This window comes from Amblyomma mixtum, chromosome 3 (genome assembly GCF_055824585.1).
Source record: "Amblyomma mixtum isolate Tamu chromosome 3, ASM5582458v1, whole genome shotgun sequence".
Lineage (NCBI taxonomy): Eukaryota > Metazoa > Arthropoda > Arachnida > Ixodida > Ixodidae > Amblyomma > Amblyomma mixtum.
Genome location: NC_143014.1, coordinates 65,120,948 through 65,245,947, shown reverse-complemented (window position 1 = coordinate 65,245,947; position 125,000 = coordinate 65,120,948). Strand labels below are relative to the sequence as shown.

The following is a 125,000-nucleotide window of genomic DNA, read 5'->3' as shown; positions in this document are numbered from 1 at the left end:
CATGTCACGCACACCTCCTGGTAGTGCGGTACAACTAGACATAGTATTGTAAGTCAATCATGCAGCACTCGTGATTTGCACATGCAGATTTATTTCTCCTTACGCGGGTAAGTTCAGTGGAAAGAATTCTAATACGTTGTCATGTTGTGCTTTGTTCGCATGTTTTATAAAATCGATATAATTGCAAAACAAACATGATAGGCTAACTGACAGACATTTCGAATGCTGCGGCATATACACATTACACGTGTAAACATCTCTTGAATATTCGCCGTTACCTACCATCACGTAAACTGAAACAACAGCTCCGCCGGCGTTTCGCCAGAAGCGAAATCTCGATGCTTTAGGGAACGATTTGATACTTCGGTCTTCCGCTACCGAACATAAAAAAAATTGTCGGTCACTTTGCGCTTTGCCGGATTTGACAGTGGCGCCTGCGACCAGGTTTCTTTGCTTCGCCTGGGCCGCATAATGTATGCAGCACGACAAGTGAGAGTCGGTAATGCGAGGTTTGAGCGCCGGCAGGTGGCGTGTTACGCTGCTAGCCAACTCTAGCCAACCTCCGGGATCTTCCCGTGCCAGCCACCTTCCAGGTGGCGTTTCGCTCTTCTACTTGGACAACAGGTTACGCCGAAGTCGCCGACGACGACGCGGAACGCAGGAACGGGCACGAACGAGACTAAGAGCTGGCCTAAAGTTCTGTAGAGCTTCCAGGCACCAATGACGCCACAAGAACTCATCGCGTATTATGGCAACAAGTCTGTTCGCCCGCAGTGGCCTAGCGACTCTTTAGAAAAAAAAAATGCATCTTCAACCCTTCTTTAAGGCTCTTTTCCTGGGTGGAATCAAGCACCCCCGTTTATTTTGTTGGATAAAATAGAAAACATAATCAGAATCCACTAATTCAAATTAGTGTAGACTCCATTAAAATTTATGCTAACAGCGTGGGCACCTATGTGAACGCCTAATGTGCGGTGGTGCTGGTGGTGGTGATAATATTTATCCAATAAAGAGCTTCGCACCCCCCCAACAGTGGAGGGGCCATTAGCCTAGGGCTTCTAAGACCTTAGCTTGTTTGTTGCGTGCGCTGAACCAGCTCGATGTTCTTCATCGCACCTAAAGCACTTCGACCTTTGTCCTCCACCGCAAAGCAGAACCTGTCCTGATTTTCCCGTGTACGGGAGTGCACTGAATTCCTTTAGAGGGTATCTAAATGAGCTCGTCCCTTAGCTAAGCAATAGTGGCAAGATTGACAAAAATTATTGTACGTGAAAGCGTGATGTGAATGGCCAGGATTCGGCTGTTGGTCAGTCACGTTTGCCAGCGGGGCAAGACCAGTGACGATAACTACTGAGAAAGGCGCTTGATAATCACGATGCTCGTATGTGTAAGAGACGCTTCGTGAATTTCGCCGCAGGCCTTTACCGACCTTTTAAATGACTCCTGCAAATATAGCCAGTTGCCTGGTTCATTTCGGTATTAGCTTTCCCTGATGTGATCATCTTGAAGCCCCATCATGATTCAGGAAGAGAATGGAAAAGAATGATTGGATAAATTCAGCGCACGTTAAAAACCCCAGGTGATCGAAGTTAATCCGGAATCCTCCAATACGGCGCCTCTTTCTCTCTTCCTTCTTTCACTCCTTCATACAGCTCTTCCCTCACGGCGAGTGTGAGGTGTTCACCGACAAGTGAGAGAGTTACTGCGCCTTTTCCTTTTCTTAAAAACATCTTTTTTTTTTCAAGGGGAGGAGGGGGGGGGGGGGGGGAGTGTAGAAAACACCCCGCCGGCTTCTGCGCCTGTCCGCACTTCTCTTGACGTGAGCAAAGTAACCCTTGATTTGATCGTACTGATATCGATTGTGATATTTAACGGCAAAATTTTCACGGATTTAACGGCAAACGCTATGTGGTACGAGTTAAAGTGTGATTGCAGCTGGAACGCTTGGAATGTTTCCTCGAATGTTTTGGCTGTGGCATTCCAGCGCGCATATAGCCTTATCGCTTATACACGTGGCCGGGTTCGCTCGTGCTTTGATATGACCGCTTTTGTCCTCTTTTTTTTCATGCTAGATTAAATTCTTTCGTTGGTTTGCGTTGCTCCACGTGGCGTGGATTGACTGTATCTGCTTGTCCCAAAGCTGGCGTCATGTGCCCATTCCATCTGGCTGACTGGCCCCAGTTTAAAAGCGTGACAAGCGTTTGCTTTTCTGGTGTTAATGCAAGCTGTTGTATGCGAAACAGAGTATTGCACTAATGTGAATGTTTATTTGAACGTAATTTTTCATTATTTTCAGAAACGAACTTCGATGCGTAGCTTTACTTATTCTCAGATAATTTACCCGCTGTGCTCGCTCAGTGTCTACGGCGTTCAGCTTTGCCGGTCACATTTCGGTTGAAGCAAAATGCAAGAGTCCATACTCGGATAGTGAGGTGCCGGTGAATTTTCAAAAATCGCAGACGGTCGAATTAATCTTAAACCATGCACTACGGCATGTCCGTAGTGCATGGTTTAAGATCCCTCTACACTGGTACAAAAAATTAATTAATTAATATTATAAAAATATAATTGGAATAATTGTGACATAAATTTTTGAAATAATTTTTTTTCAAGCATACTTGTTTAGATAATAAGGGGAAGGTTGTGGAAGTGCGGCAGAGTATGGAACAACGTACAAAATAGTTTTGGACGCCGGCATGTACCTGCGCAGCATATTGTCCGCCCTTCGTCTAAACGTCGAGTGGCGTTTATGCTAGGTTTCAAAAACAATGTCTAGTCAGCGTTTGGCGAGCTACTTCAGGACCCTGACGCAAACATAGCGAGTCTCGAAAAATCGAGCACAGCTCACATGGCCCAACGCCATAGGTGTGGGTGAGAACACGTAGTGGATACCGCTGGGCCAGACGCGCACGAACATCAAAAGTCGCATTTAATTTTTTTTTTAAGTTTCGCGAATGTGAGTCAACACACACGTTTCTCATCTACGAGGAGGCTCTTTCTCCATAGTTTCACTGACTTGGCAGCTCACAGGATTGTTTGCACACAGTAACTTATCTGAGAGCTTGCTCGTTTTACGCGAAGCTTTGCCCGTTTAAAATTTCCAGTGTTTATCTCAAAAGCGCATTTATCTGTTCTCCAAAGGGAGGCGTCTAGACAGTTTGGGAAACAGTCGCTGCTTCTTCGATGTAAACATCTGCAGAGTTGATAGCGAGCATCTCGAGTTTCATCTCCTTGAGGGAAGAGGACACTGGTGGCCCTATCATGCACCATAGATAACGGCCAGCCTTGCTGTACGACGGATATACATCAAGCAGGACCCTTGTACCAAGGACAGCCTTTATACGCAGTCTGTCGGCTTTATAGGCGGCTATTTTTTGATACGTTGCGAAGTGGGCACACGTGAAGACGCAATGTCCTTGCGAGGTTCAGTGACCATCTTGACAAGAGCATGCGAGTGTCCGTTCCCGCCAACGTGCTTCTTTTCCTCGTGATGAGATTTTTTCAGTCTTTGCTAGTCTTGTGCCTGCCTTTATTTTTAAGTGCCTGAATTTTTGCGCTTTTTTTTTTTGAAGTCTTGCCAGACGACATAGCTCCTCACAAGTTTTAGAATTCTCCATTAACATTATTTATTAACTTTTTATCATAGAAAATACGAAATTATTGTAAGTTTTAAGTGAAACATGCGTTTCAAATGAAGCAGGAAATTTCTCAACATTTGAAAAGCGTTTTCATTTGCAGGAAGAAAGCAAGCAGATAGACAAGAGATTTATGTCTCCGTTGGCTCACTTCTACAAACAAGCCGCCGGGGTGGCTCAGTGGTTATGGTACTCGCCTACTGACCGGAAGGACGCGGGTTCGATCCCGGCGGCGGCGGTCGCATTTCGAAGGAGGCGAAATGCTAGAGACCCGTGTACTGTGCGATATCAGTGCACGGTAAAGAACCCCAGCTGGCAGAAATTTCCGGAGCCCTCCTCTACGGCGTCCTCATAGCCTAATTCGCTTCGAGACATTGAACTCCATAAACCAAACCAAACCAAACTTCTACAAACAGAGGTGAAAGAAGACAGCGCTGCTGTACGTTCCTGTTTCGTCACTTCAGCGGTTGCTCCCAAGTTGAAATAAAAAATAAAGTCAGAAAAAATGAGTTCATGACGCTTTCCAGTCTGCAGAAACTCACCAGCTTCGACGCCACCTCGTTAGTTGCCCCCTCACAAAAGGCATGACTATTTAATACAATGTTCTTTACGATATTCTGAACAGCGTATGCTATTTTTTCTGGGACTCTGTACATTTTATATGCATGATTTTTTTTTCACATTTCTTTAAGCATCGCTGCTTTCTCTTCCCGGCATCCCTACGTTTGTGGTGCAGCGTCATCCGTTTAATGAAATACGGTCGACGCTGCCTTAGAGGACATTTGCATTGTAAATTAACAAGAAAACTGAGGCAACAGATCTGTTTACAGGTGGCCAGCTTTCGCTCCTTAAGTAGTCCAAGAGAAGTGAAGCGTGCTGATTCTTATCACCTACAATGCGTATAGCCAGATGCGCCAGTTGTCCACTCAGTAATTTGTTCCGAGTTGTCACCATTGCTGCTTATAACTTTCAGATAAAAAACAATGGGTTGATGTTTAGGTTTCTTCCTTTCAACTTTATCCAACGCCGTCAACAGTAGGCGCAGCATGTTAAATTGCACAGAGCTAAATTTCAGCCCTAGAAATACTCTTTTTACGCGGATTTGGCTGCCAGCAAAACAAAGGTGGTGGTGACGGAAAAACTGAAACCCCGACCCCCACGAAGCTTCCCTTTAGTGACATTTCCAGGTATTTTACCTTTCTCGTACCTTTATGACGACACTGTTGTATTGGAGGTAGGTCTCAGATTAGATGCTGCGTTCTCACTGCGGCGCGCAGGTTAATCTTGGTTACCTTGTCAAAAAACAAAAACCTTTATTCTGAAACACCAATGGGTGCCGTGTGGCCCCAAAACACCATTCTGAACTGTATCCCGTGCTCGGAACGGCTCGTTCGATTCATGCCGGTTCAGTATCAGGCCTAAGGTGGCGGGGGAAAAAAATTACGCTTCTATGGCCGAGCAAAAATGCACGTTTGGTTCTGATTTTAAGCTTAGTTGTGGTTCAGTTCGACACCCTGCTTCCACGTGAGTCACCGAGACGACGTCCTTGACCCTTCTGTGGCACCAAGGCCTCGGCGTAGGCAATTACCATGCAGATGAGCGCTCTTGTCTTCTCACGGCTCACTCGGTCATGAAAATGACCCAGTGATTCGCTCAAGGGCAAAGATAACCAATCCGCAAATAACATCGGCTTGAAAAAGCAGAAACCGCGCACGCGCCGCGCAATAATAAAGCTTGCCGCCGGCGGTTCTTTGTAATGGATGATGACCTTCGCAGCGCATCCGTGGGTGCAGGAAGCGCGAGTGTTGTCCGAGAGTGTGTTGGATTTCCGCGCACGCACGGCTGGCCACGAGCGCCGCTGCGAGAGAAAACAAGGCTCACGCAAAGTGGGAATTCGTTAGCGGTCCTCGATTCGCTCAGGAGCTGCGCAGCAGCCAGGGCGTTAATGACACCATTAGCCGCACGGTCTCATCCATCAGTGCCGGAGTCAAGCGGAAGTCGCTTCGATACAGAACGAACGATACCCGCTGTTTTATATTCGCCGAGATAGCGGATCATCGCGGTTGTTCGTTGGCTTTGAAGTAAATGAAGAAAAATGTTACCCTAGAAAGCGTCACGCAGGTCCAGAGTTCGTCTTAGTGCGGCATCTCTTGCTATTCGTAGGTCTGGATACAATGCAGTGCCGGATGTTCTGTTCCATAGTAAGCGAGTAATTACTCATTAGAAACCACCAAAGCAGGTGGAAGCTGTATAGCGTTCCTTTGTAGCCGTATGGCTGCGCTTGCGTGGATGCTAATAAGTAATTATTCCCTTATTACAAATCTACTCCACCTTGGGGAATGCCCCTAAACATTGGACCGACTCCGTTACCACTTCGATTTGTTGATCAATTCGCTCTCGACCTGCCATGAGCTTGCGGTCCCGATTGGCTGGGTCTGTAGAGCGACTGGCCCGGTGAGGCGGTGGTCCCGGGATCGAATCCCGGACCAAGAAGAATTTTTCTTCAACTACGAAGTTTCTGAGAAAGCTGTATAGCTTTCCTCTGTAGCCGTATGGCTGCGCTTGAGTGGACGCTAATGAGCAATTATTCCCTTATTACAAGTCTACCCCACCTGGGGCGATGCCCCTAAACATTGGACGGACTTCATTCCCACTTCGATTTGTTGGTCGATTTGTTGTTCGCTCTCGCCTTACCATATGCTAGCCGTACCGTCCCGGAAGAAACGCGCAAGTGCTCATGAATTATGTCTCCACCGTAAAGTTACACGTTTATCACTTTTTCATAAACTGTATCATCACTCAGGACTTCATAACGACTTCTTTTGTTCGCCTTCTTACATTTTTGACCGATGCGATCATCGTTTTAAAGTTAAGCGCGTGTCACGTCATATATTTACCTACGCCCATTGATTCATACCACGCACTATAACTTATTGGAACGCTCTGCCTTCACGTGTCGCGACTGTCACTGATCCAGATACATTTTACAGACTAATGTATGTCATTAATACCGCTTAACTTTCTTGCGTTCGTTGTTTCATATCAATGCATTGGGTCTTTTTGCCTTGTATTTTTATTAATGATGATTCACATTGCTTCATTTTAATGTTGTGGTTTCAATGAAGTTGCATAGCTTTTATAGCAGGGAATAATTTTTCACTGTCTCCTGCTCTGTTCATTCTCCTCATTTTTGCTTTGTTTTTCATCCCCCTCCCCTATGTAGTACCCTCAGCCGTGAGGTCCTTTAGTGGTATTTTGTATAAAGTTCTTTCCTAAGTTGGACATTATGTTGGTTTCGTGAGGTTTTTCCGCACGAGCGTAAACTAAGGAGACAGTTTTCTTCCTTCCTTGTTCTGCAGACAAACACATCCTCGTTCTCCATTGTGTGAATGAGCGTGATTGTATGTGGGAGGGGGGTTGGGGGTAGGTTCCGACGCACGGCGCAGTCCCTTAGCGAAAACTAATACGTTTGGAATATACGGTGGGCTATTTAAATTGTATTTTAAACATATTTTGGATTCATGAATGCACTAAAAAGATGTAGGAAATGCGTTCTTGAAATTTCATGCTTGGTATTCGAAATATGTTCTTAAAATATGCCAAAAATACCTCCATTAAACCATACTTCGAGCACTTTTCAAATACGTGAAAAAATATGCATGCAGTTTTAGCATCTCGTCAGTGTATTAAAAGTGTACTTTCGTAAATATGAAATTCATTCATTCGAAGTATACTTAAATTCTAACAAACGAACAGTCCTTTTAAACGTATTTGCAGCACACTTCTAGCACACTTCTTCCCGGGAACTCCGGCTCAGTACCCAAGCGCCCCAATCACTGAGCCACCACGGCGGGTGAAATTAATCCCTCTGCCACGTTTTTGGAAGCGTCTGTGATGGCTGATCAAGCGGCACATTTTTGTGCTTCAGAGAGGAGCCGTCGCTTCGAGCTCATAGCTTCAGACGCAGTTCGCGACGGCTCTTCTCTGGAGCACAAAAATGTGCCGCTTGAGCAGCCACCAAAGTCGCTTCCCGGCAATCTCCAGCTGCCCCATGTGAACACTCACAAAAGTGCCCCGGAAGCTTTCGCGACTACTAGCTGACTTATAGTCCACTGCTATATGGACACTATTTCCGGATATAGTATTGAACTACTATGGGCGCAACTTGAGGACATAGTAGTGCTATATTAGGGCCCGGCAGCTCTTTGAGCTGCCTGTGCGGCGGGTATTGCTTTTCGTGCAGCATCTGACCAGAATGTCGCACCAGAATAACCAGATTGAGTAAAACCCGCGCGCCAAAAGACAGCAAGCTTTAGCTTACAGTGCTCTCTCTCCATTGCGCAAAATAACATCACGTTGTACTTGCAAGGTTAAACTGTGGTCACTGAATTTAAAAAGACGATAGAAAGCCGTGGTTCTGCTTTTTTGTTCCCCTCATTTAGCAGAGAGCCTTCCACTTGTGGAACGTTCCCGTGCAGTGTGTTAATGTCGCAACGTTCGACAGTGCCGAAAAATGTTTCGCGATTCCTTCATGCCACGCAGATCAATCAGTGCCCTCTACGAGAAGCGACGCATATGTACTGACACGGCGTAAGAGCGCAAGCCCTAGGAGCATTCTGCCCGCACTCTCAGCTCGACAATACGCGCGCCAACAATAGCTCAGGCGGCGGCAGGCACTCGCTAATTGTCTACGTGAGCATGACGTAGTGGGCGGAGAGGACGTCCCCCCCCCCCCTCCCCTTCCGCTGAGACAAGCCGAGACAAGTGATACTTTTTCCATACATTCGAAAATTGGGGCAGCCACTGGACTTGCCAGCAGATACTCACCCGGACAAAGACGTTCTGCGACCGCTCAGACTCACTTTCACGGCCCAAAGCTTCTGTTCAAGCTGAGACAGAAGGCTGCGGTCCAGCTGTGTGCGAACAATAGCTTCGCGAAACCCCAAGAAAAGTGCACGGTGCGCATGCAGAAACTTCATTCGTAGCTTGTGAGCATTGCGAATGTGGAAGAGAAGGGAAGTGGTAGCGCCTGCTTATACAAGGGGCACGTTTGTGTGCTGTTATGTTCGCTGTAATTCATACATGCTGTGAAAGAAAACGAACCGCGAATGCGACTCCAAGAGACGTCTAAGCAGACGACTGAACAGCAAATGGAAGCAGCTACTTACGCCGTTATGAATTACAATACGATTCATTTTTTTTTCCTCTAATTAGGACATACTGACTCACGGATACAAACGCCATTTCGAAATAGCTAGTGGTTTTAAAGTTCGTTTATATCACTCGGTTTCTACTTTTTTTTTTTAACATCGTATATATTCGCTTAATGAACGCGCCCTTTACTTTGGCTGTCAAAAGTTGAAGTTTCCTTAATTTTTTTATCCCATGGTAATAAATGCACACCCGGCCCCAGATTTCCTGACATTTTTTTGGAAGTGCGTTCATTATGCCACTGACGTGTCCGGTCGCTGTGGTCAATGCAGCGAAAGTGGCACACGGTGCTTTAAGACTGTGTTTATTTAACACACATGAGGGTACGACCAGCGTCGGCTGAGGTGGAAGCCGAACTGGTCGCCCCAAGAAAGGCGGGAATGGTGAAACGTCCACAGGAGGGAGTGGCTTTCCAAAACAAGAGAAGGGTGCAGGGGCCCGCCGTGGGGGGAGGGGGGGGGGGGGGGTCATCTTGCGACGGCGCGCGAAGAGGGGAAGTGGTTGTTAGAAAGGAACACTACACTGGTAACACAAAAGAGAAACGAAAGAAGGGGACACAAAAGCCAGCATAGGCGCGCACAACGGTAGGGGGGGGGGGGGGGGGGTGCAAATGTTGATGGCAGCGCATGTTCACGCCTTTTGGGTAGTAGAGAACAATGGGGGCAAATTTTGCTCCCCCCTCACCTGTGTCGATTAAGGGGGCCACTGCCCCCCTTGTCCCTCTGCGCACGCCTATGTAGCGAGTTAATACCGTAAGTCTAGTACTATTTTTCTTCTACTGCGGCATGTGCATGCATGGATATCTTGCACTGAAGATATTTATAAACAGGAGACCCATCGATAAATCGGATACTTACGCCCTTCTAAAACGAGCATAGAACATCTCGGGCAGCTTTGGCGAACGCGGTCTGTACCTGTCCTCACTTTTTTTTGTATTAGCATTACTAAACCCACCTTCGCAATATCTGTGCGCCTGGTGTACAATTCCGCTAAGTGGACTGTGGTAAAGAGGTGAGAGAGTGGAGAGGAGGAGAGTGGCCGATCAGGCTCAGTGATGAGAGAAGTGGAGCGGGGAAGGGAAGGGAAAGGAAGAAACGTGGCGGTCATTCGCAGAAGTGAAGAGAAGTGGAGAGAAGGAAAACGTAGTCTACGCTCACTATAACATTGTCCGTCCGTCCGTCCGTCCGTCCGTCCGTCCGTCCGTCCGTCCGTCCGTCCGTCCGTCCGTCCGTCCGTCCGTCCGTCCGTCCGTCCGTCCGTCCGTCCGTCCGTCCGTCCGTCCGTCCGTCCGTCCGTCCGTCCGTCCGTCCGTCCGTCCGTCCGTCCGTCCGTCCGTCCGTCCGTCCGTCCGTCCGTCCGTCCGTCCGTCCGTCCGTCCGTCCGTCCGTCCGTCCGTCCGTCCGTCCGTCCGTCCGTCCGTCCGTCCGTCCGTCCGTCCGTCCGTCCGTCCGTCCGTCCGTCCGTCCGTCCGTCCGTCCGTCCGTCCGTCCGTCCGTCCGTCCGTCCGTCCGTCCGTCCGTCCGTCCGTCCGTCCGTCCGTCCGTCCGTCCGTCCGTCTGTCTGTCTGTCTGTCTGTCTGTCTGTCTGTCTGTCTGTCTGTCTGTCTGTCTGTCTGTCTGTCTGTCTGTCTGTCTGTCTGTCTGCCTGCCTGCCTGTCTGTCTGTCTGTCTGTCTGTCTGTCTGTCTGTCTGTCTGTCTGTCTGTCTGTCTGTCTGTCTGTCTGTCTGTCTGTCTGTCTGTCTGTCTGTCTGTCTGTCTGTCTGTCTGTCTGTCTGTCTGTCTGTCTGTCTGTCTGTCTGTCTGTCTGTCTGTCTGTCTGTCTGTCTGTCTGTCTGTCTGTCTGTCTGTCTGTCTGTCTGTCTGTCTGTCTGTCTGTCTGTCTGTCTGTCTGTCTGTCTGTCTGTCTGTCTGTCTGTCTGTCTGTCTGTCTGTCTGTCTGTCTGTCTGTCTGTCTGTCTGTCTGTCTGTCTGTCTGTCTGTCTGTCTGTCTGTCTGTCTGTCTGTCTGTCTGTCTGTCTGTCTGTCTGTCTGTCTGTCTGTCTGTCTGTCTGTCTGTCTGTCTGTCTGTCTGTCTGTCTGTCTGTCTGTCTGTCTGTCTGTCTGTCTGTCTGTCTGTCTGTCTGTCTGTCTGTCTGTCTGTCTGTCTGTCTGTCTGTCTGTCTGTCTGTCTGTCTGTCTGTCTGTCTGTCTGTCTGTCTGTCTGTCTGTCTGTCTGTCTGTCTGTCTGTCTGTCTGTCTGTCTGTCTGTCTGTCTGTCTGTCTGTCTGTCTGTCTGTCTGTCTGTCTGTCTGTCTGTCTGTCTGTCTGTCTGTCTGTCTGTCTGTCTGTCTGTCTGTCTGTCTGTCTGTCTGTCTGTCTGTCTGTCTGTCTGTCTGTCTGTCTGTCTGTCTGTCTGTCTGTCTGTCTGTCTGTCTGTCTGTCTGTCTGTCTGTCTGTCTGTCTGAAGCGGCCACCTTCTGGACACCCTCCGGGGGGTGCACATCCGGGCACCTATCGGCAAAAGTGCATTCCCAGCTACCAACCTCCACTCTAAAAGCCCACCTCCGTTCAACCACCAGAAGTCTCCACCCACTACCCAACCAGACACCTCCAGAAGCCTCCCCATACCACAAACCCATGGTAAAAGCAAATTCAAAGACGCGGCTGTAGCTAAGTACAGGAGACGCAAACGCCAGACGGGCTCTAATGCTAACGGAATACCGCCGCATGAATCGCATTGATCGTCGGTGACTGCTTTTTAAAAACGGTGGCAGATTGTAACTCACAGACCAAAGCGCCATTTCGACATGTTCATCATCTAAGCGCTTCATTTCCATTTTTATTGCTTTTTTAATGTTTCCAACGCTATTAATGCGAAAGCATTATACGTCCCGTTTGAACAAAAGCGGCCGCCGCCGTCCACGGCACGAAATTCGGAGGATATTACAACATCTCTTGACGCGGCTCCGAATTTTATTGCGATGTCGCGTCTTCGTGGTCAACGCACTCGCACATGACCACCATGCGTTGCTGGGACATGTGGATCCAAGATTTTCGGACGCTATCGCCACCGAGACTCCAGGTGGCGACACAGTGCAATGCATCTATAAATGAGCCTCGCGCTGGCTTCGCAGTCACAGGGCACGGCAACATCGGAAGCATGCTCAACACTTATCTGTTCATCTACCTTGTGCTGCTCTACATATAATGTTTTCGCATTCTTACATGTAAGCAGTCATAAGTGTGTCTGCCGAATTTTTTCCTCTTTATCAGATTGAATCGCTGATTACCTGCGTGGGCTCTTCATGAAAGTAACCAATCGATCATCTGAAATGTGTGTGTTTAAGCAAGAGTTTGTTTAGACTTACGAGGGTGAGAATTTACCAAAACAAAAGAAGAAAACAAGACAATAGTCATACAGCTAACACTGCCTCAGTCTTAAGAAAACTGGTCCTTTTGGCTGGAGAATGAAAAAAATAAAATCATCTATGGCAGTCCGCTGGAGCAAGCAGCAGTGTATTTCATTTCTCTTAATTAACCAGCCGATTATATACGAGTGCCTAACGAGGATTTAACCAGTGTTCGATAGGTAGTGACTTCCAAGTGAAATGTTTCAGAGCGTTGAAAATATCCGGACACCAGCTGCTCGACGTAACCTAGTGTAAACTTTTTTTGTGTGTAAAAGTGCCAAAGAAAACCCGCGACACACACCCCGAAATTACGGAATAACTTGGCCATCTGGGTGCACAATCGTGCAGAAAAGCTAGCGCTATGGAGCACAGATGATTGGATAAGTTTTCACAATACATTCATAGCTTCTGGAGTGGCAGCGCCTCTGGCAAGAAACTTATATGAGAGTAGGTCCCCTTTAACCCTGTTATCTTCCGGAACAAAGCATGAAAAAGGGCAGTAAATATCCAGCGCAGGCTTTAAGTTTAGAAAAAAGCCCGAAAAACAAGCAAAAAAGAGGAAAACGATGGGCGAAAGAGACGACACACCATGCAGCGTCGCGTCTCATCTGTAGCGTCACACAAATACGGAACGAAAAAGTGAAGAAAACAGAGGTGGCGGACACTTAAAAAGATAGAGAAGCTACCTTACAGGAGCAGTGTAATCCGAACCACTGGAGCAACCACGCAGGAAGCTAAATCAGCCAGACGGAGAATAAGTGAACAAGAAAGAGAAGAAAGCGCGCGATCCGAAATAACTAAGAAATATAAATGTAAAAAAAAGGTACTTGACGAGAGTTCTAAGTGGACACGGCCTGTTCGTGCAACGCGCCAAGGTTTCGGGCGCTTAGGGTTTGTAGGGTACTGTATACCTTTGACCCACCAAGTTTGGGGCTCAAAACGCTGGCGATTGCAGCGCCACAGTACACCTCTTCTTGAAGACCGCAACTTCGTGGCACGTGAGCCGTAAAAGTAATTCTCGTGGGCAGTCGCTGCCGCGGATCCGCGACTTTTTCACTCGCCAACAAAAAAGGCGTTCGCTTTCCTTTCTGCACTGTAGCGACAAAGTGAATGAGGCGGCACTCTGGTCGACTGCTTGCACTGATGGCGTATTGCGCACCGTCCCTCTTCTATGCCTTTTCATTTGTTTGTCGCATTTTCTGCCCAAATAAAGTAGCCTGCATTTTTTGTTTCGTCTGTATTGCGAGGTAGCAAAGGCAAGTGACACGTACCTCTCAGGCATCAATTTCGAGTGCGCTTGCGGGACGCAGGCGCAAAAAAATAGAAATGTATAAATGTCCCAAGGTCCCAAAAATACATAAATAACTTACTAAAACAAGAAATAATGTAAAATACAAACAATAAAAATTGATGTCTGGCTCAAATTTTCCCTTCCTTAAGGTGACTGCAAATTGTGGAAAGTTAATAACAATATGGTTTTTGATCTTGTAATGCAAGCTCGAACACATGACACACCACAAGAAATATGACAGACGCGCGGGCACTATACTGCCAACTGGTGTATTGGCTTGTCCTGCTATTACGGCGTAAATGAGCACTTTCGTTACCTTAACTATCTCCCATCAGACTCCTTTTTTTTCATCATGGAGTTTCTTAATATATTAAGAGGGAAAGCTGGCGGCGCTACACTTCGACCAAAATAGAGAGGCGCAGGAATAACGAGAAGACGAGGTTTTTTACTTCATTTAGCTATTATTGGGCATAAAACGTGGATTCAGCCGTAAAAATACGAATCTTCTGGATGCGGACCTCGAAGAAATGCTGTGAATGTTTCTATACCAACCTAACACCGAGCTTTTTCTTGCATTAAACCTATTGAAGAAGTGAAAACCGCTCCATCGAAATAACTTAATCTGCGCACAAAGGAGGACACCGTGGCGCAACTACCAATTTCTAGGTACAATCCACGCTTTCTGTCTAACACTGGCCAAGCAAACACGAAACCTCGCCTTCCCAGCATTCCTGTGTTGGATGAAGTGCTCTTTAAGAAACTCGCATAGATGGTGGCGCCACTTTTCCCTCTAGGTAATATTTAGAAACTGTTTTTCATGTTGGCGCGTCACGTTTTCTGAAAACAATCACATGCGACTGTTACAGTATTACGCTTCACCCATAACTTTAAACCACGTACAAATGAATTTTATACCACTGACTCTACTTGGCTCTTTTCTTTTTCAAAAATATTTGTCGAGACACACAAAACAGTTGCATATTAAAAAAAAATATCTGACTGTTACCTTGTGTCGTCAATTGCCTATTTTCTAATTATTAGCTCAAAGCTCGCGTTGATATCGGTCATACTGCTAAGACTCAGAGGTGGCGATGGCAGGTAGGCGAGGAAGTAAACAGGAAGGCAAGCAGACGAACGTTTCGGAAAGAAACTTTACCGGGCAAACTTGCGCCCCTCAGCAAGTAAGATAGAAACTGAGCGGCGCCTACAGCAAAAGCCTATCTTTGGCAGGACAGCTGTGAAGGCGCTTCTCAAGTTCTTGAAGGACACACGATTGAGTTCAAAGTTATCAACTTTAAGTGCATGCCCTGCGTACTCTGTTAGTAATGGCCTACGGACACGAGGAAAAGTAATCTCCCTCTCCTCTCTGCACTTTCCTTCTCTCCCTCCGTCCCCCTTCCCACGTGTAGGGTAGCATACTGGGCGTCGCCTAGCTATCCTCCCTGCCTTTCCGTTCATCTTTCTTTTTCTCTCTCTCTTTCGGCAGTCGTCGGAATTCAAATAGTAATGGCCATCGACCACGCTCTGTTTTACCGTGACTCGGGACATTAGAAAAGGTGCAAACCACAAACACAGCGCTGGTTATATGACTCGGAACTATTCTTATAACGGTCTTCCTTCGTAGCGAACAGCCGCGTGTGACCGCCATTCATCGCGAGCGACCAAGTCGCATCTAATGAATCTACTGGCCCGGACATAGGCGGCAGAAAGTTACTATAGGCCGTGGGCTGGCAGCGATAAACTGTTGTAAAGGTAAGAATAAGACTCGTGGTATTATCTCCATTCAATGCTGCGCACCCAAGCATACCGGTTCGCTACCTCGGTGACCCAAACAATCTGTTCGGAAATGGGTGGCCATTTATTAATGCATTCGCATCAGAAGCACCACCGTGAAGAAAAAGTGTCGTCCGGCGTTGTAGTGTTGTGCACGCCACCTGCCAGCTATCGCCTGCCACGGTTGACAGGTGGCACAGTGGAGAGAAGTAAATCCTCCTACCCACTTGTAGAGGACAGGAGGGAGAGGCCGGAAGGTGGCTGACACGGGAAGAGCCCACAGGGTGGCTACCGTGGACGGAGGAGGTTCTGACGCAGGCAGAGGAAAGCGCAACATGAGGGTGGTTGCCATGGGAACAACCCGGCAGGTGGCTACCGTGCAAGGCTGAGGGCCAATCAGCCAATGTCAATCAGCTTTCTGCTGATTAATGCGTTAAGCCATCGACCGTAGCTCTTCAAGCAAGCAGAAGACTGAATGATAACGCATTGTCATCACATAATAAGCCTGTTTACATGAACTCGATAGAGTTGAGTCGAGTCTGCTTGTCGGGTAAAAAACCTTGTTGTCGGGTTCATGTAAACGGTGTCGAGTCGAGTAAAATAAGCGCCTGCAGGGGGTAGGTTAACTCGCTTGACTCACCTTTCTAAAAGCATCGACGCTAGGCGCCGCTGCGATACTTACGCGCTTGAACCAAGTTCATGTAGACGCCTAGCGGGGCGAATCAGGGGCGAGCCACCTAAACCGACGCTGACTCTACCCGATCCTGTCGGGTTCATGTAAACAGGGCTAATGATAGTTAAGCGCCCTCGTAATGTTTATTAACAATGTAAATGCCAGTGGCCTGCATCACTACTGTGCAGCGATAGCTGTAGAAACTAAAGATGAATAATCATGAAAAGTAAAGCGAATGCTTCGAGCTACTGATAGTTAGCGAGTATGTATACATACAGTTGCCCATACAAGTTCTCTGAAACGGAAAGCCACGAAAAACTTAATTCCTGGAAATTCCAGGCACGCAGCCACGAAGTGAATAAGGGTGCATGTGTCCACAGCCTCCACTGTGGACACTTCTATGTCAGGCCACGCCTTCAGACAGCAAAAAACTCAGCTTTTTCTTGGTTTCCGTGTTCCCAGGGCTTCTGCATGGCCATCAGTGTGTAACATATTCGTTAACAACACTGCCAACACGCGAATTTCACATTGCAGCCGCGTTCGATTTGAGCTGGTATCAACATTACACGCAGGAATAAGTGTTAAGTCACTATGCCCATCTAATACGCATCATTTTGTCTCGTAAATACCTTCCTCTTGTGTTTCCTGCAAAGTTCTCTTCACGGTACACGTTCGTATCGAAAAAATAAATGCAGAGCGAAAATTCATCGTCTGACTGCTTTCGAGGTTACGTCTACTGCAGGGCAAAGGTTTCTCCCATTGAAGGAGTTCTTTTTTTCTAAATGAGCCAAATCCACCTTGACAGAAACCGAGAAAAAGGCGGCAGTTCTTTTATCCGTAGCAACGCATCGGAAGCTTTTACGTGATATGCTTTAAAATGCTAGTTCTGTCGACCATTTAATTTTGATAGTTTTTCAAAGGAAAGATCTATGAGCAAACTGTCATTTTCATTTTTTTTTTTCATTTTAATACCTTAAAGACCCACTGGGTGTATTACATAAGGGGTGGGTACAAACAGTCAAATGAACAAGTGTTATGTTGAAAAATGGTTGGTAACAGCTTCGGCGAATGTGGATGGGCATGAGATGGTAGCGATGTCATTGGAGAGGTCGTTCCAGTCTACAGAAACACGGTGAAAAAAAAGAAGCGGCACAGGTAACAGTACGGGCACGTGGGCGAAACACTTGGAAAGGATGACGAATGTGGTGGGGTATGCCGGCTTGTGGGGCAATGTAGAGAGCGCAGCGCAGCGAACTATGGAAAAATTTATGGTATAGGCAGATGCTAGAAATACGACGATGAAGTGAAAGGGGCGCAATTACATCTGAACCTCACTTAAATTAGTTGTCTAGATTTGGCTCATTTGAGAAAAAAAAAACATTTATCTTCAGTCAGCCCTGTCCTGTGTCAACTGCGGACATTCGGCCTATCCAACAAAATTTCAGTCTTTTCTCCCCACTTGATTCACTTTCTAGCCACGGCTACGGGTTTTTTTGTCGTTTTTTTTTTTTGCACTTGAATGAACCTCGCTATCCTAACACACCACCGGGTCATCTGCTGTCCGCTTTGCATGTCCCGCATGAGTACATTTTTTCTTTATGACTTCGGCTCAGATATGCGCGATGTCAGTGCACGTTAAAGAGCCCCAGGTGGTCAAAATTTCCGAGCCCTTCACAACGGCGTCCCTCATAGCCTGAGTCGCTTTGGGACGTTAAACCCCCATAAACCAAACCATAAATCTCATAAAAAAAACGGCAATAATTACTCAAGAAAAATTTATTTTGTGCAGTTCTTGCAGCAGTGATGAGCTTTGAACAACGCTGAGGCGCACCTGCTCGCCGAGAGCGCGTTTTAGTGCCCCGGCGCATTTGTGTGTTGCTCCCATCGACAGAGAATCGGCGCCGACAGAGCGTCGTGCACGCGATCTTGCAGTCGCCCTCGAGCGTACTATCCACGTCAGCAAAGTGAGCGTGAGACAAAGGTACGCCTTCATGCATGCAGCGACGGGAAACCGTCTAATTCGCGTAGTGCGATTACGCAAACGAGAAACGACTGCGAAAACAACGTGCTCTCAAACAACACATCGTTCCGCCAAGGAACGGCGCCAAACACAACGGAAAGAGAGGGAGAAACGGGGGGATGGAGGATATGCACGTATATATAGCGCTGAACACGTCCCCAAACAAACTCTCAAAGCAAATAGGAAACGGGTTTTATCAGGAAAAATTGGCGCTAAAGTTCAGGCTGCTCACCCCGAACTGGTGCCAAGAAAATGCATTTCTCACGCTACTGCGGCCGGGCTTGCGTTCGAGTGAGAACATCCCTCGAAACGGACGCTCAAGATACAAACGAGAGAAGCTTCAGCACCACGTTTTAGCGGCGACGGATGTCGAAAGGCATCTGCGATGAATCAGCTAGTTTTAACTCAGCGATGGGAACTATATTTTTGTTTTCATTCCTTCCAAGCAATCTGAAACCAGGAAACTTGACGAGCGCAAAAAGTCAAGGACACAGGAGAGAAATACACAACAGACACTAGACTTTCAATCGACATTTTGATACGGAAAGCAAAGCAAGGCGATGCGTATACATTTTTATTTTTGTTCTGCATCAAAATATTAGTTGCAAGTATAGCGTGTGTCCTGTCTTTCTACCCCGTGTCCTTGTCTTTTTGCGCTACTGCAAGTGCCTCCGATGAGGAAGAACCAATTGGTCCAAATACACGCTTTGACATTGAAGGAGCCACTCGGGAAATCAGATGACTAACGCCATTACATGAACTGACGGCTCATTGACGTCGCGTTCTTACAATGAGTGGGACAAAGCCTGCCTTCTAGTCTAGCTATTGATTTTGGGCAAAAAAAAAATTAAAATAAAAATGGAATCAAATTATCATGGCATCGTTTTTATTATATCGACTCAAGTGTCTGTTTGCCACTTTAGGGCAGTCATGCATGTGAGCAAATCAATAACAGTGTTTTGAGGTCGTACATTCTGATATTTTCCAAACTGTTTCTGTCGCCACTCTGACATTGGTCAGCACTGCCTTTTATACCAGAGCCGGCAAAAGACGTCATTTCAGTACTCAGACATGTCGTCAAGGGTGGAATAGCTACCAATTAAAAACAAGGCAAAACAACGAATCGGAAAAGGGTCGTCACAAAGATAGATACGGCCCTATAGGTGTTTACCTTCTCATGTTGAGTGCACGCGGCACGCAACAAACCTAGCAAAATACTCTTTGCATCGCCGCGTTTTCATATCCCCAAAAGCCACTCCGAAAGTGCACAAACTCTAACTGCCTGCAATGAGGAGTTAATAACGGTGCTTGAGTCACCGCCACTCCGGTTGTAAACACATTTTCAAGTGGCAGCTTCAACTCCACAAATGTGCGCCTCGCAGGCGCGCACGGTTACGGGAATGGCCGTGGAAGCATACGTGGTATATTTTCCGACGTCCTTGACATTCGCGAGACCGGCGTGTGCTCATTTGGCCCCGGCGTGAAGGCCGTTCGCGGCAGGCACGCCAGTGCAACAGGCTGTGGACACGCAAGAGATCTCTCCTCCTCGTATTTCCCCTTCACCTGCGCGAACAAGAAATATTTTACAGGAAGATAGCAAAGGTACAGCTGGGATCATCAAAAAGAGCCGTGACTTGTCTCTGCACCCAAACTAGCAGGAAGGCCACTCCGCAGAAAGGAGGGGAAGGGAGGTGGTTGCAAGCTGAGCCATGCTCCAGCCTGTAGCATATGGTTCAGCTTGCAGCCCAGCGGTCACAAGCTGATTCACTGAAGCTCAATTGTCAGAAATATATCGTGCCCCCCCCACACACACCCACCCACCCACCCACCCACACACACACACACACACACACACACACACACACACACACACACACGCGCGCGCGCGCGCGCGCGCGCGCGCGGAAACTGGTTTTAGCCTACAAAACCTTAGCGCATCGTATCTTCGTTTTGCGAATGAAAAGTTTGAGCCAACCGTTTCACTCGCCAACCGCAAGTAGGTGCTTCCGTTGTAATAAGTTGAGATTATTATCATATTCCTTCGCTCCGCCGGGACGATTCGCGGTGCTAGCAAAGGTTTTCAAAGTAGGCAAGGCAAGCAAAACAAACCAAGTTTATCAAAACTATACGGTCCCTAGTGAAATCACTCAATTCCCCTTCCTCGTTAATAATCCAGGCTCGAACTACAACTTCTCTCGAAAAAAAGAGTTGGCTGCACTTCAATAGGAAAGAAGCGGTCTCGGCGAAGTGGTATATCATCGCATGGTTAGTTATTTACCACCTGTTGCAAAAGTTCACTGGCACCCGTGGCCGCGGTGACCGCTGCCACTTCCAGATTTTCTAAAATATGCTTGGAGGCATTCCACGATTTCTCACAAGCTCACACGAACAAATTAACGGTGTCGTTTCGCCAACATATATGGGCGGCCATTCAAAGTCCTGTCTCTCTCTCCGCAGCGTGCGAACACCGCATTCCGACCACGAGCACGTTGTTTGGCCTATAGAAACTTTTCCAACCGCTGGTTCATCAGGTCGAAACAAAAGAAATGTAAACGAACCAACCCGTCAACCAAGGGGACCGCTAGCTAGGTTTTGTTCGTGGTACATACTGAAATTCATACAGCCCACTGATAAAAAGGCGTTTTTCAGCATACCCGTAATTTTATTCAAAGGGTGAGACAAACCCAACTAGCGACACACTACACGGCGATGCAGACAAATCAACTCCTTTCTTCTGTTTCCGTTATTAAGGCTTCGTAGCCCATGAAAAACACATGTGTTTACGTTGAGACTTGCAGAGTTGCTGACAGCAGTACGACACTGTCTGTGCGAGCGACTGTCTCCAACGGTTCGTACACGCATAAACTGTGCGGTTCACGCGAAGCGACGTGCTTATACAGGGTGGACTAGCCCTTCGCCACGTACTATACATAAACCTTCCGCCAGCGGCTGCTCCTTGGACTTGGAACACGCGCGTCGGAATCGGGCCGAGGTGAGGCGATGCCACCGCGCTGCAGACTCTGCCCTCGGGTCTTCTTGAGAACGTTGGCCAATGTAAACACGCTTTGAACGCTCGCTCAACGAACCCCGGTCGCGACAACTTCCATGGGACGAAAACACGAACGCATGTGAGTCAATGCATACGAGAAGTCCACCAACTTAAACGAGTTTCGAAACGGGCCTTTCATTCTCTCCAGGACCCGTTATTTTGAGTCATTTACCTGCTGAAAACCAACGTGAGCTCTGCATGGTGACACAGTTTACCCTCTTGAAAGCGTCTGTGAAGCAGCTTGCACCAAAGGCGAAACGTGAACGACGAAGCGCAGTGCGCGGTATCGCAGAACGGTACCCGCTTGAGGTTGAGGTTATTGTGAGCTACAGGTGGGGTTAGCCCCGAGTTATTCTGCCGGCAGTTGCTCCACCGTTGCGACAATGAAACAATAATTACAATAAGACAAGAGTTAGTGACGCAGTTCTGAAACACACAAGCACCCACGAGAGTCTCCACGGTGCTTAAAAGCTGGCTCCACTAAGGGGGGTGTCTCTGTAGTAATTCGAGAACAAGTGGAGAGGGAAATAAAGATGGTTTATGGGAGTTTAACGTCCCAAAGCGACTAAGGCTATGAGGGACTCCGTAGTGAAGGAGTAAAGTTGTTGCCCTACTTGGTTCGTTATCTTCCTTGCGCCAGAGGTACCCCGTCAGAGACAGTTTGTTCACTGGAAGACTGAAGGCTATCTTCGCACCAGGGGTACCCCGTCAGAGACGGTCTTGCGATGAATTAAGATGCAGGGAGTAAGGGAGTACTTGAAGTCTTATGTACAAAAATTTATATTACATACAAGTTTAGGCACTAGGGACATGTTAAGCAGCAAAAATATGAAACAACAAAAAGGTGGAACTGGCTGACACTACGGGAAGCTCCTACTCGGCATAGCCGAAGATGCATAACATCTGACCGTAGCCCAGAACCCTTTTTCCGGCTCCGGAGCCCGGTTTTAAAGACCTAAAGGCCCGGCCCACATTCGGTAGCATCCAATCATGTTACACTCCTAACATCATTGGTTCATCAAGAGCATGGTCAGCCCTCCAGCTTCCGTAAAGTAAATAACCCTCTCCACCGCAAAATAAAAGCAAAAACAAATACAAACACACCATCGTGCCGGCACGTGTAATCGGTGACTAGCCAGCGCCTCACCGAAATCCGGTTAGTCGTGTAACTCAAATGAGGCCTTCGCTGTCCTCGGCTAGCCGCGCTGTCGCCGGCTATTCGTCACTTTTATTGCCCCCCTCGTCAACAGCGCCTGACACCGTTCCGTCCGGCAGTGCTTAATCTTCAAAAGATCTGCCGACCTTCCAAGCAAGACGTTCGTCGCAAGGTTGCGTCGCATCTGGTGTCCGTTAAAAGACGAGGGGGGGGGGGGGGGGGGGGGGGTCGGAGTGCGGCGGCTCTGTCAGTGCAACAGCTCTCACCGCTCTTGCATAGCTGGCGCGAAGCGGCCCCAGAGGGCGAGGGACGCCCGCGCGGCCCGGCGCCTTCGCACGCGGTCGCATACTTCCGAGAGAGGGGACATTCCGTTTCGAGCGCTCTTCGCCGCCCCCTCCCGCCGGGGGTGTCTAGGGGAGACTGCAGTGCAGCGGCGGGGTGCTGAGAAAGGAGGAACGGTCCTAATGAACCCGTGCGCACCACCGATCCCTTACAAAAGGGCTCCAGAAATTTCGACCACCTGGAGTTCTTTAACGTGCACTGACATCGTACAGTACACGGGCCTCTCGCATTTCGCCTCCATCGAAATTCGACCGCCGCGGCCGGGATCGAACCCGCGTCTTTCGGGTCAGCAGCCGAGCGCCATAACCACTGAGCCGCCGCGGTGGCTCGGAAATAAAGAGGGAGGGAGAGAGAAATGCGACTGGCGGCCTGTTTTCCACATCGTTTGATACGAAGGTGAGAAATCATTTGTAAAGGTCGTTGTTCGCTCTATTTATGCCACAGACCTGAAACAAACGATCCCCACGCTCTGCTCGTTGTTGTTGTGTAGCCTTGGAGTTGAGTGACCAGCTCTGAATTGACTCGTGGTGTGAGGGCATGGGTTTCCCTTTTACTGCCACCCTTTGTGTAGTGCTGCCAACTTTGTATTTTAGTGCGAAAGCACTTCTAGCCGCACTCATCATGTTCCAGAGGTGTCCGTCTGTGTGAGTCCGTCGAGAGGTACTGGGACCGTAACCCAGCACCTCCACCAGATATGTCATGAGCCCCGCCGCGGTGGCTCAGTGGTTATGGCACTCAGCTGCTGACCCGAAAGACGCGGGTTCGATCCCGGCTGCGGCGGCTGAATTTTGATGAAGGCGAAATTCTAGAGGCCCGTGTACTGTGCGATGTCAGTGCGCGTTAAAGAACCCCAGGTGGTCGAAATTTCCGGAGGCTATTTCCGGAGGTCGAAATTTCTCAGGCTATGAGGGACGCCGAAACTACGGCGTCCCTCATAGCCTGAGTCGCTTTGGGACGTTAAACCCCAATAAACCAAACCAATAAACCAAACAAGATATGTCATGTAGTGGCGACGGCAGCCAAAGGACAGCGAAAAGGGCTTTTAAAAGAAACCGTTTATTGGGCAGACTTGCGCCCACAAAGAACTGAATGACCCGGCGGCGGCGTAGCAACAAGCGTGCTCGGCGGTCGTCGAGCGGAATGCCTGCAGTTCTTGGCCGCGCTCAATTTAAAGCTGGCAAGGAACCTTCGACATAAGGAACCAAAAGCAACTGAAAAAATCTGGCAAAATGTGGAAGCAGTTGAGCGTGGCTGCGATCAATCGAGATAAGCCTGGTGGCATCTCATCGCGTCACAAACAGAATGATAAAGCTGGGTGACGGTGTCTTTGAGCGTGAACGAACAAACAGAACAAAGGTGCACGGCAGTATAATGGCCAAAGGTTCGAGTTCGGTGGCATCTAGACCAGTTCGCGACATTACCAGGGGCATGCATCTCCATATCCCTGGTGCTGGCTCGCTTCCCCTCTCGAGTCAAGGGAAAGAATTTCAAGCCGTGAAGAAAAGGGGTTGGGGGACCCTGAAAGGACGAATTAAACCGCGAAGAAAAGTTCGGGGAACACGAAGCTATGAAGAAAAGGGTCCCCGAGAGCCCCGCAGCCCTCCGATTGTTGTCAACCGGACTCCGCTTCCGATGCGTGCGCCAGCGCCCATGCGCTGGCGCCGATATCTAGCATGGACAGATATCGGCGCCTACAATAACGGGAACGAACTGCCACCTTGCAATGCTTCCTTGCAATATTTAGTCTTTTTTTATAAAATATATTCTACTTCAGTGAAGTGAGAACATTGAAAAGATACTGCGTGGAAAACACAGGATACTGTGAGAGACACGTACGGCCAAGAAAGCCAAGAAAGTGCTAGGACAAACGTCGGACTAAGTGCTTGGCTTGAAGTGCAAAAGAGTGGCAGCTCAATGCAGGGAACTCTGTCATTGTGGTACCTTCAAGGTGCGAAAACTTCCAATCCTCCGCTGTGTCAAGCCAACTAGCCCAAAATACCACCTTAGAGAATGTTGAATACTACTTATGGCGTGTGATAGTTGCAGTTTTATAAAGAAGCGTAAACACGTAATTTTGGGTGCATGTCTTCTTATTTGCACTGATAAGGCAATACTAAATAGAGCACTGCACGGGCCTCAGTCTGAGGCCCAAGCCCGGCCCGGGCCCGAGACCTGAAGCCCGAGCCCGGCCCAGGCCCGTGGCTTCAAGCCCGGGCCCGGCCCTGGCCCGCTAAATTATCGCTCTAGCGGGCCCGGCCCGGCCCGTGAATCTCGAAGTGAAGCCCAGCCCGGGCCCGGCCCGGCCCATTTCACAGTAACGCTCGAGGTATACCGCTCACTCTGAGCAAGTAGACTGCTACTAGACCGATAAGAAACTGGACGACAAAGGTTCTGAAACCACAGTTTGGCTTGCAGAAAATTTGTTCTTTTTAACCCAGAAGGAAGTGATTAAGAGCAGTGCTCGCCAGGCCCGTCTTTTGGACAGTGATCTCGTGTAGCTGTGCACAGATAAACTAGGAAATTCTGAGAGCCAAATAAAAAGGGCTGCATACACGTGTAATGGACTCAATTGCATCCCACCATGACTTGAATCAGTTATATTTTGCCGCCCGCGAGGTACAAACTTTAAAGGTGCCTAGCAAGTAGTGAGATGACATTTTTTTTAGTGAACGCGATCTCACAGGTTGAACTCATAGCCGAAGTGGTCGCCTTTCAGCAGAAATGAAAAGCTAAAAGGCTTGAGTATTTCACGGTGTGTGTTTGAAGACTATAAGCGTCCTAAACTAATATGTTTTTCCCGAATGCATTTCTAACAGTGTATAGGTATGTTTTGGGATGACGAACGATCAATGGCCAATTCAGACCGGCTGAATTTTACTCTTACTGATGGAGCAGAAGATAACGCGCGAACCACGTGATAACTTACAGGGAAAAACACTTGTCATGGCAACCAGGCCGAAGAAGGGAGACGGGATAGCATAGATGTGGTTATGGCATGAGATTTACAAACTCTCGCGAGCTTTTTGTGGCTATTTTTACTTACGAGGCGTTCCGGTGAGCTGATCAAAAAGAAAACCAAACGCGCTTTAGTTTGTGAATTTTCTCACATGAGAAAAATATAGCTATCAAATAAAAGCTATGTTTTGGGGGCTTAAGGGCCCAAGGGGAGTCAGGCTGTGAGAGACACGGAAGCAGAGGGCTCCGGATCATTTCGACCACCTAGGTTTCTTCAACGAGCAATGATACTACAATGTACATGGCTGTCATGCTTGCCGCCTAAAGAGAAGTGCGGCCGCCGAGGCTAGGAGCAAACCCCGGTTCCCCGGCTCAGTAATCAAGCGCCTTGACCACTAAGCCACCCCGGTGTGGAAATAAGGAAATAAATAAGTCAATGAATAAAGCTTAGATTTTTCTCAGCGCGTACTGTAACCCATATCTCATCCGTGTAGCAGCTCCAGTGCCGCAGTTGTGTACTTCCCTCTGCAATTGTGAATGAACAGTCGGACCCCAGCCGTTTCTGTACGGACCCAAACCCGGCTCAGGTCCGCAGCTTCAAGCCCGATCCCGGCCCGGGCCCGCAACATCAGACCCGGGCCCGGGCTTTTGGGCCGGCCCGAGCCCGTGCAGTGCACTAAAAACATGGATGAAATCTTGGAATTCGCCTGCGACAGCTTAATAATTTATAATCGAACTTTTGTCTCATGCTGTTTTGGTTTGAAACGGATTATGAGGTTAAATTTCCGCATAGGTCACGTTAGGTATGAAAAAAGTGCAATATAATCGCTGATTCTTCATTCCTTGTCATTCCGCCTCTTGAGGAGCACCGTTTTTTCATGCCTCGTGTGAGCTATCGAACCGTCGCAGGCATCGTTCGGCAGTTGAAAGGGAAACAGGGTGCGAGAGAAATTTGGTTTATGGTTTATGGTGTTGTTATGATCGGGATTGAAACGCGGACTCTCGTCCGGCGTAGTCACGGCATCGGCGACAGTAAGCCTACCCTGAAAGCAGCCAACGCAGCTCTGCCAGAGCACCTTCATCTACATGACGAAGATAGTTGCCAAAGCCAGCCGTAATGGCCGTAATGGGCCTTCAAGAGAGGACCTGGGAGTCTGCTGAGTCCAGTCATCATGTTTGAGAGCGGCATCCGTCTTAAAAGGAGAAGTGGACGGCGAGCGGTTTCCCTGCCCCGCGTGGCTTTTCACACTGCCTTGGTCTAGCACTGATGAAGATCAAGTGCGACCACCTGCAGACCGTGGGAACGCCACTCGCCGACCTTCCGGTGCCTGCGCGACGTAGATGGCATCCTCCTCTCAAGCTCAACACGTGACGGGGGCGTGTTCCCTAATGAGAGAGTGTGTGATGAGTGCCAAAGTGTACTTTTCAGGAAACGCATTCATCGCCAGGCCCGGCCTCCATCTAGGGATTTCTGGGAAGGAAAACCCTATACAACTCGGTGTCGGGTACGGCCGAAAAACTCCCTCTCACCGAGACTCCCGTCTGCTAAGACGTTCTATTTAACTGAAAGACACTCTCAGTAGCTCTCAACGTGTACATAATATGAATAGTTGTATGAAGTTTTTCTTCCTCGTAACCACGTCTCCGATTTCCTCGTCCCTTCTCCGGCTCGACCACGCTACCTGAGCCCCAACAACTGGATGGCAGCTATGGTATGTCCACGTCAAGTCACCGGCTCCGACGTACTACGGCAGCTACGGGACTGACGGGGTCAGCTATATCTCGGCAGGGTGAGTGCCTGATGTTTGCTACTCATTTCGCCAGACCGCGCTAGCACAGGCAGATGCTAGATGTGGATTTTGGGTTATCTGGGAAATTAAATTTCGGCAGTTTTGTGTTTAGTACGCTTCCAAGTTGAAGCTTGTGTTTAGCGGAGATCAGCGGCACGAGGTGCGATCCGCGATGGATAAGTTCAAGGTAGAGGACCTCCTTGAAATTTTGGAAGAACTAGGCATTTCAGCAGACCCCAGTAAAACAAGTGAAGCGATTTTGAACGTTATTGACATCACTTTTCTTGACTTTGAAAAAGCCTTTGATCGCGTCTCCCACAAAAAACTTCTCCGTAAATTAAAGGCAATTCTTAAGCATGACAAGTTACTCGCCTGGATTGAAGCATACCTTTCTTATAGATACCAAGCCGTCAGCATCGACGATGTGCTATCCAATTTTTCACCAGTTGAGTCGGGCGTACCGCAGGGCTCAGTTTTGGGACCGCTCCTGTTCTTGGTTTTCATTAATGAGATCACTGCTGATATACCAGTAAAAATAAAGCTTTTTGCAGATGACTGCATAATCTACCACGCAATATCTACTTCACATGACCAGGTAACCTTAAACTCATCCCTCGCTAAATTAAAAACCTGGTGTTCCACGTGACAAATGGCTATCAACACCAAAAAAACAGTTACAATGACTGTAACGCGAAAGAAAGAACCGCTAACTTTTAAATACCAAATCGGAGATCATTATCTAACAAGAGTGTCAAGTTTTAAGTACCTGGGAATCATAATCACGCCTGACCTTAGTTGGAACCAGCACATAGACTACATTAAAAATAAAGCAATGCAGCGACTGGGATATCTAAGAAGAACCCTCGGAAAATCCCCACCTGAAATAAAACTACTAGCCTACAAGACATACATTAGACCGATTTTGGAATACGCAGCCATCGTATGGGACCCTTTCACAACAACAAACATACAGAAACTAGAAAACGTTCAGCGTAAATCAGCGAGGTTCATTTACAACTGCTATAGTCGGCGCATGTCCCCCACCTGTCTCTTACGGACTGCTAACTTAGAAGCACTGGAATCACGCCGGTATCGTGAAAGATTAAAGTTTTATTATTTACTGTACAACGAAAAAACTCGAATAGATAAAAACCGATATATTCAACCCGCTAATGCGCGTGCGACCCGATCATTCCACAGCAGAAAGGTTAAGGATTTCACGTGCAAAACCAATGTGTTCAAGAACTCTTTTTTCCCAAGGACGACACGTATCTGGAATGTGCTGGATGCCCAAACTGTTGAATGCCCCACTCTTGATGCGTTCACAGACGCACTCCTGAGTAAACAACGAAATGTATGGTAACCTGCTCTGAACCTGTTCTTGTGCCCCGTGTTCACCTCTTACGCTCTCGACACATTTTCTTTGTTTTTTCTCTTTTTCTTTTTTTTTCTCTCTTTTTTTCCCCCGGCCACAATCAAACTCTGTACAAAGAACCGTGCGAATTTGTCGCTGTTGACCATCTGTTATCTTGAAGTGCGTTTTCTTGTCATGTGCATATATTCTGTACGGTCACGGCCACCCACTCCTGCCCAAGACCTTGCATAAGGTTGGCAGTACCTGTAAAATAAATAAAAATAATGCGGGCGGAGGAGGTGACAATCGAGGAGGCATACGAGACGTGGGAGACGATTCTGGAGCGAAGGCTCCGCAAGGAGAAAGAGCAGGAAAGGCAAAAACTTCGCAAGGGACAAGAAAGAGAATGGCAGGCGTAGTGTCAGTCGCGCCACCTGTGACGTCACACATATGTGCTTATCACATGATAATTTCGCGTTACGACATACTACGATAATGTCTACCACCTGGGATACTTTAACGTGTACTGAAATAGCACAGCACACGGGCCTCTAGCAACTTTCCTCCATCCAAATAAGACCACCGTGACCGGGATCGAACCCGCGTCTTTCGGGTCAGCAGCCGAGCGCCCTAACCACTGAGCCACCGCGGTGGCTAAGAGGGAGAGAAAATTAGTTATAAATTATTTGTCGGTCGTAGGCGGATACATTGCGTATGTTTTCTTCCTTTATTTATTGTGTCTGTCTTTTACTCGCCCAACTTCCTGCATTACTTGAAGCTCTTTCTTTCGTCCACGTTTTTCCCTGCCGCGCCATTCCTCCCAGAGCATGTCGCACCAACTTGCTCAAACCTCTACACTTCTCAACCATGTGGTGATCCATGTATACCAATGTCTTACGCATCATTAATTAGGAAGAAAACACCCACCCATAAATTAGGCGGATATACTCGTTTAACAGTTCCTGGTGTCAACCGCTACAGCGGATCGCTGAAGGTCCAGTGCTTCATGGGCGCTGTGTTATGACTGTAGCCTATGGAAAAGGAGTGAGAAGCAAAGGAAAAGATCGTTATTTTGTGCCTCAAATTTTTTTATGGCTTTATTTGCTGTCTGCTGTATTTTTCTTTCTGACGCAGCGTCTGCATCTCAATCACTTGCTTGTCCAAGAATATTGTGCATATTTTTGAGTACGCTTTACTTTCAGCAGCGTAAATTGGGTACAATTTTGTTTTAGAATTCATGGCAATGACAAAACCAAGGCCAACTCGTAGCCTCCGCTGTGACTCAGTGGTTATGGCGCTCGGCTGCTGGCCAGAAAAACGCTGGTTCGATCCCGGCCACGGCAGTCGAATTTCTATGGAGGCGAAATTCTAGAGGCCCGTGTACTCTGCGGTGTCAGCGCACGTCAAAGAACCCTAGACGAAATTTCCAGAGCCCTTCACTACGGCGTCCCTCATAGTCTGAGTCGCTTTGTAACTTTAAACCCCTTAAACCAAAGCAAGGCCAACTCATATATTTGTTGTATTCATGATTGATGCATGGATTCCTGATTGGATTGCTGATTGGTGTATTGTTTTTCCTGTGTTCTCCTAACCACATGTTATCAGCAACTTTTTAAGTAAGCCCTATCTGTAATATTTCAGAAATAAAAATAAATCGCCGCATATGCACCCACGATAAACGCCCGCCCACTATGATACGCTTCCTTAACAGGCATATTTTCCTCCCGCATATTTTTTCACAGCGCAAGCCCTGGTGTAAGCGAACCCATTATGTTGTGGTACTACAACATATTGGACACCTAATAACTCTAAAATTTCCGCCCTTTCGTAAAGTAAAACCAGTTCCCTCGTGCATTTTCCCAATTCAATATAGTATATAGAAATTCCATTTAGATCCTGAGCATGTGTTTCTGTCTACATGTTGCTTAGGCTCTTTGAAACGACACAAGCCAGCGTTCAAGATGCCGCGAAAAGGTGGCTTAATTACGACCGCCGGGACCTGGAACACGTTGCTGAAAACAGGCTTCATATTTTCCCTCTTGATTGAGTTGACGTTTCTGAGCCTAAGTTTGAAACAAAAAATAAAATTGTCTTACATGCGTCATTTGTTCTCTGCTCACACTCACGGGTTCAGCCAAGTTTTCAGTCACGTACCATTGCTGGCACCTCCTCCATGCTGGCACCAGAAAAGCAACCGGCACGAGGCCCATAATATTCACTCAAAAATCAGCACCGTAAGTCAACGCCGTAATTTTACATAGGAAAAACACGCTGAACCTCATTTTTTGGCGAAAAAATATCCAAGAAATGCATGGTTCAAATGGGACCGCCTCCTAGAGGAGAGACCCATAAATACGCCCCTGTTCCTAAAGACGCGGCCAGGTAAAGGGGTGCCATTTGGCACGTTAGCGCAGGGCTGTTAGCGCAGGGCGCAGGGCATCCATCACTTCATGGCAGCATCTCTAGACAGTCAAGTAGCCCTTTCAGACACGCATTATGTTCTACTATCGATACACAGCTGAAATTTTGTGTGTGCATATGGAACCCCCTATTTCACAAAGATAACATGAATAGCTTGAAAGCTTTAGGAATTCACGCACACTGCACGCTTCCACGCTGACGAAATTGCAGGCCTATTCTGCACGAAAAATTTATGCCCATTTATTTATATAATCATCCTAAGCTGTTTCCGGAAAGAAAACTCACCTACAGTGTACTTCAGTAAAACATTCCCCCGCATGAGAGAATTATAAGTTGCAGCACGAGACAGCCCTTCCTAGGCGCACCGTAAAACTACTTCGCGACGCCCATGCTTTATTTCATATTTTTGAAAAGCGGTCCTTTATTCTAGGCAGGAAATGGCCCCACCATCCTGTCCAGCAGGGATTTAAAATGTAGGCGACATCACTGACCTCGTGAAACGTGCACAATAGACGCTGTTGGGACTCGTGTAGTGTGGTCGGGCCGGAGAGGGGATGAGGAAGCCGGACAAGCGGTTACGATAAGGAGACGAGAAAACTTAAAATTGGTTTTTGAGGAAATTGAATGGCGCAGTATCTGTCTCGCACATCTCGGCGGACACCTGAACCACACCGTAAGGGAAGGGAGGAAGGGAGGAAAAAAAGAGAGAAAGAAGTGCCGTAGTGGAGGTCTCCGGAATAATTTCGACCACCTGGGGATCTTTAACGTGCACTGATATCGCACAGCACACGGGCGCCTCTTCTGTTTCGCCTTACATGAGAAATATTTACATGATGGCTAGATTGCAAGTCAGAATGAGAGGGGAGAGATGAGTGAGGCAAAACAGCCCCGGGAGGAACCCCAAAGCTTCCCTCATCCCTAGGTCCCTAGATGGAGACAACAGCTTCTTGGACGGACGGACGGACGGATGGATGGATGGATGGATGGATGGGATGGGATGGGATGGATGGATGGATGGATGGATGGAGGGATGATAATGGCTTTACCCTTTGTACCAGGCGGTAGCTTTCGCCACCTAGCCTATATTTCCCCCATTGTTAATTTATTTTTCTTTTCCCTCTCTTTCCCTTTCGCTCTTACAATGTCTAATCTGTCTATCCTTTTCCCCTCGAATTTCACCCCTCCCTCGATTTCCGCCACCAATCCTCCAACCTCCCCTTCGTCAATGTCACGCTTTTCCCATCCACTCGCCCGTCCTCCCCAGTAAATCCCAGTGCTATCTCTATGGCCGTTGCTACCCCCTCTGGGAGGGCTGGGCGGAGTTCTGCGCACCTCAGAACCAAGTGCTCTATGGTCTCCGTTTCCGTTTTACAAGCAGAGCACAAAATATCCACTTCTTCAAATTTGGACCTATACGTTTTTGTTCTCAGAGTCCCTGTCCTAGCCTCAAAAAGCAGTGAACTGCCCCGCGAATTATCGAATAATCGCTCTTTTTTGATGTCCTGTTTTCGTGTCCTATATATGCCTAGCGCCGATTTTTCCTGCATTCTTTCTTTCCACATCTTTCTTTCCGCCTCCTTTACCTCCGCTTTCACGTTAGTATTTTGTTGCGTCCCATCCCTCACCCGTAAATACTTCGTTCTTAGCTTTCGGGTTCTATTAGTCCATTTTGTGTTAATACTTTTCATGTACAGATACTTGTACACCTTTTTTTCCCACCTTGTTTCCTCCATTTGAGTTAGTCTCTGATCATATTTCAGTTTGCTGATGGCCTCCCGAACCTCGAACGACGCCCAACCCATATCTCCCTGGTCTCCCTCATTCGGAGTGTTCCCATGGGCTCCCAAGGCTAGCCTTCCTACACTTCTTTGTCTGACCTCTAGCCCTGACTGCATCTGATTTCATGCACAGGACTGCATTTCCAAATGTGAGGCCTGGTACCATGATTCCCTTCCATACCCCTCTAACCACCTCATACCTATTATAGTTCCATAGTGCTCTATGCTTCATAATGTCTGAATTCCTTTTTCCTTTATCCTTCAGAATCCTCTCATGCTCTTCCAGATATTTTTTTCCCTTCACTTAGCCATACACCTAGATACTTATGAGTTCTCACATGGTCTATAATAGTGTCTTGTATTTCTAGTGGGTCTCCCTTCTCATCATTATAGACCATTATCCCTGACTTCTCTCTACTGAACTGGAGTCCTAGCTTGTTGCCCTCCTCACCACAGATTTTAGCTAGTTCCTGCAGCCTATCTCGCTTGTCTGCTAGTAGAACAATATCATCCGCATACATTAGTCCCGCCAACACTTGGTTTACCTTCTGACCATCCTGCATATAACTCACGCCAACTCCTACCCTACTCTCTTCCAACCTCTTTTACATTTGGCTCACACATACCATGAAAAGTAGAGGTGATAGTGGGCAGCCCTGCCTTAGCCTTTTCTTAATTTTAGCTGGTTTTGTAGTTTCTCCCTCCCAGGTTACTACGACCTCACTGTCTCAATATACACGTTGTAGATATTCAACCAGATTTCTATCAGCGCCATATCCCTTCAATTGGTCCCAAAGTTTTTCCTGATTCGCATTGTCATATGCCCCCTTAATGTCTAAAAATGCCATCCATAGAGGCCTCCGACTTGCCTCAGCCATCTCTATACACTGCGTTATGACAAATAGATTGTCCTCCAACCGTCTGTCCTTTCGGAAACCGTTCTGCAACTCTCCCAAGATCTCCTCACGCTCTGCCCATTCTTCCATTCTCATTTTCACCATCTGCATTGCTAGCCTGTAAATAACTGATGTGACCGTAATTGGTCGGTAGGATTTAATGTTGTCCGTTTCCCTTGCCTTTGTATATTAGTCTTATCCTGCTCACTTTCCAGTCTTTTGGAACGTCTCCTCCCTCTACTACTTTTTCAATGATCTGTCGTAATTTCAGTTTGCTTTTTTTGCCTAGTATGGTAATTAATCTCATAGGTATGCCGTCTGGTCCTGTCGCTGTTCCGATGGGAACCTTGCCTTCTATTCTGTCCCAGTCCCCTGCTGTTCTCTCCCTAGGCTCTTCCTCCCCTGCCCCATTGCTGTCCCTGCTCTCCCCTAGACCATCCGCCACAGGTTCTGCAAATGCTGCTTCAATTGTTTGTCTGATAAATTCTTGTGCTTCCTCTCCCTCTACCCTTTTTCTATCCTGTGTGGTCAGAGTGTGTTGGATGCCCTCTGTTCTCTTCCCTTGTAGCCTTATGTGCTCCCAAAACCTCTTTGCAGCATTCCTATCTTTCTTATTTACCTCCATCATCCACTGGACTCCTGCCTTTCCTATTTTGGCTTGGACTAATGCCGCTGCCTCCCTTTTGCTCTCAAGGTATTCATTCCATTTTGCATCCACTTCGTCTGGTGGGGCCCCCCTTTTCTTTGCAAATCTGTGTTCCCTGGATGCCTCCTGTCGTCGCGCTATGGCTGCCTTCACTTCCCTGTCCCACCAGCTTTTTGGCGTGTGTCTTCCCTTTCTTCTTCCCTTTTTTCTTTGGGCCTTCTCTAACTCCCCTTGAAAAACCCCCACGAGGGCATCATATGTCCACTCCCTATCCGGCTGCCTGGACACTATGTCTTCAATGTGTCCAGACACTTCCTGCAGTTGTGCATCAGTGAGGTTATGTTTGCTTTCCCTCCCTTGAGTTCCTACCGCTGGTATTGCGCTACCAAATGTAATTTTGATTCTTCTGTGGTCGCTTCCCAGGCTTTTCATGCCTTCTTCATCAATTTTCATGTCCCCTAACTGTCATACAGTTTGTGTGACATTAGCAAATAGTCAATAGTTGAGTGCGAATTATTTCTTACCCATGTTACTTTCCCGTCGCATTTTATTTCCGTATTAACCATTACTAGATAATGGGCATCGCAGAATTCTCCTAACATCTTCGCCGTTGTATCTGTAGCTCCGTCAAAGTATTCCAAGTGAGCGTTCATATCTCCCAAGATGATTATTTCCTGATGCAAGCCTAAGTCCCTGATGTCTTTAGACATACATTCGAAATGCCCTTTATTCTCCTCACTCGACTCACTCCCTGTTTTAAGGTATACAAACCCTATTATTGTTCTTAGACTCCCCACTATGCCCTGGAGCCATAGATGCTCTCTGCAGTTCTCTCTTACTCTTTCCCAATCTTGCCCATTTACTAAAGCCCCTAGGCCTCCACCTTTACGGTCTTTCTCTTTTCTGTTACACCCTATCCAAGTGTAACCTGCAATGTGTGGCGGTTCCTCCATGTCTCTCAGGTGAGTTTCCGCAACCCCATATACCCCAATGTTTTCAGATTTTAGTTGTTCTTCGATTTCATCCCATTTAATTCGACTTCTTCCCCCTTGTATGTTAATGAACCCAACACTGGGAGGTTGCTTCCTTTTCGTTCGCCGTGCCCTTGTCCTGCCCCCCCCCCCCCCCCTCCTTTCACATTTGCTGCCTACTCCTTGGTCTGCAGGGGTTTCCTGCGTGCCTGTAAAAAAGCAAGTGCCCTACGGCCTATCCTCTTCCCAACCTGCCATCCCGCTGGTTCGGCGTAATGGATGCCATCCGGGCAGAATGGGAGAAAGTTCCTGTCTCCATAAATCACCCGGTTTACATCCATCACGTCGCACCTGAGGGTCTTTCCCAGCTCTCTGATTGCTGCGTTGGCCCTCATAACCTGGTCTGCAATGTATACGGGCCCCGTCCCCTGATCTCCGGGACTGTGCACAGAACAATGTGCACTGCCTCGGAGGTCGCCCTAAGTTTCTCTACCCCTGCCTGTATTTGTCTTCCCAGGTACTTCCCTTTCCCCTGCAATACGTCGTTGACTCCTGCGTGGAGAACCACGAGGTTCTCACCTTCCATGTTCTCCCACAGTTTAGCTTTGGCCCGCTCTGCCACCTCTCTAAAGCACCCACCCGAAATGCTCTCAGCTTGCACCTGCTCACTGTAATTGACTGTTTTAAGTAGTGCTCGCTTTACCCTGTGTACGTTTGAGCTACCCACTACCCAAACCTTCCTACCACTGCCTGGCTTTGCTCGGTCTACACCTTGCTCCTTTTGTTTATCTGGTCTTGGAGCCTGGGACCCCTCCACAGTACTTCTGTTCTCTGCCTTCTCCGACTGCTCGCCTCTCTTCGGCGCGCTCCACACTGATGCGTCTGCCCCCCAGTCTGTTATGCCGGCTGGCCGTCCTGCCTTCCTCTGCTCTACCTCCAACCTTTCTGACTCTCTCGATCTCAGCTCCTCAGCCTGCCTTCGGTCCGGTCCGGTGGCGATGACGATGAGGCCACCATAGAGTAGCACTCCTTGCGGTGGCGGATATTCGCCACCAGGTCAAGCAGCCCCGCTGGAATCGGGCCATGACCCGGGCCAGCCTGAAGCTTCCTTTCCAGGAAGGTTACCTGGCCCTGAGGAGGTCGTCGTGTTCTCTCTGCAATGATGTGTGAGAAAGGATCCCCGCCCGCCGCCGCGCACCGCCTGTGCCGGCACCGGGAATACGAATGCTGAATGTCGTTGTCTACCCCCAGCGTTGTCTGGCTGTCGTCGAGAATGGTTAAGAATTCTTGCTTCCCGTAACAAAAAGGGAGTCACGGCCGCAGCCGCCGTCCTCTGTCTGGAGATGGCGTCGCACCGTCGCGTTGATTGACGGAATTATTGTAACCAGTTGCGTTTCCCGCGCTCAGCCGGCGTCACTCAGAGAGCCGTCGCAGAAAGCGATCTTTCCAGGAGCTCTGGAATAACAACGCCGTGACGCAAAGAGGTAATTAAGTTTTTCTTTTTTTTTTTAATTTACGCGTTCCGAAAGCTACGTAACGTCGGCATAGTCGCGTACATCCAGGACTGCGTGAATGAGTACCATCCAAGCTATCGCTGAAATTCGAGTTAGAGGGGGTAACCCGGCCGTCCTTCGAGCTTTTTTTTTTGTTTCCGAGCGTAAATATGAAACCCCAGAACAGTTTTTCAGTGCGAAAGCACTATTGGCCTCATAACCTGGAAAATGCGTCTGTAACATTATATTTGAGTCCATGCAGGCATACATATGCAGATTTCGTACACTCCAGTGCCGAACACATATCGCGGGATCCGCTTTGTCCGCATTACTTGCACCTAGCTCTCACCACACCCTAATAAAGGGCTGCCCAGGGAATCAGAGACTTAGTTCAAAGTTAACTTGGAACAATTTTTTTTTCTTTCTTCAGTCTATATGCAGGGAGAACAATTTTCGGCATTGGCACAGATAACAGTATTGCTTTGTCTTAATAGCACCGGGCACTTGTGACACTCCCACTTTTCGGTTCAAATCATTTCAATTTTATTCGCTTCCAAGCCAGTGGTTAAAGCCAGTGCAGGGGTAGGACAGCCAGAATAGGTTTTGGAGCAACTCTGGGACCAGAAAATTGTTTTGGAGCAGCTATGAAACACAGGTATCGTTTGGAGCAATATCTGAATTTTAGAGAAACTTAAGACCACAAAAGTTGCACAAGCACAGTAAACTCGCATGCCTCCAAGTATTGGTGCAGTCAAAAGTTTTTCATGCCGCTGTCGCTATAATAGGGCACAATAGGCCTAACAGGTCCTGTTTGCCACCGTTTACTTGAAAGCTTTTCGTGACAAAATTCATATTATTTGGGAATCTGACCTGCAAAAATTTGTAAAAAGTGCCTTCAGCCAGCAGTTGGTGCGGTACGCAGGTCATGTCGCATCGCAATGCAAGCAGTGCGATGACCTAAAATCTTGCCACACACCGATGCGCGAAAACTAAACTATATGTCGTGAGATGCAGCACGCAAGGTGTATGCGCTGCACGAGGCACAGCTGCGCAAGCTGGCTTCCGTCCTTTTGTTTGTGATCCACTTTTTTTATTGCCCTTAGAACTTAAAATCCGCAATTTCTAAGTTCTAATAGGCGACAATTGAATAGGATGAAGGCTGTTGCCGAGACCGATCACAGTATATAGCGCATGCATATCGCAGCTTTGCTGCTCGTTCTTCTATTCCTTCCCTCAAGACCAGTTATGTGCACCATGTGCATTATGGTAGTGACCAAAAATGGTAGCAGCATTATGGTGCTTGTTTGCACTGTTCACCGACTGCATTGTGGCCAAACACTACGGCTTGCCTCGTAGTAATGCACTGTTTTCCTACCTGCGAGCACCAGCGGCCAAGCCAGCTGCATCAGCTCTCAGTAGACCTGAACACAGATCTTATGCAATGCCTAATAATTTCGTGCATGTGCGTTTGCCACTGCTTGTAGTCGAATCTAGGGGAAGAGAGCATGTTAACAGATCTGACAATTTCAAGATGCTTTAAATACCGAGCGTCATTTGGGAACACTGTGGTAGTTGGCCTTGAGTTCAGAAAAAGTGAAAACTTAATTTCCAAACATCCCGAAGGGTCAAAACTTCGAATAATAGAAGTTCGGTGCAAGCCGAATTGCATAGCAAGCATTAATCGCAAACTATTCAAAATTTCGAACAATCGGTCACCCTCGATAGCCAGAGAGCCACAACAGATCGGGCAAAAAATTATGTTGGGCAGGTGCTCTAGGCTTTTGATGCAGCTTGGTGCAGTTTCGTCCAAATTAGTGATCTGGCGTAGCAAGGCACAGATAATCATGTCTATATCAAAATGGTGCAACTGTCCTAACCCTGCAAACGTGGTAAAACTCACCAATTAATATAATACCACTTCCCATCCCAAGTAAGAAGAAATTATGCTGTTTTTAAGCAATCGTGCATCACAGTGCCAACTGTAGCTACCATCGCGCAGTTGCTGTAAAAGAGCTGCCGCCGAGATCACTGCGCAAGCCACCGTCCAAATAAGACAGAATTTGGAGGCTCATCATGGGGCTTTCAGAATGACGGATGTTCTTTTAATGGTGAATCGCATGGCTCCGGAGGGCTCCGCAATAATTCGGACCACCTGTGGTTCTTTAGTGCGCACCAACATTGCCACACTACACTGGCATCTTTTGCATTTCACCTCAATCAAAAAGCGGTGACACCCAATCCTTATGACCAGCCGCAGAATGACACAGCCATTAAACCACCACGGCGGGACCCCCCATTTCCCATCTGCATGTGGCAGTGTTAGTGGCAACACTGATCCCAGTTGACAATGGTCGATAAGCCTGTGCTCTTTCCCCTTCATTTTCCTTGGGCGAGTAAGCAACATGCCATTCAGAGCTTGGTGTATGCTTCAAAAAAATTTTAAGCTGGTTTTTCCGCCACAGTACCTTTTCTGGCAATCCACAGGGGCAGATATGTTGCTTCATTAACCTGATGAACAAGACAGCATATATTAATAGAAAATATTTTGTACTATGCACTTTATTTGCATATGATGCTATATACTGTATCATCGCATGTATGTTGTCCATATGCCTTATTAATACCACATTGGAATAAACTTTGAGAGCACAACAAAAAGCACTTTTGGTTCATTCAATTCAGAACAGCTCCAGAAGTTGATGGTTTTTTTTTGCTTGCTGATGCAACACTGCAAGCTGTACAGCACACTGTAGTGGGGGGGGGGACTCCAGAGAAGTGCAACTACCTGGGGTTCTTGAGTGCCACAAGCGAAACCTCTGTAGACAGGTATTGCAACATTACACACTCTGGAATTGAAGCTTTTGCATCATATGCACAGCCAAATCATGTAAGCAATAAACACAATATGGATTGACACTATGCAATACAAAGTGCAAATTTTTGCATGGCAAGAATTCAAGAAATGCGTGCTCGTACATAGTATCTACGACAATGCAGTGACAATAATTTCACTACAGTAATTATCTGAGCGAATATACTGCAAAAAAGATAGGGATCAAACACGCAAAGGCACATCATTCTCTACGAATTCTACGAATCAACAAAAACCTCAGAGATATTGCAACAAATATCCCCCATGTACATTCTCAGCAAACATATGGCATACTTATACAGATCCAGCCAGCAGCATGGCCATGCACTTTTCTTCGAGAAGAGGGCAGGTGGCTGTTAAGTGGCACATTTGGCTAGTGAGGAAAGAGTTGTTTGAGAAAAAAAAAGCTTTTATATACAGCTGGCCTCATTTGGGAGACAGGTGGCACTCCAGTTATCCAGAAATGTAAAAAATCAAAAGCTTGTGCTACTTGAATAACAATATATGACAAGACAATAAGGTTGCAGAATTACAAAATGATGGATATGTTGACTGGCAGTAGTTTTTCAAAGCCCATCAAGGTAGTAAACTTTTTCACTATCTTTTCCCATATTTCTCCAGGTTTTGTGCATAATGCCACAGAAAAGGTTACATTGCCTATAATATCCACAATGTGCCAAAATTCTTCACCTCCCCTCACAGCAGTTCTCAGACTAGTAACAGCATACTTCAACACTACATTCACTAAAGCAATGCGCTGCTTGATTCCGTTACACACACTAGCATGTAGTTAAATTCAACAACTAATTACAAATAAACTATGTATCTTATACTGTTCACCTACTTCAGTACCATTTGGCAAGAGCGTACTTGCCGTTAGCAAAAAGTGCACATTTCTCTGTATTCTCTTCTCTGCCTAAATTTCCAAATAATGCCTGTTCAACATAAGCCAAGAAAGGAGAGGAGCAATGTTTATAGACGTCATTAAATCAAGCTGCTGCCACATTAGTATAACTACAAATTTGCACAATAAATTTCCTTTACACACTATTCTGCTAATTACCAACTACAACAGCCTCCTTACTAACAAAGACCAAGAGGCAAGTTTCACTAAATGGCATTCATTGATCCATTAAGAAGGTTAAATCAATCTACAGCGCCAGAATAATTTTACTGCCATTCACAATCATGTGACTCTAAAATGCATGCACCACATGTTTACCAAATGTATCATGTAACTTCCGTTCTACGAGACTGTAAGCCAGCACAAATGTAATATAACAAATAACATGTTCCATATACAAGATATTCAGAGGTCAAATCATTGGTGCCAATGACATGCACTGTCTTGAACACATAGGCATCCAGGAATTCCAACAAGGAATGCACCATTTCGGGGATTTATCACCATGTCATTACACGACATGTAATGCAACTTCCAAAACTTTTACAAGGCTGCGAATCACTAACTTGCACACAATCACTGCCCTAAAACCAAACCCAAGTTACTTAGATATTGTCGCACTCACCACGAACAGTCGGCCTGCCACAAGAAATCAATGGGCTAAGAGGATTATACCCATGTTACACGGGCGTTTTAAATGGCAGTTCAGTTGACCGTCAGTTGAACTGGACGGCAGTTAGCAGTGTTACAAGGCCGCGCTAACTACCATTCAAATCTCAACAGCAGTTGAGTGCGAGTGAGGTCGTGGGTCCCAGTTGAACGGCCAACTGACAAGATGGCGTCCAACGGATAAAAAAATATCCCGTAGTGGATTGTCTTGGCTCAGTGTACTGCAGCATGCGCAAAGCAGCAAACTAAGAAAACACTCCAAATAAAACTGGAGATGCATTAAACACACGTATAAAAATAACCCAAAACTACATGGTTTACTTAGTTATTATTAAGTATTCTGTCCCGTGATCACGTGATTGAAGGCTACCCCGCGAAAGTGTGAACAGCGCATTAGCAGCGTGGAAGCGACCGGACCAAGTACGGCAGCAGCTCATCGCGGCGATCACGATCGCGCTGGTATGCCAACTGATTCAGACATATAGCGCGTGCGTCGAGCAGTAAAAGTGAGAAAACAAAAAAAATGACCAGCGGACTGACCCACATCGGATAGTCTTGGCTACGAACCAACATCGTCATGCAAATTTTTGCCAAAAAGCAAAAAAATAAAAATACACAAAACGTGTCGCTATAGGAAAGATTATGTACACGAAGATCATTTACTACACAAAAAAAAATGTATACGCTGTTTTTCTTTATTTTCACTTCACTCTAGATGCAACATCATGTGGTTAGTGTGCTAACTGAACTGAACGCGAAGTGTTCGTGTAACAGCAAGTGAATTCAGTTGAGTTCAACGACAGTTGAAATACTCAACCGAGGGTTAACTGAACTGCCATTGAAAACGCCCGTGTAACACGGGTGTAGCACCAACAGCAAGAAGAAATTTCTGAAAACACTACGCTACTAATGTTATGCACCGCACCTCTCTGAAATTTTTTGGCGGCTCAAGGAAACCAAAACCACTGCTTCTTGCAATGTTTTCTACAGATAAAACATATGGGCCATTATGTAACAGCTTTCAATCAAAATAATTTTAATTTTAGGAGCTGTTTAGAGTGCAATCAAGTACTTCTGAACTAGACTGCAATTTTAACAGTGAAGCAAAGCTGACAAGGTGGAACTTCAGTACTGCATGAATAACGAATGGAGAAAGGGGGGGGGGGGGGGGGGGGAGGCTGTCAGCTTTAAATTTAAAACATATATAATACACTTTACACATCATAAAGCAAGCACAAACTTGCTGCCGCTTATTCTACAGGTCACAAAATATTGCTCACTTCAAAACATCTCGGCTCCAGTCATATAAGAATAACATTACTGTTATCAAGACAACTTATCACAACTACCTTGTGCCGATTTTCGTTTTGTTAGTACCTGCTCTGGTTGTTGCGCGTGTGACGGTTTCATCTCCCAGTCAATGGGCTTATCGTACCCCAAAAGATGTTCTAGGGCATCAGCATTCTGGAAGTTTTGCACCTCTACAAACAATGGCTGTCCCTTGGCCAGAAGTGTAGTGAAAGGGCCAGGTACTGTAGGCACTTCAACATCATCAGCAATAAAGCTAATTTCTTTCTTTCGATTCAACAAGGTCAAGGTTGTCGCATTAAACTCCTTGGTGTCAGGGTCATATGTTAGCTCGGTTACATATCTGGAAAAGAAAAAAAGAAAAACAAAGGAAGGGCAGTAGTTCAACATTATTCAATTACAATGGAAAACATGCAACTTTACACCAGCTTTATTCAGCAGGCAATAAACAAATTTCAACACGTTCATAGCATATGCATTCTTTCAATGGCAGCTATGGTTCCAGCAGTTCTGATTTCTTTGCTGCTATGCTTAAGTGCATGGTGACCTGGAGCTAGCAAAACTCCTTCCCTACCACAGCCACTAACCACTGTTAGTCTGCTAATGATGGACGCAAATGCCAATTTCAAATGCCTCCATTGCATTCTTGAGAATGCTGCACAATTTCTACTGAAGCTAGAAAACTCTAGTTTAATTCTCTATTTAGTATGACTTTCTTCCTCGTGGTGGCGATTTTCAAACCACTTGTGACAACAGCTGAGCGCAAACGTTAAGAATGGCCACCTCCGCCAGTGTGGCGTGCACCTTGAAATGTGGCAAATCTTGTGAGTCAGCTGTGTCCATGGTTGGTTCTTTCAATGATCTAAGTTGCAACGACTCCGAGAATGCTGTCTCATCTTTAGTTCAGAAGGCAAAGAAGACCAGAGGAACCAGCCCAATACATCTCTGGTAGTGCCTCGGTTAGTTTCCTATTTGGGCTAGTTTTGCTTAATTCCGCAACCATTTTGAAAACACTACTGACATTATCTATGTTATTTGTCTCATTTTTAGGGTTTTCACGTCATCTGAGCAGGATGTGATACCGTCTGCGCTGCAGAGAGTTCATTCGAATGTTTCGCCCCATGATGTACCCAACTAGAGAACCAAAAGTGATTGTTTTCTAGCCGAGAGTATGTACGAGCTAGAACTATCATCTTTTCAGAAGTACTTCCTATTGGACAGCCAGACATTCTGTCTATTCCGAAGTTTCTAAATTGTTTTCTTTTTAGGTACAAGCATATTGCTGCGAATTTTGCTCAAATGTTATCTAAAAAGCTTGATTTTTAAAGTGAAAGCTTTACTGGCCTAGTCGAGCCAAGGTCACTGGCGCTGCAATTTGACCTTAAAGTGGAGGAGCGGTGGAGGTGTGGCAGCCACGTGACATATCTTATCACAATCCCTCCTTTATCCCTTCCCTTACAGCTCGGTTCAGGTGTCCACCGAGATGTGAGACAGGTACAGCGCCATTTACTTTCCTCAAAAACCAATTTTCTATTTTTCCTTTCTTCTTTCACTTCCTCCTTTATCCCTTCCCTTACGGCGCAGTTTGGGTGTCCACCAAGATATGACAGTTACTTCACCATTTCCTTTCCTCAAAAACCAAACCAAACAAAATAAGTGGGCCGCCGTCATTCATTGGTGTTGGTGCTGACAACGTTGTAGAGTCCGCTGATTTTGATGAAAGGAAAGGTGCACAACTGGGCACCTCAATCTCGCTTTCATGTACATGGCGTTGGCGTCCACCTGCCAAAAACCTGCTTTCGCTCAATATTCCGTGCTTGGTAATGCTAAACCGCCAGCAATTTTTTACAAATAAAATTTGATAATAAGGCATGAAACACATTAACAAAGCTTAAAATATTATAAAGAGAGTTAAACTGGCTTCATTTTGATGCACTGCATTGATTTTTAAACCTCATAGTTTTAGGACCAAAAAATTTAATGAAAACTACCAATATATGGCACTCTTTTTTTCCCACAGTAGGGAAAGAGCAAAGTGTTGAGATATGCCACACTTTGGTTTTTCCCAGTGTTCATTACAACTAGGAATTGGACTTTTCGGTTTTTATTTTTGGGAAATTCGGTGGCCTTTCTTTGGTGCTCATTTTAAAACGTAACTTTCGTCTTCTTCCACGAATATTATTTCCTATGTACCAATGCTTGTTTTTTTTTCAGTGAAATATATGATGTTCATGTGTGGTTAAAAGTGTTGTAGAATTTACTAATTAATATACAGATAGTCGTGTTAACAGTTACATCCTTGCAGAAGGAAGTAGTAGTCGTAATAAAAAATAAAAATGTCGGAGTAAAATGATCGAGTTGTCAGTAAAAAACGTAAGTGGGCCCGCATCATATGGTATGCATGTTGACTGCAGCGATGGAACTGCCGTTTAACCATCGCGGAAGCCATAATATGAAACTTCTGCACCATTTATGTATACTTTTGCTATAGTCCTGCATTGAAGAACTGTGGTTTCGCTTTGACAGTGGTTACAGTTTGAAAAGTTTTCAGCTTACTTACAGGCAGTGGAAAAACCTGTTTAATCAAATGACGGCCCTTAGCCACGATAAAGTTGAGCAGGACTAGCCGACAGCACTTAGCTATGAGACGAGGAGCCTACCAATCTGCAATGGCGTGTCTCAGTTCGTGGGTAAATACCGCAATTCTCGCATCTTCGTCAGCGCCATCTTCATCATGCTCCCCATCATGTCAAGTTATTAGCTTACAAGTCATTAGTCAGGTCCAAACTAGAATTTGCGTCGCCCATCTGGAATCCTCATCAAGCATATCTCATCAATGCCCTCGAATCTGTTCAGAATCGCGCTGCTCGTTTCGTTCATTCATCCTACTCTTATGACATCAGTGTTTCGTCCTTAAAAATAGCATCCGGATTATCACCCTTATCGCTCCGCCGTCGCATTGCCAGCATGTCTTTATTTCACAAATTCTTCCACAGCCCTAAGCACATCGCACCTTATATTCTTCCACCTGCACGCATATCTCACCGCACCAGCCATCGCCTACAAGTTGCCCGTCCACGATCACGCACCGTCACTTTTTCTAATTCCTTCTTTCCTCGTGCAGCCGCAGACTGGAACGGCCTTCCGAACAATGTTGCCATCATCACTTGCCCAAGTCTTTTCACTGATAACGTAGAAACTTTCCTGTCATTGTGAATTTGTGCTTTTACTCTTGCCACCCCTTATGTAACACCCCTTTTAAGGGGCCTTTAAGGTAATAAAATGAAATGAAAAAACCACTGAACCATGGCACTGAATTCCAAAGACACGGTTGTTACACCACATTCCTAGCTACAATGCTTAATAACTTTCTCCGGTGAACTACTAATTGGTACAGAATAGCCAGCTAGCTCTGACATGCATTCTAGAAATGCTGACCTTTTTCGGTTAAAACAGAATTTAAAAAAATAGATTTGGCACACTTTTATCAGTGTTTTTTTTTTGTTTAAACCGGAAAGTCCAAGCCCAAATTTTTACAGACACATTATGGCTCATTTCATTTGGCCAAGTCCTCATTCAAGAATGCGCAAAAAAACAAGACAGTGGGAAGTATGCCATTAGCAAGGTAAGCACTACCTAACATGGCTGCCACATAGTGCCAGGTAAAAGACTTGTCTACTAGAAGACTCTAGTAGTGCTCATGCAAAGAAACTTGTGGTGATGCTGGCCTATCAGGACACTAATTTGAGCCACTGAGACAAAATTTTCGATGCGAAAATTCTGACTGTACTAGCAAAAAAATAACGATATGGAACTAGAAACCAAAAAACTTTAGATAGACCTTTTCATCAGGCTAAGAAACTGTTTTCCCTCCCTACAATAATGGCCATTTCAAGGGAACTGTTGGCACCATAATAAAGAGGGACTCCAACATGCACTAGAGAGAGAATGATACCTCTAACTGGCATGTGCAGCAGGCAAGTGGCAGATCTTGTACATGCTATGCAGGGGTTGAAAACTGAGCATTACAATTCATTTTGGCTACGCTGTCCATACAATGAATTTATTGAGAGATTCTGCCACCTGCCTGTACAAGCCGGGATGGCAGCAGGTTAGATGACAGACAGCAGATGAAAGATTGCGGCACCCTAAATAAAAAGGTCGTCAAGACTGCTTTGAAATTGCACTGACAGTGAAAATTATATGCAACAATCTAGTTGTACTTGCAAACTGCAGTGTTCCATAAGAAACTAGGAACACCTACACCCCATAACTGCTGTCAACACTGGCTGCTGCACTTATGTAAAGCAGAAAACAACCCAAGGGTACCACCAATATGCTGTCAATGCCGTCAATACCTTTCGTTAGTATCTTATCATTGCATGATGGCTCCAAACAACAGAACTCAGTGTCCCAAGCCTAACAGTCCAGCTAATATCGACAATCCCTCCGATGAGTTCATTTTCCCTCCTTAGCATGCTGCACTCGCAGCTAAAACCAAGGTTCAGATAGACAAGCAGCTCTCATAACTTTACAGTTCCCACCCTACCTCCGGAACACCTGGATGTGCCTTTTAAATAGTCCTGGGTTCCATAAGCAAAAAAACTGCAACACCCGTGGTTAGCAATGTATAAGCATAAACAAATGGTGCTATACCTCCTTGTGATGTAATGCAGCATCAGTGGCGTGACGAAGATGAAGAACGATGCGCACGATACCACAATCACGGTAGCACCTACTGATGCGCCACTCAGCTTTTGAAGCAAAATCGGCTGCGCCAATATACCAAGGAAGCTGCTGGTCAAGGAGAGGCTTTTCACCATTTTTACTGTAGACCGAATTGAGCCCAAGTAGACAAGCATTTTACTTGAACTCTTTTCATAGTCGTGGCTGTGTTTCCTAGGTGACGACGTTGATATGCAACTTTTTTGCATACCATTCCCAAATAATGCTTGCTGAAAAAGAGAGAAAACAAAGTAAGCGATGAATGCACTGCACGCAAGCTGGCGAGTAATGTAAGTACTGAGCTCGCACTAAGTAGCACTTTAACCCTTTGTTTCCTAGTGGCCACAGTTGTGGATAAAAAGTAAAGCAAGGTTCGAAATCTTGTGTATGACATTAAGCTATCAAATTACATTCAAATTCGCGCCACATCAATGTTTCATAAAAGTCTCCCTAGATAGCAGCAGGCGCTGTCAAAACAAGAGCAGCAAAAGAGAAAAAATGGCATCGTCCAGTAGTCGTCGTACAAGGTACGTGCCTGCTTTTGAATGAAATATTTTCCTTGTCTGCTATTTATTCGTCATTTTTTCTCTACCTCTATCAAGAGCAATAGATGCAATTGATAACATTCAATTTTTGTAGCAATATGTGCAGTGAGAGTTTTGTTACGGGAGTTATTCTAGGTGCGGCCACATTTGTTGCCGTCAGGACTGTGTGGTTACCGCCGTACCTGCAGTTAGAACGTCGTTCGCTTCATTGCCGTCACTACCTGTGCAGTGCATTGGCAAATATGATAAATAATCATGAGATAGGGGTTGTATTTGCTTTGAGGCGAATGTACTCGTGATTTCATTTGCTTACAGACATGGACTGAGTGACAAGAAAATTGTTTTTGAGTGGCCCAGTGGCAGCGAATGTTCAGACCTGGAAAGCTCCGATTATAAATGAAGAAGTGCCAAGCAATCGAGAAGCCATTGACATATTTTCAAGGGATTCATCTGACAGCGAAGCTTCAAAGGTGGAGGAATCGACAACTGTAAAAAACAAGGTGAAGTAAATGTGGCTATGGGTGAAAAAGGACATCGGTGTCAATGAAGGTTACCCAACGAGCGAGTTTGTTCCAAAAGTTGCACCCAATGAAGCTAAAACACAGCTGAGCATGTCTTCAAAGCTCGTGGATGAAGATATGGTTGACCACCTAAAGTTTGATTCAAATCGTTACCAGATACAGAATAAGAGAAAGCTGAAACTGATATAATCAGCAGAGATTCGCAAATTTATTGGAATAATTTTGTGCATGTCGATTGTGTCTTTGCCGTTCAGGCGCATGTACTGGTCACGGCTGCTACGCCAGTCACATGTCATTGACTGCATGATTTGGAACTGTTTCGATGAGATAATCTCCCTTTTCTATGCGTGCAACATTGACGATGAAAAGAAAAAAGGTGAAGAAGGGTATGACCGCCTCTACCGAGTGCGGGGCATGCTCACAAGACTCAACGAAAAGTTCTCAGTGCAGCAGAGATGGAGCCATGTGTAGCTGTCAATGAGATGACTACTCCATTCAAAGGTAGCCTGAAAGTCTACATGATGAAGAAGCCAAAGAAATGGGGCTATAAAGTCTGAACACTTGCTGTGAGGTCTGGCTATGTATACGAGCTTCAGCTGTACGGAGACAATCTAGTAGGTGAGCCAAATGACATTTGGCATGATATTGGCGAAAGTGAGAAGGTCGTGGTCTTCCTCACAGAGGGCTGTGCCACGAAAGAAGTGTTTTGTGATAATTCCTTTGCATCAACGGAACTACTTGTTGAAATGAAGCACCGTGGACTCGGTTGCACTGCAACACTAATAAGAAGAAGGACTTGGCGCAGCCCACTAAAAACTGAAAAACAGCTAAAATGAGAAGGTCATCTGACTTTCGAAAAGAACAAGATAGCGGCATTGTCGTGTGCCAGTGGTACGACAATAGAGCAGTCACTGTTGGATCAACACGCAGAGTGTAAATCCTGCAGGATCCTGCAAGAGGTTCGACCAAAAAAAACAAGGTATTCGTTGATCCTCCAACACCTAGCTTAGTGCAGGTCTATAATCAGAGCATGGGTGGCATGGACCAGCTACTTGCATTCTACAGAAATGACCTGAAAACAAAAAAGTGGTACAAGAGAGTCATCTTCCACCTTTTTGATCTTGCTGTTGTCAACAGCTGGCTGCTGTACAGAGCCGTGAAGAGTTCAGAAATGCGGCTTACTGTGTTCAAGCTACAAGTTGCCCTTGGCCCGATGAAGGCAGAAATCGCCACGGAAGATGAAGAGGCACTGCGAATGTCTGCCTGTAGTACTTTGTTGACCAGGACATCTTACGTCCCGTGTAAGGTATGATGGGGTACACCACATTCCGGTAAAAGTGCTTCAGAACAATTCACAGCGCTACAAGATGCCGGAATGCACGCGGCGCACAAGGTTGTGATATAAAAAATGGAAACTGTTCCTGTGCATTGATGCAAATGGACCAGGAAATTGTTTTGAACAGTCTCATAGGGAGTAAACTAGTATTCCTAGCGTACACATGTGTTTGCTTGATTTTTGGAGAAATAAAATCACACCAAGGTAGTTTTTCATTTTTGTGCTTTCATATTGGCTTACTGTCTGCATATAAATATAAAAAAGTTTCATATGCATTAGCAGATGCAGCGTGGGAAGCAAGGGGTTAAGCGGACAAATGACCTGCTCCTTAAGTTCACACAAGTACCCAGCATAAAAGTGGATCTGCGAAACGTAACCAAGCCGGACGCTTGCAAGCGTAGTCTGCATGGTCAACGCTATTACTACACAGCTATTAAACGCGTGTAAAAGCCGATACCGGCAAGAGAACTCACAGCATGTTTCCCGTGTACACGGTCACACCTTTGAGCACGCAGGATTGCTGCTCGCGCTAGAAAGTTTTTGGATGAAAGCGTATGAAGTGTTCGCAAAAAAGACATGACAATAATATAAAACCGTTTGCCACTAATTAAGCGAGGCGTAACAACGCGAAAGCGTTGAATAAATGAGCGCCACACGCACAGCCTTGTAGCCGCACGGACAGCTAAGCTCCCTTAGGACATTGAAGACAACATAACTTCACGACAGTTGTGAAACGTGACACATTTGCAAAAATGTCGTTCATGATAGCCGCTACAAAAACTGAGCGCGACAATCGTAAGAGACTCGAATACGTACAAAAAGTAATACTTTGTAGTTAACTTCAAAGCACAAAAAAAATGACAAATTCGATAAACGGTTAGCTAAAAAAAAGATTTCTCTTTAGACTGCGTGCTTGTATGCTCTAAACGCTTCAAAGCGAACACATTGATGCAAGAGCCATGTCATTGATGTAGCATAAGTATCGCATCTAGCAACCTTAAGATAGTTTTCGTCGTTTTTACATAATATACTGTGGAAGTTTAAGTGCTTATTTGTATCATTTAATTTACAAGCATTTGAAGGTGCGATTTTAAAATGGTGTTATTAGCCAGCGAAAGGCAGGAAAGAGCCAAGCGGAGTCAATGTGGTTATCGATCACTGCCCACTCGGCGGAAAGCATTGTAGAACTATGGTACAGTGGCACTGCTGCCCAAACATTGTTAATGCCCTGCTCTGATGGATCAGAATGGATGTTTCTTGTGCGGAGGACTCCAACGTGTGCAGGAACTCATCTGCTGACTGAAGTGTGATGTGATCGCGCCCCATGGAAAATGTTGCTTTCAGTCTTTGCTGGTATCATTGGTTTAGCAGTGCATGTAGTATTTTTGTTCTCGATATTTGATATCTATTTTAAGTCGCCTATCATCCACGGACTGCCGGCATACGAAGTGCCGCTACCTTCGCCAGCATCTAGGCTGGTCCTCATCGTCGCTGATGGTCTTCGCGCCGATAAGGTTTTCGAGCTTCAGAAAAATGGAACATCAAGAGCGCCGTACCTGAGGTAAAAATGAATTGCTAATGCACGATTTAAGGAGTCTTGCATTCGCAAGTAGCATATTATCTGTTCACATGCATAACACGAGTATCTGACTGATGTATCTAGTGATAGAGGGCAAATTTGGGTCTCTAGTGTGCGCCCATGCACACTCCGACTACTGCTTCGCTCCGCCTTGTGTTGTGCATTATACGATCGAGTATTCGAAAAATACGTATTTTACCTGCCTTGCTTACCACAGCTGACGTTGGATTCACAAAAGTGTGCCGTCGTGTCCAGTTTTATTATTTTAATATAATGATAGCGCCGTTGAGATTATGAACGCATATGCGTCTCAGCATGGACCGTCTTCTTAAATACTGCCCGAATTTCGCCTTGCATACAGGCAGAAACTAATAGTAGCTCGTAGATTAGGTATTATGGTGTTGTGTTATGTGTACGTAGGGCCGTTTGTTTTCCGGTTTTGTGTCAATATTGGGCGTTGTTCTGGCTAAGTCAAGTTTAGCCAGAAGAATTAAAGGCAGTAGTCGCTGATTCTGGTCTTACTTAAAATTTCTTACATATCCTGTTAAAAGTCAGCGAACGACAGGAATTAATACATGAAAGGGCTTAGTTTTTGTGGCCTTTTATGTTTTCGAAAAGCTGTTTGTTCAAATTGGCAATGATCTCAATCATCGCTATCGCTATCCGTGCCAATGTTTCCTCGCATTGTTCAGTGATGAAGAGAATGCGCCTAGCATTTCATTTACTTCACAGAATATGAAATAGCAGAACCTTTCCTAGAACCAGTGGCGGCAGGCATATAGATAAAATACAACTTTAGGGAATGTTGCTGCCAACAAGCAGTGATTACATACATTCTTCCTGTCAGGGAACTACCTCCTCATGGTTATCATGAAGAAAGAAAACCGACGAGGGAGCATCACTCATAAAAAAAAATAAAAGGGAGAAAGTTGGCCCCCACGTGACAGCGCGTGGCACGTCTTTTGGCCACGGCTGGGTCTCGGCCATCATGTAGGACTGGCCTTGACATGCCTTGAGAAAGAGGAAAGAGAATAGCGTCAAGAGAGTTTGGCTTGTGTAGGCTGGCCGCATGGCACAACACTCCCTCCCGAATTTTTTTTCCTTCATGGTGGTTATGTTAACAGAAAGACTTTAGTTGTGAAAAGAACGTTGTATGTGTCAAAGACTACTGAAGAGTTCAGTTAGTTTTCTCTTTGTCGTAAGCGTTCCATTTTATTGTATGATCCCATGTTCTGTACATCATAATACAAGGCTTTTTGCTAGAACTTGATTATTAACATATTGAAGCTACCCTTCTTTTGAAAAAGGCAGCTGCTAGCTGACTTGAGTTTTTTAAGAGTACAGACTTTTGAGTGGAGTTTTTGTTCCACCTAGTTTTTATGAATCTTGCTCAAGGTACGAAATCATAGAAGTACATGGTTTTATCTGGAAAAGAACTGCCTTAATTGTGGCTCTTGCCTTTCGTACAGAGGCTGTACTGAGTTCAGCTGCATTGATGTTCACAAAGCCAGCTATGTATGTCTGGTAGCACTGTTGTGTTTTGTTTAAAATAATATTGCTTAATATCCAAGTGTGATTCTGTGTGTGGTATACTTTGCATGTGTTTTGCTCCATTTGTCACAGTTCCTGGTATAAATGAAGAAATTTTGTACATGATTGAAGAAATTTTGTACACATCATGGTTAGTCTGGCTATTTTGAAATTTGCTACGTTGGATATCTCTGAGTAATTTGTTGGGTCTTTTTACAGAATATGTTCAGGAAAGGTATTTCTCTGATTGGTGCAACTAGACTGTTGAAATGAATTTTTTTGCAGGTCAATTATAACTGAAAAAGGAAGCTGGGGAGTGTCACACACTCGAGTGCCAACAGAGTCAAGGCCTGGCCATGTCGCCCTCATAGCAGGGTTTTACGAAGACGTCAGCGCTGTCACCAAAGGGTGGAAACATAACCCGGTAGAGTTTGATTCAGTGTTCAACAGAAGTCGGCATGTGTGGGCATGGGGGGCAGCTGACATGGTGCATCTTTTTATGAAAGGTATGTACAATTAATTGCATTGCTTTTTGTCAGAGGCTAAATGGGGGAAAGCATGGTAGTGTGAGGCAGCCTTGAAATATGACCTACCCCACATGAAATGCATGGCTTCCTCCACACCCTATCACCCAAGCAGTGAATGCACGTTAGCCATTAAATTTGTGGCTGCACCACTGCTTGAGGTTGTATTTTTTCTGTTGTTTCCATACGATATGCAAGTATTGGCAAGTTTTCAGATGGTTTATTTAAACGGCCTCGGATCAACCCTTATAAGATATGAAACACTTCCCCTTTTTTCATTTCGTTTACATTCGTGCTTGCGGTATCACGGGCATGACCGAAATAATACGGAATCATTGACCAGCATCCTTGTCCAAGAGGAAAGAAAACACGTTTATTTGCATATTTTAAGTGCATTATGCTGAGGACACAGTCAGAAGCACAGTGTTGTCAAGTTATTGGTGCAGTATTATGGACACATCGCACTTGCTACATAGGCGGGGTAGTAGTAGAAAACATTTATTCACAAAAAGGTAGATAAAGAGGTGAAAATACAGATTTTGGGTGGAGTCCTTATTTCAGGACCCCAGTGTCCACCGCTGTTGCTCTTGCTTGGGATATCAGATTACGCTGGGTCGCCAAATCAGAGCTGAGCAGGGCAGACTCCCACTGTTCCTCGGATTGATGATTGCCTAGTTCGGGTATGAAGGCATACCTGGGCGGGGGGTCGGAGTAGCATTGGTCATACCCCAGCATCTTCCAGCAGGCTAGTGGTACTGAGAAGAGGAAGAAAGCCTTGTGGCTGTTATGGTGCCCTACTAGTTTGAATATTGCCTAGTCTAATCACGGCCTGCCATATACGTAGTCGACTCTGATGCCCGACTTAAAATCAGCGTCTTGAATCATTCATATTAAATATGATCCCAGTGCAGGGATTGGGGTATTTATTTACAAATGCTGACGAGTTATCCTGAGGCACATTGCTCTTGTTTATTACTCTGCACTGGGGATTTAGCCAGCAGTAGAAAGGACTATGAGGAGGTGAATATGAGGAAAAAGTGCAGGTATGAAGGTATACAGAGCCCTTCACTACGGCGTCTCTCATAGCCTGAGTCACTTTGGGACGTTAAACCCCATAAACCAAACCAAACCATTAATCTTTCTGGTAACTATGCCATGTCGTAGAAGGATTTGTATTATATCTCTTGACTACATGCTCAAGGCTGTAGTTGTGCACACCTCTGTCATGTCTGACCTTGTACAACTACTGCTGTGTGCATATTCTTTTTTTGGAATTATACATTTAAACTCATTCGGCTTGCTCTTCGCTGATTGTGTACTGCACAACACCGACCTACTATGTAGCCTTCTGATGGATTACCTGGACTTCATACCATTTTAAAATGTCACAGGAATGCTATAAACCTACAGTAGTGTGTTTAGGTTGTTGTTGTTTAGGGACCCTATTGAAGGTAAAGGTATCAAGAACCAACTATGTATACATCTTTGGAATTATAACCATTGAATTTTAATTTCCCATCCTTGTATGCCAACAAATGAAAACTGTGCTATTAAATGAAGGCAAGAAAGGCACACACAACGTGTGATGAACACTGTTTTGTGTGTGCCTTCCTTGTCCTTCAGTTGTCCTGTTTTTTTTTTTGTCTGTTAACTTCCGCAAGGAACTAACTAGCCCTGACCAAAATTTTGATTTTGCATGTCAGATATGAATGCACCTTGTTTGTACATAATCTTATACTGTATTGTCCTGCTGATTGCAATAAATTACCTTGTTTACTACACGATTGTTCCAACAATACTCAAAATACTGTCTCCACATTCATTTTCTAGTAAATATACAGAGTGTAATGAAAATGGGTGATGGTTCCCAAGCTTGTCATGGTTACTCTTTTTTTTTATTTTTAATCACCTTGCTTGAATGTCTGATCATAGGTTCATTCAAATACTTCTCTTGCATAATAGGGGACCATGTGAAGCACATTCATGCACACACTTATGATACGAATGAAATTGACTTTGCTGATGAGGATGCCTCCAGACTTGACCTATGGGTCTTTGGAAAGCTTCAGGTATGATTACTCTGCTTTCTGCATGTGTTCCAGTTTTCAATGACTAGTCATCCTGCCATATAAGGTGGCCGTTGATCTCAGTTTAAGTGCCGCCCCTTTTGGTAAAAACTATTGCAGTATCGGAGGCAAAATTCTAGAGGTCCGTGCACTGTGTGATGTCAGTGCATGTTAAAGAACCCCAGGTGGTTGAAATTTCCGGAGCCCTTCACTACAGTCTCCCTTATAGCCTGAGTCGCTTGGAGACGTCAAACCCCCATAAACCATAAACCTACTCCAATATTTTGAGATTTTTAATTTTCTTCTTAGTAAAATCTCATGTTTAATGCACAAATGAGTTCTGCAATTACAAGCAAAGTATCTAAATTGTCACCATTACTGCCTTCATTCTAGCCTAAGTAACTGGTACTATTCATTCAAAAGACGACATAGTGCATGCTTATGGAGCCGCCACAATGGCTCAGTGATCATGACGCTCGGCTGCTGTCCTGAAAAACATGGCTTCAATCCTGGCCGCAGCAGTCGAATTTCAGTAGAGGCGAAATTCCAGAGGCCTGTGTACTGTACGATTTCATTGCATGTTGAAGAACCCCAGGCGGTCGAAATTTACGGAGCCCTTCTCTATGGTGTCCCTCATAGCCTGAGTCCCTTTGGGACGTTAAATCCCCATAAACCATAAACCAAACTTGGTCATGGAGCTAGTTTTGTTTCTGTGGTCTGCTAGGTATTTAAATATACGTCTAATATTCATGACTTATGGTTCCATATGTGGTCTTGATATGAATCGTGAAAAAATGTTTTGGTGATTTCAGGAGTTTTTACACAGTGCAGAAGACAATCAAACATTAAATGAGATGCTGAAAAGGGATAAAACAGTTTTCTTTTTGCACCTTCTTGGTTTAGACACCATAGGACATGGTTTTACCCCTGAATCAAAGTAAGTTCTCTGTGTGTCACCTTGAAACTGATCCTGCTTTACTGTTTGAAGTGAGTGAAATGATGTCTTCTTCTTATAGAGAGTACTATGAAAACATTGCATTGGTTGATCGAAATGTAAAGGATGTGGTCAAGCTCTTTGAAGAGTTTTATCAAGAGGATGGCAAAACTGCTTATGTTTTCACATCTGATCATGGAATGACAGACTGGGGTATGTATGCCAAGCTGGTCCTTTGACTAGTTGCAGTGGAAGCCCCGAAATATATTCTGATTTAACTGTGGTCATGGCAAGATGTTTTCAGGAATGTCATTGAGAGTGAGCGTAGCTTTAAAGTTCTGTATGTAATTATTAGATTGAAATCCTGCCCGTCTGATTTCTTTGTACTTGCACTTCTGACAGAGTCCCAAGTATTGCACTGCCATTTTGTTTTTTCACTAATCTCAACATTATTTTTCGCTAATAGCCATTATTGTTCCAGTCATGCCTTTCGTATTTCTGTTACGAAAAACGTAGTCATGTTGCCTGGATTATACAAAGTTATGTTGTGTAGGTCTTTGATGGGTAGAAAGAGTGGGCTAAAGGCGGAAGAACGAACTTTTCATTCCTTATATATGCTGCATAAGAGAGTGGCACTTGGCTGAGAAGCATATGTGCTGTGCTGCTTGAATGTGTTTTAAGTATTATTACTCATGGAACTTGAAGGGTGGTTTAGATTGGCTGCATTAGCATTTCTGCTTTTTAACATGAGGTCATGGGCTTGATCTCTGCCATGGCAGCGATGCTTTGATGGAAGTGAAATGGGAAAACACTAGTCTGCTGATATTTCAGTAACCTAGAGCCCTAGATTAATACAGGCACCTCCACTACAGTGCCTTATAGCCTATAGTGTTGCTATGGTACATAAAAACATTTAAGAAAGGATCATTTAGTGCTTGATCAGGTTTTGATGCAGAAATGTGAAGGCTAAAAAAGAGGGTTCAGCTTAAGTTAAGGTCAACGCAGCGAGCTATGGCAAGAAAAATGATAGGTGTAACGTTAAGAAATCGGAAGCGGTGGAGTGGGTGAGAGAACAAACGTGCGTTAATGATATCCTAGTTGAAATCAAGAGGAAGAAGTGGGCTTTGGGCAGGGCATGTAATGCGAAGGCAAGATAACCGCGGGTCCTTAAGGGTAATGGAGTGGATTCCAAGAGAAGGCAAGCGTAGCAGGGGGCAGCAGAAAGTTAGGTGGGCGGATGAGATTAAGAAATTGCGGGAATGCGGTGGCCGCAACTGGCGAAGGACAGGGTTAATATGAGAAACATGGGAGAGGCCTTTGCTCTGCAGTGGGCGTAGTCAGGCTGATGATGACGATGATGAAGTTTTAAAAAATTGACCAAATTCATGACATTTCTGCAAGGAAGACTTTAAAGCATAAAGAGCCGGCGCAAGTTTTGTGTTCCGTGTTCATGTGATAGGCATATATTTTACTTGTATATTTTAATGGCCGTCACACATTGTAAATATTAAGTACATGTCTTCGTAGCTGTTTAGATCATTTTGTGCACATTCCTGTACCAAAGCTGTAACTGCACTACTGCTTACAATTCTCCTGTATTGATTTGCAAGTTCATTCATTGTATGGTAAATGGCGTGGCGTGTGTAATAGACGATATGCGAAATGCGCAGCGCCATCTCTCGGCGCTCCGAGAACTAAGTCCTCCATGTTGGCTCGGTACAGAAAACAAACTGCTGCCCAGCGTTGGGTTAAAACGGCTGCGCTTCGTTTGAAAAGTAAAATGCCGATGCAGTGTTGCGCTACCCTCTCCACTGTGAAAAGAAACTACGATGCGTGCCAGAACTAGGTGCGTTCAAGCTTTTCGCTTTTCTATTTTTTTACTCCGTCCCAACGCTTTAGTAACACAAAACGCCATGCGAGGTATCATGTGTCAGCACGCGGATCAGTGTGCAGCTTTCGCTTTCTGCGCTGATTTTTGACAAAGCTTTCGAGGTGATTTGCGTTTAAATTAAGATAGGGACCACAGCCTTTGTTGTTTCTGATCAAAATTAGAAGCAGATTTCGTGCATTTATCAACTCTCCGGTTGGGCGTGAATATATATAGACGCATACTTGAACAACGTAATAGAGAAGGTAATTTTTTTGAGCGGGCCAATCGCTCGTGCCGTGGCGAAATAAGTTCACTCGAAGAACCATATGCCGATTACTGCTTAGTTTGCTACGTGTTCAGTTAAGTTTTTCCCGCGTTCAATTAGTTTTAGAAGGGCGAGCAAACTCTCTGGACCATACGCATATGTTACGCGCGTTAAGGAGTCTTTGTGAAGCAATACATCCTACGTATAAAAACTGAGGTGCGAATGCTATATTTCTTGAGGATTCCTATACCTTCGATATCTGCGGCGACGAAAATCTTAAAAAAAAAAGCGAATAATATAGCTACTTTATTATGAAGGAGGGACGCATTTCGAAGCTAGAAAGTACGTGCAACAATGTTCTGAAAACGCTTCAGGCCATCAGATTATATTATCGTTGTTACAAGCTGCAACAGCTTAATTGCTTCGCAACAAAGAAATTTGTGTAAGCTTGGGAAGAAGCGAATTAAGTGTCGGAGGCAACCGAGCATGCGAATTTCACCCCCGCATACACAGCTTGACCAGCGTATCGAGTCCGTGCAGGCACCTACAGCTGTACGCTCTTTCTCTAATCAAGCCGCCGCGGTAGCTCAGTGCTTATCTGAAAAAACAAAAACAGAAACTGCGTCTTTGCTTACAATATTTTGAATTATATGTGCCCACTTTACTCTTGTTAATATCGACTGACAACATCGCAATACTCGCTTCAACTGCGTCTTAAGCAAGACGCGGTTTCAACGAATTGCGGCGAAAACCAGCCGGCGCCGGGCTCTGAAACGGTGACGTTGAAAACCGCGGATGTGCATTGTACATTGCACTAAAGGAATCACATTACGCAGCTGCTTGAGGATCCTGTATGAATATACTGCGATGCACGAAGCTCCTGGCGTCGGTGCGAACGAAAGTTCACACTGTCACAGAAGTTTGTCAGGACATCTCTGCACTCAGCGCAAAATAACTGCTCGCTACCCCACCAGATGAAATTGCGTCCACCTGGGAATAAAATAGCCATGATAATGCGTGATGCTTGAACCGGTGCTTTAATGCGCTAATTAAAATGAGAGTGGCGCAGAGTTCGATTTGCCAACACACTTCCCAGCGCCGATCATCAGCGCCAGACTTCAAGCGAAGCTCAGGACGCGGTAGGAGGAAGTTGACGCTTGCTGAAAGCACCTACATTTGGTAAAAGATCAACAGTGAAAACAACGCAGCTTGCCTGTTGAAATTTCACACGCAAGATTCATGACAGCTATACCGATATCAAGAATGTACGCATAGCAAACGATGCACCAGCTCGACGAGCTCGCCCGAGCCAAGATGGAAACCGGAAGTTGTGGGCGTGGTGTTGCCAGACCACCAAGCAATTTCGCATATCGTCTATTGAATACTAAACTTTAGTTAGTTGAAATCTGGGCAGTGCCCTTTCTTGTCACACTGGCCAGAAGCGTAAGTTGATGTGTGTTGATTGTTTGGTGTGGCTGGTTCACATGTTTCAAGTTAAATTTGGCAAAAACTTTGAAAAGAAGGTAATACTACGAAGTTCATTAAAGGCTAACTGCAACAAAACCTTAGTTTGTTTAGAATGCCTCTTATTATGTCAGTTATGTCATAAAAATAACCATGACAACATTCTACGCTTCTTAGAGAACCAGTCCTGTTTTTATAAGCATTTAAAAAGCTCTGGAGCAGACAATGCGTGCATCTGGTGGCACATTGCGCAGTTAGGCAATTTAATGGACATGACGTGGAGATTGACCGCCGAGAACCTTTTCAAGCTGGACCCATTAAGAATGAACAGATCACAGATGGCATGGTTTGAAAGTCTGGTGGCTGAAGTGTGGCTTAGCTGACCTGCTGTGGTACTGTGGGAAAGTGCATCAAAATTTTGGGTGAGATTATCTTGCCAAAGCGCTGTGCAGCTTTTGGGGGCACGAATGCTTATACCACACATGAACGCACACACTGCATACATTTCTGAACTACGGCAAGCAGTGAGCTACGTGCTGCATATGACAGTCTGTTTTTTCTTCTTTTTTTTTCACATGGTGTTCTCGTGGGGTCCTTGCCTGGTTTCGTCAGAATTATTCGAAACTTCGCATCAGTTGTGGCTTTTTATTGAAGAAAACAAACAAACAAAAACAATAAAAGACTCTTTGCAAAGCCCTGCAAGCAACAAAACTGTGATTTTAGGGGCAGTAATGAGCTGCTAAAACGCCACAGTTACAGTACCCAAGCGATTCCAACTGTACCCGTTTTCACATCATTTCCATTTCTTGGCAATTTCCGGCCTTTTTCTAGTTTCGGTTTGAAAAAGGGAAGTTTTTAAGGCGGAAGCCTTTAATGTCTCATCGTTGTAAGCAGGAGTTGTCGACAGAAAATGTCACGCTTTTCAATTGGTGGAAACGGTCGTGACGTCACAGTGCGCGAATTTCAAACGGGGCCAATTGTACTTTGGCTAGTAACCATGCAACCAATTGAAGGGATCATATAGTGATGCTCCAAGTAAGTGGGACTGAGCTTAGTTAATTGCTTAATTACCCAATTAGCCTAATTAGCTTTACTAGTCAGGCCATATAAATAAATAAAACCGATTAAGAAATTGGTCAAGCTCAGGAATCGAACCCCGGTCTTCGGCGTGAGAGACGAGCATGCCATCCACTCCGCCATGCCAGCTCGATGGTTTGGAATGAACAAAGGCGCATCTAGTGAATACGGTGTCTTCACTCACTCTCATCCTCCTCCATTCCCTTCCGGCGAGGTTTGGGTGTCCACCGACAAATGAGGGACAGATACATTTCCTTTCCTCAAAAACCAGTTTACCGACGAGCGAGGCGTAGAACCGAATGGGCGATGGCGTTCTATGGACTCCTTGGCAGCGTTGCAAGACGCTGTCGCGTTCCACTCTTAGGGGCAAAGCTTAACATCTTAACCACACATCAGTGACCACACTTTAGGTCAAAAAAGTGCCCCCCTGAATTTGTGAGACAGTTACTGCTTAATTTCCTTTCCTCAAAAAGCGTTGTGTTCAAAGGGCAAGGCATCGCGCCGAACGGGTGGTGGCGTTCCGTGGACTCCCTGGCAGCGCTACAGTGCGCTGTCGCGTTCCACTCCTAAAGGCGAAGCTTAAGCGTCATTAATTAGCAGTTAATTAGTATTCAGGCATTAATCAGTAATTAACCATTAATTTTGATTTGTCATCACTTAGTAATTAGTACTCAATTATATGTGACGCCACCAGTGCCACAGAAAAGCGAAGGTGGTGCGGAAAACGCTTCCGCCTCTACCCACTTTAGACAGTCAAAGTGCCCCCTGAATTTTGCCAGCAATTCCTGGCACACTCACTTCTCTTATGAATGGCATCTTTTGTTTTTAGTACTCTCTGCGGACGTAATACTAGAAAAAAGTCCTTTTATGGGACGAAAAATTTTATTGCAGTTGGCTTTTAAGGAACATGTTTATATTGTTAAAGATCATTTGGAAACATGGCAAGAGTTGGTTGTGTACTGTTTAAGGCTCTTCCCATGCTGTCTAGCCAAGCAGCAATGAATGCAAATTAGTGAAAAGCACTCCTGTTGGTACTTTTGGCTGTGCTCTATCAGTCGAGCAGGAATTCATGACAAAGTTCAGAGGTTACCCATGTGGCCAAATATACTGCTGGGGACAAAAGTTTCCAGGACACATGAGCAGAACCTTAATTGCATAGCTGTGTTGTCAGTTTGTGCTTCGGGACCACATTTATGGAGATAAAATTCAGACTGGCATGCTTTCATATGTGGTTGTGAAATTAGGCAACCACTGACACACATCATCATGCCTATGCACCTAAATCTCTTTTTGTGCACCCTGAAGACCTCTGTGACCAGTAGCACTATATGCATGACGGATTTTTGTTCTGGTGAAACCAGTTTGAAGTCTGAGCAGTAGCATTCATGCTCTGTGGCATCACTGGTGTGTCTTGGGGAATGTCAAATTTCAGTAACCAGCACAGGAATTCTGTGAATGCAATTCGCTTGACAGTCTTTTTATGCATTGCACTGGTGGACAGTAAGGGCTGGTGTGCTACTGCATGTATTATTGCTTTGTCGTGGGAGAGCGAAAGTGAATTTCCTCTTTAAAACTGTACGAGCTGTAAGCTAACTTTGTCTGAAGATCAACGTGCTCAAACATTATTTCGTGCTGTTTTTCAGGCCATTTTTTTTTTGGAAGGTGGGGGGGGGGGAGATTTTTTTTATTTTTTTTATTTTACATGATTCCTCTGCCATAGTAGGTAACAAAAATTGGGCATAGGATATTGGGCATGGGATTGAGGTGGATAATAAGCGTGTGCTCAGCATGCCATTAATAATTACATCAATATACTGTGACAGCTCATGTGACAAGCCGCAGTATGGTAGCTTCATGCCTACAAGTGGGAAAAGGTAACAGATAAAGGAAAGACAGGGATGTCGACCAGACTTGGGTCTGCTACCTTACTTATGAGGAAAAGGGTAAAACGACAAGAAGAAAGGTGAAACAGGAAAGAAAGGATATACAGTAAAACCTTGTTAATTCGAAATCACTGGGACCATGAAAAATATTTGAATTAACTGAGCACAGAAAAAAAAAAAAATCAGACCCAGGCAAAAAATTTCCTAGCGAGGTAATTTATGCCCATGAGACTTCATGCTTATGTAAGTTAGCCAGAATGCATTCATCCCAATTGAAAGTTGGTGTGTGGCAGCACCCTATTTCACGCAGGGCTAATGAACTTGCTAGTTTCGACATTTTACAAAACGAGGTTTTCATGTTTTCTTGAGTTAGTCTCTAGTGAGTATCTTTCAGCCATGAGAAGTTGTGTGTACAGTTCAATTAAATATTTCTGTTGGGCTTTGTATTTAATTAAAAAAAACTGTGTTCAGGAAATCATGGAGCAGGAAGCCCATCGGAAACTGAAACACCGCTAATTGCCTGGGGAGCAGGGATTGCAATACCTCGATTATCAGGCCGGGATGGCTACTATGATGGCTACTCAGAAGGTATGTACTGCCTGACAGAATTTGTACCTAAGGCTTTGTTGAATATTATTTTGCATTTTTGATAGGTAGCATACACACTGCATATACAGGGTGTTTCACTTAAATATACAGGGTGTTTCCCTAAGACGGTTAGTAATATTTACAAGTCGACTTTTTTAAAGTAGCGTTCTCTGTGCTGTTGCATTGTCATGGTGGTGTGCTTCAGAATACAGCTGAAACGTGTTAGCTAGCAAGCTGGTGAACTAAAGCATAATTGTTGACTTAACTATTGCAGTTAGGCTCCTCATTTCTTTAGACGTTTGTAGCTCACCGTGATTAATATCCATATCAGTTTTTAGATTTTCAAAAGTGCGATTCTCATACCCGATGCAGTGTAAGCAATTTTGGGCCCGCATAAGGAGAAACACATGCTGCACGGCTGGGGAGTACATGCAACCACACCTATGGGCATTCGGTTTTGGTTTTGGTCATGTGCAGGCCCAAAATTTCTTGCACTGCAGCGGGGACAAGAATCGTGTTTTTGAAAATATAAAAACTGGATATTACTTACGAGTTACAAACCTGTAAAAAAAGAAAGAGCTAACTTTAATAGGGGATATTCAAAATTCCGCAAGTGCGCTTTCCCGCATAACAATGTTGCCCCTAACAAGATGGCCGACTTCGCTATAAAGAAACTACATGGGCTTCAGGACAGGCGCTAAAGGTGTGGATAGAATGTAAGAAACGTATTTTGGAAGAATCAAACAAAAAACCAGTCTTTCTTGCTTTGTTTCAGCTGGAAACGCATGGTCCGCCATCTTGTTGGGGGCAACATTGTTATGCGGAAAAGCGCACTTGCGGAATTTTGAATATCCCCTATTGTTAAAAAGTTAATTATTGGATATATTAGTTAACCAGATCGCTAGTTAACACGTCTTAGCTGTATCAGATGAACATCACTGCTGTCACTAATATATGAAGTAAGATTTTTTTGAAACTCAAAAAAACCTATTTTTAAAATTACTTAGTCTTAGGTGAAACACCCTGTATGCACTTGGTTTAATGGAGATTGGTGCTCTGTTCTTTTTCAAGCATGTTGAATTTATTCACTTGGAACACTATACCAGGTGTTTCAAGTGTAGCTGATTTTTGCAACACTGATAATTCATATTCGGTTGGGTAGGCTTGAGTAACGTGGAACTAACTCCGCCTTTCTGGGCTGCTATCGTAACATGCGTCACAGCATGCTTGATGTTTCCGCAATGACTACAGAGATGCAAAAAACAAAAACATTGTATCTGCAAGTTCCTTGACATGGCATGCACTTATTGCAATAAAACTACAAAGCAAGTTAACAGAGGTCAATGTATTTAATGGGAAGGGTTTGTGTTTTGAATTTATAGCCCCTAAAACTAACGCAAATTTCAGTTTTTGTTAATACATAAAACCAGGGATAAATTTCTTCTTGCAATTGCAGCATGGAATCTTTCCTTGTACAGAAGAGTAGACATCAATCAAGCTGATCTTGCACCTCTTATGGCTATTCTTTTGGGTGTGGCTATACCAGTCAATTCTCTGGTGAGTCCTTGGGCCCAGCAGCGCACCCTGCATACCTATTGGCGTTAATAGCACGCATGTTTCTTTTTTTCATTTGTTCCTTGGGTTCTGCTTGTGTAGGGCCTTTTACCTGTTGAATACCTCAACACGGACTGGCACTTTCGAGCGGTCGCACTGCTTACAAATGCAAGGCAGATTCTTGCGCAGTTCAAACAGCAAAAGCACATCATAGAGGAAACAACTTTTTCACTATTTTTCCGCCAGTTCAGGTAAATATTTATTTGAGACTCATTGCTTATCTTATGTGGTTGTTGCTGCTTTGGACTCTACATGCTATGCCCTCTCTGTTAGAGACTTGATGCCAAAAAGAGAGGTTGAACTAACTGAAATGATTGAGACCTTACTCAAGCAGTCAAGATACAAGGAGGCGGTAAGTACTAAATTACGTCATTTCTCTGCAGTACTGCTTTTTTACCACATGTACATTGGTCCATGTTCTTTGCAGGTGCAAGTCATTGAAAAATTTATTGAACTTGCTTTAAAAGGGCTTGTTTACTATCAGAAGTATGACAGACTGACCTTGAGGTAGGCTTGTGCATTATATTTGGCTTTCTGAACGTGACACTGAAAGTAACATGATTGCTTCGTTTTTTCTATGTTCTTTGCTATCTGCCACATATGGGGGCCTGGGGCTCATCCCAATTTCTAATCGTGCTAGGAGAAAATGTGCTGCCACATGGTGTCATGAACAACACCACTGAACCCACGTGTTTTAACATTGCATGTCCGCCTAATTGTGGCTGATATTTATTGTTATTGAGTGCTTTGGAAATTTGTGCAGCATAGAGAGTCTGCTTGGTACGCTCATACCTAGTGCCCCCCTTTATTTTTTCAGCATTGCAGTAGCACTCGGCTTTATTGGTTGGATGGCTTTTGTTATCCTGCTTGTGTTACGCAACTATACTGGCATCATGTGCAAATCTCTGGAAAGTCAGTCTAACAAGAGGAATCAAGAGTGGCAAACGAAAGTCAAGATCATTTCCACCTCCATTTTGGTGCTGTTTTTGTCAACAATGCTCTTATATGGTGAGACTTCGTCTGATGTTCTCCAATTTTAAATTGAAGTGAGGAGGTTGCTGGGCACAAGGCATTGATCTTGAATGATTTCTTTTGCATATGTTTCTTTAGTTTTTATGCAGTGCTGAACAAAAAATGGTTTACATATATTTGAGCATACTAACCTGATCACACTGCAGCACATCGCTCTGCTAATCTATTTTGGACATGTACACTTTCTGCTAGAATTGCATTATAATATAATTAAGTCTCTAGACTTCTGTTCTGAAACATATAAAATCATTCTTTTAGCCACGTTGTAGTGTTTTTACTGAACTTTTTCAGTGTATTGTACAAAATGTTATGGGAGCAAGTATAGTATCTCCACATCATGATGCCTACTTTGACATGATTGGTCGCACTGTCTACAAGTGGTATGTATATACTAGTCATGTGCGAGTAGTGTTTTTTTTTTGTCGGAGCAAATTCGAAGCGAATATAGTAATTTTCGGCAAATAATTTCTAATCGAATATTTTAAATACTTTTGGAACACAAAAAAGGCTGAATGGCACAATGAGCATTTCCAAAATCATGTATTTTTTGAACACAAACGGCCATTACATGAAAATAAAAAGAATGCATTGAAGCTTTGTCACGCCTATTGAATCTGTGCTGAGTTTCTGCAAAAATGGCCATCGGAAATTGGGGTCTCTGACCAATGTGTGGTACCATGGTACCAACGTATCTGTAGAATCTGAAACCTGTATGTGGGGCCTCCAGCTGCTTCTCTCTATTGCGACTGCGTCTTCGCACAGCTGTTGCTTTCAGGCAGTGACTCCATGACACCTGCTAGGCGTATGCATCACATGTCCAGTGTCACCTCGCGTCAGCTTCGGAAAAAGGCACCCATCTCGATGTGTCGCCTGCTAGCTTCCTTTTGTGCTTACGCCATTGCGCTTGTTTATCAAATTTCAGGGGGAGAAGAGTGGCTGTGGCAGTCAGCTCAGACTCGTTCTGCGGAAGTTAAGGGAACCAGTCGGCGCGCGCACACTGGCGGCTTGCGGAAGCTGATCGCGCTATGCTAAATGTCTACTGATGTGTGCCACTGTGCTGGTTACAGTGCTTGCACACAGCAGGTAGCGCTGCAGTAGTGCGTCTGTTGCCGCGAGCATGCGTAGACCGGCTCTGGCGTGCATGCAGGGAACACAGTTACACTGCGCAGAGTTGAGGCTTTCGTTTCGCGCACCGCGGTGCCATTCCGGAGGAGGAGAGGTACGCTGAACCAAAATCACTCACAGCAAGAGTTCCAGAAACGTTATTTGCTCGAGACGGAATACTTCTAGATTTCGAATGCCAACACTTGGATCGAACCAAATATCAATTACTTTACTATTCGACCAAATATTCGAACTTATTGAATATTCTTCGCACATGCCTAGTATATACATTTGAGTACAAGATTTTATTTTGTTTGTTTGTTTTAAAGTGATTTTGATGCCCAAGCCACAGTGAATCTGATCACCAAGAAAGTGCAGTAGTTTATAATGTCTATTTATATCAGTATTTATATCAGTACTTGGATCTTTTCTTCCGCAAACTTGCTGTCAAAAGTTGACATATTTTAACTACAGATGCCACTGCTGTGGGCAGTTCGATACTGAGACTGAGTTTTTACTCTGAAACCATTTTATTGTTTTGAACTGAAAATGTGTTTTGCTTCTGCTGCTTGGGGTCAACAAAGTCTGCCTTGTTGTTTCACAGGAATAGTTAATTTTTTTTTTTTTTTGCCAAGTGACACCCACAAAGTGTTGTTCTGTTTGTGTACAAAAATGTTTGTTACTTGTGCGATGTTGTGTTGCCAAATGCAGACAGTTTGTAACTCACCACATTCTAATATTTTATTTCAGTACAAAATGCACCGTTTATGTATTACTTTTACTTCCTGATTCCTATTGTTTTGTGGACAATGGTTTTCTATGAGTGAGTATCACAAGGCTCTTTTCATACTCTGAATGTAAATGAATTTTAAACTGTTGCATTCTTCAAGCTATAATCCCAGCTGCAATGGGTGCATTTCAGTGGAGTCAAAATGAATAAGTGCCAGTGTGTTGTGCTATATCAGTGCTCGTTAAAGACCTGATCTAATTAATCCACAGCCGTCCACTATGGTATCTCTCATAGCCCATGTGTATCTTTGGAACATGAGACCATACCATGCCTATTCATCACTGCTGCTGTCCCTGATGTAATCAGCCACAGTGCTGAATGTTAGCCGCTCCTAAGTCTGGTAAGGAAGGTCGCTGCTATCTTGAGGAACAGCGAGAAAAAAAAAAATTTGCATTATATTCGTGCCCTGGTTTCAAATATGTGAAATACATTCTGAAACATATCAAGTGAGGAAGTGAACTCACATTATATTCATGTAAATGCGGTAGTAATTGACTCAAATTAAATTTATACCTGTTATGAGTAAGCACTTTCAAATTATGGCCGAGTTAGCTGGATTTGAGGTTCTCAAATTCTGCTGAATTTTAGAGTCATTTAATACCAATTACAGTACCCGCTGAGGGGATCAGTTTGTGCAAAAAACTTGTGATAGATAGTTTTTATTCTTGGAAACATAAAGCAGTGTAGAGGCCATTGCCTGTAACATTATATCTGAAGTTTTTCATGTGCTTAATGAAGAATTCACTTCTAGTCTAATGTGTTAGGGGACACTCCCAAGGTGTCATAGATTTGAAATAAGGAAGTAATTACTCATTAGCACCATCCAAGTGCGGTCATGCAGCCGCATGAGAAAGCTATAGAGCTTTCACAGAAACTTCATAGTTGAAAAAATTTGGCCTTGTCTGGGAATTGAACCTTGGACCACCGCCTTTCAGGGGCAGTCACTCTACTATCTAAGCTAACCAGGACGGCTAGCAAAAGTCACTTATATGAGGCAAATGAACTTTTACGGTTATCTTGCTTTGACTGTTGTTTTGTGGTTTTTAATTGTGACTGCATTTTGCTCAAGAGTGCACTCAGAGGCCTTCACAAGTCTTAATGGGGACTTGCACTCCTTATTAATATAGGCTTGGTAGTCATTGGAGCTACGTGGCTAGCAGCAGTCCTTTGGCCATTAAATTGACTGAGAGTCAATTCAGTGGCCATGTGGCATGGTTGTCCATCACAAAATTCATTTATCAATCTTGTGTTAACAGGTGGCTGCAGAGGCATTGTTTTGCCTGCCTGCCAGTAAATTTTTGCAGTGTTCCCTTTTGTCCAAACATCTGCAGATATTCGATGCTACAGATAACAAAGCATAGGGAATGGTCACCAACGTCACACTGCATGCCATTAAGTTGTTCAGGAGACATCAAATGGGTTTAATCAAAAACACCAGCGGCTATGGTGCTAGGCCCAGTCAGCGAAAAAAGAACATTGTACCAAGGCTTGTGGCTGCTCACAATTCGGGTACTGCGCTATCGTTTTCAATACTTGCTGTGGTGAGACAAAGAAGCAGAAGATTAAAATTAGTGAGCTTCTTAAAAATTGCCAAAGCATGTGCTTGAATGAGGTCCAGGAAAGCATTCTCTGATACACCTTCAGTTCATGGAGAAAGGTGAGGCGTGGTCATGGCCAGAAAGTCAGTGGCAGTTGCTGTGGCAATGGTGCCAACCATTAAACCAACACATCTGGCACTCAAGTGAGGCCAGTGTCGTTAAGTTAATACCTCCTGTGGCCACTATTTATGACTTTTCCACCACAAGCTTTCTCAGATAGGTTTTCCAGAGTTCATGATATAAGCGAAAACTTCTCTTTGGCACCCGGGACCACTTAACTTTGTCATGATATGTAGTGTGCCTAATGAGAGTATTAACTTATTAAAATTTCATCTGTGATGATCGAGATGAGTTGGAGCCATCAGTTATATTTGGTCTGGGAGGTGGTCTTAGTGATGGGGTCTCTGCCTCTTCATTGCCTCTCTCTTCACTGCCTGGGGAAGAGAGAAAAAAAACTGAATTAATATGAAGTCTAGTGGGTGCAGTATCTGCAGTTCAAAATTGAACCTAAGGTAGGCTCAGGAGTGCCGATAAAAAGCCAATCATTTTGGCTTGAGTTTTTTAAGTGAAGTACCTGTTTAGTTATTGTAGTTTATTTTCCTGTTGCTTTTAAAGGTGTCATTATAAAGTGTCTTTTTCATTTGATGGTGTTAAGCCTCAGTATATTGTGGTCCAAGGTGAACGCCGTGTTTATTCCTTCATTGTTTTTCAGGCTTGATGTGTACTATGAAGCCAAGGCATACCTGAGACGCTTTGAAGTGAAAATGTGGTTTGTGGCATTGACTGTTACAGCAATTTTTGCAATGGAACTTGTGGTAAGAGTCTGCATTGCATTATTAGGATTGTTGAATTTAAAAATTCTAACAAATTTTGACAAACTCGCATCCTTATTTCAACAAAATAGGTCATCACATTCTTCTACAGAGGTGTCATGTCTCTTGGGCTGCTGATTATTGGCTGCTGGCCATTTAGCACCTCTCTGTCAAAGGTGTGTTTCTTGCTTTTTACTGTTGTTTTTGTTTTTTAATTTTGAAGTTGTAATGAACTGCAGCAAATTGATGAGCTTGCATCATAATCTTATATTGTGTGCCTTCAGTGTTGTGTGTTCTTATAAAATGACAAAGTGACCTTGATTCTGGAACTTCTGTCATTTTTCCGTGATGAGGTGGTTGGTATACTGCATTTGCTCGAATAACAAATACGCTCACATAAGAAATACATTCACTACATTAATCATTAACACTTTGGAAGTTTTAATTGGCCAGAGTGTAAATTTTCTCAGTCATAATAAATGTTCCCCCAAATAACCAACACTTTTTTTTTTTTTGCAAAAAAAGTGCATTCATTATGAGAGTATCTATGGTAACAAAATCTGTCATAAAAAAAAAATGGCTGGTGGTTTAGCAATGCGAAGCACAAAATATTGTGTGAAAGCACGGCTTTTTGCGGGTGAACACCGCTTCCACATACCTCAAAGCACGATTGAGGTGTCCACTGACCCAGGGAGGTAGTTATATGCCTTTCATTTCTTCAAAATTAATGGATTCTAAACCTCCCGCTGGTTTTGCGAAGAGAAAAGGGGCATAATTGCCTCAGTTTGTAGGTGGATGCCACCATCTACTCTCAGCGCGATTGAGGTGTCCACTGACCGAGTGAGCCAGTTACACTTGCTACTCGGAGGCTTCGCACAGACAGACATGCACAGCGCTGGAACCTGGGGAGTGCTGCTGGAAGTGCTTTTGCACTAAAATTGCAGGTCTAAACCTTGAAGCTTACAGCTCGCACATGTGAAATAATTGCGCATTAACTTAGATGCCTTTTTGTGTCTTTTTTTTTCTGTTTAATTCGTCCTTGCTTTGGGTTTGTTAAGTTTTTCATGATTTTCATTTTGGATTTTAGCAGTAATATTACTGCTTTTTCTTTCTTTTTTTTTCAGAAAATAAGCTTCACGTGGTTGATAGGTTGCCTAGTGCTTGGAATATTCCCGCTTTTACCAGTGATTGGAAAGCAGCACAACTACACTATGGTGTAAGTATGGTCCCCATTTGTATTTCTTGCCTTGCAGTATGCTTCCCTTTAAGTTGCCCATGATGGGACCTTATGGGTTCAGCTTACCAGCAGTTCAGCTCAGGAGTGAACGAAATATGAGTGTCCACAAACATATTGGCACTGTTAGTAGACCAGGAATGAGACAAAAGTAAACGAGCAGTTTCCTGAGGAAACATTGAGCACTCCACAAGAAAATATTTTTCGAAATCCAAAGAATTTAATGTTTTTTTAGGCTACTGGATTGCAACTTCTTCTGTGGCAGTTGTTCCTTCACCCTCAGGTACATCTGCCATTTGCTGGCAATATAGTAAGTTCAGACACCACAATCCTGAGCGCATGTGAGATTGGTGGCCATCTATACTGGCATTTGGGATTATCCGTGGAAAGAAAGTCTTGATGGTTGAGCACTTGCCGAGGGTTTGGGCCTTTAATATCCCTCGATGGGGTAAACACAACACTTTAGTCCCATTTTCTTATCTCCTTCAGGTGCAAGTTATTTTTGAAAAGTGGAATAACATTAAAATTTTTGGATTTTACTCAGTTACTCAGAAGCATGTGAAGATTGCAGAGAAAAAATTTCCATCCTCCCAGATGCTGAATTAATCAACACTACAGCTAAACAGGCGAGTTGGTTATGCATTTTTAGGGGCAACAGCACTACAAATGGGACAAAAAGAAGAGGAAACAGAGAAGAGTGCTGACTCACAGCTGAAGTTTATTCACAGGAAACATGACCAATATAAGGGAAGCGTGCGCATACAAGCAGAAAAACGCACATGTTGATGCATAGAATCGAGATACACAACTTTACTATCTTGTGCAAGAAAATGGAGGGCTTGCTGACACATAATCTTTATTTTCGCTTCACTAATTTCTTTTGTTAGTAGGGCTGTTTACTTGAACAGTATATATCAAAATGGTGAAACAACAGAAAGCAAGATTCGCACTCTCGTTAATGGTCAGCTAGATTAGTAGACCGCTTTAAATCTAAATCTTTATTTTGCCAGCTGCAGCAACGCAAAATTTTCAGCTGTTCCACGTGATTTCATGATGTGGCTGTATGCGAAGTGCGGGATTTCGCTGGACGACGACGTTAGAACGATGTGCCGTGGGACGGCGACAGCGCTAGTGAGGACGATGGCGGGAGTCTGGAAGAGTAGTCCAGTGACTAATACATTTTAGTTTTGGAATGTGCCTACGGGCATGCCTGCGCGCGGCAGCCGATAGCACCTGTGGATAAGTGGCGGAGGCTGGATAATGCTATCATGTTCTGCTATTAAAGGGGAACCTTAAGGGACCTCCAAGTTTTTTTTTTGGTTGATATGAGATATGGGGGGATTGACTTACATTCGAGTCGACTCACAATCATGTAAATACGGCACGTTTGTTTGCTTGTTTGCCCATGCTTCCCTTTTGTTGGTCATGTTTCCTGTGAATAAACTTCAGTTGTGAGTCGGAGCTCGTCCTGTGTTTCCTCTTCTTTTGGTCCCCATTGTTTGTGCTGTTGCCCTTAAAAAAAAGAAATTAATTATGCATTTTTTGTTGAAACCTTATATCTCTGCATCATGACTCAAGTTTCAGGGTCTCAGTTATCCTGCTTTTGCCTCATTTCTGTCTTAAGAACTGTTTGTGTAAAAAAATGAGCACATTCATGCATTTCAAAGCACTCATCCTTGCAAAACAAATTTAAAAAAATGTGCACCAACTGGAGCCATCACAGGGCTGCCGTATGGTGCAGACACGTCCACCTTGAAAACAATTTTTTGTGTTCATTTTGTATTCGTAGCTTGAAATGGTTCTGCAGACCATTTTGCACATTTCGGCACTTTATACAAATATGCACGCAGTGCCTGAAAAGGCTAGAGAAGGCACTCCTAACCTGACCCAACTGGAAGAACTGGTGGTTGCCTTTTCTGTCCTCCTCTCTGTGACTTCCTTCTTTTACATCATTTCTGTCTTCTCTCTTCTTGACTTTTCCCCTTCCCGGCAACCAAAAGTTAGCCTTGCATGATGGAAGCGATATTGCTTGCATCATTTGGTTATGGCGGTGTTGTACAGCTGGCCTGAACAAGACTTGCTTTCAATTCTTGCGCTGTCCCCTCGTTGAGCACGATGATGGGTGACTGGCACCACTCCCCACTACAGTCCAGTACTACAGACACTCCTCCCCTTTTCAAAAAACCTAGTTCTCTTTGAAGAGAGGGTGCACCAACACACGTACAGGTTTTTATGTTCATACCAAGGAAGCTTCCCCGATACCATATAAAACACAGTACAGTGAGAGGAAAGCCAACCCAACTGCTCTTACCTTTCCTTGTCACAAAATCCAGTTGTTTACACAACACAGAATCGTTTTTGAGGTACAAAAACATAGCAAAAAGACAAGAACTTCTTATATGGGGGTATGGGCCATGGTTTGGGGGTATTTCCACAGGTACTGTATGTGGGTGGCCTTGGCCACCCCACATGTTGAGCAAAGTGGGAGGGTCAAGGTAAGGTGGTAGCGATGAAGGAGGTAAGGTGAAACGTAGCAGTTTGTCTGCAGTTGCCGCCTGACCACATTGTATTTTGAGTCATTGTGTGGTGGGGTGCTGGGAGGGCGAAGCAAGTGTTTTATTGCGAAAGCAATACTAGTTGCACTTTCAGCCCGTTGCGTAGCGAGGCTGGTAGCTACCAAATTATTTGTAATGAGTGGTGATGTGGTGCTATGCGAGTATAGCCCTTGAGGTTTCCTGCGTGTTTTGGGTGTCCAATATTCTGGGGCCCGGAGGGATAGTTCTCAAGCATGTGCTGATTACCGAGGATCGAGGCATGCCCAGGAATCCATGTAAGGGTCATATCTTGGGTAAGCATGTGTCCTGATGCTAGAATGCGTCGGGCAGTTGGTGTGATAATGCTTTGCTGATAGTGGCGGTACGCAGCTTGGGAGTCTGTGCAGATTTCAGTGATGTTGGGATCTTGTGTAGCGTGTATGAGCGTCAAGACGATGACAGTGTCCTCAGCCTCCGTAGGGTTGTTGGCATGGAGGGTGGCTGTGGCCCTGATGGTGCTATCCTCGTAGACAGCGACAGTAGCATAATAACCTGGTAGGGTGTGTTGAGCCATGTCCATGTAGAGGATGTTGTATTTGCCTGTGTAGTGTTTGGTGTAATAATATTCAGCTCGAGCCTGACCCCCTGAGCCTGAGCCCGAGCCCCTATGTAGCTCGGGGTTCATATTTCTGGGTAGAGTTCTGATGCTGTCAGGTGGGTGTTTTGGTAGTTGGGTGCAGGTGAGCTTGTGGTGGGGGCCAGGTGTAGATGCCTTGGGAGGTGTTGGCCGATTTCTTTACGGGTTTGTTGAGGTATCTGGTTGCTTCGTTGGGCTTCGAGTGGTTCTGAGATTGCATCGTAAGTGCCCGTTGCGAGTAAGTGATTTGGGCTAATGGATTGCGGTAAGCAGAGTGCTGAGGTGGTCGCCTTTCTAATAAGCACATTAGCTTTGTCTTGTTGCATTTTGGTGATCAAATGACAGGGAAGGTGATAAGTCAAGCGGCTGGTGATGAGGGCATCTGTCATATTGAAGGTTTCCCTCTCCGACAAGCCATGGTTGCACGTGGCCACTCTGCAGATAAGGCCCACGATTTGTTTGATTCACTTGTCTAGGAGCTGGAGATTGAAGGTTGCATCTAAAGTATCCTGTATATAGAGTCCAAAGACCTTGAGTCTATTGACCAGTGGTATGTGGTCGTCGTACATTCGGAGGTGTATGCGTGGATTCCACAGAAGTGGTCTGATCATGACCAGTTCCGATTTTATTGGGGAGCATTTAAGGCCGATATTGGTCAGGTTTGAGGTCATGATATCAACTGCCAATTGCAAAGTGTCTTGAACTTCCCCTATGGAGCCTTCGGTCGTCCATAAGGTGATGTCGTCAGTGTATATTGCCACGTGGAGGTCAGGTATGTTGGTGAGTTGTTTGGCCAGCGGGGCTAGGGCTGCCTTAAATAGGAGGGAGGAGACAATGGCCCCTTGTGGAGTGCTGCTCTAGTTGGAGAGGGAGAATGAAGGAAACGAATCCTTGCGTCACTATTTCTGTCGACGAGGATTTAAAATATCGGCAGTACTGTTCAGAGTGCCTCCTTAGCATTTGTGTGCTTTGAAAAGGAAAGGAGGAAGAATGTTTCCTGAGGAAAAAAAGGTCGCCAGCTAGCCTCAACATGCCCAGAAACCAGCACTTTTTGGTTTTAACTGATTCCAAAAATTTTTTATCGGCAGATGTTTATCAGTGTTTCAGTTAAAACCAGAAAGTACTTGGCCTATCTACAATGCATGAATTGCTACACAAAATGCACTGTTATTGTAGTGATCTTTTTGCTGCAGTGGTATTCACATTGCATATTAAGGATAGGAATCTGTCCAGACCCTCTGACATCTCTTGCAATGTGGGTTATTTCATAGCAGAGGCAGTCGTTGTAGATGCATTGGACTGTATTTTTCAGTAAACCCCAATTAATTGGGCTGTTGCTGCATCATTTGGGAGAGGTACACTGGGAACTGGACATACTGGATAGCTTGACTCATACTTATTGCAGAAAGCCTCAACCTGCTGGCACCCTGGCATAATTTTCCCATGGTATGCTATCAGCCTTATGAGTGCTCAGAAACACCAAACTCCACAAGGACACATCTTACAACAATACCTTGCACTGAGGGAGAGTTATGAGAGTTCAGATATTGATCAAATGGTTCTAAAATACACTTTGCGTCAAGAGCACAGTAACACAAGCAAACCGGGAAAAAAAACAGGTCTGCTTTAATGCACATCAATTTTCACTTCTGAATCTTAAGCTGTCTGTGTTGCTGTAAAACAAACAGTAAATGAAAACATTAGAACAGTATTCTCTACTCTGATTAGCTACATATGCTCACAGCACTACTCTCTGGAAGTGCAGTCACCTTTAACAGGGACTGCACTGTGTGTATAACACCACCCACTGGGTCCAGTGTCACATAATAATTAGCAGTATCAAAAGAGCTAACTTAAGCGCTGTACACAAGCTTGCAACAGCAAAGTCAAGAAAGTAAACATGTCCCTAAAGGTCATAAGTTTAGTACACAGTAAATGTAGAGGTACATGGTAGTCAACGTGGGACAATGAAATGCATATGGTAAAGCCCATCCTGGGGGAGTGGAAGTCGTATCGAAGCGATTGTATTTCGTCTTTGCATTGTGCGCACACGCCTTAAACCCAACTTTATTCTCACAAAACAAGAAAGATCTACTTGTGAAGTGTGTGGCGATGCGGTCGCAGTAAACCACATTTTATTTTCTTGCCCAAAACTCTGAATTAAAAAAAAAAAAAGATGCATTTCACATGATTTTATGACGGACACTTTTCTTTTCACAACAGCTTGCTTCTTGGAGAACAGGCACTTATAGATTTTTTTATATGTCCTTAGGCTTTTAACAGGAGGAAATGTTTTGAGTGACCTGCAACAGTTTAAAGTGTTTTGTTTGTTTGCTGCAAAAAACATATATATTTAACCCTATAATTGGCATATGATAAGTGTAGCCGCTTATGCATCATTAAACCTAACACAGGACAGAACAAATTACTGTTTTCTCATATTGAGAGACATCTACCTAGCCAACCTTTGCCGAAGACTGCACACAGTCCTCATATCCCTGAAAAAAAGTGTGTTTGAAAAAACTTCAGAGAATGTTTACTACATTTGAATCAGCGTGAAAGTACGGATTTTTTCTACATAGAAGACAACAATGAGTGGGAAGTGCCGCAGAACAAAGCGCTCATGCTAGGCCAGCTGTAGACATGCAAGAAACGATTTCACGTGGTTGAGAACCACTGGATTAATGCCATGTAGAAGAAAATGAAGGACAGGCAGTGCCATGGGACTGAGCTCTCGCACTAGGCAAACACTCCAGATGTCCAGAAGATGAGTGGAACTTGCCACCTCACCCTTTCAGAGCTTTGAAGTGGTGAGGGTGCTACAAGAGCTCTGTAGCATGTCCAGCAGCAAACCTGACGGCCTAAGAACTTTTTAAAACAGGTGTGCATGTCATATGTAAGGCCACAGCAGTCTAGAATTGTTATGTCTGGCTGAACAAATGTCTTCATATGGAAAGTCATTAAAATGTACTCTTGTGGGGCTTGAAGAATGTACTAATGAGCGTGCACAAGTTGAATGGTTTGTTTTAACCAGATATTTTTTTGTATAGTTTCGGAGAAACTGAACAAAGCCCCTTAACTGTCCTGTTTATCACACAACTCCGTTGAACAGAGTATCTGAAAGGGAGTCCAGTGTGCTCTTGTTTCTCAGGTTTTTTTGTGATTGGATTGATTTATAGCTATGAAGGAAGTTACAGTAACTGTAGTTTTGGTCATGGAATCTTGTTGCCAAAATCTTGGCAATATATTCTCAGAAAGTTTAGAGTAAGATTTCTTGTGTAGCTTGAAATACAAGTTTCTTTCTTTTTTACTTTGGTTATGCATGAAAATTTGAAGTTTGAAGTAGAAAAGAGGATTAAAATGTGGCATTGCTTCAATGGACATGTTGTCAATGGTTTTTTCTTGACGCTTCGCAATAAATGATGATGCATCTTGTGTCGAAGTTGAAGAAATGGGTGCAATCCTTGGGGTAGTAGCAACACTTCAATCAAAATTCAATGCCAGAACCTTTGGCTATTGAGGTTTCAGTGCAAAGCATGGATGCTTGGCTGCTTTGTTGTTGAAATTCAGTGGAGCACTTTTCTTGGAAGTCTCTCAAAACCTATCTTCTGCTTGAAATGTGTAGCATCATCGCTGTTTTGTGTTCTTTAACTACATTAAGCAGGAATATTTTTATGCGTGGTTTTTAATAGTCATGTCATTTCTGTACTCTGTTACTGATGTAGATTGTCGTCTGGACTGACACACTGCCTGTGTGATTATTTGCAGGACACTGTCTGGTTGGGTCAGCATACTGGTCTTTTCATATTGTGCCAGAAGGTATGTACACATATTCTAGGCTACATTTGTGTTGTGTAGAAACTCTCAATTTCACCTTTCTTTTTTTGATAAGTTTATTTATTTCACACTGTCATTCACTTTTTATAGTTTTGTAATCTGTTGTAATAGTACAAACTTCGTGCAATTCCTGCACAGAATCATATCTGCGCAAAATGTAGGCATGGTTGTTGGAAATTATTTATTTTCGAGGGATGAAATACACTTCTGATAAACGAGCAGATGTTCGTAGTATCAAGTAAACTGTGTAATCAATTCTTAGATAAGGTTACAATTGCTTGTTGAAACGATGAGGATTTTATGAAATTGTGTGCATAAAATCTTAGTTATTTAAGAACTGTCACATTATTTGCTACTTTTATGTAGCACTTCAATCCTGTCAGAGATGGCCGTTTCTAATTTTGAAAAGCTCCCAAAACTTGTTTCGTTGCAAGGTGTGTAGGGGTGAATGAGAATCACCTTAAAAATGTGCTAAACCTGGCTGAGAATTTGTTTTTGCATATTTAAAAAAAATATTAGTAAAGCCTTCAAGAAAACCAGTGGCCATATTGATCTGAACATGTCTTGTGGGCAGTGAAAGGCTGGCGGTCCGTTTGCCATGTAGCTAACATAACGCTATTTGCTGTAATTTTTAGATTAAAACTGCCGTAGATGCCCGTATTTGTGTGCATACATGTGTGGTAATAACACGGAACTCGGGGCTTGCGGCATTTTTATGCTGAGGCTACAGAATTCTATTCAGTAATAGGTAAAAATGGAATCTTTCAAGATGTAAGTATTTAAGTTAGAGGCAAGGCCACAGAATAAAGTTACTGGGATTCTCTTATTTGAAGGAATCCTTTGTTCAGCAGCAAAGTGGGAGTTCTTTGCACTTCCAGCAGATGGTACTGTGCTTGTGGAAAATATGATAATAAAGAAGGGGGAGAGGAGGAATGAGAAACATGCTTGCATTTAGTATGCTGAGTTTTCAGGTATGTTCACACGATGTGACAGGGCCACTCTTCTGAGTCCTGCTTATACAAACTTTTTACTGTCTGCCCAGAATGATTTTTGTTTGCTGAGTGAAGTGTTGAGGCTGGCAGGCATTTTTGTCAATACAACCACAGTTGAAATGTGCATTGTTTAGAAGCATTGCTTTTAATTTTTTGATATGCAGAACAATATTTTCCCGCTACTTTCTGTGTCTTATCTTGCAATAAAGGTGTGTCCTGCTCACCACAGAAAAAAAAGTTAAGAAATGGTGTAGGTACAAGTGAATATCTCTGCCGTGCTTTTTTGTTTGCAACCTTTTTTGGGCATGTAGGTGTGGATATAAGAAAAAAATACATACATCTTCATGTCTGTTTGTGTAAATGTATTTCTCTCCTTTTTGCACCAAACGGCAAGCACTTAAGTGCATGCCTAGCAAGCAAAGTGGTAGGCAGGTGAAACTGGCTAGTGTATACTTCCAGTGTGCTTTTGCATATGTACTATCGGGGACAAAAGTGGTATACTCCATGCGGCGGGAGCCGGAGCAACGGAAAACTGCAGCATTTTGGCGAGCTAAAGTACAAAACATTGAAACGAGCCAAGTGTCATGCCTGCTGATAATAAAGGTCACTCATTGGCTGTCTCGATCCCAGATATGCCACCTGTATATGGCGTTGCGACACAGTTTTCCATTGCTCCGGCTCCCGCCGTGTGGAGTATACCACTTTTGTCCCCGATAGTACATCGCTATGAGCATTGCAACTGCAATGCATGGCAGATCGCACATTGCAGGGGAAAAGTTAATCACAGCTGCAAAGGCCAGAAAGCATGAGTGAAGGAAGAGCAGTGTTACGAGTTGGACATGTTACACATTCTTTGCTGTACAGGCAGTTCCAGGCAAACGCATTGCAAACCTCTCAAGGCAGTGCTCTGACCTCACTTCATGTGCAAGTCATTATGGGGATGGCTAAATAAGGGCATGGCTTAACCTTATCTGTGGTTTGAAAGCTTGTTTATTTAGCACAGAGTATGAAAAACAAACACACAACCTCAGGGACCTAACAGAAATTGTCTTTCTTTGTAAAAGCATGTTTCACTCTCTTTGATCTTCGGTCTCTTGTAGTCTGCATGCGCATAGGGACATTGTGCTGTTCACCTCCACTTTCACCTCCTCATCAACACATCTCCTGCTGTGTGCAGTGGTTCTCATTAGTAAATTGAGGGACCAATTCAGAAAGTTTTCTGTACCAAGATTTTGTGTTGTTTTTCAGGTCCTTGAGTGTAAAAAAAAACGAAAAAAAAAAACAGCATTTGAATTTAAATTCTACCAAGGCTTTTTTCATTGTAGTTGCATTTTTTGGCTTTCTTCAATGCATTTACTTTTTTTAAATCATTGGGCGCAGGAGCCTTGCACACAGGGATAACCACAGAATTTGTGTGTGTCCCCTTTTACATTCTCATAAGAGCAATACATATATGACCAGCCGTGGGGCTTACAGGGAATGTTAATAACTTGCTGAATGTATTCTCTATTTTTGTCTTGCCTTGAAGGGCATTGGCGAGCCTTCACATTGGCTAGCCTTGTTGAAAGAGGACAATCTAAGGAAGACAAGCCCGCAGTTTTCTTAATTGTTCCTTTTTCTCTATCTCTTACTGATATAAAACCCTCTAAATGAAGCTTTTGATCTTGCAAAACAGTGATATAAAATAATAGGATCGAAAATTGAATGGTGGTATAAACTGAAGCAATGAAACCATGAAAATGATTTAAAGTAATTGAAAACATAGCAAATTACTGGGTACCTTCACCCAAGAGGACCAGTTAGGAAGCATGGTGACCTAATTAGTACGTCTTTTGAAATGTGTGCTTGTTTTGTACAGTATGGGCAGCTTAAATTGACTTATTTCGCTTGCCTGTGGTGCAAATGCAAACTCTTTTGAAGCACACGCAGGGTATGCCAAAGAGTGTTGTGTGCTTTTCTTACTGTAGCACAGTTGCCCGGGTCACTGCATCTGTGCATCTCGAGGGCACTCAATTGGGAATTCATTTGCAACACTCTGTAGAGTATGATTATGAGACCCTTATTGGGATATTTAATCACTGCTTTTGATGAAAATGCTGGCAAAGTTGTTTTAAACTGGAAGCTTCACTGCGATCACAGTTGGCTTTCTTTCTTTTCAGGCCTGAAATGGGGTTGGTTAGAAACAGCAGACAAATTTCAAAGGAGCCACAGAGGTCTGTTATTTTGACTGCAGTGCAAGTAAGTGGCGATTACATAAGTCACAGTTACTTTGGGTTTCTTATACTAACTGATCTTTTAAATAATGGTGAAGAGTGTGGCAGATCTGTTTTTGGCATTGATATCTCAGCTTGTGTGTGGTAACTGCATAGTACACCTCTTCCTCTTCCACGATATGTGCCATAGTACAGTGCAACAAATTACTTTTGCCTACCCATCATTATTTCTGATTTAAGTTCCATAATATCTTGCTGCACTGATGTTTGTTTTGCATTTTGCCGGAACGAAGATATTGCTGCTGCAACCAGGCAGTCATTTTTTCAGATACTCTTCTGTGGCAGCGTTTTCTAATTATTTCTCTTCTTGTGATAGATGTTAATTGAAGTGCTGCAACCTGCAACCTCTCGACAAGGAGCGCTATCATTTTCTTTATTCTTCTTGTCTTGTTAGGCTTAGCGGGCAGCTGAAGTCTTTCTTGACAGGCAGGCTTGTATACGAAGGTGTCCTCAGTGAAGTTTTTACTTTTCAGATTGTGTTGATTTGGGTGGCTGTTACAATTGTGAGAAGCACAGCAGACAGCATTGAGCACAAGGAGGGGCTGCCACTGTTCAACCAGATCCTTTCGTGGCTGCTGCTAAGTATGTTTTCCCTCACAATAGTACGTCTATACCATATCAAAAGCCTTTTTTTTTATCAAGTTGTAGAAGTGTGTGTTATGTCATGGATGTGAACTAAATTTGCTCTAAATGAATTAATATAAATGAGTTTTCACTATTCTAGGAAGAAAACTTGGAATTTTACAGGCTTTTAGCTCTGATGTGATAGACCAGCAACCCAAATGGGTGGCTTATGGACATAATGAGCAGCTTTGCGCTCAAAATTGCACAGTTAAAGAAGTTTGAATACACTGATTGTATATGTAAGGTTGGAAATTAGTTTTTTAGAATGGTTACTACTAAAATAAATGTCCAGCAAAGCTCTTGTAGCTCATCGTTTCTGAAGACAAATATTGGCATGTGTATACAAAGCATAGATAAAATCAACTTAAGGTTATATGCCAGTTTCTTTACTCTCGCACAGGCAATATATTTTAATGCTGTTTGCTAGTCTGTAGAACAACACTGTTAATAGTAAAACAAAAAAAAAAGCATTTTAAAGCCACAGTCTTCACATTTTATCATGACTTCGGCATTTTTGTTAAAGCCAGAGAATTCTGATTTTAATTGCAAAGTATTTTGCTTCCTTAGTATGAACATAATTAACAGTTAACACCTTCTTGCTTTCGGTATTCATTTAAGGCATAGGTCTAGCATTTGCCACTCATTTTAAATGGTAATGAAAGCCAAGTTTCTTTTGTTTATGGAAGCAGTGGCGGAAGCTTTTTGACAAAGAGTTAGTCGCGGCTTGATGATACATTAAGGTTTCAAAATGCAGTTGCATTGCGCTCTGATCTGGAGAAAATTGAAAAATTTTTAAGTACAAATTTATAAATCTGCTCTCATTGCTACTGTGCGGGAAAAGTTCATGTGTCATATGACCTAAAATCTAAAGTATTAGTCCCGCAGACTTGCAGGGATCCAAAGTTTTTGTAAAAAAAAAAACGGAAGGCTGTGTACGCATCAGCTTTGGTGACATTCAGGCCACGCAAATGTACTATAAATTGATATTACAATTGAAATACTATTTGTCCATGGGGTTAGAAGACCTGGCAGGCTAATGGATTAGATTCTTAAAATATCATTTTCAGGGCAAAAATATTTTAAAAATTTGTTTTTGATTTTTAACAATTATTTTTGCTTTTAATTCGTCTAAATCCGTTGTGCAGAATACATGTAGTCTTCCTTGTCCGCTCAGAGTCGCCTACTTGAAAACTCCTGTGCAGGAATGTTACATGTTCTTGATGCAGATATAAAATTTAACTGTTTATCATTCATGTCAGATTTGTATTTAGTCGCTAAGCTTGTTCTGCTGAAAACCCGGCATTGTCGTCCGTCGTCCTGCGTCAGTCGTAAAAAAAATCCCAGAAGTTGCAAATGAAGCTATCTAATTGGGGGAACGTCCAAATGAAGCCAAAATTGGCGGAAAGGCTCCTCTAATGGGAGAATTTCAGAATATAGAAGTAATTCATTAAATAGTGGGCATTGGGGTTCGAACCCATGCCCTCCGTGTGCCAGGTGGGCATGCAATGCATAGCCCATGAAGGGTCTTTTTTTTTGTCTTTCATGGTATTTATTCTGCATGGTTATGTACTGAAATGATATATAATGATGTGTGTGTGTGGGTCGTTGGATCAAGCATGTTAGACGGACACCTTGTGAACGCATTGTAGTGTGTATGACTTAGTAATGTGTGTTTAAAGCTATCGCGGTGGCTTAGTGGTCATGGTGCTCGGCTGCTGACCCGAAAGACACGGGTTTGATCCCAGCCGCTGCGGTCTCATTTCAATGGAGGCGAAATGCTATAGAGGCCCGTGTCCTGTGCGATGTCAGTGCAGGTTAAAGGACCCCAGGTGGTCAAACTTTCCAGAGCCCCTCACTACAACGTCCCTTATAGCCTGAATCGCTTTGGCACGTTAAACCCCTATAAATAATAAACAAACAGTAATGTGTGTTTGGGATGTGTACTGTTGTTATAGTAATTGAAAAAAAAAAACGAAATATAAATGTGCTAATTAGGCATCAAAATTGCATGGAATAAAAAGGCGGTGTATGTTGTTGGGAGACAAGTGGTGTGTGTGTGTATGAGTAAAAATGATAAAAGGCAAAGAAAAATAATAGAGAAAAAGGAGCGGAAGGCACGATCGCGTCCACTCTTAAAGGGTCAGTCTACTGAATTTTATCATCCATATTTTCTTTGCGGCAACCGGTAGCTCTTTACCCAAATTACCATTTACCCAGGTGTGGTGCCAAGAAGTACGGTAGAACATTTTAAAATAGAATATATTGATGTGGGAACACACCTGTATGAGATGGTACTCGCATCTGGCAACCATGAGAAATACAAACGTCATAGCAATTTATGAAGTGCAATTTTCAAGTGCTGAGGTGATTAAAAGAAATCGGCACTGAAAGGATTTTTTGGTTATATATGTCGCAGTTATGAGAAGTCGTATTTTGTCATTAATAAAATACAGGAACGTGAGCACTATGACCCTGGGAGGGTGCAGCAGTAAATCCAATCCAAGATGAAGCGGCGTCGCGGTGCACATGGTATCTTGTTTGACAGGCAGTATGTCAAGCTTGCAGAATCTGAGCGAAGTTGAAAAGAGAATATTGTCAAGGATGAACGAACAAAACTTTGACCCATGTGAGTCAGCTCTACGGTGGAAGATGTTCTTCCACCGTGGTCAACTCCGGATAAATGCGGTCGCGACAGTCGAAGTAATGACGAGGGTAGCGACGATCCTGACTAATCCCGACGATTTCCGCCGCACGGCGACAAACATGGCGGCGCCCTTCGAAGCCGGACCTCTCGCCTCGAACTGAATTCTTGTTGTTGCTGCCTTTTTCAGTGCGTTCACTGGCCATAAGTGGGGCACTGGGCTTTCGCTACGTCTCACCTCACCTTAAGAAAGTGTATAAGTGATAAATTTGCTTTATTTTTTTAATTAGAGGGACGATTCTGCCACTTCTAGGCTTAAAAGGCGAGTCGGTTTGTTTACAGTAATGCTTCTCGTCCTGACAACCAATGGCGCCACTATAGGCTGAGTTTATTTTTGCGTCTCTGCTAGCATACGCTAAACTTGAAGTGGGAATGCGCCTGCGTTTAGCGTACATATAACTATAAATATTCATGTGATATACAGAAAAAGCGAGCAGTACGCCTTCTACATTTTACTATAACAAAATGTGCGTTTCTGTGACATTAGGGCATACTAACAGTACGTAGTATATTCACTTATGCTTCTACAAAAAAAGTCTACCACCTGCTGCAACAAAAAGACCGTTTGGGGTCGCCACCATGCATGTTTATGCGACTTTTAATGCCAAATTAAAATATAAATTCCTGCCTAAACTGGAAGCAGCTCCCTCGTTATTGGCGTTATATGGTGCCAACTACCAGAATATGCCATTATTTAAACACTCATCTCCGTGAGTAGACTGACCCTTTAAAGCAGAGCTTAAGCGTCTTCCTAATTTTTTTCCTTTAATCATTGAACATTTTCTGTTAGCATTCAGTTGCAAAGTTTGCTTTTTTTTTTTCATGACTGATTAAAACATTGGATTTTCGATCATATTTCTGGGAATGTTTGTGATTCTGCTAAATTCTTTTAACATCAAAGATTCTTGTAGTTGTAAAACTTTGTAGCTGCATAACTTTCAAGCCCATGGATTTGCTGAGCATGTTTAATTATCAGCAAATAATGATAACCTGCTTTAGTTTTTCTATATCAAACTGATATGACAAGTGATGTCAAGGTCTTTATTACAGTTTTGAATGTTCCAGGAGTGTAGGTCTGTGAAAGACTCGTTAGCAGCTTCTTGTAGGCAAAAGCTACACATGCACTTACATTCTGTTCATCAACCCTGGTGAATTTTCAGTCAAGCGGCTGACTGTTGTACAAGTAACACTAATATCAAAGGAAACATGTTTTGAGCATTCAGCCAACGGTTACATACTCTGTTAGTATGGGTACATGACAAGCGCACTATTCCTTGTCTTTCAAATAGTTTTCCTCTGGATGTATAATAACCACAAGCCTTTTTCAACTTTAATGCAGAAATAACGACAGAACTCATTCTTGTGAGCAAGCTCTCTGTTGTTTTTCATATTGGAGTTACTTGTACATGTGGCACATACTAGAATTGAGTTAATAAGCAAAAAAGCCATTGCATCGCGGTTTATGTTCATTGGAATCACCAGCGCTGTAGCTTTGCATCATCGGCTACTTGTGCTGAAGAATCGGTACTTCATCTATTTTTTCAGTAAAGTACGAAAAAGGCATATTCCCGCCTTATGTTTACGCAAACTATATCTTAGTGTCTGCAAATTATCTGTTGTCACAATGATATGCATAAGTTCAGTAAAATAACTATGGGGTCATTCCACACGAAAGGAGTATATCCAATTTCTTGACGTTTTAGATTTGGTTGAAAACGTTCATATCAGTTAAGACAAGTTCAAATAGAAGTGTAGAGGCCTTCTTTTAAAGAAAAAAAAGTCTTTTTCGCCAAATATCTTGCTCCAGAGTGTTATAATGCCGTAATCTGAGTATTTTTTAGAAAATTGTTGTTGGGGAGCCATTCATAGCGACAAAAGTTTATCTTGGCATGTAGACAGGTATTGAGATGCTCTGTCGTGCCGCAAAAAATAAACTGTGGATGGCGCCCTTTTGGTTAAGAATAGAAGTGCTTAACAGGAGAAAAATTTGAAGACTAGCTCTTTTTTAAAGTAAATTTGGAATCTAAATTTTTGGTCTGAACTTTTTTACTCTGTCTTCTGAAACTTGGAATAGCAATGTTAGCGTTAAAGTTGAAAACTGCCCTTGCTTTGTTTCTTAATTTAGTTGCAAATATCTCGATTTCTCTGAACACGGCCACATTGAGAGCCAAAACACGCCTTGTGAGCAACGGCAGATGACAAAACAAAAATAGCCAAATGGTCTGGCGATTTAATTAGTTTCACAAATAAAAAAATTGCAAAGGTACTTTTCTTTGTTGGTGAGAAATCATTTTTTAAAAAGGAGTCTCATTGATGCGATTACCAGGCACCAAACCCTGCTGGCAACACGTCGTGGCACCTGCTTTGGCCGAATGAAACGCAGTCCTTTGATAGCATTCAGTTAGCAGGTGGTGGCAACTAATTCACTAGTAATCAGAGGAGGCATCGTCTTCTACTTTGAGTTTCAAAAGGCAGATGCCACTCTAGCAGCCCAGGTCGTCTGATCATTCCTACAGTATGCAAACCGCCTTGGTGACTCGGTGGTTATGGTGCTTGGCTGCTGCCCCAAAAGACGTGGGTTCAATCCCGACCGCGGCAGTCACATTTTGGTGAAGGCGAAATGCTAGAGGCCCGTGTACTGTGCAAAGTCAGTGCAAGTTAAATAATCCCAGGTGGTCGAAATTTCTGGATCCCTTCACTACGGCATCCCTCATAGCCTGAGTCACTTCGGGATGCTAAATCCCTATAAACCATTCCTACAGTAAGCAAAATGACCCTCCTCAGCAGTTTGCAGCATAATGTTGCTTTAATTTGCAACGCTGTTCTGGTCACAAATGAAACTACGTCTGATGGAATGTTGTGTGATGTGTCTGGACTATAAATATTCATGTAACTAGAAATGACTTTACCATGCAGGTATATTTCGCTCTCACTTTAATATATCTGTGTGCGGTTATATATCTGTGTCTGGTTATTGAAATTAGAAATTCGCATCTGTTTTTAAAATTTACTCTGTGAAGAAATTAACAAATTCTTGTGGCTTTTATTTTTCTTGCAGTTTTTTCTCCAGTTATGTGCCTCTTCTCGACTACAAGTCTTTTGAACAGACTGCAAAACTTGACATTGTCATTGCTGGTTCCATTTATTCTGATGTGCATCTTGTATCCTTTCAGCAAGAAGTGCATAATACTAGATACATAGTATAATAATGAAGTTGTTGCTTTTCTGTGCCACTAGTTGACCTTGATGTTGGGAAATCTTGGTGGAGAGGGGATCACCTTAGCTTGACTACTTTGCTTGCATTCCAAGTGTAGTTTATCATTTCAGCATTTTTAGTCTAACTTCTGTAATCATATAATGTTAGTTCTACATAAGGCTTAGTGCATGTTCTTCACAGATTAGTAAGTTTATGATTATAGACATTGCAGTTAGTGCACATAAGGTTGAACACAAACTAATAGAGTTTGATGAAGCCAAGTATTTCAATATTCTTGAAACTTCTGTAGCTGAGCTGAGTTTGTCCCATGAAATTGGTGGAAAAATGTTTGACATGGGGAAACATATCACACCAGTTTACTGGCATTCAATAATTACAGTAATCCTAGTTGGCATATGAACCAACCAGAAATTTGTTAAACCAAATTTTACCATCTGTGCTTGAAAAATCATGAGTCACCTTGGTTGACTCCCATTGTCCTCCAGTAAGACCGTGTCTTCTTTTGCCATGTTCTATAGACAGAGCAATCAGGACGGTTGCATTCAAAATTTAATCGCATCATTGGGGTACAGATGCAAACAGACTCAGTGCTACATAACTGACTGGGCATGGGCATCAAAATCAAGTGCAACACAAAGATTCAAAGATAAGCATTGTGAAGGTTAATATGTCTATGTCGGTATATTAATCATGTGTGACACCTGAGAACCCCTGTTTTAGTGTTATTGTAGTTCAGAGTGTTCTACTAGATTTGTTGCCAAAAATGTTGCAAAATGTACAAATGCTTCTAGCAACCAACTCAGGATTTGTAACAAATATGCGTTTGCCTCAAGTTACACTTGCCAGAAGTTGGTTGTGGCTGGTTATGGCTATGTGTATGTTTTTTTAACAAAAGATCAACATTGAATGTTGCATGCTGTTAATTTCTTTAATGTTACTGCAGCTATGAAAGCTTGTTTCTGATGGTACTATGCTTTGTGATGTTCCTCTGGATCTGCATTGAACATCAACTTTCCGGATCTACAATGCGGGTATGTGAATCATCATAAAAATTTTGCAGTGTTAGTCATAAGAGACAAGTGTCTGATATTGTTTCTCCTTTTCTCTTGTCATTTAGCTGCAAGACATGACTTTTGAGTCACAAGATGTCTCATTACAGGCAAAGGCTGTAACTTATCATATACGCATCGATGACATCAGGAAGGCATACTTCTTTGTATCCTTTTCTGTAGCATAATGTATAATACCTAATACTTATTCTATAATTATTCTGTTCTTGAGATGATGCTAGAGTTGGTGTCCTGAACTGCCCATCAGATTTTCTTTATGCTTGTTGCATTCTATGGTACTGGGAACATTGCCAGCCTTAACAGGTGAGTTACAAATCTGCTTGAAAGCATTAGAACTTCTGAAAAATTTTTGAAAGTGCAGAATAAGAGTGAGGACTCGTATCTACATACTGACATATACGTGCATCGTGCATGTGATATCCATACCGGGGGACCAAGAAGAAGCTAGGCTTGTTTGTTGCAGGGCTGGCGAGGTATAACTCTGGCACCTCACGCTAGACGAGTGCCCTTGGGAGCCACCTTCATCAGTGTTGTCGCTGGCATTGCCATGAGAGATTGCATTTGAGTACAGCTAATAATTTTCGTGGCTTTCTCAATGTCTTAGCCAGTTCATGTTCACTAGTTTACTAGAATGCGAATGGGATCCGAACTCACGACCTCCGAATTTCGGGTCTGGTGGTCGTGGGTCATCCTCGACCTCCGACTCATGACCACGACCACGAGACGCGAAATTTGGATGTCATGAGTTCACATCTCACAGGCAGCATGTGTTTGTTTTTCTTCTGCTTTTTAATCAGTCATCTTTCACCGATTATATAATTACACTACTAATTTCTCATTGATTAAAGCCACAAATTATTTTTTAAAAAAAGATAGAAACATTCCCTTATGCTCCTTAGTTTTGGTGACTGTTGGCTTCCTTGATATGTAATTGCCATTATGCCTTTCGTTGCTGCTGCACACCATATGCTAAGCTCACAAAGCAGCAGAACTTTGAGGTTTGCTGAAATCGTTCTGCTGCTGGTGATGTTAAATAGAATATTATGTCAGGCTAGTTGATGTATTTGTTCAGGCATTGAAAAGTTACGCACAAAGCATGCACACACATGACAGGACACAGGACGAGCATAGTTAGAGGAGATCATATCTTCAAAGTATACTGTGCGCACAAAAACAAGGACGTGAAGGTACACACAACAAGCGCAGAAGAGATCTGCGCAGAAGCGCTGAAGAGGAGATCAGCTATCAGTTGCACTTGTCTCATGTCCTGTGCTATGTATGTGTGCTTTTTGCACAAATTTTCCATGTCACAATGGTATGTTAAGAAAATAGAACACTGTCACGGTAGAATTAGTAGCACCATTGCTTACTGCTGTGGTTCACAGTGAGTGTGGTTGTGGCACTTATCAAAAGAGGGGCAGAGCAGTAATGAGGTTAAAAAGTGCTGGTTTAAGTTGAAATTATAGTCACTTTGATTGGTACAGTCAGCAGCAAAAGTTTGCGGGACCCATGTGCCTGGGAATGTATTTATGGTAGCGCTCCCTTGCAACCCGCACACCTGCTATTTATGTATATCAGAGGATTGAGCATGCCATCTCCTCATACTTCCAGACATTTCTGGTGATTGGCTTCCGTGACAGTGACGAAATAATTTTTTTTCTGCACTTCCACATCCCGTAAAATTTTGCTGTTGACTGTGCAATCGTGCACATCAGTCATGCATTGTGTCAGAAAGGCTTTCCTAACTGAAAACCTAAAAAGAGTACTACAGTCTCATTAGCAGGATATGATGTGTGACTTTCGTAACCTCTCTCAGTGGTAATCATTAGCATTGCATCCTTAATTGTATTTTAGTATACATAGTGCAGGAGGTCTATTTTAAAAATGCAGCCTTGAGCCCCTTGTGCTGTGGCCCATTCCATGAAATTAAGTATGCATGATCATAACCTGTTGCACAATGGTTGCCTTTGTTGCAGTTTTTCCATCTCAAGCTTCTACTGTTTCATCACAGTATTTCGACCATTCACTATGGCTGCCATCCTACTTATCAAGGTTGTATCAGGTGTCTTTCTTATAAATAGTGCATAATTGGCGCTGCTTTGTTTGCACTCAGCTTTGTATTAGTGGCACATAGAAAGACCCATTACCTTAGCGTTTGGTGATTATATTTATAATTGTTTAAAAAGTGCATTCCAAAATTTTGTTGAAGCATACAGGGCAGGTATCTTACATTAGTGCAATTCTTAATGATGTATCCTGATGTTTATATTTAATTGTTTAAACAGTGCATTCCAAAATTTTGTTGAAGCATACAAGGCAGGTATCTTACATTAGTGCAATTCTTAATGATGTATCCTGATGTTTATATTTAATTGTTTAAACAGTGCATTCCAAAATTTTGTTGAAGCATACAGGGCAGGTATTTTACATTACTGCAATTCTTATTGATGTATCCTGATGTTGAATTGATTATATCCTGCATCGGTAAACAGCTGTTGCTATGCTTCTTCTCTAGCAATGCCTCTGTTACTGTAACATTTTGGTACAGAGCACAGGCTCGGAATTTTTTTATCCCACTGCAGCAGTTGCTACTGTGATTTCAATAAATATTAAAGGGACACTGAGAACGACGCTATCAAATTTTTGTTATTAGTAAAATCCAATAGTTAGGCATTTTGTGGCTTTTTTTCCGCTTGTCCAGCAATGAAAGTGCATTTATTGCTAAGAGATTTGGATGCAAAGTTGAAAAACTTTCCCGCCACTACGATTCAAACTCAGAACTCTGTGATGATGAAATATGAGAAGAGTGATATAAGGCAACAGAAACGGAAACGAGGACTCTGTGATTGCTGGTGGCAAGAGCTGCGCTCCCACCTAGCAGCAGCCAAAATGAAAACTAGTGCCGGCCGGGTGTTGAAGGTTCTATCAGCTGTCGTCGCTTCGTTTACTTTGCCAACGTTAACGATGGATCCCCAATTCCGACAACAAAGTTCTTGCAAAGAACTGCGGCCTGCATTCAGCAACCTCAACCCCACACAGTGTGCAATGCTTTTGAGGGCTGAGGCAGCGGGTTCTGGCAAGAAAGTCCTAGCTCCGAAGAGTCGGCAACGTCACTATCATTGCCGAGCCGCCATCATGACTGATGTGTAGCAACTGGTACGTGCGGGCTTATTTAAATTTTGTAATAATAGTCCTCGTAGGACTGGTTATGCAGCCCAGCGTCTTGGTACGTTGACGATGCGAACACGCCGAGCGGTGCGTTTGCTAACATGGAGGCGCGTTGAACATTGGCTATGCACAGCTCTTTTTCCTTGTCGCATTTGCGTGCCGTTGCACGAACTTCTTCCGAGGAGCACTTAAAGAGGCACTTGGAGGTCCTCTGCTGCTCCGGGCACGAAAAACGCATAGCCGCGAAGCACCCCAAAACATACCGAAACTCAGCTGGCCGCCTGTTGCGCCGCTGGTTGCAGGTTTTCTTTGACATCCAGCATTCAGGTTATCTTTTTTCCGTCTTCCTCTTGTGATAAAAGTGCACTGGTGGTTTCAAAACAAAACTTATATACTTCAATATTGATCAGACACGTAACCTTCGTGCACGTTTGTCAGCCTCAGGGGTCTGTGGTGTCTTTTCTCCTATTTCATCGTCACTCTTCTACGTATGAGATTGGCCTGTGGCGGTGATATCTGTATTTTAGTTCTTGCTCTTTCCTACTCTACAAGTGCTTTGTTTTCAGAAAAAGTGCTGTTTTTGTGTTTAGGAGCTGGTATTCTATCGATACAAGCCTACTTCAATTTCTCCTCAGTGTCCCTTTAAAGGGACAGTGAGGAGAGCTCTATTAATATTTTTTTAAAAGCAAAATCCGATAGTTCGGCATTTCATGGCTTTGTTGCCACTTCTCCGGCAGCGAAAGATGCATTTATTTCTAAGAAATTTGGATTCGAAGTTGAAAAAGTTTTTCCCGCCGCTCTGATTCAAACTTGGGATTCTCCTATGACGACACAGGACTAAGTGACGTGAAACATGACGTAACACAGACTCCGTGATTTCTGGTCGCCAGCAGTGCGGCCTAGCAGCAGCCGAAAAGAAAGCTACCGCCGGCCGCACGTTGAAGGCATCTGTCGGCTATTGCGGCCGTCGCTACCATCGCTTCGTTTACGTTTGCACCTGCGTTTTGCCAGCGTTACGATGGATCCCACTCTCGAGGTCGTCAACGAAGTTCTCGCAAATAGAAACCTATAGCATATCGTGTACCTTGTTACCGTTAGCGGAATACCCGGAGCCCGCCTACCGCCGATGAGCAGTCGCTTATTGGTCCCGATGCTGCAGGCGCGCGCGTAGCTGCCGGGTACGTGGCGCCATCTGGCGACGTCAAGGAGATTTGCGCATGCATTGGCTGCGCCTCAGTGATTCGTAGCTTCTCGTGTCCTAGTGTTGCTAGAACCATTGGTTCTAGCTACACTGTTTTGTCCTATGACGTCATCACGCTTGTACTTGCGAGTTTGGCCTGTGGCGGCGATACCTGTATTTTGGTTCTTGCTCTTTTCTACGTTACAAGAGCTTTGTTGTCAGTATGAGTGGCCTTTTTGTAATCAGGAGCTGGTATTCCGTCGATGCAAGCCAACTTCAATTTCTCCTCAGTGTCCCTTTAAAGAACCTTAGAATGTCAAAGTTAATCCAGAGCCTTCCATCGCACTCAGCCTTAACATGACTTCAGCATGTAGAAGTGCTCACTTAATCCACTTTTGTAGCCAAGAGTGGTGAAGCTAATCAAAGGTTCTAGAAATTTCCTGAAAAGGTTCCTGAGCCCCTACAGGTTCATGATTTATCATGCAGTAAACAAGGGAGGTGTAACTTCGTTTACTTTTGTCTATTTGCACTTCTGTTCTTCTGTCTGCAAGGGACATAAGGTGGCCTTAGAAGTCCAACTAAAGTCTTCCTTTTAGCTTCTCATCCAGATTAGCCTCATATTATCTCTCTTTTTGTAACTCTAGTTTGTATATTTTTATCTCATAGACAAACCGAGTAGGGGTGAACATCGTAATTGTCTCTTGTAGTGCATTTCAAAATTTTTTTCTTCGAAGAAATTTCAAACATTGTCTTTTTTGTACTTTCACACAGGTTTTGATCCCACTACTTATTGTAAGCTGCGCATTCCGGGCCCTTCTCCAGTCAATTAAGGTGTCGAATACCGCTCTCTTCCTTCTAGTCGTCGTCCTTTCAGACTTCACAGCCTTGGTAAGTAGCAGCAGTGTTCTGTCATTTTTGCTTAGTGCCTAAGCAGTTCATCAGGACTTCAGCTACAGTTAGTTGGTAGCACATATTTATTCTTCTAATCTGTTGTTGAGCTGTGTGGCCTGCAATAAAATTACTGTTGCCTGCTTCGAAGGGCAAGTCTGGGACCTTGCTTTGGGGATAAAGTTTCTGCCAAGCTGTGCTGACAATAGAAAACATTTTTTTTTTTTGCGGTGTTTTTCATTCAAAGCTTGTTTGATGTTAAGTACAAAAGTCAAATGTGCTCTTTGTGAGTGTGAACGAATCTGCTCCAAGCACTCTAACACAGCACTTATACATCTATTTTGAGGCCTGGAAATGTTTCTTATTGACATGGTCCCTACCTTTGATGTAGTGCTGCAGCTGTATGCATATTGCCATTTAAATCACTCAGGAAAGTCTAATAGTGCAATTTTCAAGAAGACTGTTACAGAAAATTTTTTGTTTTATGATGTGTGCAAAAAATGTAACTTGATGAAATCACTGCGAATATATGACTTCATTAATTTGTTGTTGGCCACCAGTAACCATCTGGTTACCTGGTGCTTATTTAAAAATATGCATGGGGTTCCGAATAATTTCGACCACCTGGGGTTCAGTGCTCGTTACAGCACCACAGGTGGTCGAAATTATCCGGAGCCCTCCGCTACGATGCCCCTCATAGCCTGAGTTGGTTTGGGACGTTAAACCCCATAAAACCAAACTAAGCATGGGCTAACTGATTTATTATCAACAGGCATGGGCAGTATCTTTGATGCTACCTTTTGATACATTTTGTGTATCAGTATTAGATGCTGCTTGCCAAAAATGAAAGCATCAATATTGAAAATACATTTTAATGTATCATGTATTTTAACGATACTCGATGCTCAAAAAAAGAAGTGTGCCGCAGATTTTGAGGCTGCTGTGAGTCAGACTTTGGGCTGGCGGCACTCACTCAGTTGGTCACTCTATGAAAAAAGCGAAGAATTAGGAAGAGGTGATGTCAGTGTCATTGACTTGGTCATTCGTCTTTCTTCCTGCGCTTGTTGTTTGGCAGACAGGTGACTTGTATGTTGCGCTTCTGCACACTCGGTGACAGAAGAGACTAGGAGACAGGCTCACCGTTGTGGTGGAAACAACACACCTTCATGGGTGTTTCAAATTGCGGTGGTTGCCAACAGAAATGGAAGACTTTTCCCTTCATGCTCAGGAGCTTATAGAACATTTGTTGTTTAATTTGTAAGCACGATAAAGGTCACGCAACTCATCCACATACAGGTCAATGGGTTCATCAGCGCCGGCAACCTCAAATGCATCGGTTGGCGCATTCCTTTCATTTAAAGGAGCAGCGCTATAACAAGCCATAGCTCTGAACATGCACTAGTCAAACTTAATTTCTTTACTAATATCTCGAGGATTCTCAAGTCAACGTGGGTATGCCTCTTATCTTCACGGATACAGACACTGTTCTTTACTTTATTTGTTTGTTTTTTTATTCTTTTAAAATTTTCATTTCTCTAAAGTCCTCTTTTTAACCAAGTTGAACGAGCATATAAAATTCCATGATGTGATGAAAGAAAGAGACTGCCGTGATGAAATTTTATTGCTGTTTTGATATCTGACACAAATGAAAAAGTTGGAATGTTCACTGCCAGCTAAGAATGCTCTAGTTTTGTAAATAACCACCTGACTTGTATTGTATTGTATTCCCACGCTTTTGAAGGCAGTAAAGAAAAGAGAGGTATTCAGTGGTTGACGGGTAGCGCGCCCGGCTCACAGTTCAAGGGGCAGCGGTTTGAGTCTTGCCTCGACCGTTTTTCTTTTCATCGCAGTTGCTTTTCTTCCTTCAAAGGTACTACATATTCGTGGTGGAATGACGTTATGACCCTGTAGACCAATGAGAAATTCTGTTACGACATCATCATTGTTGTACCGTGTGATCGTTGTGGGGTGTTTTAATTAAACACGTGAGGTTATGTGGTTGTGACGTCGTGACCTTCTCAAACAGTCCCGATTTTCTTGACTCGCCAATGCCAACTACAGCAGTTTCTCCACTGAACAAGACCCTTAACGCTGTCATATTAAAGGTGCCCTGCGACGTAGATAAAGCATGGGGTCTTTATTCTTTGTATGCAGAGTAAGGGACATTGTGAGTCCCGAACGCGCAATGAGATCACCGAAATCATAATATTGTAACGGAAAACAGGGCGACAGGTCGCTAACCAGCAGAATGCAGCAGCCAGTCAGCCAGCGCGAGACACTTCAACGTCTTCGAAGACACTTCAGCGCCACCTGAGAACACCAGGTGGCATTACTCCCCCTCCCCCCCCAAAAAAAAGAAAAACATAAAGGCGGGGTTGCAGTACGGGCAGTGGAAAGAGAAAAAACAAAACAGCACAAGCACACAAAAATGTACAAGGGAGGTGGGCGAAGGTGTCCCACGCGAAAACTAGCGGAACACTGAGCGTACTATCCATTACCGCGTGAAGTACGGTTTCATGCGGACAACGTGTACAACCTCAGAGCGGGGTGGGCGACGCTGAGGCTGCACAGTCCCGTCAGGAAGAACTTCGTAGGTCACTTCTGTGACGCGGCGCAAAACTCTGTACGGTCCAAAGTACCGGCACATCAGTTTTTCAGACAAGCCTGGGCGGCGTACCGGGGTCCACACCCAAACTTGGTCACCTGGATGGTATTCGACGTGCCGATGACGGAGGTTGTAGCGGCGCGCATCCGTGCTCTGCTGCCGCTGAATGTGAATACGGGCAAGTTGACGTGCTTCCTCGGCGCGCTGAGCGAACTGCTCTGCGTCGGGCGTGAGTGGATGGTCATCAGTGCAGCATGGAAGCATTGCATCCAGCATCGTCTGAACTTCGCGTCCGTAGACCAGACGAAATGGTGTAAATCGGGTCGTCTCCTGGGTGGCCGTGTTGTAAGCGTATGTGACATACGGGAGAATCTCGTCCCAGGTTTTATGCTGCGAGTCTATGTACATTGCGATCATGTCGGCGATCATTCTGTTGAGTCTCTCTGTGAGCCCGTTCGTCTGTGGGTGATAGGCAGTGGTTTTGCGATGGTTCGTGTGACTGAGCTCGAACACGTCGCGCATGAGCTGTGCCGTAAACGCCGTACCTCGATCAGTGATTACGTGGGACGGTGCGCCATGACGCAGCACGATTTGTTGCATAAAAAACTGGGCGATCTCAGATGACGTACCGCGCTGCACCGCCTTGGTTTCCGCATACCTTGTTAAATAGTCGGTCGCGACTATGACCCATTTATGACCGGCCGATGACACAGAGAATGGGCCCAGAAGATCGATGCCGACTTGATCAAACGGCGTCCGAGGCGGTTCAATAGGCTGGAGCAAGCCCGCTGGCTTGAGAGGAGGCGCCTTACGACGTTGGCAATCGCGGCAGCCTCTGACGTAACGCTGGACGGCGTGAGAAAGTTTGGGCCAATAATACGCCTGGCGCACGCGTGCGAGTGTGCGGGCAAAGCCCAAGTGGCCGGAGGTCGGCTCATCGTGACAAGCAAGAAGGATATCGGCGCGGAGATCTGCCGGAACGACGAGGAGGTGCGCTCGGTCAGCAGTGCTGGAATTTTTCTTAAACAAAATGCCGTTCCGGAGGCAGAAGGCCGGCAGGTTCCTAGAGAATTGGCGGGGTACGACAGAAGCTCGGCCCTCCAGATAATCAATGATAGGTCGCAGGTCTGGGTCAGCTCGCTGTCGGGTCATTAAGTCGAAGTCGCTGACAACTCCAATAAAACCACTCTCGTCCTCTATGCTATCATCCGCTAACCCGACGGGTGCGCGAGAGAGTGCGTCAGCGTCTTCGTGCGTCTGGCCAGATTTGTGCACAATGGTGTAGTCGAATTCTTGGAGGCGGAGGCTCCATCGGGCTAGGCGGCCCGATGGGTCGCGAAGATTGGCAAGCCAGCACAACGAATGGTGGTCGGTAACTACTCTGAACGGGCGGCCGTAGAGGTACGGACGAAATTTCATGGTTGCGCACACAACCGCAAGGCATTCTTTTTCTGTGGTCGAATAGTTTGTTTCAGCGCGAGAAAGCGTGCGGCTTGCATACGCGATGACCCTTTCCACGCCACCTTGGTGTTGGACGAGTACGGCGCCGAGGCCGACGTTGCTCGCGTCGGTGTGGACTTCGGTTTCAGCCTCTTCATCAAAGTGCGCAAGAACAGGGGTTGTTAGCAGTCGTCTGCGCAGCTCGGCAAAAGCCTCCTGCTGCTCGGCAGCCCACACGAACTGTGTATCATTGCGCGTGAGGTGGTACAGGGGTGCGGCAATCTTTGAAAAGTCGGCGATGAAGCGGCGGTAATATGCGCACAGACCCAAAAAACGTTGCACACTTTTCTTTGTTGCAGGAACAGGAAAGTTGGCGACGGCAGCAGTTTTCTCTGGGTCGGGCTTAACGCCATCGGCACTCACGAGGTGACCGAGAAACTTCAACTCTTTGTACCCAAAGTGGCACTTCTCTGGCTTTAGCATTAAGTCGGCCGATCGGAGGGCATCTAATACTGTCCTCAGGCGTTCAAGGTGCTCGGCAAAGGTTTCGGAAAATACGACGACATCATCGAGATAAACCAAACAAGTTTGCCATTTTAGTCCAGCGAGAACGGTATCCATCATCCGCTGGAAAGTTGCCGGCGCTGAACATAGCCCAAAAGGCAGCACTTTAAATTCGTACAGTCCGTCGAGTGTCACGAACGCCGTTTTTTCGCGGTCCCGCTCGTCGACCTCTATCTGCCAGTACCCACTCTTTAAATCAATGGAGGAGAAGTACTGGGCGCGACGAAGTCTGTCGAGCGAGTCGTCGATACGAGGCAGCGGGTAGACGTCTTTTTTAGTGATCTTGTTCAGTTTTCGATAATCCACTCAGAAGCGGAGTGTCCCATCTTTTTTCTTCACCAGCACGACAGGTGAAGACCAGGGGCTGCTGGAAGGTTGAATTATTCCATCTGAAAGCATCTCCTTCACCTGCGTTTGGATCGCCTCGCGCTCCTCCACCAAAATATGTAACGGAAAACAGGGCGACAGGTCGCTAACCAGCAGAATGCAGCAGCCAGTCAGCCAGCGCGAGACACTTAAACGTCTTCGAAGACACTTCAGCGCCACCTGAGAACACCAGGTGGCAATATTTGATATTTTAATCTTCGCTAGAAATGCTTCAGGGTGGATGTTTGGGCGAGTTGGTTGCTCATGATGAAAAACTGTAGCGCTCGAGACGAGGACACAACGAAGACGCATGTGTTGTCGTCTTCGTTGTGTCCTCGTCTCGAGCGCTACAGTTTTTCATTAGAAATGCTTGTTTCGAGCCGATGGTGTCGCAACGCGGCGGCCATATGCGGCAGCGGAAATGAGGTGGCATCCAGATAGGGCGCTGCATTTCTCATTGGTTGGGCGTCCAGTTTGCATATTGTTCCTTTATACTTGCGAAATGAATCCAAAATATTATGTCTCTGAGCACTGAAAGCTTTTCGCATGCCACAAAAACTGGAAAGAAGCAGGGAAAGCAAACGAAAACTAAAAAGAATACAGCTAGGGGTGACACTTTCCATTCCGCTTCAATCCTTCGTGGCGGCCAGCGCTGTTCAAAAAACGTTGGCTCAAAACAGAAAGCGCGCCCGTCGAGACCGACCGTGACCATACCAAGACGGCAGCGAAAAAAAAAGCCAGTCGACACACCTTGCCCAGAATTGGGAAGAGAAAGGCCGGACAGGAGACGGGAGTCGAGTTTGGGGGGGAGGGGGGCTACTGCCCATAGCCTTCCCGTCCGACTAAAAAAGAAACATCGGGGAGCTTCCTTTGTAGTTAGTCACCCCTGCCCTGACTACGGCCTCGCATACACGGGGGGAAGACGCCGTCAAAATGCGCGGCTGTCTACAGCCCCGACAAAGCAACAACTGCATGCACACTTCCGCTGCGTGTGCGCTAGGCGCGGTTCTGATTGGTAGCACCCAATCTCGGTACTGGGTGAGTGAAATGGGCGAGTGAAGTGCGTTTTCTTCTGAGCTTTTCATTACGAATTTTCAGAGTGGAATAACTTTCGTTTGCATGCTCCGATTTCAATAATTTTTTTTTGCTCTGGTCTCTGGAAAGCATGATGAATCTATTTAATGATATTAACTGGTACTGAGGAAATCATCGCGGGGCCCCTTTAAAAGCTACCTTCATAATATACAACACGGCAACATGGTTGTGTACTGTATACAGAGGCCTTTTTCATTTGCTTCGCTTCAAGCACAGCCACATAGTGAGGCTGTTTTAGACCCACGATTTGAGCAAATGCTGTTACTTACTACCATTAAGTGAAAAAATGTCTAAACAACAGAGATTAGCAAGATATGTTTTGCCTATTAAAAACTTTTAGCCCTCTTTGTTGTTTTCCTTCAAGCCTTTAACTAAGATTGTTCAAATTCAAATTTCTGTAAATACAGTGCTGAGGAAATAGCAGTTCAACTTTCCGAAGCACGCAGCGCCTGCACCTTTTCATCATCATCATCATCCATCCCCACAAACTTCTTAATCTGATCAACCCACCAAACTTTTCCGCCTCCTGCTACACTTGCCTTCTCTTAAAATCTACTCTGTTACCCTTAAAGGTGCACTAAAGAGGATTCTGAACTCATCTTTTTACCGCAGGAACTTGATCTGCACGCTCCGAGCATTCCAAGAAACTGCGAATTTTATCCTGTGCGGCTGGTTTCCCTATTAAATCGAATTAAATGTCCCGGCTCCCAACTTTTTTTTTTTAACTCACCTCCGAAAAGAGGAAGAGTCAGCCAATGCGTGGAGTGCCTTTCAGCCAGTCATGTTGCGGCTTGCCGCTCTGCCATCGGCGGAGTGATACATAGTGATCGGCAAAAGCAAAGAGTCCACGCGTCTTTTTATTTCCATAGAACTAATTTGCGGCTATGTAGACTGCGATGGAAACTATTTATTCAGAGAAACCTGAAAACAAAATAAAAGCGAAAGTGAAGCCACCACGCGACTGGGTGAAGGATCTCCACGCGTTGGTCAACTCTTATACTGTCGGAGCTAAGTTAAAAAAAAAGGCAGCAGCCGGGATGTTTAATTCGATTTTATAGGGAAATCGGCTGTACAGGATAGTTTCTAGGAATTCTCTGAGCAGGTAGATCGAGTTCTTGCGGTAAAGAGACAAACCATGGAAAAATTTCTTAACTTAGCAAATAGTATTACCAGCTTTATTAGTATTAGCAATTTCAGTGGTCTACTGGAGGACTGACGATACAGTATTGAGTATCTGTATCAGAAATTGGTTTTGGTTTGGTATCTTCTATTAGTATCGGAAATGCAATTTTTGAGGGTATCGGGTATCAGTCTCAACGATACTTTTTTCAAGTATCGTTCCCAGTGCTGATGCTAACATTATTGTAATACCTATCTTCTCTTTTCAGCATTTCTTTTTTCTTATCAAAGACAGTGGCAGCTGGCTCGACATTGGCATGTCAATCAGCCATTACTTGCTTGCCATGGGGATGTTCATCTTCACAGCTGTGTTCCATGGCCTTGCCTGGTTCATGACCACATTTTCACTGGAGTGTTCTGGACATGAGTTCAAGCGGCATCTTTTGTGACACATTCCAAGCCTAGTTTTTTACAAGCAATTTGGCGCTGTCACTTATGGTCAAGAAGTTTGATAGTGTAGCCTCACATTCCTTGAAGTTGAATCCAGTCTCATTGCACATTGGATCTGTTTATCACTAAAATCCTCTCTTTATTCAGGTAAGGTGTTTATTGGAACCTTTTGGACTTAAGTTGCTTTACAAAATGCTGAGAGTGGCATTGTTTGTATTTTACAGTGAATGAATGGCAAGGGGTTTTTGTCTGTGTAAGTCATCCTGTCTTTTATTTATTTGTACAGCATTCTTAGTGCAAGACATATGGACGGTTTCTGTTGAACTGAAGTTTAGTACATTTGTTTTTTCATCTTGGCCAATTTTTGTATGCAGCTAATAAAATGTTTTGTTTTTGTTCATTTCTTTTTATTTAAGTAATATGGCTGTCACTAGTTCTTGTAGGCGTGTGTTGCAGTTGAATACTCAATTGTGCAAGCTGTCTTCCACCACGATTATTATAAGAACAGTAAGCGCTGTTTCTTAGTTGACGCACAGATTTTTTCGTAGTGCAGGTCTCCTTGAAGACTGGTGTACTTCTCCTCATCCTCATAGTTTTCCCGACATTGAATACCTTTGATTGAATTTGTCTTCAAAGCCATTTTCATTCATACCCTTTAGACCTCTGTGAATGGTGCTTTTGATAGCGAGATGCATGTTGATTGCTGTGCTAATGAAAAGTTAATAACAGCCTCAGAAAGATAGTGAGATAGTGCTGTGTATTGTCAAGCACTATGACTGATAGCAGACTGGTGACAGTCATTACACTATTAGGTTGCCATTATCTTGTTGAAGGCTGACTTCACTGGGAAAAATGATGTCATCAACAGTATAGAAAGAGCTACAAGTAAGTTTAAAGTACATGAATGCAGCAATAGCTATGGCCCATTCAAGCTTCACAGCCTGTCTTTTGAGGTGTACGGCTTCTAGGTATTTTTTGTGACTAAAGTTATGGTTACACCCTTTGTTAGAAGTAAAGAGCCCAAGGGGTTTCATGCTGGACCATGCTAGGTGGCTCGTTATCATTGCAGTTTTCCATATCTCTTGAAGGTAAGAGGAACTTTCATCCTAAAGGCTCTGAGTCTGAGTCTGAGGCTCTGGCACAGAGTCTATGAGAGCTTCACTACATGGTTTAGAAGCAAACCCCATTGGGCTCTGAACTTTTGACAAATGCTGTACACTACTTTATTCAAAATTTGGCAAGGACACTTAAGACTGCTTACATGTAAGAATGGAAAAGCATTATATGTAAAATTGCGCAAGGTAGATGAACAGGTTAGTGTTCCGCATGCTTTCGATGCTGCCCTGACCTGTGACTGCGAAGCCAGTGCGAGGCCCATTCATAGCTTCATTACACTATGTCGCCACTTGGAGTCCTGATGCACAGCACTCTGCAGATGTTGACGTGGAATGATGATGCAGGCACTGCTAAGGGTCAGACGCTGGTAGGCGAAAAGCTTAATCCACATGTCCAAGCAATGGATGGTGGTCATGTGCGGATGTGTTGACTACGATGACGTGGCACCGAATTTCATTTCGGTGCCGCGTCAAAAGATGTTCTGGTGTCATCTGAATTTTGTTTCATACACGGCGAACACTGGCTTTTGTGCTAATGGGACGTATAATGCTTTCGCATTAATAAGTCAAAGGCACCTATACAATGGAAAGGGGTTATTTTCACTTGGTGAACTTATAATGCATATGAAAAACCGAGGCATTCATTGTAGAGATTGCTAAGCTATGTGTAATGTTGACTTGTTTCATCCGCACTTATTATGGCACTACTAAACTGTCATGGCCAGTTAATTTTTGCTTGTAATTTCTCGTTCAGGGCAGAGTTGATAGAACTGATAAGTACTTACTAAAATACTTGCAAGAAAAGAGGACTTCAAATAGCAGTATGTTGTGGGTTAAGTTGGCAAGCTATTGTGATCCTCTGCTAATGAAACCATTAATATATGCAATCATAAAAGCTTAACTGTTGAATTTTTATTTTGCATCCATTACTCTTTCTCATACCTCAAGGAGAAAATACTGAAGTGTCCAACTCTGAAAGATTGTCTGTTTGTGGACTGAAAACATATAAATTGCCAAGCACTTTGTTTACATGCATGATGATCAAATGTGCCAGAACATGCTCCGAAGTTTTGTGCTAATTAGTGAACTTGAAAACTAATAGAAATGAAGTGCCAGTCCTTAAAACAAATTTCAGTTTGGTTCTTTTGCATAATGTGAAATTTCCTGTACATTGCAAGCGTAGCGTTCATACTTCAGTATTCCTCTTTAAACTGCAAGTGATCTGATCCTTGGTTAAATGAAATGTTAGTGTTGCAATGAAATTTCACAGTGTCAATTCAAATCCTGGAACATATACAAGGTTTTTGTACATTCTGAACATTATAAGTGTTTGTGCTCTGCACTGGTCTTGCAAGTACAAAACTAAACAAAGAACAAAACAAAATACTACATCTAATTGATCTGGCCTGTGTGTTTTTATGCTGTCAGTTTATATAATAAAGTATCTTCACTCTTGCCTGTCCTCTCATTGGGAAGCCTGAAAAACATCTGACATCTCGCAGGTGCTGACAGTTGACAGGGGCAGACTGATGGGTGACTGTTGGAGGGGGTCGGTTTGGGAAAGGGGGGGGGGGGGGGGGGGCTGTCCTGTTTGAACCATGTGTTTCGTGGACTTCTTTCATCAAAAAAAAAAAGGCATTCAGCATGGTTTTCCTATGTTAAAGGAGTGTAGACACCTAATTTTGGTGGCATGTTTTCTCTGCAATGATGCCCTACAATGGTGAAAATCCACCCTTGAGTCCACCCCTAGCAGTTGAATCTGCATGCAAACCTATTTCTATATGCTTGCAAAAATTTTGCCTGTCGTAAAGTAAGGAAATTCTCCATTTGAGACTGTACTTTTGTGGAGAAGTTTCTTGTTCCCATTCAAAGAGCTCTGAAAGTGGTAACGTTCACAACTTACTCGAAAAATGTAAATCTTTGCACTGTGGTTAGTATACAGGCAAAAAAATCTACATTTATAAGTGTGTATACATTGGCAGAGTTGCAGAAGTGGCTAGTTGGTCGTGCATCTTGAATGTATCGGGCGCACTGTACTTAGGCAATAAGGGAAACCAATGAACAAAACGTAATGTGTGCAAAATTGCAGCTCTGTACTTTGCACCATCTCATGATCGCACCATTTTTCTACCCATTGGTATGTGAAGGCATGAATGTGCGACACTTCTTTGCATGAGCTTTGATGTGTCGTAGCAGATTATTGACTTTCGCCTTTTGTCATGTACAACCGGCACATATGGCGAGGGTATGTGCGTATCTAGATATCAAGAAATATGATATAAAAATTTTCTGGAATTTCGTGCATGGAGTCCAGTCCTGCAAATACCTTTCTAAAATGTTTCAGCACTAAATCCTTATTACTGGTCCTGAATTTTCTGAACAAGCAACACGTAAAAATATTAAACACATCTAGAACACATTAAAATTCCAAGGGCCTCCGTTAATTTCACTGAGAGCAGCCTGTGTTGGGGAAGGGCATGTACAGGTTGGAAATCAAAGGGGCAGTGCATGAGCCTATGTAAATTGTGTCAGGTTGAGTGTGCATGACACCATCGTGCTCAAGAAACAACAAAGCTATTTATATACGCAGTAAACCTAGAAACCTGCATGAACTGTTCCACTCGTGTACACACATCGCTATGGAATTCGTATAGGCTCATGCATTGATTTCCAACCTGGACATGGCCAAAGGAGACTGTTCCGTGAGAAATGAACTGGAGGCCCTCGGAATTTCGGTGTTTAGATATGTTAATGATTTTCTTCTGTGCTGCTGGTTTAAAAAGTTCAGGACTGTCGATGTGGATTTAATGTTCCAACATTTTAGAAAGGTGCACGACTGGACTTCACGCATGAAATGCCAGAAAAATTCTCTATCCGATTTCTTGATGTCGAGATAGGCATGTACTCTGGCTATATCTGCTGGTTGTAGAAGACAAAAGCCCCGCCGCGGTGGCTCAGTGATTACGCGCTCGGCTGCTGACCCGAAAGATGCGGGTTCGATCCCGGCCGCGGCGGCTGAATTTCTTGAAGGCGAAATTCTAGAGGCCCGTGTGCTGTGCGATGTCAGTGCACGTTAAAGAACCCCAGGTGGTCGAAATTTCCGGAGCCCTTCACTACGGCGTCCCTCATAGCCTAAGTGGCTTCGGGACGTAAACCCTAACAAACCAACCAACCAACAACCAGAAGACAAAAGACGAAAAGCAAAGAGAACACACTATGATACTTGTCAGTCAAACCTCATAAAAACAAGTATCAAACGTGGATGCCTTCGTCAATGTGTCAAAAAATCGCACAGTCGTGATGTGGAGCCAAGCACACAGCTGCAAGCTCGCCTCGTTACCTGCTACATCTCTGTTTCGTTCACCTGTTTGTCTTGGTGCTTACGTACAATGCACCCAGTACATTCAAGGTGCATAGGTCACTTGTCTGCAGAACAGGGCAGATTGAAAATGCATTTTGTTCTAGGCCAGTGTGGAAATTGGTGTCTTCCTTCAAATTAATCTAAGCCAGAAGAGCATGGAGTTTGAACGGTTGCTGTCATACCAGAGAATCCGTTTTGTAACGAGGGGTGAGAATGTGGCAGAACATTTTGTAGCCAGTGCATGTTGCATGCCTGTGGTGTCAATGATAACACACTTTTGCATGACAGAACAATTGGCAGGAGGCTTATTAGCCCGTTAAGTGCTGTAAGTGCAGACTTGGCACAGTGTGTGGCACAAATCAAGAGGACACCACGAATCAATGTTCATACTGCTGTAATTCTCGTCGGGCAGCCAGCAGAGCTCTGAGCCCTTGTCTAATGCTTTAGGGAGCAAGAACTAGCTGTTTGAAATGAGGCGTAGAAAAAAAAAAGTTGCTGTGGCAGGTAAAAAGAGAAAAAAGTCTAATTTAATTACACGATTCAGGTCCGAATCTGAAAGCTAACTGGGCGGTTTCGCGGTGTAGGCAAAATAAGATTCCCATTTATCAGCCGTTGATGGCAGCCTGCGCTTGGGCACGTGGTCACTTTGCTGCATAAAGGGTGGCTCTTGCCTCGCATCGTTTGCGCCGGGTGCGGCTGCGTCTAGCCCTCGCGTCGCTGCTGTTCACTGCATGGATTTCGTCTACGCATTAATAACTTCGCGTGCGCTGTACACCTGGGGTACGAGAGGGCAGGGTTGAGCTTTTGGGTGTAGATCTCGGCCGAAACTGAAAGCCCTTCTTTCCGTGGTTGCACATGGTGAATTTGAAGAAACACGACGTGCGGCTTGCCCCCTCGTAGTTTGGCTTGGCAAAATTCTCCACGTGGGTAATATGCGGCTGTGCAAAGTAGTTTGCAGGTCTGCTTCGTCAGGGCTGAAGTCGCACTAGCAGCACTAAATTTCGCGAAGTGCGGGCCCCTTGGTGCTCACTTTGCGGCACCGACTGCAGCAGAAAAGCACTTATTAGGAGACTTTCCCTTGACTTCTTTTAACAGTTGTGTTAAGGAATAAAATATTGAATGGCTGACATTCTCAGAAGTAACTGAAACACCTGCTGAATTTCGCAGCCCCGGTCTGGGTGCGAATTCCCAATTACTTCGTAAGATCAACTCGTTAAATATATATACGAAATGCGACGTTTAGAAGCCGCCAAAACAGCTGGTTTCTAGGAGGCTAAAGAAACTAACTTGTCCGGCATGCATGCAGATACGGTTAAAGAAGCCCAAACAACAAGCTTTTAAGCTTCCATGACGGAACACAGCATTTCCTCACTGTATCGGCACCCTGAAAGTTCGCACATCTAGGAAATCAAAACGACACGAGCAGCCGTTTGCCGACGTGTCTTTAACGTGTCCAGCTAAAGTTGTGGTTATAAATGCTACTAAACCGCCTTTTTTTTCATTAATACAAAAGAGATCAAAGCGAAAACTACGTTTCTATTCCTTAAATATGTTTTTGTACGCACGCGAGCCACCGTCCGCTGCGCTCCTCAGAGTAGCAGACGACGCGAAAGCGACCGCAGCGCCACCGACTAGGCGGCGATAGCGTGGGTCCGTGCCCCTGGTGCCCCTTCCTGGCACGCGCGGCTGTTTTCCAACTGGCATGCCCTTATCAAAAAACGTCGGCCTAAACTGACCTCTGTCTTATTCTTTGTTCCGTAAATGGCTGCGAAGCATATCTGTTTGAACTGCAGCAGGCCTAAACGTACACTTTGTTCTTTTCAATGCACAAGAGCCGTCAGCCAAACAATCTGCCGCTTTCGCCGAAAACCAACCGACGCAGAATGTAAGCCTGATTGACGGCTCGGGTTGGTCGACGCCAGGGCAATGTTCGACTGAAGCCCAAGTATGGCACTTAGGGTAACGGCCTGCGTCGCCAGTTATTCCAATAAGGATCGCGTATACTAAGCATGGATGAAGCTTCTCTAATAGGTCTAAACGCATAAACACCTTTCACCTGTAAAGGGTGCACCGCTTGAAAACCAGCGCCGTTATGCACACCGCGCAAAAAAAAAAAAAAGAAAACATTTTTTTTTTTCTTTTGCGCGTTGTACATGACGGCGCTGGTTTTCTGGATGTTTATCACTTGGCTGCAGTTATCTATGCTGTTCGACAAGAATAAAGAATAAACTATCAGTTGTTGCATCTCATGTCTTCTTCGTCTGCCGTCTATTTTCTGGCGCCTTCTAGTGACAGTGTCGAACCATCTCGCCCACCAACATGTGCTTAACGATTCTATATGGAGTGCCTGTAATTGTAATCTGTTAGTCGTAATCTGTTAGTCGTTTTCTACAACATTTATAAGACTGCACGTCGTCGACCATTTCAAACGGATCGTATCCCGACACGATGGCAGTGCGCATGCGCATATTCTCACATGACTGCGCCTGCACGGACGGGCATTACAACTATCGCATATCTTCACACATTACGCAGCACGGCGTAAACGTTTTCAGTTCTTTTTCCTCCGTGTGTCCCGGTCGACTCGGAGAGTGCACGCCGTGCCTCGACCTGTAAATTGGTAAATTGGTTTTTTGAGGAAAGGAAATGGCGCAGTATCTGTCTCACATATCTCGGCGGACACCTGAACCGCGCCGTAAGGGAAGGGAGGAAGGTGGAAGTGAAAGAAGAAAGAGAGAAAGAGGTGCCGTAGTGGAGGTCTCCGGAATAAGTTCGACCACCTGGGGATCTTTAACGTGCACTGACATCGCACAGCACACGGGCGCCTCGTGCGTTTCGCCTCCATCGAGACGAGGCCGCCGCGGTCGGGTTCGAACCCGGGTACTCCGGCTCGGTAGACGAGCGCCTTACCACTGAACACCGCGGCGGGTGCCTCGACCTGTAAAGTCCTCTTTCTGTTGGAGCAACTGATAGTGCCTGCATCTTCCAGTGCACGCGCTTCTGAAGTCAGGGAGATACGAACTTGTACAAAGGTGTGCATTAACGCTCTTGCACGCAAAGAAAGCAAATGAATGACTGAGTCCGCTGTCGCGACAGCTATCATGTCATAGCCAGTTTAGCATCATTGGCAGTTTGGCTTCTTGGCAGTATTAAAATGTGTGCAGTGAAACAACATTTACAGAGAAATCAAGCACAGGAGGAGGGCGTTTCTGGCAAATTGGGAGCGCTGAGAGGGAGGGGGCTTCGCCAGGAGATGACTGGGGGATCACCACATGACACGATGAGCTAAATCGATCCAACCCTGAACTGCAAATGAAATTTTGTACTAAGCAAGGCGCCATTTTGGCACTGGCAGCAGGCTCTGTAGATAAATTTGCCTGAAAATTTTCGCATGACCCCTACCGTGTTTAAGCAGTTCGTTTAAAGTAACGTGATCAAGGTTTAAAAATGTAGTGTTTCAGTCTGAAAAAATAAAACTAAAGTGGTATTTCTCACGGTTGTCATGTGATACAGGCGGCCTTTAAATTATTCATTTTTCGAATAGTGCAGGCCCGATTGCTGAGGAACCGTTAGATGGCGTGCGTAATTAAAACAGCGCATAACGTTATACTAAATAGAAGAGTAATAAAAATACAATGAATATAGAGTAATTGACCTTTTAGCACGGGAGACGCATTACTAGTGTCATTATATATAGGGTCTCTGGTTTTCTTGTTAGACCAGGTTTTACCTGATTCTTGTGGAATTGTGAGGTGGTCTTCCGACCCTCTCCAAGGAAGTGACGTTATCACCTGCTAAGCACGGCTGGGTCCGTGCTCGTGCAGCAAAGGGAAAGCGATAACATGTGTACACTCAGATATTACTTCTTGCACAAGCAACTAATACGCAGAGAGGACCAGCAAGCAAACGAAAATGAAGCTAAAGCAATAAAACAAGCAGAACATCATTTTAGCCAGGAAAGAAAGACAAGAAGGAGGGAATACATCGGCATCGGCTTTGTACGCAAGGAAGAAAACACGAATACAACAAGGAGCATTAACTGCATAGTATTTCGCGACGGGCAGCAAAAAATGTGCCTACTATGACAAGCACGTCATCTTATAAGCACAATATTGTTCAAGTCCTTAATTTAATACCCGGGAAGGTGAAGAACGAAAAATGACAGACAAAAAAACATATGTATCATCAACTGTACATCAACTGAAACATAAAAGTAAAATAGGAAATTAGAAAATCGAACGTTGTTTATCACGAAGGGAAGAAAACGTGTATTAGATGCTAATGTCAAAATTAAGGATATCAACATTTTGAATAAAAAAAACTGGTGAAGAGAGCTAGTACATGGCATTTCAAAGATTGTGTTGCGTAGTTGGTGCGATAAGCGTGTACTTTCCAGTATATGGGTTCCGCGTATTGTATCCCGTAGACCCTTTGATTTCTAGTTTGATAACGTTAACAAGAAAATTATTCTGCTGCTGTTTTTCACGAATCAAAGATTTACATATCTGCTAACTGTATGCATCACTTACATTCAAAAGTCTCAGGCTATTGAGCAAGGCGGCAATAATAATAATCATAATAATAATTTAATCTGTAAAGAGGAAGACGATCAGCAGTTGGAGCAGCAGACCCGACGCGAGGCGCCAGACGAGAAGACGACGATCGGCGATCGGCAGCTGAAGCAGCATAGCCGACACTCGGCGCGAGACGAAAGCGTGAACTGTTCTGGGACCGGACCTGTCCTTGCCCGCTCTAACCGGCCTTCACAACTGTCAATAAAGGCCGTTACAATTCATAAATCTAAAAATACAATTACAGAAATCAGGCTCGCCTACGCCATCACTGTGGCTTGTCACGCGAAGCCTGTCAATCAACAGCAAGACTCAGCCACAAAAATTGACCATTTCAGAGAGAGCAAAGAGAGAAGCCAATACAAAGAAACCAAGGAGACTGCGAACAATAAAACACAAAGCACGAAACAGGTAGAAACTAAGAAGTTTCACAATGACACAGAAAAGAAAATATTCAACATACAATTATTCTAGTACAATTTCTTCAGGTTTATGCAAACTTCAAGTAAATACTCACAGGAAATAATTTCAGGGGGAAAAGCATTAAATATATCTGGTACATAATACTACATAATGCATAGTATACTTGCCAATGCTGGTACGTGCGGAGGAATTGAAACTGCGGGTACACGACGTAAAGGCCGGCAAAACACAGTGTTGGCTTTAAATGTATCGCTCCAGAAATGTTTAAGTACCACTGTATGAAAAAAAGGGATCGAAAATTGCGCATTCCCAGCATCTGAAAAAAGGTACACATTTAGTGGAGCACACACGTCGCAAGTAAAACTTTTTAACATACATTTTAACAACCTATTTACACGTTTATGCCAGATTCCTGAATAATGAACAAATGTTGTAATTCCATACCTGAGTACACTGTAGGCTTTGGAATGAACCAAGTTTCCTGACCGAAAAAGGCAAAAACATTTCAATACGATGCAATAAACAGACGAATTTACGAAGTTTTGCGCATAGGTAGGATAAATGAATAGAAAAAGTAAGACCGGAATCAAGCCATTTACCCAAGTACTTTACCGAATCCGAAAAATGCACTGGAGGGCAAGATCAATTCATACATCGTAATGTGTGCAAATAAAGGGAGTAAGAAAGGGAGATATTCTTGAGTGAGCTGTGGAAGCAAACTAACCTTGATAGAGAATTATTAATATCAATGAAATTCATATCAAACCAGTACATTAATTTTCTGATGCCATTCTGAAACTTTGAAAATGCGTTTGAAAAATTCACGTGAGTAGCTACAAGTGTAGTATCATCTGCATATTGAAATATTTTGCAGCTAGGTAGCACATTACAAATGTTCTTAACGTGCATGTTACAAAGTAAAGGAGACTATATGGAACCTTGTGGCACACCAGCCTTGAGGAAAACACGGGAGCTGCAAATGTTTGAAATGGAAACAAGCTGGGAACGATCTGTAAGGAATTTGTGCACATACCGAAAAAACAAGGACCACGAAAACCTAAATTGTAGAGCTTATCTAACAATATAGCATGGCATACCGTGTCAAACGCTTTTGCGACATCCCAAGAAATCGCACATGATATGAGATTTCTTTCAAGTGAAGAAAATAAATGGTCTTTTCTTCTAATATTAACGCTTGAGTGTCTCTTTTGTTTTTCAATAAAACCCTACTGACTTTCGGAAAACCCCCGGTTTGTAAATAAAGCTGTTCATTACTAAGAATATAGGCTTTTCTAAAACTTTCGCTAAACTAATAATAATATTAATAATAGTTTATTTTTCGTCAGGCAGTACAGTATATTTCCGGGCATGCCAAAGCCATCAGTGGCTTGTTGGGCAAAACCTAGCAGCAGGCAGCAAATCTCTTCTTTAATATACTGAAACATTTGAAATTGGAAATTTAAATGGAAAAGAAAAAAAAACGCATAAGGGAGACACAATAAAGTCATTTGAGAACAGAAAACGAGCGAGTGGTTCGCTTGTGGTTGCTCACTAAAGCCGAAAAAAAGAGAGGGTAATGAAAGCGTTGTACCCTACGAACACAAGAAGAGTACTGCAAGAAGAAAAACAGAACAGGGGAGACGAACAGACAGAACTGGGCGTATTTGTGGGAGAGATGAGATTAACAGGACGAACGGCAATCTCCCCCACAAATACGCCCACTCACTGCGCAGTCAAAAGCACATATAAGATGTGGCCCATTCCGTACATCCTCATTGGGAACAAGGGACCCGTAGGGGTCCCGAAACGTCATGTTTTAAAACCTTTTCATCCTTGGCCAGTGCCTGTTTTCTTCGACCAATAACCTTCACTTCTGAACGAGATGAACGATACCGAACAGTACAGAAGGTCTTCCAATCTTCAGGTGCATAGACTGCCTTCACGTGCCAGCGAGGGCCTAATGCTGCTTCGTAACGCCTATATATCCAGCAAATGTGACATACCGTTTTTTATCCCAAGTCAACTTATTGCGGCCCACCGGTTGCCTGTGTTGTGTAACTAAACTGTACCAGTCCTTATTAGGTTCTGACAAATTGCCGAGCGAGACACATGGTTGGCAGCCTGCCGGAAGGTGCGGGAACTCGGGAACTAACACAGAACGGTGAACTTCCCGCCTTGTTCTTCTCAGGAAATTAGACAAGAGATAACAAAGAACTGTTCTGGACGACGCGAATGGCTGCAAACGCCAAGGTCCACACATCTGTATGGATCAAGGATAGCAGGGTTTTCATGCGCGAAAAAGAAGGCGAGCGTGCTTTTCGTGTGTTTCAAAGGTCTGACTTGTACCAGTTATCTTAGCTAACGTTGTTCAGACTGGTGGGCGAGTTGGTTCATGACTAGTTGAAGAAAGGCGCACGAGACGGACACAAGACAAAAGAAAGAAATGGACTCACACGTGGCGACTGCAACTCAGAGAAAAGTTTATTGCACAGTGCACAAAAACAGGCAGTTGTAAACCGGTATGTGCAAACATTTAGCGCATCACACTCAGCACACACGCGCACAATAATCCGTCAGATTGGTCAAATTACGCAAAATAAAAAGAGAAGAACGATGCCGCTACCTTACATAATACTGTGTGCTCTCAAAACTGCGCAAGCTAACTGGCGACGGCATGCGAATAAGCCGCATGAGAAGTGACAATAGCCAACGGCTGGTTTCTACTGAGACCATATAACTGTGCAAGCTAAAAAAAATATTTAAAAACGAAGTCTCGAAGTATCTGTATTAACCAGCATGCACGGGCGGCTATATCGACATGAAAACATGCCTCGCCAACCAAAATTCTTAAAACGCGCAAACCCCAAACCCGACTTCGAACCGTGTAATGGCAATTCACCGCATGAACAGGCGTTAAACTCACTGACCTCTCATTGTCGGAATGAATCCTCGGTTGTGTGTCCTACGAGCTCATGGAGGACATTTCGGCAACGTACTTAGCCCCGAATGCCTGCTTCACAGCCGTGCGCACACATGGGCCTCATAGCGATAACAGCACGGTTATAACAGAGGCGAGGGGCACGACACATGGTACAACTCCAGAGCGACTAATCTTTTCACTCCGTACGTTGCGAGTGCCGCACAAGCAAATGCGGCGCGTCAAACATGGCAGGCGCCGGCAACGAACCGAGCGGCGCTCCTTCCCTACACTCCAAACACGAATACGCCTATATAAGCCTATATACGCCTATAGTAAGCTGTCCTCTATAGCGCACTCCCTTTTACAGAAGAAATTGCGTTATAGAGGGCAGCTTACTACTCCCTTTTTACTCCTTTCTGTTTACAGTGCATTAAAAAAAAAAATCTTTTTTTTTTCATAGACGCGGAAACCCGAAGTAGCGTTGCACGCAGAAGGCCTTGTTGAATAATTTTTATTATTTTTTTTTTAGGTTGCGGGAGTCACGAGAAGTTTGTTAATTACTCCAAGCGGAGCGACTAACTGTAAGTTGCAGACTCGCGAAAACAGGTTCTTGGTACAAGTTACATGGCAGATTCTTCCAACTTAACGCATAGGTCACCCGTCTTCAGGCGTTCTCACCTTTAGACTTGCCGAGAAAACTGAAAACATCAAAACGACCCTCAGAGATAGTTTCGTTATATGTACGCGACCCTTCGCGCTTCGAATGGTTATGTCATTCAACTTCTGGGAAAGTGGAAAGACGTCAAAACCAAGAAATGCGATCAAGTAATAAAATTGCAGCCAGGACGCACAACCGGATATATAACGGCAAAAAATAACGCACTGCAGTGAATGCGTAGTACTCAGGCTCTCTCTGTAAGTCCTAAGATTCAAACACAGGAGCATGTTCTATGTTAACGGCATCCGCTAGTCTTGTCTTCGCGCATTAAAAAGAGGGCAAAATAGTGTGCTACGGCGTGCAGATCGGATGACCAGAAAAAAAAAAGAGCTAGAAATTAGGAGGTACGATGGTGATTATCACCTTCCTGTATGTTATTAGGCACAAGTAACATATCGCTATAAAACTCTCCTATGTTACATTGGAAATATACGAACAGTAGCCAGGGAGCCAACCAAAAATTATAATCACCAGGCGCACCAGAAAGCTCATTTGGCACAAAGTAGCCGCACACGGTAAACCTGTCACTGAGGTCCAGGACTTGGGATAAAGGCTTGGGCTGAAGACATGGCGTATACGTAAGAGAGAAGCAAGCGATTTCCAGGAAGGAAACAACTGTACCCTTATAGCAATAAAGGAGAATGGTGAAAAGATAATAGCACATCGCACACTGAAAGCCCTTTAACCGAGATGACAGCTGCTAGACAAACTTTCCGGTCGTCGATCTTAGAAGACGGATGACACGGCTCGTCTCACGGCGTTTCAATGAAGGAAGGATAAGGGCTCACATTATGGATCGAAGTTGTGTACAAAAGGCGGATAACGGGAAGTCAGATGGAAAGACGTAGGTATTCTCGTTAGTTTTTGCGGGATCTGAAATTTGATGCAGTGAACAGTTCTAGGCAGTAAATAACACAATGAACAAGCTTAAAGAAAACGGTTGGCCTGCTTTACGGGCTTAAGCACTAGTGTCAATGACAGCAGTAGTAGTAATAGCAGTAGTGGTAGCAGTTGACGCAGCAGTAGGAGCACTATTAGTGGTAGAGGTACTAGCAGTATTAATCCTGCTAGTAGTAGCAGCATTAGAAGTGATTTTAAGTGGTAGTGGCAACAGCAGTCGTGGCGGGGAAGGAGCAGCCGTAGTCGTAGAGGCAGTATTATTATTAGTAGTTGTAGTAGTGGCAGTATGAGTAGTAGTAGCAGCAGCAGTTGTAGTGGTAATAGTTGTAATAGTGGCAGTAGAAGTAGTAGAACCAGTAGCAATATTATCAGTAGTATTTGGTTTTATGGGGTTTAACGTACCAAAGCTGCTCAGGCTATGGGGACGTGGTAGTAGAGGGCTCCGGACAATTTCGACCACCTGGGACTCTTTATCGTGCACTTACATCGCACAGTACACGGGTCTCTAGCATTTCGGCTCCATCGGAATGCGACAGCTGCGGTCGGGACCGAACCCGCATCTTCCGGGTCAGCAGCGGAGTACCATTGCCACTCACCGCGACGGCTAGTAGTAGTTGTGAAAGTAGCAGTAGCAAAAGTAGTCGCAGTAGTGGCAGCGGTGCTAGTAGTGACAAAAATAATAGTAATAGCCTGATTGTGTAATTTTTTTCACGATTGTCTGCAATGAATCGTCTAAGTGCACCATTTAAAAGCTTAAAACCGATGGCATGGCTGGATACAGTAAGCGCCGATGCATAGCACTCGTTAGCAGCTCCTTGTGCCATGTTTTTATTTTTGTTCGTCAGTTTCAGATACAAGCACTGCGAGATCTACTGTAAGCGAAAAACAAGTGATCTATTGTACAGGAAACACAAAGCACTGCACCGAATTGAGCGTATTGCACCAGAATTGCAAAGAGAATTTTAAAAAGTGATGACATCAGAATCTTAAGTCAAGCTTTCCAGCTACAAATTGTTTGAACTCAAATTCTGGAACCCTTCCATATTTGCCGCAATCCATATCAGTAAAAAAATAATAAAGAAAAATAAATAACATTTTCTTCAGTGTGCGGGAGTTGGAAGGCTTCCGACGCTTTTAGCATGAATTTTCGCACTGTTCCTGTATCCCAGAATATAGAGTGAAATGCCACTTGAACGAACGTAGCTTGAGCGAACTTTTCAGCTGAACTTTAGCGAAACTCCCCGCCGGAAACCCATTGTGTTCAATACAAAAACCTGTTCCAGATGAACGCGTTTCAGTACAGCGGAACTTCACTTCAGCGAAAATTTTTCGAAGCATTAACGTACTGATTCCGAGCCGGAATGCATAATTTCGGCAGACATGAAGCAATTTGTGTCCGCTAAACTTCGGACACTACAATTCTGAACCTGATCAGCTTGCGGAATTTGGCTCCTCTGTTCTTTCGAGATTCAAGATTTTGTAGCTACTTCAGTTTGGCATGGCTACGCAGCTGGCTTGTACCTTGAACAGTAGCCGAACGTACAGGGTGGCACACTTGCCTCACTTTCATTATGAGTTAGAAGCCGAGGAAGAACCTGTTTTGGGAGTAAGTGCTACGAGGACTTCAGCAAGAGAGGTACAAATCAGTCTAAAATTTGAGAGCCTTTGTCGCCGAACATTCGTTTGTGCAAACAAAAGAAGTCCAGAAAAGAACAGACGAACTTGCCCAGTTACTGAGTTACAAATGGCGAACACAAAAGTTCAGCAGGAAGTTAACAGCATTTTATCAAAAGCGCCAAGTGCACAATACATGCACATCGTTTTCAGGATTGTGAATTTAATGCCTTCGGGAACCATTTGGATGTTTCAAATACACTTCGGTTCATCCAATTGAGTGACTGGGTGCCAATTTCAATTGAGTGAACTTTCACTTGAGCGAACAATACCTTGCGATTCGTTAGCACTGAGTCTAAAAAAAGATGTCCAAGTTCTGATATTAGCTACTCCTGAGAGGACGCCGTGGTGTAGGCTAATTAGGGTTTATGGCGGTTTAACGTCCCAAAGCGACTCCGGCTATGAGGGACGCCGCAGTGAAGGGTTCCGGAAATTTCGTCCACCTGGGGTTTTTAACGAGCACTGATATCGCACAGTACACGGGAAATTGTAGCAATCACAAGAAGCAATGCCTGTGAGTGACTAGATAGCATTATGGTACGGGATCCTGAAGTACACTTTACTGAAGTTGCAAATATTGGCAGTACAAAGGGCCTCCTCTTAAAAATCACATACTGAAATAATTTTTCGATAACGATCCGTATCGTTCAAGTTGTCAGTTGCCCAGGGCTTTCCCTCTACTCTCGTCATTCCCACTGCGTTGAGACTATGCGTTGCCACAGACAATGCGATGTGCTTACGATCGCTATACGGTAGTATGTGCTATCCCGACCCAGTGCGTATATCGTAAAACGTTGAAAATAAAGCTCGCAAGAACCGCATACCCCGCGCCGTGTTGTACCGGTTAAGGCGTCGCGGGCGCTGTCCTCGTCAAACACTTTTTTATTTTCTTTATGTAACGTGTAGCAGCTCGCTATGTGGAGCTAGCTCTCGATTTTCGTCGATGACTTTCATGTCCTCTTATGGCAGCAACGAGAACGCCTCTGTATCCGCCCTTTCTCCTCGCAGTCTGTGTGGCAAGCAGCGACGCTTCCCAGAACCGTCGGCCGCTGTCCAAGTCTCTGTCTGCTCGCAGCTGCCCCAGATAGAGCGTCGATAAAGTAACGAGGATGTTATCTGGGAGGCTCTCATCTCGTTCGGTGCTAGACGACATCGCGTGTGCTGCCGGGCTTAAGTGGGAACCGCCTCCACTTTCGCGGATTAATGATCTTATTTGCAGAGATGCCTCGGCGCGCAAAATCCTCCCCGAGGGCTCATCGATGGACGGAGAAGCTGGCCGAGTGGCCCGCGAGCTCGGGCCTCGCCGATCCATGGCCATCGCAGTTTCGTAGCTCTTTTTTTGTTTTACACGCGTGTGATGTAATAAAGGGCCTGCGCTCTTCAACAGTCTTTTTATCCGTGGTCTTGTTTCCCGTGCACTATGCGGCAGGATTAGCGCAGGACGTCTGAACAGTTTCGTAACAACTGCAGTACCAACTTTTTTAATCTACATTTGGGCTCTATGTGCAGAGTTAGGGAATACGAAAAGGGAACTGCACATGTAGGTGACACGCGTTGTCTTTTTATTAAGAAAGGAAAAGTTTTTTAAGTATAAAACAAGTGAAAAAGCTTCGATTACGAACTTTTGAGAAATGGAAACGCCTCCCGCGACCTTTGCAAACATAGAAAAGCTTTTATGCCGGCTAATAAAGCTTGGAGCACGAAAATTGAATTCAGGAAAGAGCCACGTTAGTTTAGAGACCCCACATGATGTCTGCATGCGGGTCAAGAAATTCATTTAAGAACTCTAGATTGTGGCAACTGGCCTGGAGCTCTACGCTATGTAGTTTCTCATAGCCCATGTTCTAGCATTTGGACACAAGCGTTACTGGAATTCCTTAAAATGTAATTTCTGACTTCAGGAAAGAAGAAATGTATTGGCGGGAACAAAAAATGTAGAAGGGGATGTTGATGCATTTTCGTGACGCAAGGGCAGCTTTGGCTTTAGAGCGTCATAACGCAAGGTGTTTTCATCTGCACAGAGTGCGGTCAAAGACCCATTTCCCGAGCATTTCGCTGCAGATAAATTGAGCACCAGGTCAGGGGAAAGCTTGTATTTATTCTATCACCGGTGGGCACCCAGAGACACTGGAAATCGAACCCCTCACCTCCCGCATGCAAGGCGGGTGCTCAGACCACTAGGCCGTTGCTGCGGTCAGAAAAAAAAAAAAAAGAGGGGCGCCGAATTAAACCTGCCTTGGATATTCAGGACCATCGCAACAGTTGAGAAACCGGAAAGCCTACTACGCCTTGTTCTTTTTGAGCACTGCCAAGAAACCAGGACCCTTGAGTTTCATTCTTGCATTAAACAAAACACATTGACGTAGTTTTTTTTTTTTCTGCGAGTGAGTGTGCGAGCCTGTGTGTTGTAGCTAATGAAGACCTAATAGCATGGTACCCACAAGTCCCGCCTCCGTAAAAAAGCCACTTTCCAGACTGTTCCTTTGCAGGCTTACGCAAGAACTTCGGAAGGCACGTGTTTTGGGGGCTGTGCTTTCTTCTTTTTCTATTTTCCTTAGCTTATGTCGGCAAGAGAAGTGGGAAGACTGTGCCCGACCTGCACACTAGGAAGCAGTGCGCGAAGGCGCGGCACGGATACTCTCTTCTACTTTTTCTTCTAGGTAGGTGGGGGGGTGAAGAAGTTGCGGGAGCAGCGTATGTGGGCGACACTGAAAAAGTGAAGCCGTTCTTCGCAACAAAGTGTCCGCCGGGTCTGTGCAACAGAACTCGCTGGTAACAAAACTCCGATCGCAGCGCGATGCCCACTCCTATACCCTGAGCCTGCCAGCGACATAAACGTAAAACTTTAAGCGAACCCGCCCGCCTCGATATCTTGTGTTTGCGTTAGCCATATACCGGCGCCTCCGCAGTCGCATTTATTATGCTGCGTCCGAAGACATTCCTTTTCATATACTCGCCGAGCTGGCGGCACGTATTGATCTGGCGGTGACCGCGCGACGGATTCAGACAGGCAGCTTCACCGGGTGCAGCGTGTGCGCGCGCTTTGCCTGCAAATGCGACCCAGCTCTGGAGAGCCCCAGTGCGTCGCTGCCGGCTGCCTGCTCACGCCCATTCTGACCGTTTTGCCCTCGACTTGTACCGAAGTATTTCGCTGCAAGGCGCAGATTACGAACATCAGTGAACGAAACATATAAAAAAAATTAGGTTTTATTGTTTATTGGAACCTGCAATTGGAAATAAAAGTGCCAAAGACCCGACTATGAGCATCTGTGTGGTCGTTCAAGAGGGAAATCAATTTTGGTCAAGCGTGTGTCTGCTAGCCACGATTTATGGCATCTTTCAGAAGGGAATGAACGAAACTTGGGCCATTGCTCGCGCCTGGACACCTGGAACTTCTGACCGCGAGTTGTGCGGCCAGCTCTTCGGAGACGTATAGTCTTTGTCAAAAGTAACCAGGCTGCACGTTTTCCTTCTCCGTCGTATATTAAAGCTATTATGTCAGCCCTCAAGCTCTAAATCTCTGTGTGGTATGAAGAACCCCTGTTCTCACCTTCAAAAGCTTTTTGATCTTTAGGGAAGCCGTGAGGGCTCTGTTATACGAATGAGAAGCGAACCATGGAGCCTGGTTACTTTTGACAAAGACTGTGCGTACGTGCTCGCTTAAGGGGAGGTGAAATGGTTTTTTGAGAATTCGAGGTTATTCAAGAAATCGAATCTATGAATCTTCTAGGTAAAGCACGCAAAGCAGTTTTGCGCTAGCATTTAAAATGTTGACGTAATCACCGATTAAACCCGCGACGATGTTCAGGCTTCTCCTCGCTGCGTGAGAGGAATGCGGAGAAACTCGTGGTGACGTCACTGTTGCCGAATTTTCAAATGTCCGCTGCCTTCGCACACATGCTTCCGTGCATCTTCCGATGCCGCCAAACAATGCTTAGTGAGCTTCACCTCCACGACAGTCGTTTACTTCCTTGAAACAACCGGTTCTTTGCTGGAAACTTAGCGCCGCCGTACGTGACGTCATCATTGCGGCCTCTGCCTGTCATTGGCCTCAATGTCAACGCCGCATTAGTCGGCGATTACATCATCGTTTCAAATGTTAGCGTAAAATCATTTCACATGCTTTACCAGGAAATTTCACGCATTCGGCTCATTTAAACTCATCGAATTCTAAAACAGCTTCAGTTGACATAATGTTACCACAGTTGCATATGATGAAACTGTCGCAAATTTTCCGATTCTTTTATTTTCGTTCAGAACTCGCGCTTTCTAAATATTTGTTTTTTAATTGAGCTGACGCTTTTACGGCGCTTCAATCTCGAGCTCAATTTGCACCTACACTTTTAATGAATAAAAGTGTCCTATATACGGGTTTGTCTTCCCTTCAGGGGTCATAATTATCTGTTCAAGCCGTAAGCTGACTCCCCTGCTGCCTGTTTAGCAACTCAGGAATACGATACGCTTTAATGATACGGCTTCCAGTATGGACGATGCATTTTCCTGCCTTTGTTGCTTTCGCTTGCCTGCTCTCGTCGCTGCGGTGATTTATTGCGCATTTTATGCCCCCACTGCCTCGTCGTAAAGATGGCTCGCATTTCCGGGCGAACAAGACTAGCTCAGCGCGCTTCCGACACACAGCTTGGCATTATATGTTGCAGCTCGAGTGGGTTTTTGATGGAAGAAAGGTGCGCGCAGTGAGCGGCGGTGGATGCACAAAACATGGTGGTGTATTATTAATAGTCAATCTCAAAGCGCGCATTTATCCTTCTCACGTCACTCAATTGCACCGTGCCCTTCCTGTTACTTTTTTTCTATTTTGGCAATGGTAAAAAAAAAAAAGCTGAAGGTGAGCCTAGTATTTGGGCATGCACGCCCTGTGTTCTTTTCTTGATGCATGTAAGCCTTTTCCTAGAAGGACGACGGTAAATTGGCCCCGGAGTACTTTTTAATCGTATTTTGTTGGTCCCTTCTCATCCATGCGACGCAGAAGGGCTTGCTGCCTGCTGAATGCGAAGAGTGTTTTTTTTTTTCGAAATGAGCTCAATCCGCCTATACGGAAACCGAGAAAAACGCGAAAGTTTGTTATCCGCACAAACCGTATAGGACTATCCAAGCTGTTATATTATATGCTTTATGTGTTAGTTAGAGCGGCTCTAAACCACGCTGTAATGAACAGTTGTGCAGATGATTTAGTCAGTATCAGCATTTAAGCTTTGGATTTGACTCTTTTTCGATGTAAAATTCTAGATTCGCCTGAACTTTGTTCGGAAGACTTTTTCGCTACAGTGGTTTCAAGCCGTGTTTTCGAAAATATTGCTTAGAAAGGATTATGCTATTAATACAGCAGAAAAACAATTCTAACTTTCATTGTGTACAATCAAGGGCACTGCTATGCTTCAACACAAGCAAGTAAATGCGAATAGCAGGCTTCTGTCACCAGCGCTGACTTGGCAGCCTTTTCTGTTTTTCTAGTGTTCACACTTCAGCAGCGGAAAAGGAAACTAGCTACAACGTATGGTTGGCTTTGGTTGGTTTACAGGGTTTAACGTCCAAAAGTGACTCAGGCTATGAGGGAAGGCGTAGTGGTGGGCTCCGGATAATGTCAACCACCTATAGTTCTTTAACGTGCACTGACATCGCACAGTACACGGGCCTCTAGCATTTCGCCTGCCATCGAAATGCGACCGCCGCGGCCGAGATCGAATCCGCGTCTTTCGGCTCAGCTGCTGAGCTCCATAACCACTGAGCCTCAGCGACGTCAGAACGTATGGGATCTAGAATATATTGCACTTCACTACAGCATCATAAATCCGTGAGTGGTAGCGAAACGGTAACAAAAAACGACAGAACAATGGCTAGTATTTTTGTTTCCTGTCTGACTTTGCTGTTTTGCATGTAATAATGAATTGAGAAAGCCACTGCCAACTGACAGAAGCCTTTTACAAGGAGCAATTAGGGATGTAAAAATCACGTCATTAAAGATTTGACCGGCTGTACCCTCTGTAGAGTCACTGGGTAAAGCATTCAGAGTACCGCGAAGGTCTTAGTTGTGCTGGTAACAGCGACGACCGGCGCCGTCCTTGGGGCTTCCCAGCGGCCGGAGACGCATCGTTACACTCTAAACACAATACGCCTATATGGGACTAAAGAGGGAGTAAGCTGTACTAGATGTCGCTTGATGGCAGCTTATACTCCCCTTTTATTCCTTTGTGTTTAGAGTGTAGGCACTCCTGCTTCTGAGCCGAAATTGGGTGGAGTTCTTACTTAAGCGGCTGTCTGCCGACTTTCGTGCTCTTGGGAGTTTAGCTGCTGCTTACAACACCGTAGACACTGCGAGTTGTGCCAGGCAAACTTGCACGTAACGCCCAGCTTCAGGACGGAGACGATGTATATTACGACAGTCCAATGATTGCCATAACTTCGGAACCCGTAAGCAGAGTATTGTTTATAAGAGTCACGCCTTTCTACCTTCCATTTTCACCTGTGTTACATTTCTAGAGAGTTGCACCCCTCCAAGATTTCAGGTAATTTTCTCGCTTGACGCGGCTGTCGGCAAGCTGTCGCACGTTACTTGGACCAGGATAATTGAGGGAAAGGGGAAAAAAAACTATAGGAACATTTTTGCCATAATTTTACCGATTCGTTTACTTTTCCTCGAATTCCTACCCGATGGCATCATGAAAAATTCATTCACATGAAAAGCCGCCCCGCAGCTGCCTTCCACGGGCTTGGTTTCTCGTATAACCGAGCTAGGCAGCTATGTTAAAGCACGTGGCAAACTGCTTTCTGTGACATTAGAGGCTCGGTGTTCGCTTTTCTCCTCTTTGGTTTCATCTGTCGTGTGTATAGTGACATTCGCCGCAGATGTTAT

The 125,000-nt window shown here is 44.4% G+C and overlaps 2 protein-coding genes across 3 annotated transcripts; one reads left to right on the top strand and one right to left on the bottom strand.

Annotated features, from left to right (window-relative positions):
• Window positions 1-39,371: 39,371 nt before the first annotated feature.
• Window positions 39,372-50,450, bottom strand: LOC149350464 (transmembrane protein 70 homolog, mitochondrial). The gene is made up of 3 exons (XM_089579501.1): window positions 50,197-50,450; window positions 47,253-47,551; window positions 39,372-42,939 (listed from the first exon to the last, which is right to left on the bottom strand). The coding sequence occupies exons 1-3, from the start codon at window positions 50,299-50,301 to the stop codon at window positions 42,615-42,617; spliced, it is 729 nt and encodes a 242-aa protein (XP_089435627.1). The 5' UTR covers window positions 50,302-50,450; the 3' UTR covers window positions 39,372-42,614.
• Window positions 50,451-50,854: 404 nt separating this feature from the next.
• On the top strand, window positions 50,855-105,017 carry LOC149350463 (GPI ethanolamine phosphate transferase 1-like). 2 transcript variants are annotated; one of them, XM_089579500.1, is made up of 26 exons: window positions 51,147-51,284; window positions 52,926-52,983; window positions 53,118-53,338; window positions 55,319-55,425; window positions 56,235-56,359; window positions 56,439-56,569; window positions 63,387-63,503; window positions 64,960-65,060; window positions 65,160-65,308; window positions 65,391-65,469; window positions 65,545-65,624; window positions 65,935-66,125; window positions 68,004-68,076; window positions 70,354-70,456; window positions 70,546-70,629; window positions 71,578-71,669; window positions 78,627-78,677; window positions 81,847-81,925; window positions 82,434-82,542; window positions 88,344-88,446; window positions 89,446-89,533; window positions 89,620-89,718; window positions 89,820-89,875; window positions 91,549-91,624; window positions 94,692-94,808; window positions 102,267-105,017. In XM_089579500.1, exons 2-26 carry the CDS (start codon window positions 52,955-52,957, stop codon window positions 102,444-102,446), a joined length of 2,640 nt encoding a protein of 879 aa, XP_089435626.1. In that variant the 5' UTR covers window positions 51,147-51,284; window positions 52,926-52,954; the 3' UTR covers window positions 102,447-105,017. The 2 variants fall into 2 exon arrangements, with proteins under 2 accessions (XP_089435625.1, XP_089435626.1); XM_089579499.1 differs by lacking the exon at window positions 52,926-52,983 and having other exon boundaries at window positions 50,855-51,284.
• Window positions 105,018-125,000: the final 19,983 nt, after the last annotated feature.

What these genes read in the sequence shown, in the direction of transcription:
- LOC149350464 (XM_089579501.1), bottom strand. Translation starts at nt 50,301, where the DNA reads ATGTCTTTTTTGCGAACACTTCATACGCTTTCATCCAAAAACTTTCTA. An exon ending in GTGTACACGGGAAACATGCT is followed by an intron (nt 47,552 to 50,196) that starts GTGAGTTCTCTT and finishes TCTCTTTTTCAG; the next exon opens with CAAGCATTATTTGGGAATGG. An exon ending in CTGCATTACATCACAAGGAG is followed by an intron (nt 42,940 to 47,252) that starts GTATAGCACCAT and finishes TTTCTTTTCCAG; the next exon opens with ATATGTAACCGAGCTAACAT.
- LOC149350463 (XM_089579499.1), top strand. Translation starts at nt 51,055, where the DNA reads ATGTTGCTTTCAGTCTTTGCTGGTATCATTGGTTTAGCAGTGCATGTA. An exon ending in GGTTTTACCCCTGAATCAAA is followed by an intron (nt 56,360 to 56,438) that starts GTAAGTTCTCTG and finishes TTCTTCTTATAG; the next exon opens with AGAGTACTATGAAAACATTG. An exon ending in TTTCCGGATCTACAATGCGG is followed by an intron (nt 89,534 to 89,619) that starts GTATGTGAATCA and finishes CTTGTCATTTAG; the next exon opens with CTGCAAGACATGACTTTTGA.